Source organism: Lynx rufus, unplaced genomic scaffold, assembly GCF_022079265.1.
Source record: "Lynx rufus isolate CCGP_SWC_20201006 ecotype Redwood Valley unplaced genomic scaffold, mLynRuf1.p SCAF_16, whole genome shotgun sequence".
NCBI classification, from domain to species: domain Eukaryota; kingdom Metazoa; phylum Chordata; class Mammalia; order Carnivora; family Felidae; genus Lynx; species Lynx rufus.
The window spans coordinates 9,895,435-10,017,330 of record NW_025814830.1 but is presented as its reverse complement, the minus strand read 5'-3'; the positions used below and the strand labels follow the sequence as shown (position 1 = coordinate 10,017,330).

At 50.7% G+C, this 121,896-nt stretch overlaps 9 protein-coding genes across 13 annotated transcripts; 5 read left to right on the top strand and 4 right to left on the bottom strand.

Moving 5' to 3' along the window:
- Positions 1–601: 601 nt before the first annotated feature.
- ACTMAP (actin maturation protease) lies at positions 602–6,657 on the bottom strand. The gene is made up of 6 exons (XM_047079174.1): positions 5,700–6,657; positions 3,399–3,467; positions 2,788–2,912; positions 2,348–2,477; positions 2,186–2,256; positions 602–1,424 (listed from the first exon to the last, which is right to left on the bottom strand). Exons 1-6 carry the CDS (start codon positions 6,041–6,043, stop codon positions 1,087–1,089), a joined length of 1,077 nt encoding a protein of 358 aa, XP_046935130.1. The 5' UTR covers positions 6,044–6,657; the 3' UTR covers positions 602–1,086.
- A 437-nt stretch (positions 6,658–7,094) lies between these two features.
- Positions 7,095–22,318, top strand: SNRPA (small nuclear ribonucleoprotein polypeptide A). 2 transcript variants are annotated; one of them, XR_006961823.1, is made up of 8 exons: positions 7,095–7,147; positions 7,599–7,693; positions 10,886–11,058; positions 13,736–13,915; positions 15,867–16,040; positions 16,489–16,577; positions 17,712–17,945; positions 22,232–22,318. XR_006961823.1 is itself a non-coding variant. In XM_047078017.1 (7 exons), exons 2-7 carry the CDS (start codon positions 7,621–7,623, stop codon positions 17,869–17,871), a joined length of 849 nt encoding a protein of 282 aa, XP_046933973.1. In that variant the 5' UTR covers positions 7,095–7,147; positions 7,599–7,620; the 3' UTR covers positions 17,872–18,094. The 2 variants fall into 2 exon arrangements, 1 of the variants encoding a protein (XP_046933973.1); XM_047078017.1 differs by lacking the exon at positions 22,232–22,318 and having other exon boundaries at positions 17,712–18,094.
- On the top strand, positions 20,629–23,357 carry MIA (MIA SH3 domain containing). The gene is made up of 4 exons (XM_047078021.1): positions 20,629–22,139; positions 22,232–22,365; positions 22,841–22,951; positions 23,261–23,357. Exons 1-4 carry the CDS (start codon positions 22,013–22,015, stop codon positions 23,282–23,284), a joined length of 396 nt encoding a protein of 131 aa, XP_046933977.1. The 5' UTR covers positions 20,629–22,012; the 3' UTR covers positions 23,285–23,357.
- A 781-nt stretch (positions 23,358–24,138) lies between these two features.
- On the top strand, positions 24,139–32,713 carry RAB4B (RAB4B, member RAS oncogene family). Of its 2 annotated transcripts, XM_047078020.1 has the most exons (8): positions 24,139–24,295; positions 25,482–25,562; positions 25,818–25,932; positions 27,275–27,337; positions 27,426–27,580; positions 28,633–28,728; positions 28,824–28,954; positions 32,333–32,713. In XM_047078020.1, exons 1-7 carry the CDS (start codon positions 24,280–24,282, stop codon positions 28,937–28,939), a joined length of 642 nt encoding a protein of 213 aa, XP_046933976.1. In that variant the 5' UTR covers positions 24,139–24,279; the 3' UTR covers positions 28,940–28,954; positions 32,333–32,713. The 2 variants fall into 2 exon arrangements, with proteins under 2 accessions (XP_046933976.1, XP_046933974.1); XM_047078018.1 differs by lacking the exons at positions 24,139–24,295; positions 25,482–25,562 and having other exon boundaries at positions 25,579–25,932; positions 27,213–27,337.
- A 1,462-nt stretch (positions 32,714–34,175) lies between these two features.
- EGLN2 (egl-9 family hypoxia inducible factor 2) lies at positions 34,176–43,210 on the top strand. Of its 2 annotated transcripts, XM_047078015.1 has the most exons (6): positions 34,176–34,255; positions 35,298–36,370; positions 41,246–41,365; positions 41,844–41,980; positions 42,202–42,269; positions 42,551–43,210. In XM_047078015.1, exons 2-6 carry the CDS (start codon positions 35,534–35,536, stop codon positions 42,604–42,606), a joined length of 1,218 nt encoding a protein of 405 aa, XP_046933971.1. In that variant the 5' UTR covers positions 34,176–34,255; positions 35,298–35,533; the 3' UTR covers positions 42,607–43,210. The 2 variants fall into 2 exon arrangements, with proteins under 2 accessions (XP_046933971.1, XP_046933972.1); XM_047078016.1 differs by lacking the exon at positions 42,202–42,269.
- A 63-nt stretch (positions 43,211–43,273) lies between these two features.
- LOC124511736 (cytochrome P450 2F2-like) lies at positions 43,274–46,977 on the bottom strand. Its single transcript, XM_047079103.1, is given in 11 exon segments — positions 43,274–43,517; positions 43,607–43,748; positions 43,955–44,055; positions 44,058–44,148; positions 44,226–44,360; positions 44,447–44,568; positions 44,571–44,622; positions 44,995–45,158; positions 45,396–45,688; positions 45,915–46,141; positions 46,777–46,977. Coding segments are annotated over 11 exon segments (1,710 nt in total). The 3' UTR covers positions 43,274–43,335.
- Positions 46,978–50,259: 3,282 nt separating this feature from the next.
- Positions 50,260–60,901, bottom strand: LOC124511104 (cytochrome P450 2F5). The gene is made up of 9 exons (XM_047078014.1): positions 60,710–60,901; positions 60,449–60,611; positions 57,566–57,715; positions 55,084–55,244; positions 54,571–54,747; positions 54,020–54,161; positions 52,996–53,183; positions 52,263–52,404; positions 50,260–50,505 (listed from the first exon to the last, which is right to left on the bottom strand). The coding sequence occupies exons 1-9, from the start codon at positions 60,899–60,901 to the stop codon at positions 50,324–50,326; spliced, it is 1,497 nt and encodes a 498-aa protein (XP_046933970.1). The 3' UTR covers positions 50,260–50,323.
- Positions 60,902–90,683: 29,782 nt separating this feature from the next.
- Positions 90,684–96,706, top strand: LOC124511799 (cytochrome P450 2A13). The gene is made up of 9 exons (XM_047079173.1): positions 90,684–90,863; positions 91,148–91,310; positions 92,067–92,216; positions 92,460–92,620; positions 93,760–93,936; positions 94,418–94,559; positions 95,012–95,199; positions 95,843–95,984; positions 96,525–96,706. Exons 1-9 carry the CDS (start codon positions 90,684–90,686, stop codon positions 96,704–96,706), a joined length of 1,485 nt encoding a protein of 494 aa, XP_046935129.1.
- Positions 96,707–106,518: 9,812 nt separating this feature from the next.
- On the bottom strand, positions 106,519–112,490 carry LOC124511798 (cytochrome P450 2A13-like). Of its 2 annotated transcripts, XM_047079171.1 has the most exons (9): positions 112,311–112,490; positions 111,870–112,032; positions 111,218–111,367; positions 110,819–110,979; positions 109,299–109,475; positions 108,666–108,807; positions 108,026–108,213; positions 107,241–107,382; positions 106,519–106,700 (listed from the first exon to the last, which is right to left on the bottom strand). In XM_047079171.1, exons 1-9 carry the CDS (start codon positions 112,488–112,490, stop codon positions 106,519–106,521), a joined length of 1,485 nt encoding a protein of 494 aa, XP_046935127.1. The 2 variants fall into 2 exon arrangements, with proteins under 2 accessions (XP_046935127.1, XP_046935128.1); XM_047079172.1 differs by lacking the exon at positions 111,870–112,032 and having other exon boundaries at positions 111,218–111,375; positions 112,309–112,490.
- Between the last annotated feature and the right edge of the window lie 9,406 nt (positions 112,491–121,896).

Below are 121,896 nucleotides of genomic sequence, written 5' to 3'. Positions count from 1 at the left end.
GGGCTAGGGAGTCTTCCCTGAGAAAGAGAGGCCAAAATAGAGAATGGAGTTCTCCTCAGCAGAGGGGCAGGGGCAGGCGAGTGACACTCGAGGGACCTGAAAGGCCAGTAAGGCTAGTGGCCTGAAGTGTGAGGAAGAACAGTCAGAGATCAGGAGAGATGAGCTGGGGCTGGGAGACTCCCTCCCATGAGCAACAAGTTGCTGCTGGAAAGCTTCTCTGGAGGCAAGTGATGAGACCTGGTCTGCATTTTAATGCTTACTTATTTTTGAGAGAGGGAGGGAGCAGAAAGAGAGAGACACACACACAGAATCCCAAGCAGGCTCCAGGCTCTGAGCTGTCAGCACAGAGCCCGATGTGGGGCTTGAACCCACGCACCGTGAGATCATGACGGTGCTGAGCTGAAGTGGAATATTCAATGGACTGAGCCACCCAGGCGCCCCACCTGGTTTGCATTTAAAATTTTTTTTTAATGTTTTTATTTACTTTTTGAGACAGAGACAGGGCATGAGCAGGGGAGGGGCAGAGAGGGAGACACAATCCCAAGCAGGCTCAGAGCCTGATGCAGGGCTTGAACTCGCGAACTGTGAGATCATGACCTGAGCTAAAGTCCGACGCTCAACCGACTGAGCCACCCAGGCGCCCCTGGTTTGCATTTTAAAAAGCAAGGCTTCCTAGGCTCCATGGGAACAGACTGGGGGGCAGCAAAGGGTCTAGTGAGAAGGCTCCAGTCCAGAAAGAGGAGGATGGTCACCAGTGAACAATGGCTGGATGCAACCTTCAGGTGGGACAGACGGGACCTGCGGGTTGACCTGTGGTCAGTGTCTTTCCTGGACAGGGAGCTTGTCTAGCTGCTCCTGGCTTTGCCCCCAGCCACACAGTAGGGGCTTACTACCGGGGGCGAGTGTGGGAGGAGACATACGGGGAGTGGGACGGGGCCTCTGCATGGAGGATCTCTGGCTGGAGGTCCGCAGGAACAAAGCCCACTCCCACGGCTGTTGGAAAAAGGACACTGGGGCACTCTTCAAATGGTGACAGAGCCGAGCTGTGGCCGGGGGCCCTGTCACCTGGCTCAGGGATGCAGTAGGCTAGCAGCTGGAGTCCTTCGGGCTGAGGAGCAGGGCCTGGCCACAGAGGCCGGCCCGCACCCCTCCAGCGGGCACCACGTATGCCCGGCCATCAGCGGCCCGCGAGGGCGAGAAGTCTGTCAGCTGCAGGTTGCTATCCCGGACCCGGTCGTAGTCCCACAGCTGGTAATGCCAACTCTTGCCCTGCTTGGAGAGAAGGTAGACGGCTCCTGGGGAACCTTCCTCTGGCAGGGATGGCGGCTGGCGGGCTGTGCTGGGCACCGGGTGGAACAGACCTGGCAGCTCGGGGTCCTCAGAATAGCCGAGGCCTGGCACAGCCTGCGTCCCCAGCAGGACCCCTGGGAGGAGAGCAGAGGCTGTGAGCTGGAGTGAGCCCCCCGCCGCAGCCCTTCAGGGTAGGTGTGGTACCACCCTCACACCACATTACAGAGAAGTCAGTGGGCCATGGGCACACAGCTGGGCTGGGACTGGCCCAGGGTATCTGGCTCCAGGCTCCAGGCTTTTTAAAGTCCCGCCTCCTCCAGCCTGGTAGCACAGGGAGGGGAGGTGGCATTAAACAGAGCAAGCATCAATCACCCGATCCTCTCCTGCTGTCTAGTGAAAAAAACAAAAAACAAAAACAATGCTCAGTGGAGCCCTCGAGGCCACAGACCCCGGCATGGGGGGAGCCTCAATCCAGGCCACCTAACGTGCGAATCAGCCTTCTTGTAGGCAGCTGGGAATGACCAGGCCGATCGCTGTTTACTGACACGAGCAATGTGCCTGCGTCGTTCAGATTTTATGTACTTTGCCCACTGTCATCCTGATTTCCAGACGGAGAAATGGAAGCCCAGAGTCACAGAGCCTGGAAGTGGCTGGACCAGACCTGGAGTCCTGTTTGATTCTGAAGTCAATGCTCTGAGCTTCTGTTTACAGAAACGGTGACTGGCAGATACTGAGTCACCTGCTCCCTGCCAGGTCCCTGCTGAGTACCCTGCTGGGACAGGGACAGTCCAGCCCCAGTCCCTGCCTCAAGTATGAGTGAAATGCCAGCATGAGGGTGAGAATGTAGGGGTGACGGGGGCTAGGGACATCCAGGGATGCGGGAGGGAAGACCCACCTGTGCTCACTGCCCAGTGGGCCTTGTAGCCCTTCCTCTGACACGGCTCGTGGTTGAAGTCCTCGTCGTAGCTGCCACCGGGGTTAAGGCCAAAGCTGCGGTGTGGTCCTGGGAACGACCCTTCCCCATCCCCACCCAGCTCCCTTCTAGGCCCTGGGATACGGGATGAGCAAGGGATGTCCGGAGACGAGGTGCCGCAGGACACGGTCTCTGTTGGGACCACCCAGGCCACCGCAGAGCAGCTCAGCCTGGCAGCCCAGTGCCTCCTGGGCCAGCTTGCCCATGTTGGCTACTGTAGGACGACACAGACAGAAGGATCACCATGTGCCTGGCTCCAAGCCACGGGCTAACTGAGGATCGGCGCCTTTAATCGTCACCACAACCACCACCTCTTTGTACAAATGCAGAAAATGAGGCACAGAGACGGCAAGCTGCGTGTCCACAGCCACTTGGCAGGAGGTGGCAGAGCTGGGCGGGGGAATGAAGACATCCCGTCTCCAGAGTCCAACTCATAACACTCTACTGGGTGGGGAGAAGGGCCTGAAGAACGGAACGGGGTTTCCTTGCACGCCTGGCTTGCGACCCTTCTGCACCCAACTCACCGGAGAACATCTCTCCCTGGGCCGTGTAGCCTCTGTCCACGGCCATCTGCACAAGTCTCTCCAGGGGGATGCCGCTGGGCGGTGCCAGGAGCGTGCCTGCCATCCACAAGGCCACCAGCCCGCACCTGGAGAGAGACAAGCCCAGTCCCTGAACCCCTAAGTCGGGTCTTTACTGGGCCCTCTCTGTCCCAGAAGCTGGAGTGTGGGGAAGAGGTCTACTGCACTGGGGGTTTCCCTCCTTCTCCCAGGCCCGGTGGGGAGACCTCAATTCCCCCTTCCTAGGGGAGAGGGAGACCATGGCCTGTGGCCAGGGCTGGAGGGCTGCAGGGACAATGGGAGGGTGGGGAAAGTCACCTGGGCTTTCAGGAGGAGGACGTGCGGAAGAAGCGGAGTCAGAGATGAAGACCGTTCGCTTGCTTACTTGCTCATCCATTCCAGCAGTTTACTCCGCATGCGCCCTGGACCCCCGCCCCCTCAAGTTCCCCCTTTCCCACCCCTCCTCCTTGCCTCATGCGGGCTGAGATGAACCCACGCCCCCCACCCTACAGATAGGTTCTCTGGAAGCACAGCAAAGGCAGACAGGGGTTGGGGTCCCAGATCAGGGCACGTACTGAGGGCCTTCCTGGATGAGGGAGGGCAGGTCGGCACAGAAGAGGATCCACTGCAAGTCACTTCTGAAACTGAATAAGAGCCGTGCTCAGGTCACAGGGGAACCAGCTCCTCGGTCCCCCCTTGAGGTCTGCCTGTCAACAGTATGATTGGAAAAAAATAGGATAAAACAGGCAGAGAGAGAAAGGATTAGGACCTGAGGTCCCTGGGTGGGGAGAGACATATTTTGGCACAATGCTGGGAGTGTCTGACCACAGCAACCCCCCCCCCCCAACCAGGGGTAAGGCTCCTCTTAAGAATGTTAACAGACACTACCTACTCCCTCAGGAATTTGACAAAAGACCTGACAATCAGACCCTAAAATCTTACAACCCACAAGGAACGGTGGGGCCATAGACCACCCCTCTTACAATGGAAACGAGCCAATCAGGAGTGGACAACCCAGCACCTAGAGTTGTCCAGCCAATAACCTGAGAAGGAACAAGGCGGAAGGGCGGGGACCAGAACCTTAGAAAACAAGGACCCTTGCCTATAGTCCTTGGGCGTTCACTTTCAAAGGTCCCCTCTGCAAAGAGCACTTTCGTACTATTCTTACTTTCTCATCTTATACTCCAGTAAACTTTTGCCTGCTGCTCATTTTGTGTCCACCTCTTCACTCTTCGAAGCTGCGAGACAATAAACCCCGGGTATTGTGGCAAAAAATCCTGCAACAGTGGTGTTGAGGGGTGGTGAAAGGCGCCCGGTCTGGCTGTCCTAAAGCCTGAGGGCAGCTCCAGGTTCTGATGAAGACTTCCTTCTCCCCTGAGGAGACACCTCTCCCTTCCCGGGGCCTCAGTGTTCCTCATCTGCTCAGTGGGAACCCTTCTTCGACCTTCCGCTCCCTCCCTGCTCCTTCTCTCAGTTATTGAAGGAGCAAAGGACAGACGTGTAAAAGCTTTGCAACTAGGAGCCAGAAAAATGGACTAATTAGAGAACATTTCTCAAAGAGGTGTCTCTATACCTAAACGCTTCCTGCGATTTTTTCCCCCTTCCCGTGCCTGTCAAATAGGGATGAAGATTCCTTAACTCAGCCTAGAGTAGAAACAGGTAACAACATGCTCACGGCCTAAGAGATCACCCTACTAATGAGCCCTCGCAGGCCTGCCCAGCCCCACCCTTGGGGGGGGCCACTCTGAAAATTTTGATCCCGATCCTGCCCCAGGGCTCAGGAGGGGAAGGGCAACTTGCTTAGACAGTATTTCTGTTCCAAGAGCAAGACTGGGGTGGGGGGAGAACCTAAAGCTCCTGGTTCCCAGTTTGGGGCACCCTCCGGATGAAAGGTGTTATCACAGCACAGTGGTTAAAAGCCGCCTGAATGCAAATTGGGCTCTCCCTCTTCTAAGCTCTTTGGCTAAGTGACTTCACCTTCTTGAGCCTCCCGTTTCTTTATCTGGAAAATGACATCATAGTTCCTATCTCATAGAATCACTGAGAGGATAAAGTACATACCTAAGAACACTTAGCACAGGGCCTGATAAACGGCAGACCTGGAATAACGGGTGATTGTTACTTGCATTACATTTGCCTCCCTTTGGTTAGGGCATTTAGAACAGATTATAAACTTATCTAGAGAGCTGGGGGTTTCTTCCATGGGTCTGAGTAACTCATTGTATCGGCTCACCCACCACAGCCCCAAGGCCAGGTCTAGCCTCCTCCTGCCTGGGTCTCTTGGGCCCCCTGACTGTCTTACCACTCCTACTCCCCTCAGGTAGCCTCCCTTTCTGTGCAAAGCCCTTCAATGGCTCCCCGGTGCCCTCAGGGCAGTCCACCTTCCTCCACGTGGCGCCCGTGCTCTGTGTGATCTGGCTCCGGTCCCCCTGTGGAACCCCATGTTTACTACCTGCCCCCCACCATCCTGTTAAAGAAATATTTGCAGATGCCTGAAAAGAACACCTTTCCATTTCAGCCCGCACCTCTGAACAGTTTGTTTACTCCCCTCATCGCATACCCCTGCACCTACAGGATAGCTCTCAGGGGTCCCCTTCTCCAGGCAGGCCCCACTAACACCTCCCCCGCCAGCCTTGGCCTTGTGATCCCTCAGGACTCCCTCATTACAGCTCTGTCACTGGTGAGGGAGGGATCTGTCTCTGCTGCTGGACTAGGTGCCTCTGAGGGCAGGATCTCTCTTCTTTGGTGAAGGTACACCACTGAACAGGTCTAAGTAGGGGGCTGAAGCACTCAGGCTGTTTGACCTTAGGAAATGGGAAACCCCAAGAGGAGATGGCAGAAGTGATCTGCGGATGGGTGGTTCGGTGAGACCCTACCGGTCCTTCTGCAGCTTCAGGAGCCTCTTCACGTCATCTCTGCTCCTGGGGACTGGGCCGGCCTTCTCTAAAGCCTCCTTCAGGAGCTGGCTCTTCTCTAGACCGAAGACATGAGGGGGAGCCGGCCCCGCAACGGCGGGTGGAGGCGGCAATGGGGGTGGTGGGGGAATAGGGGCCTGAAGACTCGAGGCAGGGGGCAGCAAAGCTAAATTGGGCAGGTTTGGGGGCAGAGAAAGAAGTGGAGTGATGGGTCCTTGGGGAACAGGGATTCCTGGAGAAGGGGCTGGGGGCTCTAGGGGAGGAGAGCGTGGAGAACTCATTTTTGGGTCTCCCACAGCATGCATAGCCTGGAAGATTTGAGGATGGGAGAGGGATGGATCCTCTAAAATGAGTTAATCGCAGGGATGGAAGTTCTGAAGGTTTTACAGCGGAGTTCCAGAACTTGGGTGCGGAGCAGTGGGATTAAAAGGATCAGGACTGACACGTGGAACTAGGGGAGCAGGGGTTAGGCTGACTCGTATCATCAGAGATCTAACAGTTAACAGGGAGTGGTCTTTTATCCGGGAATAGATTTGTGGTTTGGGGTTGCTTTGCCAGGCTCAAGGAGGGTAATTTAGTAAAAGTTACGGTATCATCCCGGGCCAGGTCTGAAAACTCGGGAGTCAGTTTTGGGAAAACGAAGGATAGGACCTGGGGCGAGGCCCTACGTGGTGGGACATCGGGGCCCAGGGCTAGAGACTAGGGAATTTAGGCTCTGTAACCCCTCACATTCCAGGCCCGAGTTCGGAACCTTCAAGCTGACCTTTGAATCAGAGGTCAAGAGATCAAAAGGACACCCGGCAGGGAGAATGGCTTAGTCGTAGAGAAGGTCCTGGAATCAGAGCGCAAAAGGAAAAGTCCCGTGGGCTGGGGAAGGTTCAGGGATCGGAGGACGGTGTGAGCCGCAACACCGCCAGATAGGTAGTGGAGCCTGAAAATAAAACGCTCCTCCTCTTCCAGCAAAATGGTGGCCGCAGCACACATTTTTTCCCATATCACGTGGTAGTACTCGCGACCCGTGTCCGGCCCAGTGGCGTCACGTGACGAGAGAAGGCCGGGCGGTGGGGGAGAGGAGAAGCTATCAAAGGACTGCCCCCGGAAGAGACTGAAGCGCGAGCGGCTTCTCCATTGGCAAGAAGCGCGTGAGGGGGCTCGGCCTTCACTGATTGGTCCGTGGACCCCCAGGGGCGGGTCCGGTGGGGCGTTTTCGGCCGAGGCGGGAACCCAAATGTCGTTTTGATTGGCAAGTTTTGGGCAAAGGGGCGAGGATTACTCTGATTGGTTTAGCTGCTGAGTTTCGGCACGGGATTGGCTTGCAGAAAGACAAGGGCGGGACCAGGAGAGGAAGCTTTTACAGTCGGCTCTCAGAAACGTAGGAGGCGACACTTGCGTGAGCTGCGCCTCTGTTGGTGAGTAATCTGGGGTGCAGGCGGCCATCTACGCCGGGCGGGCGGAGCTCTTGGCGCCTGGGCTTTCCCGTGTCTCCTGTGGAGAAACTATTTTCCCGCTGCGCGAGGTTAGGGCGCCGCGGAGTTGTCTCTCCTTAACTGGCTCTTACATTCGCACTTTTTCTCCTGGGCCGCCCTTTGAGCTCGTGGGCCTATGGGAGTTGCCACTTAGGACGCTCCGCCTACTGGTTCGCGTAGAGCATCCTGGGACTCGTAGTAAACCTCTCGAGATTTCCCACGCGGGGAGGCGGAGCCGTGTCCTGCTTTCGCTTTGTTTTCCAGTCTCTGCCTCCTTCCCGCCTCTCCTGGCTTCCTCGTGAAAGGAAGATCCCTGAGCAGCCCGTTAAGCCCGCTTTGGGGCAAAGGATTCGGAGAAACCCAGGGCTGAAGTTAACCTTTTTCCTTCTTTCAGCTCTACCTCGGCACCTCTCTCCATGGCAGTTCCCGAGACCCGCCCCAACCACACTATTTATATCAACAACCTCAACGAGAAGATCAAGAAGGATGGTGAGTTCTCAGGATAGTCCAGATTCCAGGTTACCTCGCACTCTTCCATCTCCAGCATTCACTTCTCTTCCTTCCCTTTCTCTAGCCAGCCAAACTGTTAGGGTTAATCCTTGAGCCTTTGCCCACGCTGCATTCTGTGTCTCTAACACTCCTTCAGTTCATCTTATCAGCTTGGCCATCAACTTGGTCACTGTCCATCCTTCAAGGCTTCAGCTCACAGGACGCCTCCAAGAAGCTTTCCCCATCCTCTTTCCCCTCGGGTGCCTGCCTCTGACTTCCCATAGGCCCTGGACATCTCCCGCTCAAGCCCTGATTGCTCTGGGCTGTTACGTGAGCATGAGGGTAAGCTCTGGGATTGTCTTGGTTACTGTGGTGTTTGTTCTCCCCGATCAGCCTACAACGGATAGGTTTTAATTTCAAAAAGAAAATGAGATCATAGTAACGATGGCTAACACTGTTACCAGGTACTGGTATGTAAATCTCTGTTACAGTAAATTTTCAACAACAAACCTTCAGGAAGGAGCTATTACTCCTGTTTCTCAGATGAGGAGACAGGCTCAGGCATGATGTGATTTGCCCAGGGTCATGCAGCAAGGTAAAGTGGTTGAGGCCACCACTACGGAATTCTGCTTAAGGCCTCGATTTTTGGGGCGCCTGGGTGGCTCAGTCGGTTAAGCGTCCGACTTCGGCTCAGGTCATGATCTCGCGGTCTGTGAGTTCAAGCCCCGCGCCGGGCTCTGTGCTGACTGCTCAGAGCCTGGAGCCTGTTTCAGATTCTGTGTCTCCCTCTCTCTCTCTGACCCTCCCCCGTTCATGCTCTGTCTTTCTCTGTCTCAAAAATAAATAAACGTTAAAAAAAAAAATTAAAAAAAAAACAACTTGATTTTTGACATTATCACCTTGATTGAACCTTATTTTCTATATTTGAAAATTGAGCAAAGTCCTCATATTTTCTTTGCCTGGATGTTACGTGGATTAAATTAGCTAAACATCCAAACAGTGTTGACTTTTATGGTACCTGGCAGTTAGTATGGGCTGGATGGAACTTAGCTCTTATTATCACCTTAAGAAAATTGTTGGGAGAACCAATGGAGCTTGCTGGGATTAAGTTTTGAGGTTACCAATAAAGTTACTGTTGAAGAAAGAAAAACAAGCCACGTAAATCCCTTATATGCTCCTAGAGTATCATGCTCAGCCAGTTCTCTATGATGCTGGGAAAACACCCGGTGACAGACATTCCCCGTTTTGCCTTCATGGAGCCATATTCCATTGGGAAAGACAGACCTGCTTGCAGACAGTGATACCCCAGAGTCGCCAGGGCCATGATTGGGAAGCACAACCAGAGTGATCAGGACTGGGTTTGAGCACCTAGGTAGAGGGATTTGTTCCCTTTCGTAGAAGAGGAGATGTCTTGGAAAAGCCTTCCAGGTCGAAGAAACAGTATGTATGATGTGAGGGAGAAGAACGTTCTGAACCTGGACCAACATATGATGGTGTCTAGGGGCAAAAGAGAGCCCAGGCTGTTCTGGAAACTACCAAGTAGTTGCGTGTGACTGAGGCTTGGGACTCAGAACCTTCCAGTGAGCAGTGCGCTGATAGCTCATGGGATCTTGTGGGAGGATAGGCCCATAGACTTTGTCCTGAGGGCATCTGGGAGCCAGGCGAGGGACACGATGTGTGGAGGGTGAACTTGAGTGGGCAGGAGAGAAGGGAAAGAGAGGCCCGGAGTCCGGGGGAATGGCCGAGCCTCAAACTGGGTTCACGGGTGTGGCGGATGGAGACCAACACCAGAAATGGTGTCAGCAGAATTTTTGGCTAACTGCGCCAGAACACCTTTTACTTCCCTCTTGACCCCACCCTCTCCTGAATTTTCTTTTCTTTCCTCACCTAGTCTTTCAGCAAGTATCTTCAGCTTGGGTGCCTTTTCTGTATGAGATTTTTTTTCTTTTAACATTTTATTTTTGAGAGAGAGACCGAGCGTGAGCAGGGGAGGGGCAGAGGGAGAGGGAGACAGAATTCAAAGCGGGCTCCAGGTGCCGAGCTGTCAACACAGAGCCTGAAGCGGGGCTCAAACTCACGAACTCACAAACTATGGGATCATGACCTGAGCTGAAGTCAGATGCTCAACCGACTGAGTCACCCAGGGGCCCCGGTATTCTATTCTGTTAGGTATGGCAGTTTGTTAGTGAGCTATGGGTTCAGATGGACTTGGGTCCTGGCCCCCATCCCAGCTCTCTAAGGCTCTTCCCGGTACCTTCGGGACACTCCTGTTGAGCCAGTGACAAATCCTCTGAGAGCCTATTTCCACGTTATTAAAAAAGTGAGACCATTACAGTTGCTGCCTGAGGAAGCGGTTGTAAGAATTTAGTGAAGTTCTTTCCGTAAAAAGACGTTTAGTGGTATTGTTATTCATACAACTGTTTTTGGAGAAGCGTGGGTGCTACAGCCTGCACTGAGCATGGGGATACTGCAGTAAACAGTGGAGAGGCTTGTGGCTCTTCAGGATAGCTAAACGGCAGGTTAGCCAGCGTGACGTCAGGAGGTGGGAAATGCCGTGAGGGAAAAGCGGTTAGGTACAAGGAGTGGAGAGAGCGACGGTAGGTGGCATTTATTTAGACAGGGTGGTCGGGGAAGGTCTCTGGGGTGGGAACACTTTTACTGAGACCTGGGTGACCAGAAGGAGAAAGGTCTTTACCGTGGAGGCAGCAGCCAGCGCAAAGGTCCTGAGGCCACACGTGTGTACCGGCCTGAGAAAGGGCTGTGAGGCCAGTGCGGCTAGAGATAACGGGAGAGGGGTGGAGTGTGGGGGGATGATATTGGAGATGTTGGCCAGGGCCACGTCACACAGGCCTGGGTCAAGGTGCCGGTGACAAAGGAAAGAATGCTCCCGTGTATCGAGCATTTACCGTGTGCCCTTTGTTACGTGTGGCTCCTGTACTTTATGCAACAGCCCCAGTAGGCAGGTACCAGTACTGTCCGTGCACACAGGGGAGCGCACACAACCCATCCCAGTGATTCTTGGCCGCTGCTGGTGTTGCTTCCTCTTGGGGATTCCAGACCTGTGGCACCGTGGCCTTTGGCTGATGGTGTCCATTCTGGGCCATGCCTGGCTCTGAAAAAGGAACTCAACCCCCAGGACAAGGTACCAAGACCTCCAGTCACCCACGGGTGCTTTCCTTCCTCCCCCTGCAGAGCTGAAGAAGTCCCTGTATGCCATCTTCTCCCAGTTTGGCCAGATCCTGGATATCCTGGTTTCCCGAAGCCTGAAGATGAGGGGCCAGGCCTTTGTCATCTTCAAGGAGGTCAGCAGCGCCACCAATGCCCTGCGCTCCATGCAGGGCTTCCCCTTCTACGACAAGCCCATGGTGAGCGCTGTGGGTGTGGAGGGTGTGCGCGCACCGCGGTGCTGTGGCAGACTGGATGGGTCTGGGCCTCCCGTCTCCCGCCGTCCAGTCTCCTAAAGTCGGCAGTCCCTCTTGCTGTTTGTCAGCATTCACTGTTCTTTGTACTGGGGTGGGGGTGGAGGACACACAGTGCCCCCAGATGCTGACCTCTTAGAAGTGTCGGGGCTGGGATGGGGGAGGTGCCCAGAGCTTGGAGAGCTTAGAGGAGGCACCTTACCCAGTCCAGGGGTTCAGGGAAGGCTTTCTGGATTTGAGGCTCCAAAGAGAAAGACTAGCTGGGGGAAGCAGGGGGGAAAGCGTTAGATAACCGAGAACATTAGGAAAGTGGGTCAAGTCTGTTTGGCTGGAGTGAAAGGGTGGGAGTGGGGGCAGAGTATGGCCTGGAGAGCAAGTCAGAAGTCAGGCCCAGGGGCCAGAGTTTGTCTTGCAAGTGGACTTGACTCTGCGGGTGGTGGGGAGCCATGGAAGGGTTTAGGGAGTTGCCTCTGGCCGTTGGGAGAACGGATTTGAGGGGGGAGGTTAGGGGAGGCTGGGTCAGCTTCCCAGGTGTGAGGGTTTGGGCGAGGACCAGGGCGGGGGTCGTGAATGGGGAGAATCGGGTGGGTTGCAGGTGTTCAGGAGACTAAGTGGCCGGCCGGGGGGTGCTGCCTTCTGGGAAGTGAAGAATGGCTTAAAGTGCCCGCCCTGAACTAGAATTCCTGCCACATCACTGGCAGACATCTTTGGTTCCTGGGGCCTTTCCCCTTGTCCCTCTTAACCAGTGTTTGAGTTACATCTGATTGGAATATGCCTCCCTGAACCTACTCCCTTGGGTAGGGAAAGCAATGCGCAGGTGTCCAGGTCCCAGGCAGGTCGCCTCCTGTGGAAGACAGTGGGCCCTGGGGGCCGTGGGGTAGCCTGGAACCCTTCCCTCCATGTTGGGAGGGGGCACTGATTTGCCTGCTGTTTTCTCTGGGCGTGGGAGCCCAGACTTGGCCACATCTTCTGATGTTTTTCTGGAGCAGCTAGAAACTAGTTTTTGAAGTATAAAGACCACGATCTTACTTGATCCTCCTCCCTGCTCTGCTTCCCAAATCACCCCTTGGACCATATCAAACACTCAAGCACCAGTGAGCTCTGTCGGGGAGCCTGTCAACCCTACCTTCACAATATCCACCGCTGCCTACTCCTCACCCCTCCCCTGCTGCTCACCTGGTCTCTGCTCTGACCCCTGCTCCCCACAGGCTGTTGTCTGTGCCGCAGCCACAGCGCTTCTTCCAGCACACCAGTGAAGTCTCATCACTCCCTGCTTATGACACTCCATGGCTCCCAGCTTTCTCAGGAAAAAAAAAAAGCCAAGTTTCACCAAGGTCTCCAGAGTTCCTCCGATGCCTCTGTGATCTTATCTCCTTCCTCCTAGTCTGCATTGATCTTGCCTTTCCTTGAACACACTGCACACCTTCACTCTGCTGGTCCTTTGCTAGAAGGCTCTTTCCCTAGATCTCCCTCCATTCCTCTGTCTCTACACCAGGGTCACATCATTGAGGCCTTTCCTGGCCACATCTAAAAAATTTTTTTTTTTTTTAACATTTATTTTGAGTGAGGGAGCATAAATAAGCACATGTGTACCTACAAGCCTGGGAGGAGCAGAAAGGGAGTGAGAATCCCAAGCAAGTTCCGCTGTCTCCAGACCCCAACACCAGGCTCGATCTCACAAACGACGTCATGACCTGAGCTGAAATCCAGAGTTGGACATTCAACCAACTGAGCCACTCAGGCGCCCCATGAAATTTTCAGTTCTTAATCTTTTTTTTTTTTAAAGTAGGTTTCACACCTTATGTGGGACTTGAACTCCTGACCCTGAGATTGAGAGTCCCATGCTCTACAGACTAAGCCCACCAGGCGCCCCTGAAATTTTCAGTTTTTTTCAACACTTCCCATCCACTTCTCCAGTTCACTTTTTTTTTTAATGTTTATTTTTGAGAGAGAGACCGCATGAGCGGGAGAGGTGCGGGGGTGGTGGGATACAGAATCAGAAGCAGGCTCCTGGCTCTGAGCTGTCAGCATAGAGCCCTACACGGGGCTCGAACCCATGAACCGTGAGATCATGACCTGAGCCGAAGTCAGATGCTTAACCGACTAAGCCACCCAGGCGCCCCTCCAATTCACTTTTTAATCTTTTTTCATTGTGTCTTCCTCAGTGAATTACAGCATGAGGGCAGGGGCCTTTTGATAGGCTCATTGCTGTACCCACAGAGTCTAGGTTCTCCATAGACTACTGAGGTTGAGATTTATTAGCCTGGGAGTCTAAACTTTGGTGTGACCGGAACCCCCTTGCACAGTGTTCCTGTGTTGCCCTTTTTTTCCTCAGGCTTTCTGCCTTTGGCCCGATGCCCAGGACTGTCCCATTTTCCCTTCAACACCCAGTGACCGAACTACGTGCCAGCTACTCTTCAAAGCACCTTCAGCTCATTTAGTCCTTAGACTCATCCTTTCGAATGGGAAATACCACAGTCCCCATTTTACAGATGAGAATGTTGAGGCTGGTGATTTCTGTAACATGGCTCTCAGAGTGACTGGGAAGCTCTGCTCTTGTACCCGGGCCATTTGGCCTTGAAATAAACCTACATTCTTCACCCTTCTGCTCTCTATTTGGCAGCGCATTCAGTATGCCAAGACTGACTCGGATATCATTGCCAAGATGAAGGGCACCTTCGTGGAGCGGGACCGCAAGCGGGAGAAGAGGAAGCCCAAGAGCCAGGAGACCCCAGCTGCTAAGAAGGCCGTGCAGGGTGGGGCAGCCGCCCCCGTGGTGGGGGCTGTCCAGGGGCCTGTCCCGGTAAGCCAGAGCCCGGGGATACTGCTCTTTCCCCCATCAGGCCTTCCTCATGGCCTGGCTTATGGGCACAGTGTATGTGTAGGGGTCTCCCCTTGGGCATTCACACCCCCTCTCCTTCATTTCCTTCTAGAGATTGTGCGCCTGTCTCAGGGATTAAACACCTGTGTAATGGTGTCTGCACTTAGAAATGCCTCCTTGCTTGCCCAGCTTTCTCAGGATCTCTCTCTGTGTCTCAGTCCTTTGTTTTGTTTTTTTTTTTCCTCCCCTTGACCTTGATCCTGCCGCCTGTGTCTTTTAAGTTAATGCCTGTGCAGAAAATCCAGAGGAAGCCACGCATCAACTTTTTCTGGATTAGCGAATTTAATTTAGCAGGGCCACCGGGCATAAGGTCGGTACGGAAGAAGTTTTATTTCCGTGTGCTAGCACCAAAGAAGTAGACTCCAAACTGAAAAAGAGCTCGGGAGTAAATCCAACGGAAGGTGTGTAGAACCCCCCACCAAAACAACAGAATCTCGCTGAGAGAAGTGGGAGATGAATTCAACAAATGGATGCGAGACTCAAGACTTGTTGAGATGTCAGTTCTCCACATTGGTCTAAAACTCAACACAGTTGCAATCAGAATGCTAACAGGAATTTTGGGAAGGCGCTGGCAGTCTGTTTCCAAGTGTCTGTGGAAAGGCAAAGCGAGGCAGGTGAGAATAAAGCTGGCGGACCTGCTGTAGTCATCAAGATGATGTGATGTTGGCCTAAGGGGAGGAAGATGGACCAGGAAGCAGACAGAACACAGTCCAGAAATAGATCTGCACAGGTGTGGTTACTCAGCCTATGAAGTTACCACTGGGGTCCAGTAGCGAAAGGCTTTTTTTTTTTTTTTTTTTTTTTTTTTTTTTTGCTGGTAAATGGTGCTGGGCCAACTGGGTATCTGTAAAGCAAAGAATTAGTTCTACCTCAACTGTATCAGTTAACTTGAGATGAATTGTAGCCCTCTGTGTGACAGGTTAGAACGAAAAAGATTCTAGAAGGAAACAGGAAAATCTCTTTGGGACCTTTGTGAGGCCACAGAAAGTAGAGCCGTCCTATTTTCTAAACAGAATCGAGAAAGCCCCTAGTAGGATAGATGAATTGCATCTACTCCTTATTTCTGAGTCTCCACGTTGGCTTTTCTGACCGGATCACCCTGTATTTGTCCTACTTTTACCCACACCAGCTCCCCTTTTGTCTGGCATCGGCAATGGTGTCGGAGTCACTGCCCGGCTTCCCTGTTCTTACTCACTCTCCTCTTCTGTACCCAGCTTTTTGTCCACCTTTTTTTGTCTGCAGCTGTGATTTCAACTCTAGCAGCCCCACCTCCCCGGGGTGCCTTCCTGGGTATCTCCCCTGGGTGCATGAGTTGTGTGCCCTCAGACTGGCTCCCTTCTCCCCCTTTGCCACCACCTCTCCCATCTCTTTCTGCATCTGCCCCGACTGTCCCTGTCCACCTCTGCCTTGCACTGTGTTCTTTTTTCTGCAGGTCCCTTTTTTTTCCTTGAAGTTTATTTTTGGAAGGAAAAGTACAGCTTGCTCATTATAGCGTTTCTTTTCACTCCTTTTGTTAACAATTGTCAGCATTTGATTTTTTCCAGTATTTTTTTTTTTTCTGCTCCTATATTGATAAACAAAGTTAGGTCACGTTGACTGGTTTTTTTTATGTTAGAAAAAAAAAATTTTTTAACTTTCTGGCTTGAGTTTGCCCTTGAAGCTTGGGTCTGGTTTGCTCCATCCATTTCCCTTTGGGTGACCTTTGTCTCTATAGGTCCCTTTTTCACCTCTTTCCAAATCTGGGTCTTTCTCCCTGTTGTCTTTCACACCCAGGGTTTCTTCTGATGACCTCTTCTCTCTGCCTCCTGCTGACCCCAAACCTGCCTCCTGCCCGTCAGCCGCCCCCCTCAGTCCTGCCTCCCTCTCTCTGCAGGGCATGCCCCCGATGACTCAGGCACCCCGCATCATGCACCACATGCCGGGCCAGCCTCCGTACATGCCACCGCCTGGCATGATCCCGCCTCCAGGCCTGGCGCCCGGCCAGATCCCACCAGGGGCCATGCCCCCCCAGCAACTTATGCCGGGGCAGATGCCACCTGCCCAGCCTGTAAGTGTCTACTTCTGGGGTCTCACACAAACAGTCAGAACACGGGACTAGAAAGGGATGGGTGGGGGTGCTGTTTTAGGGTGGGTGATCCGGGCAGGCCCCCCGGAGGAGGTGCCGTTAGATGATAAGAATAAGGATATGGCAGTGGGGCCAGGCCCTGGGGTAGAGAGGGATCGGTATGTTTATTGGAAGAGCTTCGGAGAGGCAGGGTGAGGCTAGAGCGGTGGCCAGAGCCTAGATTGATTTGGTGAACTTCTGCTCAGCACCTGCTAATGGATACAGCAGTGCTCTTTGTGGCTTATCGTCCCATGGGGGCAAGGCAGTGTCGACAGGCAACATCAGGTGTGTCAGGCGAAGGACCAGAAGGAACTCCAGCGGGGCAGGGGGTGGGAAATGGGAAGGCGGTAAGTCCCCACTAGACTCACGGGGTCTGTTGACTTCCTTGCAGCTTTCCGAAAATCCACCAAATCACATCTTGTTCCTCACCAACCTGCCCGAGGAGACCAACGAGCTCATGCTGTCCATGCTTTTCAACCAGTAAGTGGGGCCAGTAGCTGGGCAGGGGCCCCATGGGCGATGGCCAGGAGATGGCGCCATGGGGACCAGTCTCGGGGTTGTGCAGGTGGAGCCCTGAGCCCGCTTGGGATTTGCAGGCAGGACAGTGACTGGAGGCAAACACGGAGGAAGCAGTAGCTGAGCATGCTGGACCTTCCTCCACTTTTGTGAGGGGTGGGGGAGTCAAGGTTCTGGGCTTCGTCTTTCCAGCCTCTGAGTCAGAAATGCAAGGTGCACAAAAAACAGCCATGAGGTGGCATGGAGCACTGGCTGGATTGGCCATAATTGGCAACTCGGACTGCGTTTGCTGGCGGTGGGGATATTTAAAATCCTGCGTGCCGGGGTGCAGGCCACTGTGGCTGTCGCACAGGGTAACTGTTCACTGGTTAGTGAAGGAAGGGGAGCGTGTGCTCACCTGGTGGCCCTGCTTATGATCTTACATTCTAAAGAACTTCTTTTTTTTTTTTAAGTTTATTTTGAGAGAGCGCGTGCACAAGCGGGGAAGGTGGGGGGGCACAGAATCTGAAGCAGGCTTCAGGATCCGAGCTGTCAGCACAGAGCCCCAGGGGGGGCCCAAACTCACAAATCGTGAGATCATGACCTGAGTCACAATCAAGAGTTGGGCGCTTAACCAACTGAGCCACCCAGGCGCCCCAAGCGATAGGTATTTTGTAAGAATAGCGGCAGAAGAAAGGATACCTAGTAAACTTGAAGATGGTTGCCTAATGGGGAAGGAAGGTAGGGCAGAGAAGAGGGAATGGAGAAAAACAGCCGATCATAAAAAGGGTGGTGTTTCTGGAATGGGGTGGGTGGGTTGAGACTGACGAAGGGCATGGCGGCAGTGTCCTGTTTCTTGGTTTAGGTTATTTATGGTTGCATAGGTGTTCACGTTAAAGTATTTCCTTAAACGATATGCTTATGTTGTGTGTACCTGTTTGTGTTAGGGTTCCTCAATGTAGCGTTTTGCATATTTGGGGCTGGATAGTCCTTTGTTACTGGGAGCATCCTGTGCTTTGTAGGATGCTTAGCAACATCCCTGGCCTCTGCGCTCCAGATACCAAAACGTGGGAAGGAGATGCCAAGTCTGGATACCTGAGGTCTGTTCCCTTCTTTCAGGTTCCCTGGCTTCAAGGAGGTCCGACTGGTCCCCGGGCGGCATGATATTGCATTCGTGGAGTTTGACAATGAGGTACAGGCAGGGGCTGCTCGCGATGCCCTGCAGGGCTTCAAGATCACCCAGAACAATGCCATGAAGATCTCCTTTGCCAAGAAGTAGCACCTTTTTCCCCTGCCTGCCCCTGCCCCCTGTTCTGGGGCCACCCCTTCCCCCCTTGGCTCAGCCCCCTGAAGGTAAGTCCCCCCTCGGGGGCTTTCTCAGAGCCGTGTGTGAGTGAGTGGTCGCCACACAGCATTGTACCCAGAGTCTGTCCCCAGACATTGCACCTGGTGCTGTTAGGTCGGAATTAAAGTGGTTTTTTTTGAGGTTTGGTTTTTCACAACCATTTGTCGTTTTTATTTTCTTGTTCTCTGTGCCTCCCTTTCTCACACATCAGAATATTCTGGGTGTTTGGACCTCTCAGGGTATTGGGGTTTGCAACCTTGGGAAAACACAGAATAGGGTATAACTTTGTCTAAGTTTCAGTTACCTTTACTACTTTGGGAAAATTTCTATTTTGTCTCCATCAGCATTCAGAGCAGGAAATTGAAACCTAGGCTGCCATGTACAGTTGGGCAGGTTGTGTACTGCACAAGGATGCTACCTTTAAGGATACACTATTCATTTTATAGATTTATATGTTTTTTCTAACATGATAGAGTGTTAAGAGGTTTTTCTTTCTTGTTTTTTAATGTTTATTTTTGAGAGAGAGAGAGACAGAGTGCAAACAGGGGAGGCAGAGAGAGAAGACAACACAGAATCTAAAGCAGGCTCCAGGCTCCAAGCTGTCAGCACAGAGCCTGATGCAGAGCTCGAACTCACGAACCACGAGATCATAACCTCAGCTGAAGTTGGTCGCTTAGGTGCCCCAAGAAAGAGGTTTTTCTTCACCTTTTTCAAATCTTCACAAAAATGCTTTCTGTCATAGCAGCAGTCCCCCAAAAACCATGCTAGATACTTCAGGAGGAAAAGGATGGGAACAGGGTACTCAGGAACTCATTGGAAGAATAGTAGGAGTGGCAGCCTGGGTTGGGGACACTTGAGTTCAGGTTTGCAACCTGTGACTGAGCTGCAGTCTGGAGTCCAGGAAGGTGCCACTGCAGCTGATGGAACTGCCCCATCCCACACGGGGAGCTCCTAACCAGGCACAAGGGGTGTGGCCCCGTCAGACACTGCTGATCTTCCCTCCCGGCTACCCTCCAGCCAGGAGCCTGGGGCAGGTGACTAAACCAGCTCTGGCTCCAGTGCCCTGGCGGCAGGGGAAGGTCTAGGAAATGTAGTTTCCGGTTGGACAGTCGTGTAATCTAACTGAAACTGAATGGAAGGGAGATCGAATGGGGACCTTCCTTAGTAGTCCCTCACACCCTTGATCTGGAATTTTGTTTTACTTTTGAGAGAGAGAGCACGGGAAGGGCAGAGGGGCAGAGGGAGAGGAAGAGAGAATCTCTTTTTTTTTTTAATGTTTGTTTACTTTTGAGAGAGCATGGTGGGGAGGGGCAGACAGAGAGGGGGACAGAGGATCTGAAACTGGCTCCGTGCTGACAACAGAGAGCCCAATGCGGGGCTTGAACTCACGAACCATGAGACTGTCACCTGAGCTGAAGTCGGACGCTTAACTGACTGAGCCACCCAGGTGCCCCAAGGGGGAGAGAGAATCTCAAGCAGTCTCCACACCCAGCATGGAGCCTGATGCAGGGCTCAATCTCACAACCATGAGATCGTGACCTGAACCAAAATCAAGACTTGGAAACATAATGGACTGAGCCACCCAGGTGCCCTGATCTGGAGAATTTTTAAAAGTATGTATGTATGTATGTATGTGTGTGTGTGTGTGTGTATAAATACATACACATACATACATACATACATATAAAACGTGTGTGAGTACGGGAAGGGCAAAGGGGCGGGGGGGCGGGGGAAGGATCCGAAGTGGCCTCTGCGCTGACAGCATCGAGCCTGATTGAGGGCTCTAACTCATGAATCATGAGATCATGACTTGAGCCAAAGTGGGACATTTAACCAACTGAGCCACCCAGGCACCCAACTCCTGGAAACTTTTTTTTTTAATGTTTTACTATTTATTTTTGAGAGAGACAGTGCAAGCAGGGGAGGGCAGAGAGAGAGGGAGACACAGAATCCAAAGCAGGCTCCAGGCTCTGAGCTGTCCACACAGAGCCCGATGCGGGGCTCGAACTGACAAACAATGAGATCATGACCTGAGCCTGAGCCACCCAGATGCCCACCCCCCCCGGAAATTTGTAATTGACTAAAAAACATGCATAAATCGCTTAAGACCCTTCTTCATGCCATATAGATAGAAAAATGAGATCCTTTGCCAGAAGTAGAAAATTGACCACAAAAATAAATACAGGAAGACAATGTTCTGTTTGGATATCTTCTGCAAAGGCTCTAAGCCTAAGCCTGCTTCTGCTCTGCTCTTTTTAAATTTTCACTTATTTATCTGTTTATTTATCTTGAGAGAGAGAGGGAGAGAATCCCAAGCAGGCTCTGTGCTGTCAGCACAGAGGCCCAATGCAGTCTTTGAGCTCACAAACCATGAGATCGTGACCTGAGCCAAACTCAAGAGTCAGATGCTCAACCGACTGAGCTTCCCCCAGGTACCTCTCTGCTCTTTCTATTAAAGAGGAACATCAGCATTTGCAGTGAAGACTTCACAGCACCAAATACAGTCTTTGTGCTCGTAGGATCTGAAAGGGGAAGGGGATTGTCTTCACTAAGAGGCAAGTATTGTAGACAAATGCAAACACCTCGCCCACCACACTGGTGACCACGGGTTCTGTGATCAGCGGGTCCTGGTTTCTGTCGTCTGCCTGGTGGACTCCTTAGCTGCTCCCTTGTGTCGTTGATGTCCCCACTCTAAGGTTCATTTTCTTCCTGTGTGAGGGGAGAATTCCTTGTAGGTTAATACTGTGGTATTGTCGGTACTCGCCACTGCCCCCAACACGCACACCCACTGCCAGGCACTTAGTAAACACCATAAACTCAGCACATGCTTGCCGAGTACCTGGCATGTGCTAGATACTGTTCTTGGGACAGGACATGCAGTGGTGAGTGAAACAGATGAGCTAACTGCAAACACTTTCGGTACAAACGACGGGGGTGGTGGGGCAGAAGGGCTGGGGAACGGTCCTGGGTGATCGAGGAAAGCCAGTCATTTGAGGGGACATTTGAGCACAGTGGTTTCTTCCACGGTTGTGGTGATGGGTGTTGGGTGCATAGAGATGGCTTCAGTCCAGGCTTTACGCCACGTGGATTCTTCCCCATCCCCATGCCCATATGCGCCCAATCTACTTCCCCCTCATGGAAGTTTGGACTTGAGGCCAAAGGTGGGAATACCTGAGGACAGAGATGACCACTCAGGAGAATGATCTTGGTCTGTGGATCTATTTGAAGGGCAGTTTTAGAGGTTGAGACCTGAGATCAAATCTCCCACCGCTTTCTCTTGACAACTGACAACTCCACGCTGAGTAAGTGACGGGTATGGGCCTGGACCCCAATCTGGCCCCTCCGCTTGCTGGCCAGTTCCTTAAGGCTCCTCACTGCCATTTCCACGTTGAGTGGGGTTATAACAGCCCTCTTGAGGTGACAGAGAGTGTCCATTTGAGTTAATAAAAATGTATGTGGGTGAGTGCTCTTTAAAGGACTGCTAGCTTTCATTGTCCCTATTTTACAGAGGAGAAAAGCGAGGAGAAATAGCTGAGCCCAGGTCACCCATTCGGGAAGTGGCTTGTGAGGATAAATAGTGGTTATGGTAGAGCGTTGCCTAGCCTAAGTAAGGCCTGGCATGTAATACTTGGTCCTTCGGAGTGGGGGCTGTTCCTGGGAATCAAAGGGCTGCCTTGTTCTGTCCTTTACAGGAAATTCCAAGGTAGTTTTCCGTACCGGCTCCCTGTTTCTGTTCTCAGAGGGGCCCAGGTACCCAAGTGGACTCTAGATGGAATCGAATATCTCAGCCTGCCTGTCCGGGCCTCTGGTTGTCGGGGGGGTGGCTGGCACCGGAGTGGCCTGGGCTGCTTTGGGCCTATTTGGGTATTTCCTTGGGCGGGCAGCCCTCACCCTGTCCTTGAAATGGTTCTGGCTGGGTAGCAGCCTCTAGGTGGTGTGGATGAAATTTGGGACTGGTTAAGGGCGGAGACGAGACCAAGAACACAAGTTTCCTTGTGCTGCTGGGGAGAGGGAGGGCAGGAGGAAACTGGAGACCCCATTTCCACCCTGGCCACTCTCTTGCTCACAGTCCACAATGGCTGGGTCGCCAGTGTTCCTCGGTGTCATCATTTTGCTGTCTGCCTTCTCAGGGCCTAGTGTCGGGGGTCGCGCCATGCCCAAGCTGGCTGACCGCAAGCTGTGTGCTGATGAGGAATGCAGCTGTAAGAGGTGGGGGGTGGGGGGTGGGGGACTGGGGGCTTGGATTGCCAGCCTGTGTGGAGGGTGCTGTCATTCTCTTCTATTCCTCCCCCAGACCCCATCTCCATGGCTGTGGCCCTGCAAGACTACGTGGCCCCCGACTGCCGTTTCCTGACCATACACAGGGGCCAAGTGGTGTACGTCTTCTCCAAGCTGAAGGGCCGAGGGCGGCTCTTCTGGGGAGGCAGCGTGAGTCTTGGGAGAACAGAAGAGGAAAGGGTATGGGGCTGGGGTGGGAGTACACCCTAATTTTCCACCTAAAGGGAAAATTTGAAGCGGTGGACGGAAATAGTTTGGCAGGGGGAGGGGGTATTGTGATCTTGATTTTTAATTTGTTGAGCAATTATAGGGCATGAACTAACTATATGGTGCTAGTCTTACGGACACTGAAGAAAGAACAGCGAATGATCCCTTTAATTCTAATGGAAAGGGACAAGCCATCAAAAAACATCAGCAAATATATGCTCCTTTGAGAATTAGTACAGACTGGGTGACTACATCAGGTGGTCAGGGAGGGCATCCACACAGTGCCTCGAGGCTGAGATCTGAGTGACAAGGATGGAGCCAGCCATCTGGAGACCAGGAAGAAAAAATGTACAAAGGTCTTCAGCAGGAATAAGTTTGCCATCTTTCCGGACCCTGGCTTTTAATTCTTCCTCCCCAGGTTCAGGGAGATTACTATGGAGATTTAGCTGCTCGCCTGGGCTATTTCCCCAGTAGTGTCGTACGTGAAGACCAGACCCTGAAACCTGGCAAAATTGATGTGAAGACAGATGTGAGTCTCTTGGGGGCTGGCAGGGATCTGGAGGGGGGACTCTTGGGTTGTGATGATGGGCAATGATCCTCCTACCCTTGGCTCCCCGGCTGCCTAGCTGTGTGCCTCGGTTTTCTCATCTGTAAAATGCAGAGGGATTTCTAAGTCTATGTCAGTTGAGCGGTGCAGATTAGAGGGCTCTGGGCTAATTTGCATAGCATGTGTTGGCCAAACCTGGCCCCTGCTGCTACAGCTTTTGCTAAAACCGCTAGATCCTTTGTGGTGTGACCGCTGGTTTTCTCCCCACTGTTTTCCCTTTCTCTTTTTCAGAAATGGGATTTCTACTGCCAGTGAGCTCAGCCTACCACTGTCCCTGCTGGGTTTTTTTCCTTCCCGGCTTTATGCAAATATATCAGCCAAGTGCAAACTGCGGGTCTCTGTGGTCTTTATGTGGGGGCGGCGGGGGGGGGGGTAACAAAGGAAATGTTTCCCCAGGTTTCTGAATTTGGCCAGTCAACCCACTGACTGTGGTAACGTCAGCGGTTGCTAGGCAGAGTTCCACTCACTAAAAGCTCTTTGCTCCAAGCTGGGTACTGGAGGTGGGCACCTAAGCTTAGATATCACACACAAGCAAATGAGAAGGTGGAATAACCTGAACATCCCGGTTGCGGGTTGTAGTGTCCTCTCTAGACCAATGGAAGGGAGTTGAACTATTGGGAATGAGCCAATCGGACTATGAGGAAGACATAAATCGCAGAATAGAGGTTTTCATGGAAGATCATCTGAAAAGGGAGGTGGGAGGTTAGCCTGCGCGTATTCCCGCAGTTTTCATCCTTGCCTTTGAGGTCAGAAAGAGCCTTTGCCCGCTCATTACCCGCTCTTCTTCAGGGTCTTTCTGTCAATTCTGCCCATGCCCCTTCTTTGCAGCTGTGTCCCCGCCCCCAGGTCCGCTCCTACCCAATCTGGAGTCTCGACTCTGCACCCATACTCCTGACCAAATCCGTTTCTCAGCTCGGCTAAGCACCTCTGTACGGTACCTTCCCACTTGCTCAGCCAATCGCTCGTCTCAGTCCCGCCTCCCTCGGCACGTCCCCCTCTCACGCCGCCAATCCGTGCTTTTTGTCCCGCCTCCTGGCCGTCGAGTTCACCAATCCCTGCCTTTGGGCAGCGTGGCCTGGTATCCCGCAGCCCTAGCGGGTCGCGCCGTAGGGGGGTGGAGGCGGAAGTGGCGGCGCCGGCCCCGGGAGTAGGAAGGAGCCGGGGCTGCAGCCGGAGTGGAGCGGCTGCCAGCCGAGGAGCAGGCGCGGCCGCGGCGCCATATTGCGGCCCCAAGCGGCCGCGACCGAGTCATGGCCGAGACCTACGGTGAGGGTGGTGTGCCGAAGCCGGAGTCTGGGGTCTGGGCCCAGAGAGGATGCGGCCTTTGGGGAATGGGGCGGAGCCTTATGTGCCAGGGGGCGGGGTCTGGTATGGGGCAGGGCCTGGTGGATACTGGGAGGGGTTTAGTGGGTCTGAGGCTGAGCTCCATCTATTTGGGCGGAGCCTGAGGGTCTGGTGTGTGGGTTAAATAGATCTGGGGCGGGATTTGAGGTAGCCAGTCCTGGTGGATGAGCGCAGGCCTTGAGAGAAAGGGTGGGCCTTAATGTGTCAGGGCGGAGCCTGAGTGGATCGGGTGGGGCTGACTGTGAATGGCAGGGGTCGAGCCGGGTGGGCTAGGAGAATCCTGAGGGGATGCTGTGGACCCTGGGACTGCTCTGGCTTGAGAGGTCTGGAATGGGGTTGGGGATGAGTTGTCCTTGAATTAGGAGGTGGGAGGGACTAGTGACAAGGGGTGGGGCTTAAACTTGAGGCTAGGGGCAGGGCCTTGGGCCTGGGAAGGAGGGGCTGGGAATTGGAAAATCTGGATGAAGGGATGAATTGGAGGTGGGAGGACAGGGTGCGATAGAAAGAGCACTGTTTTAAGAGTCAGAAGGAGCTACATTCCTTCAACAAATAAAGGAAAAGCATTGGGATCAAGTGCAAAGATCCTGAGGTGGGAACCAGCTTGCCATTTTTAGGGAATAGACTGAAGGCCAGAGGCTAGAGCAGAGTGAATGAGAGAGTGGTAGGAGGTGAAATTGTGAAGGGTAGGATTTCAAGATGGCTTTCAAGAGGTGTTCACAACATAGTAGGTAAGATTTTGAACTCTGGAGTCAGTTGACCTGGGTTCGAATCCCTGTTCTGCCTGGCTGTGGGATCGTGGGCAAGCCAGTTAACTTTTCTGGCCTCAGTTTCCTCATCTGGAAGATGGGGATGATTGTTAGTATACTTCCCTCATAGAGTTTTTTCTGAGAATGAAGCAAGCTGTTGATATAAGTAAAGAACTTTAAAACTGTGCCTGGTATGTAGTAAGCTGTATATAAAAGTTGCCTGTTACCGTTCTTACCCATTGCTCTGATTCTGCCTGTGTCTGTTTGTCTCCTTATAACTGTGATGGTCTCTTGGTTTCCATCTTTTGCCCTGTATCATTCTCTCCATATGGGTTTTCCTGATTTTGACTCCACCTGCTCAGACTTCCTCTTCAAATTCCTGGTGATTGGCAGCGCAGGAACTGGAAAATCATGTCTCCTTCATCAGTTCATTGAGAATAAGTGTGAGTTTCTGGGAATGGTCCCCGGATCACTGAACTGTGGGCATGGGCATGGTGTGGGCAGGGGCAGGGCTGGCCAGAGGTACAGTTCCAGTGCCGGCTGCCTGGTCTTTGCCTTGGTATGTATTCTTTGCTAGACCCTCCCTGAGCCTCAGTCACCCCTGCAATGAGAATGGTTTTGTACAGGCTGAGGAGGCCTTGGAGGACAGGGAATCTTCTGAGCCCCTGCACTGCCTCTTCTCTCCCTCCCACTCCCAGTCAAACAGGACTCCAACCACACAATCGGCGTGGAGTTTGGATCTCGCGTGGTCAACGTGGGTGGAAAGACTGTGAAGCTACAGATTTGGGACACAGCCGGCCAGGAGCGGTTTCGGTAGGTGGCCTGGGCTCCCAAGGGAGGGGGCGGGCAGAGGACAGAGGAAAGAAAATGGGGGCAGGGGAGGGGGGGTTGTGTGTGCAGAATCACTTGGAGATATGACAGGAGCCAGGAGACATTGAGAGGGCAGGCAAGGTCGAGGGAGAGAGACAGAGACTGCTTACAGTTACCTCTAGCCAGAGAGAGCAGGAGTCCTGGAGAGAGAGCAGAGATAGTGAGAGAGAAAATGACATTGAGAAAGAAGCCTAGTGAAGGGAGAGACCAACAGACCCTAGAGCGACAGCGATAGATAGACCCATATGGCTGGAGGGATGGACACTGGCACCCAGGAGAGGTGCTTAGGTTGGGGGCAAGGGGTAGAGATGGAAAAAAGAGAGATTGAAAGAGAAAGGGAAACTGGAAAGAGATATACACACTCCGAAAGGGACAGAGAAAGAGAGACAGAGACTGAGCAGAAGAGCAAGATAAGGGTGATAAAGAGACACAAAGAGAAGCAGGTCAGAGCCAGAGACAGGGAGGGTGGGACAGGCAGAGCCAGAGAGACAGAGAAATGGATGTGTTTTGGGGCGGGGGGTGGGGAGGAGAGAAAGGTGTAGGGCTCAGTGCACAGTATGTCTTCAGAAAATGGCTGCAGAAAAGGTGGGAGATGCATAGAAACCCTGAATCTGAGATACAGAGACAGAGGAGACACATGAGGGAACCCAATCCATGGGGAAGTGTGGTCCCAGGCCAGCAAGTCGTCGCTGCTACGTTAATATTGGCGTGTAGATCCACTGTGTGGGAGACACAGAGAAGGTGAAGGGTGTGCGGCTTGCACTGGGTTTGCAGTAAGTGCTCAGTGTACGCTCATGGAATGATTGCCTGAGTTCCAGAGGGACCCAGACAGGTGACTGGGAGATGCATACAGTTGGCCACAGTGGGAGAGGGACAAGCGGATGTAGTTGCAGAGCACATGGCCAGGCCTGGGCAAAGGGGAGGTGAATGAATGAACGCATGAGAAATCAAGAGCGAGGGTGAGAGAACCAGGGCCACAGAGACAGACAGAGATAGAGAGACACAGAATGAGAGACATACACACGCAAGAGAGACGGACAGGAAGACACAGACCAGTGAGGACATACAGAAAGACACAGGCAGACAGACAGACAGACAGCTAAAGGAGACAGAGATTGAGGGAGACAAAGAAAGAAATTGTGGTGAGACCAGACCACTGCCAGCTTTTGGGGGATGGGCCAGCAGTGAAGGGGGGCCTCCGAACCACCAGTCTCTCTCCGCAGAGGGGGGCAGTCTCAGGGCAGACCCCAGCCTCGGGGGTGACTGGGTCCCCCTGGCCCCACAGGTCGGTGACACGGAGTTATTACCGAGGCGCGGCTGGAGCTCTGCTGGTGTATGACATCACCAGGTGGGTACAGGGAGAGGAGAGGGTGGGGCAGGGCCTGGGCAGAGCCCCTGTCCTGTGCCTGCCTCCCTCCTGTCTCCCTTCTCCATAGCCGGGAGACCTACAACTCGCTGGCTGCCTGGCTGACGGATGCCCGCACGCTGGCCAGCCCCAACATCGTGGTCATCCTCTGTGGCAACAAAAAGGACCTGGACCCGGAGCGTGAGGTCACTTTCCTGGAGGCCTCCCGCTTTGCCCAGGAGAACGGTGAGGGTCCTGTGGTGGGCCAGTGGCGGGGGGATGGGGGGGGTGCTCAGCAGAGGAGCAGGGGCAGTCCCTGCAGGCCTGCAGGCCTCCCGGCCATCTGCGGCTATGCCCAGCAAGAGAATGTGGAGATTTCGAGGTCTGGGTTCAAATTCAAGTGTTGCCACATGTGAGCTGTGCCACCACTCTGGTCCCGTTTCCTCATCTGACAAGTGGGAGTCACGGCCTTTCTGTCTCAACATAGTACGTGATGGATGGCTCAAGGGATTTGGTCCATGGAGAGCCCACCGCACTGCCCGGATGTGGCAGCGGCCTCTTGAGGAACATTGGCTGCTAAGAAGGTTTTGGCCAGTGCAGGGTATTGGTATAATGTGGGGGTTGCAAACTTCGATGGCCCGAGGGGCCAGGCCTGTTTTGTGAATAAGAGATAGGACAGGGCAGACCCCAGGTTAGCAGGCACCAGTGTTAGGCGCGTGGACAGGACCAACGGCCACAGCAAAAGGTGTGCAAGTATAAACTCACTTGAAAACTTCGTGTGGGCCAAACATCTACTGGCTCAGGGTCTGTCTCCATGTTCCCCAATTTGTAACTTCCAGGTTTAGAGGATGTCTTGCCATGAGAAAGATGTGGGTTTGAGTCCTGGCTCTTACTTTCTGTGTGGCCTTGTCATGTGGCTGAAGGGTAGACTGTGGTGGGCCTGGCCCTGTCCTAGATGGTGCTGGGGACAGAGTGTGAAAGACGCCCTGGGCCCAGTTGTCGTGGGCTCACCGTTAGTGGGTGGGGAAAGGGGACACCACCCTCTGCAGATAATGACAGCCCAGAGAGGTCAGGGCTGGGATAGGGGAGACACAGGGGGGCCCTGGGAGCCCAGGGTGGGGCACCTGGTCCTGCTGGAAGGTCAGAGAGAACTTTCTAGGGGAAGAGGTGTGTAGGCGGGAACCTGGGGAGATGGCCCTTCACAGCAGGACAACAGAGGCCTGGAGTGAGGGCAAAATGAGAGGTGGCAGGTCAGAGTCAAGGGGAGGCTGGGGACTGACCCAGGCCCTGCCCCCTAGAGCTAATGTTCCTGGAGACTAGTGCCCTCACGGGTGAGAACGTGGAGGAGGCTTTCCTGAAGTGTGCCCGCACCATCCTGAACAAGATCGACTCAGGTGAGGCCCCTGACTGCCCAGAGTGGGAGTGGGAGTAGAAGGCAGGGCCCAGAGGTCTCTGGGGGACAAGTCCTGACCTCTCCCCTGCCCCCCAGGTGAGCTCGACCCCGAGAGGATGGGCTCAGGCATTCAGTATGGGGACGCGTCCCTCCGCCAGCTGCGGCAGCCTCGGAGTGCCCAGGCCGTGGCCCCTCAGCCCTGTGGCTGCTGAGACGTCCGGAGCCAGGTGGGAGCCCAGGGCCTGGGGACGGCAGGGGTGGTGTCCTGGCAAGGGGGGGATACGGAGCGGAGACGGAGACACAGAAAAGGAGAGGTGACAAGAAAAACAGAGTGAGAAAAGAGAGACGCAAAAATGGTTTAGTGAAAGGAGCCATCATCCTGGCCTCAGGGATGTCCTCTCCATCTCACCACCACCTTGCTGCCCTGGATCTCCGACCCACCCATTTGGCAAATATTTATCGAGTGTCCACTGTGTGCCAGGTCCTGTTTGAGCAGTGGGCTAGAGAATTCCTGCCCTCGCAGGGCCAACATGCTCTAGGGAGGAGACAGACAATAATCATGACACATAAGAAAATGATATTGTAGTTAAGGAGATAAGAGCTATGGAGAAAAATAAAGCAAGGAAGTTGGGGTGGGGAGGTAAGGAGTGGAGTTTTACGATGATGCGGGAAAGCCCTTACTGAGGAGGTGACATTTGAGCAAAGACCTGAAGGAGGAGAAGGACGGGGTCATATGGGTCCCTGGGGGAAGAGTGTTCTAGGCAGAGAGAACAGCCAGTGCAGAGGCCCTGAGGTAAGTCATGCCTGGCCTGGATGAGGAAGTCCATGGAGGCCAGTGTGGCTGGAGTGGAGTATGCGTGTGTATTGAGGGCTGGGAGTGGTAAATAAGAGATGAAGTCAGGGATCAGGGGAAGCAGATCATCAGGTAGGGCCTGGCTGTCCTTGAGGTGGCTCTGGGTTATACCCTGGGTGGGATGGGAGCCACAGGAGGGCTCCGAGCAAAGAAGGGACAGGACCTGATTCAGGTCTTCCCAGGGTCCCTCTGGCTGCGTATAGAGGAGAGAAGGGGGTGGGCGGGGGTGGTTGTTGAGAGACCAGTGAGGAGGCTACTGCAAAGTCAAGCTGAGAGAAGATGGTGGACAGGACCAGGGTTGGGGGGGAGGAGGGACTGAGACGTGGATAGCTTTGTATCCTCCCTGGTCTCTGTCTCCAGTCTTGTACCCTCTTGATGGAGCCACTGGGTCTTTCTAAAGCACAAATCTGATCCTGTCCCTCCCCTGTTTAAAACCACCCGTGGCTCCCAGGGTTCATGGGACCAAGCTGAAGCTCCCAGCCTGGTGTTTGCCTCCGCCAGCTTCTCCTGCCTCAGCTCACACCTCTCCCCAGCACTCAGGCCACCGGAGCCACACCGAAGTTCTTTCCATTTCTCTGGCTCTTTGCTCATGCTGTTCCCTCTGCCAGGAACACCATCTCTGACCGCCTCCTCCTCCTCCAGCAAGCCTCACTTCCCCCCTATGGTTGGTCCAGACTCCTTGCCGGGCTTGCAGGATCCTACAGGATCAGGTCCCATCCCCACTTCTTTGGGAGGGTGTCTGTCTTGCCAATTATCCCCTGTGTTTCACACCCCCCCCCGCGCCCCCCCCCCCGCCTCCCGCTATTGGCAGCTCCAGAGTGGCTGAGGGGGGGAAGTGCTCGACCTTGGGTATACTTTGAAGGCAGAGCCAACCTAATTTCCTGATGAATGGATATGGCATTTGAAAGAGAGGAGTCAAGGATGAGTGTTTAGGGCAGAAAATTCTTTTCCTTCCATGCCTCTGCCTCTGCTGTGCCTCGGTTAGGTGTGCCTGTCTGTCCTCCAGCCTCCTTTCTTAGGCCAGATGCCACTCATCATCTGCTCTCTGCTAAAACGACTCTTGCTGCAAGACACCTTTATCAGCTTCCCAGATGGGGTCACTGCCTCTAGCTGAGTGGTCTCACAACTGCCCCCTATTTTTTAAAGCATTCAGTCTGAATACTTGATCATTATTGTTTGTGTTTGTCTTCCCCGTCTGAGAAGGAGGGAGGTGACAGATCAGAGATTCCCCAGCCAGGTTGCCTGTGTTTAAACTGACTCTGTCACTTGCTACCCGTGTGACACTGGGCAAATTATTTAACATCTCTGGGCCTTGGTTGCCTCACCTTCCAATTGGGGCTAATAATAGTACCTACCTCACGTAGGTTTTGTGAAGATTAATTACATTAATCCATGTAAAGTCCTTAGAACAGGGCCTGACACTTAGTGGAGACTCGATAAACGAGGGCTGTGAATTATTTTTCTTTTTACTGTCCATTTTAAAGAGTCGCGCTGTGTAGAAATGGATGGGTGCGTATTCTTCACCCTCGGGCTTAGTATAGCATCCATTTCAGTGTTTACCCTCAGTGAATCAAATGTAATAAGACAGTGCTTTTTCAGATGTTACTGACTGCAGTCTGCAGGAGGAAATCAATTGTATACTTTGATCTAATACAGTCACACACACATAAAAGACTGAAACACTTTCCTAGCACTAATGTTTTTTGATTGAGGTGAAATTCACATGACCTAAATTTAGCCCTTTTAAGGTGCACCATTCAGTGGCACTTAGTCCATTCACAAAATTGTGCAACCACCACCTCTGTCTTGTTCCAAAACATTTTCATTACCCTAAGGAAACCCTGTGCTCATTAGGCAATCATTCCCCCATCCCCCCAGCCTCTGACACCCAGCAATCTCTTTGCTGTCGCTGTGGACCAATATTCCTATTACACGTGATGCACTCTGATATTCTCTATTCTTTTTTTTTATTTTTAATTTTTTTTAACGTTTATTTATTTTTGAGACAGAGAGAGACAGAGCATGAATGGGGGAGGGTCAGAGAGAGGGAGACACAGAATCCGAAGCAGGCTCCAGGCTCTGAGCTGTCAGCACAGAGCCCGACGCAGGGCTTGAACTCACGGACCGCGAGATCATGACCTGAGCTGAAGTCGGCCGCTTAACCGACTGAGCCACCCAGGTGCCCCCTGATATTCTCTATTCTATTTTATTCGTTCATTGACAAATTGGCCAAGGCCCACCAAACTGATTTCCCAGCCCACTCATGCAGTGCCACACACTGAAATCACCTGGAGAGCTTTAAAAGCTACTGATGTCTGGGCCTCACCCCAGAGACTCTGAAGTGATTTCCGGATTTCTAGAAGCTCCCAGGTAATGCTATCTGTAGCTGAAGCAACAACCACTAACCAAATGCAGCTCTTCAGTTTGGAAAACACTGGAATGAGCCACGGTGATCCAGGAACACAGAGATAACAAAGGTGGGATGCGAAATTTAGATATTGAGATACTCCTCTATAGACTCCAGGGGTCAGCTCTCTGAGACAGATAAATAGGGAGATACAAGTACCCTCAAAGAGATAGCTCCAAATTGCCTGCAGAAAATCAGACGGCAAATGTAGGAACTTTGGGAGAAAAAGAAAGGTATGGGCAGACAGACACAGATAGGAGGGCAGGAAGATACCCAGAAATGAGGCAGAGATACCGGCTGGACAGACTGAGGATCCCTGTAGTTCACCACACACTTTTCTTTCAGCTCACCTGTTCTCCAGGACCAGCCCTGCCCTCTGGCTGGGGCCTAGCCCCAGGCCCTGGGAGGCAGAGCCCCTCACCTGTCCTGGCCCCAGAGAAGCTGCCCCGCCACCTATCCCCCTTCCCTGGCCTGGTGGGGCCTGGCTGAGGGGCAAGACTGAGCCACGGGGGAAGGGGGAATCCGTACCTGCTGCTGCTTCCTCTGTCTTGGCTAACCCCTGTCCCCCCTGAAACCCTAACCATACTCTAAGAGTTCCCAAAGCCTGAGACCAGGGCAATTGGCCCCAGCTCCCCGCCTGGCCCTGCCATTGCGAGTATGTGTTATTTATTGCCTGGAGGCCTGTTCAGTCCCTACTCCACCTCCATAAAGCATTGTTTACACCTGCGTCTTGGCCTCCGTTATTTTGGGGTGATGGGGAGGGAGGGGAGACAGAAGAGGTCCCTGATGGAAGAACCACGTGTTTGGGGATCATGTTTGTGGTTTGGATATGATGTGGGGGTACACCATGACTCAGATGTTTGCTGTGGAGGGGGGTTTCTCACTGCACTTGTGACAAGGCATGCTGGAGGCCCACCTGTGTAGCGCTGATGTCCTTGTGTTTGTGATGTGTGTGATGGGTGTGTGATGGCATCTGTAGGAATGTGTGCTGATTGTGTGTGACACTGTTGCTTGTGACTGCTTTGTGTCCTCAGTGATTGTATCCATGAGGCTGGTGGTGTTGGGCACCAATGCCGGGGAATGAAAATTCAGGTTTGTAGGTGAAACCTACGTGTGTTTGATGCTTGAAAGTTCCAGGCAGTGTCTGACTATTGCATGTGTGACTGTGTATGTATGCCCCTGAGGTGTGTTTGTCTTAGTGTGAATTTGGCATCTTTGATACACCTGTGTGTGACCATGAACCCTGAGTATGCCCCTGAAGGCTTTGTGGGCCTTTGTGCAACCCTGACCCTTGCATACTTGAGACTGGTGTATATCTCTCTGCGTCCTGGTGAACTGACAAAACCAGGGACAGGTGCAGCCCCCCGAGACCCTCCCAATGTCTCTGCCATCCCCAGGTCAGCACTAACCCACTCAGAGGGCAGGCCTGAGCCCCTAAACCCCCGTCTGCCCTGGCGATGGTGGAGGGGGCAGGGTATTTAAATGACCTTATCTGCATAGTCCTTCCAGGCAGGGTCGCCCAAAATGTTCATAGACCCAAGGCTGTTAGACAAATGTCTTCTCTGCGTAGCCTTCCTAGGTTGCCCACAATTGTCCCGAAGAGGCAGGATGAAGCGGATCATATTTTGGCACACATCCCTTCCAGTCCGCTCTCTCTTCTCTCAGGGGCGTTCTGCACTTCTTTCCCTCCGTTATAGAAGGTACTTAAGTAGATTACTAATGTGTGCATTTACATACATTTCCCAACTAACTGTGCAGACATTTATCACATCTCTATTCTTGGGCGGTGAGAAGGCGGGGCTGCTCATGTAAATAACCTCATTTGCATGCCACTGTCCGACCCGGCTACACGTCATTCTCCGGCGCTCTGGGCTCTGAGAGGGTGGGCAGGCCTATGGAAACAACCTTATTTGCATGCCACTCCCACATCGCCTGGCCTACCGCAGAACCCTCCCCCCTTTCCCCGATCCAGCCCTTTTAACCCCCTTCCTCCTCCCGGGCAAAAGGGGCGGAGTGCAGTACGCAAATGAGCCTCGCGTTGGCGGCCGACCCATTTCCCCTTCCTCCAGGAGGGTGTTCTGAACTTCCTTGCTCCGCCCCGCGCGGCTCACGCCTGCGCACGCACGGCCTCCTCAGCGGGTGAGGTCACGTGCCCAGCGGGCGAGGCAGGGGCGGAGCGTCGCGGGAGGTGGGGGCGGGGTATGGCGCGCTGTGCGGCGCTGGGCGGCTGGCACAAACGACGGCGCCGAGGCCGGAGGAAAAAGCTCGGTGAGGAGAGAGCTAGGAAGGGAGTGGGGCGGAGAGGGCGCGCGAGCCTGGGCGCGGGCGCGAGCCGAGCGAGGTGTGGGGGCGCCTGCCGGCCCGGCGTGGCGGAGCGCTGCGACCCCGGGAAGGGAAGGGTGGGGGTAGGGCGTGGGGGAGGGAACGCGCCGGGCGCGTTGAGTGCCGGCCGTTGAGGGCGGGGGAGCGGAGAGCGCGCGCCGGCCGACGGCGGTGGTGGGGGGGAGGGAATCCGGGGTCCGAGCGGTCCACGGGCCGGGCCTCCGTCGCCTGCGGCGCCCGGAGCTGGGAGGCCCGCACCGAAGGGGGTTGGGAGGGGCCGCCCTCTCTTGTCCTGTCCCCTCCCCCGCCCTTCCCCCTGTCGTTGTGGACCCTCCTCCCGCGGCTGCCTTCCGTCTGTCTGTCTGTCTTAGGCCCTCCCTTCCGTCTGGGTGTGTGTCAGCCGCCGGCTGGTTTCCTCTCGTTGGGCTTAGGTTGACCCCTCCGCCCCGTTCAGTCCGGCCGTCTCAGGCTCGCCCTCCCAGCTTCTCTCCGGTCGGCTTTTCCGTCTCTGGATCCCCCCATTCTCTTTGTCTCTGGACTCCCCGGTTTGCTCTGTCTGTGGAGCCTTACGTTCCCGCCGTGTGTCCCTGGAATCCCCAGGCAGAGTCCCCCCCCACCTTGTGGATTTGTTTCCAACTCTCGCGCTCCCTGCTGCCCCAGTATTCCTTTTCTACTCCAGGCCCCGTCTCTCCTTGTTGTTCAGTTTCTGTGTCCGAGCCCCCACCGTAGTCCTGTGCCTTTGGGTCATCTCCCCAGTCTCACTCCTCTCTTCGGCTGTCTCCCTCACTGCCTTCTGTCTCCGTGATTCCCCCCTCCCGCCCGAAATTCCCATGATCTTCTCCCCGACTTGGCCTGGCGTTTGGGGGGGGGGGGGTCTCCGTAGCCGAGTCTGCCTTCCTCCCCACTGCCCCTGCCACTCCTCACCACTACCCCCACCGGACTGCCTCTAGCTCTTCTCACATTCCGTTTTTTCTCTCTCCCTCTTCAGCCACCCTGACGGGTCCTTTCCCAAGCCCCTAGGGGCGGCAGAGGACTTGGGGACCAGTGAGCACCCCCAGGGCACGAGAAGAGCCTCTGCTGCCTGCCCTGCCTCATCCTGCCCCACGCCAGGCTCAGCCGTTCCGGCCCCCGGCTGCATCAAGTGGAGGAGGCGGAGGCGGAGGAGGGTGGCACCATGGGCCCGGGCCGTGCCCTCCATGCCCGGGGGATGAAGACGCTGCTGCCATGGACAGCCCGTGCCAGCCGCAGCCCTTGAGTCAGGCTCTCCCTCAGTTGCCGGGTTCTGTGTCAGAGCCCTCGGAGCCTGGCCGGGCCAGGATGGGGGTGGAGAGTTACCTGCCCTGTCCCCTGCTACCCTCCTACCACCGACCAGGAGCACCTGGTGAGGCCTCGGCGGGGAGCGGGACCCCCAGGGTCACAGCCACTTCCACCACAGCCAGCCCCCTGCGGGAGGGCTTAGGCGGGCAGGATGGTGGTGAGCTGCGGCCCCTGCAGAGTGAGGGCGCTGCAGCACTGGTCACCAAGGGGTGCCAGCGCCTGGCGGCCCAGGGCGCCCGGCCTGAGGCCCCCAAACGGAAGTGGGCAGAGGATGGCGGGGATGCCCCTGCACCCAGCAAGCGGTCCTGGGCCAGGCAGGAGAACCGGGAGGCAGAGGCCGAAGGGGAGGGCGGGACGGGCTGCAGCAGTGACAGTGGCGAGGCCAGCGCAGGGCTGAGGGAGGAGGTGCTGCCCGCCACGCCCGAGCGCCTGGCCCTGGACTATATTGTGCCCTGCATGCGGTACTATGGCATCTGTGTCAAGGACAGCTTCCTGGGGGCAGCATTGGGTGGCTGTGTGCTGGCCGAGGTGGAGGCCCTGAAGCGGAGTGGGCGCCTGCGTGACGGGCAGCTGGTGAGCCAGCGGGCTATCCCGCCACGCAGCATTCGCGGGGACCAGATTGCCTGGGTGGAAGGCCACGAGCCGGGCTGCCGAAGCATCGGGGTCCTCATGGCCCACGTGGATGCTGTAATCCGCCACTGTGCTGGGCGCCTGGGTGGCTACGTCATCAACGGGCGCACCAAGGTAAGGCTGCAAGGGCCTTGTTGGAGGGGGATGGGGCAACGCTTCTCTATCGGGTACCTGTGCGCTTGGAGACCGGCTTCTGGGGTCACAGAAGGGTTTAGGCAGCTCCAGTGGGGGGAGTGCTGGTGTTGGAGTTTGCTTTGGGCTCTGTCTCCGTGTGGGGACTTTGGGGGTCTGTGCACTTTCTCTTTCCTTGTTTCTCTATCTTTTCATCCATCCCTGTCTCCTGGTCTGTCTAGTCCCTCCTGTTGTCTGTCTCTGGTCCGTCTGTTCTGTCTTCCAGGCAGGAGAACCAGGAGACAGAGTGGGGAGGGTGGCAGCGGTGAAGCCAGTGCCAGGCTGAGGGAGGAGGTGCTGCCCGCTGCGCCTGGCTGGCGCTGGACTCCATTGTACCCCTGTGCCATGCTGTGGCATCTGCAGCAAGGACAGCTTCCTGAGGGTGGCGCTGGCTGCTTGTGTGCTGGCCTGGGAGATGGGGGTCCTGTCCTCCCCCTTTCCTGTGCTTCCCCATCCTAGACTCTCCCCTCATCCTTTCTGTCTCGTTTATCCATCACTTCGTTCCTGTCGGTCCTAATCTGTTTTCTTGATTTTCTATTTTGTGTCTTTTGGTGCCTTTTTCTTGTTTTAGAGTAGTTGTTGTTAATCCTTTTTTTTTTTTTTTTTTTTTTGGACACCTGGGCTTTTTTGACAATCTGTCAGAACCACAGACCCTTTTTTAAGAAAAATGCTCTTTTGTGGAGTTTATGGGCAGTCATCAGTGTCTCCAGCTGCCTGTTCAGGAACTTAGGGTCAGGAGCTTTTCAGAAGACCTTGGTCCACAGGGCCTTTCTGGACAAGGCCTCGTAGGGAGTGCCTGCTGCACGCCAGTGATGCCTGGCTGGTGGCGGGGCTGCTTGCTTCCCTGCGGGCATGAGGCTGTGCTCCTGATGTCTCCCTCTTCAGTCTGATCCCATCCTGGGTCCTGCCTCTGTACAGCTCTGTCACTGGCTGGAGCTGGCTTAGGGATCCAGGCTCCCTCTGGGCTGAAGCCGGCATCCTCCCCACCCAGCTGGAACTTGTCCTGTCCTACTTCCTTCCTCCTCCTCCCTTACCTGATAGCTGGAGAGCCATAGGAGGCCTTTCCCTAGGCTCTGCTCCTGCGAGGCAGGAGAGATGAGTGGGAGTCTCCCTGGCCACAAGGTCCTCAGCACCTGCACCCCAGGTCACCCACCTTCACAGGAGGGAGTTTGGGCGGGAGACCACGAGAGCTGAGTGGCCCAGAGCAGCATGCTTTCCTGAGCCTCAGTTTGCTCATCTACAGGATACGAAAATCAGTTAAGTCCCCAGCTAGTCTTTGGCAGTTTTAAGAGAGAAGGGGAAAGTAGAGGGAGCCGATTTCTTCTCCTTTGGTGCTTTGGATGTGGTTGGGGACTGGGGGTGTTGGGACTATTTTAGTCTTGGGTGACTTCTGTTGCTCTGGGAGGTAAGAACAAACCAGGCCAACTGAGAATGGAGGGGAGGACCCAACCCAATCACTGGAGTTCCTCTCAGACCCTCCCCTGCCCCAGTGAGACAGCAACTCCAGGCTTTCCTACCTTCAAAGGGCAACATCTGGCCTCCCTCCCCAGGCTCTGGAATAAGAGTGAGCTGAGGTGGGTGGCCACAGAGGTGTTGGGGGCACAGATCACCAGTGTGGCTGGCGTCAGAAACAATCTGCCTATTGGTCATTCTTTTTTTTTTCTTTTTTAATGTTTGTTTATTTTTGAGAGAAAGAGAGAGTGTGAGCAGGGGAGGGGCAGAGAGAGGGAGACACAGAACTCGAAGTAGGCTTTAGGCTCTGAGTGTCCTCACAGAGCCGGACACGGGGGTCAATCTCAGGAACTGCGAGATCATGACCTGAGCCAAAGTCGCACACTTAACCGACTGAGCCACTCAGGCACCCCATCTATTGGTCATTCTTGAGTGGAACTCCTGTGTTTTGTTCTCCCAACTTTCTCTAGTGTCTCTGCTCAGTTGACCTGCAGATGGGAGAGAGTTGACTCCCACTGGCATCAAGGACTGCCATCGGGGACCATAGGGCGGGCCTGGCTGGCTTGGGTTTGTCCCTTTCAGAGCAGCTTGGAGGTGGGACTGTCTCACTCCCCAGTTTCTGACTCTGTGTGTGTGTGTGTGTGTGTGTGTTTGGGTTTGGGTTTTTGGCACATTGTCACCAATAGCCCTTAAATCTTTAAGTCTCCTGGCTCTGACACAAGCTACCCCTTCCCTGAGATGGGAGGGTGAGGAGCAGACTTCCATGTCACTCTGCTTGTTGTCCTTTTCCCTTGTAGGAGCGGAAGTAGATGCTTCTCTGGGGCCATGGTGTGTGTGGGGGTGGGTGGGTGGGGGGATCAGTGGGAGTTTAAAGGGCCTGTTTCTGTTGCCAGCCTTCATGCACGACTCCTATGCCATGCCAGAATACAGACGCTGTCCCTGCATGCATGGTGGGAGACCCTGTGTAAGGGTGTGGAGGGCCGGACAGGTTGGAGTCCCTGAGACCCAGAGGAGTGCTTTCAGTCAGCAGCTACTGCCTGGGCGCTAGGGAGACAAGCTCGGCCCCAGAGGCTTCCATGGGCCTGCCTGTCAGGCCAGTACTAGGTAAACAAGTACTTGTGCTGATTTCACGTTGAGAGGGTAGAATGGAAGGTCAGCCCAGGTGTATTCAGCTGGATACTCAAGGTGCCCTTGGACCCGAGACGTGAACAACAAGGAGGACCAGGGGAAGTGTGTACCAGGCAGGTGCAGAGGCCTTGTGGCTGAGCTTGGTCTGGTGAGAGCAGTGAGGAGGCCTGAGGTGCTGGAGCAGAGTGATGGGGATGGTAGGTGAGGTTGGTGGCCTTGAAGGCTGAGGCTGTGAAAATACACAATTTATATTTTGTGTTTTCTTGGAATGTGGTGGGGGTCTTGAAGGGATCTGAGCAAGGAAGAGCTGGAGAAAAGGGTCTCTGGCTGCCGTGTGGGGATGGATTGTGGGAAAGACGCCACAGCACTGGACTCCCTTCCTCACCCCGTCCTTGTGCAGAACCAGCAAAATCTCTGCTTGGATTCTGTCTGGGGAGGGCTTGATGGCAGGCCACCCGGACATAGCCACATTCTTCCTCCCAGTGGTGTGGTTGCTCAGAACACTGACCCGTTTGCAGGGAGTGAGTAGTGCAAAGAAGGTTCTCCTGAACCGGGGGTGTGGGGGCCAAGGTCTCGCCCTGGCGCTGCCAGAGAGAAGCATGGCTCTCCACGGCTGGATGGCCTTACCCAGCTGAAGCCCTCCTGGCTGCTCCTCCCCAGGGAGGCGCTGTGCTGTTTCGGGGACACGTGTTTAACGCAGAGCTGTTTACCATTCGTGCTGGGTTGAGCCCTGGGAGTGATGTGTTGGAAGAAGGCTGAGGATTGAGTCGGCCTGGCCTGCCACAGAGCGCTAGGCAAGGCCCCTGTTTTGGCAGCAGATGCCAATCTTCCTGGTCAGGGCTGTCTTTCAGGGCTGTGGCCAACAGGTGTAGCTGAGCGTCAGTGGGGAGCATCAGCAGGTGGTCTGTGGCCTGGCACCAATGTGGGTCAAGGCGTCGAGACAGGTGGTCCAAGGAGCTGGAGGGTCTGCCTGCCATTACTCCCCTTTTGCCTTACACAGTCCTCCCAAGTGGCTTTGGGCAAAGGGTAGGATAGGGACTTTTTTTTTTTTCTTTTTAGTGTCATTTTAGTCTGTGCTTCAGCTCTCCATGTGACAGGCACCTTGCTTGGTGCCTGCCCAAACATCTGTCTTGTTTGCTTCCCACAATACCTGTGAGGTAGTTGATCAGCTCCATTTCATGGATGCGGGACCTGAGACAGGGAAGTGAAGTCTCTCACTTGATGTTACAGCTCGTGTGGCAGCACTGGGACTCGAACCTTGGGAGTTAGGTCTGAAGGAATGCCTGGGCCCTTTTCCTTACACCACATCCACTTTTCTGTCAGCTCCCTAACGAGAAACAGGCACCCCGAGTGGCCAGGGCCTAGGCCTGCATGTGGTCAAGGCTGGCCAGGGGGATGGCACCCAGCAGGGGGAGGAGGTCAGAACCCTGTGGCTAGACCTGTACACACCGAAGCCAAGAGCTGGAGTGATTTCTCTTAGGTCTGTGGGGGTCAGGAATCCAGAGTTCTGAAGTCAGAGGGCAGTAAACAGAGGAGGTGTTTAGTACAGATGAGGCCATTGAGGCCCATCTAGATGACGGGACTGTCAGGGGCTACCCAGCAGGTCATTCTTGGAGTGGGAGTTGGATTTCAGGTTCTAGTCACACTCAGGGTTTGGGTACCTTTTCATATGTGTAGGAAACACACAACTTGGGATTCTTTGTAGTCAAGGGCAGCAGTCCTCAGCATTGCTGCACATTAGAATTACTTGGGGGAACCTTTAAAATTTCCAGCCTCCACCTTAGACCAAATATTTCAGAACCTCTGAGATGGGCCTGGGCATCAGCATCCCAGGTGATTCCACTCTGAAGCCAAGGTCAGGAACTGTGGTCTAGAGCAGTAGGCCGCATTCTTCCATACCAGAAAACATTTAAATTGGTTTTATTCCACTGAAAGGTCTCAGAGGGGCGGGGGTCAGTTTATCTTTAAGAAGTAAAATCCTCAGTTGCTCATTGAGCCCCACCTGGGTGCCAGGCTCTGGGCCTGTGTGTACAGGGAGAGGGTTATTCAGGCCCAAGAGCTGAGGTTTCTGGTAGATGGTGGCTTAGCTGGAAAAGAAGAAAGTCTGGGGGCTGGAGCTCTTGGAGGAGTCAGGGGACAGGCAAGGGGCACGGAGGGGTGAAAGAGAGGAGGTAATGGCTTCTTCCCCAAATATCGCTGCCTAGCCCCAGTAAACCCACCTCCATCTGTCTCTGCCAGGCCATGGTGGCGTGTTACCCAGGCAACGGGCTGGGGTACGTGAGGCATGTTGACAATCCCCATGGCGATGGCCGCTGCATCACCTGTATCTATTACCTGAATCAGAACTGGGACGTCAAGGTAGGGGGTGAGGGTGAGGCGGCTGCATCCGCCCCGTTTTCCGCTCCCAGCTCAGCTGCTGGCATTCTCCCGTTCCTCTTCTCAGTCCACAGCGGGGCAGTGCAGTTAGCCTGCTGGCTGGCTTTTCCTGGGAAATGGCACCTCCTTCTCTCCAGCTGACCATGTGGTGGCAGCACGCACCCCCCTCCCCCTTTGGTGAATGGTGCTGTCTGCCTCGCCCCTGGTCTAAGGAACACTCCCCTCCCCTCCCCCCCACCCCTACCCCATCCCATTTCCTGTCTTTAGTAGCTTCCTGCCCCGGCTCCATGGTGATGCAGACTCTGGGCTGTCACTCACTTTAAGAACCTGAGTGGTGGGAGGGAATGATATGTGCAGCTGCCACATCCCCTTGGCAGGCTCCGGAGGGCAGGGTAGTGCAAGGCAGAGGGTGGGGGCTGGACCGGCCAGCCTCCTGCCTCATCCTCTGGCCTGCCCTCAGGTGCATGGCGGCCTGCTGCAGATCTTCCCTGAGGGCCGGCCTGTGGTTGCCAACATCGAGCCACTCTTTGATCGGTTGCTCATTTTCTGGTCTGATCGGCGGAACCCCCATGAGGTGAAACCAGCCTATGCCACCAGGTATGACCCATGCTTGTGGGGATGTGCTCAGGTGTCCCGTTCTGTGCCAACAAAGACTTGTCAGACCCCGGGAGTGGCCAGGGAGTGGTGAGGTGCTGAGAGGGGCCTAGATGGGAACAGAACCAGGCTCCGAAGGGTGAACTCTAGTGTCACTGGATACGGTGGCTGGAATTGAAGAAAAGTAATCTCTAACTGCCCTTTGGGGCTGCTCTGGTCCCCAGGTACGCCATCACTGTCTGGTATTTTGATGCCAAGGAGCGGGCAGCAGCCAAAGACAAGTATCAGCTAGGTACCTGCTTCCCAAAGGGCATCCCCTCCCTCAAACCCTTACTATTCCGTGTGCCTCCCAAGGCCTCACGTCCCCTAATTCACCTTGTCAGTCTCTTAACTAAATTTTGTGACTCATTTTTTTCTCCTCTCTGCCCATCTTCTCTAGACAGCCCCACTCTCCCAGCACCCCCCAGCATGAGCCCCGTTTCTTCTGGTCCTCTCCTCCATCTTCCCAGGTTTTTCTTGGCTTCTGTGTCCCTTCCCTGATGACTCCCCCTCTCCTCTCCTCTTAACCCCCAGCATCCGGGCAGAAAGGTGTCCAAGTACCTGTCTCACAACCTGCTACGCCCACCTAGTGGCCAGCCCCAGAGCTGCATGGACAGACAGCTTGCCCTGACTTCGGGAGAGCCTTTGGCCCCTGTGCTGCTGGCCCAGCAGCCCACCGGTCTCGGTGCCTGCTCCTTTTCTGCCACCGCTGCTGCTTCTGGCTTTGCCTCTGTCCTGCTTGGTGTGGAGGGCTCCGTCTGACGCTGAGGACCAAGGAGGAGGAGAGACCTCTGCTGCCCTTTGATGGGGGCTGGGGTTGTGACCTGGGCAGGGGCCAGCGTTGGGAACTACCGTCACTGGAGCTGGGGGCCTGTGGCTTGCCCTGTCTGGTCGTGCTCCTCAGACATGGAGAGCTGGAAGGAGGTATTGCTGCCTCCCGCCAGGATGCAGGAATAGGGGTGGGAATGTCATGGCCTAATGCTGGCAAAGGTTTGTTGTGGCGGGGGAGTATCTCCAAGCCCCTCCCCGCCAACTCCTCCAGCCTGGAATGTGAAGTGACTCCCCAACCCCTATGGCCGTGGCACCTTTTGGACTAGGCTGCCACTACGTGGGCAGGAGAAGAGGTGCTGGGAGGAGCATGGGCGTGAAAAGTCCTGTCAGCCAAGAAATAAAAGTTTACCTCAGAGCTGCAAACTTCTGACTCTTCCTCTCCCTCTTACTGGTAAGGAGACCTGTCCATTTGCAATTCAGGGCCTTTATTGACCAAGACAGGTAAGGAGGTCTGAGAGCCAGTGAGCAGAGGGCAGCTGAGCCTGGCCTCAGCGGGCCACCAGGCGGAGCTGGAAGGCTGGGGGAATATTGCCCAGGCCGGTGTACCGTGGGGTGAGGTCGATGCTGGTGGGGCTCCCCATGGGGAGCAGACAGAACCGCTGCAGGATGGTGGTGAGGAAGAGGAAGATCTCGGACCGTGCCAGGCCTGCACCCAGACACATTCGCTTGCCTGAGCACACAGGGACGCAGGGTGGGAACCATGTAGCTGCTGGGGGGGGGGGGGTGCCCAGGCTTGTCCCCTCCCTTCCTGGCCCATACCTGGGGCAAAGGGCATGAAGGCATCTTTGCTCTGGAACTCGCCCTTGTCGTCCAGGAAGTTGGTGGGGTTGAAGCAGTCTGGGTCCTTGAATTGGGTGGGGTCCTGGTGTGAAGACACCAGGAGAGGAATCACAAAGGTGCCCTGGGGGATGCATAAGGATTACCCTGTGGACTTGATTAGCCACGGCCTTTTATCCATCCAAGACCCCTTGTAAAAGCCACTGGGAAGGTGGACCTTCTTTTCTGTTCCCAGGACTTTGTAACTCAGCATCGGACAGGCTCGGGTCTGATGCTTTAGGTTCTAGGAGCTCTGGGGCCCTGCACAGAATCCCCTTGCTCGGTGGGTACCTTGGGCAAAAAGTAGCCACGCAGGTGGGTGTCCCGGGTGAGGGCGCGTGGCAGCCCCAGCGGCAGCACGCTGATGAAGCGCTGGATCTCGTGCAGCACGCGTTGGTGTAGGGCGGGCGCTTGCGGTCCTCCAGCCTTGGGGTGCGTGTCCGACCTACCACTGCACTTTGGCTGGGGTGGGCAGAGGGCGTGAGCTGCGTGTGTCCTGACCCCCAGCCACCCCCAAACCCTAGCCCCTCATCCCAGGCTTTCCAGCTCACAGACCTGCCACCTCAGGGTACTTAAGCAGAATAAGGAGCCCGTAACGCAGAGCGGTGCTTGTGGTCTCAGTGTCGCCAAAGAAAAGGTTGTGTGTGGTCATCACCAACGTCTCCTCCTGGAAATGGCTCTCTGGGTCTTTCTGTTCCTGCGTACAGAGATGGGCGGCTGCCATGTGCCTGGCACCTCTTGTTGGGCGACATGGGTAGAATTTAGGGTAACAGGGGCCTGCACCTTCTCCATCTGATCGAGGAAGCAATTGATGAAATCGCGGGGCTCCCCTGGCTGCTGTGTCTGTTGGTGCTGCTGGATTTGCTCAGAGATGAAGACCTGAAGCTCCATGAAGTTTTGAAAGATCGGTGGTGTGGACCCGGGAGCCAGTCAAGGAGGGAGGGGAAAATATTGTACATCTGGGGGGACAAGATGGCAACTGGACCTTGAACAAGACCACTAGGTCCCCTGCAGGGGAAATTACAACCAGGACTTTTTTTTTTTTTTTTTTTTTTTAAAGTAGGGCTTTAGTCCCAGCACAGAGTCCAACTCGGGGCTTGAGCTCCTGACCCTGAGATCAAGACCTGAGCTGAGATCAAGAGTTGGACACTTAACAGACCGAGCCACCCAGGTGCCCTTGCACCAGGATTTTAATGTTCTTAGTTCTAGAACTCTTCCCTTCCAAGATTCCAAGACTCTCAATCTAATGATCCAATGTAGGCAAAGTGTATGTACTTGGGGCTTGGCACAGGTTTGACACGGGAGGAAGGGACTGGGGTGGGCCCTCTCACCTCACCCCATCTGGAACTCATGATGCGGAAGTTGTCATTGAAGAGGCTGTCCAGGAGCCTCAGGAACTCTGGGTCCTCATAGCCATAGCGGTTCCCGAAGACCACCGAACAGATAACATTAGATACAGCATTATCTAGTAGCCGCTGGGGGTCAAACGGTGCTCCTGGGGGTGGAAACAGGACGGGGTCTTAATGCGGTGGCTTGGCTTACTGACTTTGTTCACTACAAATGTGCCGCACCTCCTTTTTAAGTAATCTCTACACTCAACGCGGTGCTGGAACATCCTGAGATCTAGAGTCCCACGCTCTACCAACTGAGCCAGTCAGGCGCCCCACCAACCCTTTCTTGATCATTAGCCACATCCACAAAAGGTCCCTTTCCTTTCCCGACCAGGCCGCACCAATGGTGGCTTGAAATTCGCCAAGCAGACAATCCGCCTCCTCCAAGATGCGCTCCTCTATGGTCCGCGCTCCCAGCCGGAACTCCTCCAGTGCTCCCAGTGCAAAATTTCGCAGCGTCAGCCAGCGCCGCCGGTTAGAAAACACGATGCCTGGGGGTGGGGCAGAGAAGGGGACGGCCCGGGGAGTTGGCCACGCCCGTCCTGGAAGCGTCCGGTCTTGGAGCCCGCCTCCTCGCCACCCTTCACTCTGCTGCTTTCCAGACCTTTTTGCTGCAAACCCAGCCTTCTCGGTCCTATCCGCACATTGGCCTCACCTCTACTGGTCTCGATCCCTTACGAGCGCCTGATCTCTTTGGCTTTGACTCTTAGGCTCTTCTCTTCTATTGGCTGCACGAGGAACGGACACCACCCCCCGCCCCCGCTCCTATTTGGTCCCTTTTAGCTCCGCCCCACCGTCCTGCTGTTTGCCTTCATTGGCCTTTATTCTTATTAGGCACCGCCCCATTGCCCCGGTCCAGCCCTTTAAATCGCTCGAACTGGGTGGTCCAGACCAGCACTTCCGCCGCCGCCGCCGGGGACTCACCGTTTCCGCGAGTGAAGCGTTCGAACACAGCCGTGGCCCCACGGCCAGAGAAGGCATCCGCCTGCAGCACTAATGCGTCCCGCAGCGCTGAGTAGCCGCAGAGAACCACTGCAGGGCGCCGGCCCAGCCGCACTGTGAACACCGGGCCCCAGCGGCCAGAAAGCTGCGCAGAGCCGGTGCTCAGCGGGTCCCGGTCGGGACTCTTGACCGCTTCCTCCACCCCAGAGCCCCGCCCCCATCTCTCTCTAACTTCAGACCCAGGAGTCCCCATTTCAGCCCCTCGTTCCTGGCCGAGGCGCTCAGATCCCCACCTCCTCCTTCATCCGCAGGAGTCCAGGACCCCAGCTCCCTCTTCCCTCGAGATCTGGAAGACGAGGTCCCGAGCCCTCTGCACCCTCAGAACCAGGCGTCTGAGCCCTCGGTACTCTCCTCCCCACCCTGAACCAGGAGAGCAGACCTCTCTGCACCCCTTCCCCCCGGATCCCCTATCTGACGTCCCACCCTAGGCTGTTAACTCCCTCAGGACCCAGAAACTGGGGCGGGTAGAGGGAGGCAGGGAGCGGGCGGCACCGGGAGCTCAGGCCCACTGTCCCCCTCCTCCTTCAAACTGATGCCGGGGCTCCCAGCTTCCACCCCTAGTCTCCTCCTTTCCTGGAACCCAGGACTCCAGGCCCCTCAACCTTCCTCAGGGCTCATGGGGTCAGAGCCCTCAGCTGTCTTCATTCAGAGAACCAGGTGTGTTCCAGCCCCCAGTCCCACCTCCACGAGTCCAGAATCCTTCCCCCCATCCCCACCCACTCTCGGGGCTACCTCCATGAGAGTATGGTCCAGCCGTCCAGACTCCAGCTGCAGCAAGTTCCCCAGCAGTGGGAGCGGCCTGGGCCCAGGGGGTAGGACCCCCGAGGCTGAGTGCCCTGTGCACCCCAACCCCGCCTGGCTAGCGCCAGCAGCAGTAACAGCGCTGTGACACCCGTGGACATCATGCTCTGTGTCCTCCATGCCTGCCCCCCTTTGCCTTTATGTGATTCCCTTTGGGTCTTGGGTGGAGCAGGGGCGCATACCGGGAGTGGGAGAGGTGGGCGTCTCCAGACCACTCATTCTGCAGATTCCCCATCCGAGGTCTCCACCCAGCCCCCCAGCTCTAGCTCTCTGTTGTGCCAGGCCCAGCGTGCCCTATTTGGCAACTTCCATGTCAATGCACCTGTTTGCATCTTTCACATCAATACACCTGGCCAACAGGTGCACCCTACTGAGCCTTTGGGTCCTTCAGGTCCATCTTACTTGGCCTGTAGATGTGCATTTCTGAATGCCCTGGCCACCTTTGGGCCCGAGACCCCCTGAATGCTGTACTCTATACTTCTGATTCCTAAATACGTTCTTGACTCCTAAAAACACCCCTGGTGACATACCCTTTAGCCTGGCACTCCTGTGCCCTGTGCTTGTGATTGCTAGGGACTCGCACCTGAGCCCTTGTCACTTCCATTCCCTTGCTCTTGGAACCTGGTATTCTGTACCTATCTACCAGATGCTCCCTCAAATCCCCTAGCCTCCTGGCCCCCATCAGCCTGGCACTTCTGTGCCTAGCCTTATGACTCTTGGGTGCCTTCCCACATGCTGACCGCCTTGTGCCTTACCCTGAACCCCTCACCACCTCTATTTCCAATGCTCTAGTTCCCAGATGTCCCTGAATGTCCTATGCCCATGCTGCTGCACCCCATGTCTCCAGTTTCCCATGAGTCTCGCTGGGCACCCCCACCTGAGGCCAGGTCTTGATGGCCACGCCTGGGGGTGTGGGCCAGAGGGCACAAGGTGCCCAGGGGTAGGGTTGGGGATGGGGCTGAGTCAGAGCTCAAAACACTGTTCAGGAACGAGGCCCACCCTCCCACCAGCACCTGCCTCACCTGGCTGTGCCTCACCAGATCTAGCCTTCTGACAGGTGCCTGGCACAGGGCCCAGAGGTGGGGAGAGGGTGGGGGCTGTGCACTGTCTGGAACTGGGCTTGTTTCCAGGAATGTCTCTCAGTATCTCTGTCTCTATCTTTGTTTCATCTCTCACTCTCAATTTCTGTTTCTTTCTTCATCTCTCTCTCTTTCTGTTTTACTCTCAGTACCTGCTTCTGTTCATATCTGTATCCCTCCCAGTTTATCTTACCCTTAATCTCCCTCTTCCCTGTCTCCCTGCCTCTATCTCTGCCATGGATCTCCTTCCCTGTCAGCCTTTCTGTCCAGGAACCCAATGACTGGCAAGGAGTGTGGGCAGGCCCCCTGCCCCCCGCTGCCCTACCCCCCCCCCTCCCGGGTTACAGGCGGGGTGTGCCCTCCCCTGACCTGGCCCCATCCCACTGTGTCAGGCTTTCAGATGAACTGCTTTCTCTGGGTCTCTTCAAGAGCTGGCATTTGTTGTTCACTTCTGTATCCCCAGCACTAAAATACACAGTGGGGGCTCAGTAAATGTTGAACCAATGCATGACTCTCTGTATCCCGAATTCTGTCTGTTTCTATCTCTAGCTTAGACTATTTTTTTCAGTTTCTGTCTTGCTGAATCCTTGTGACTGTCTCTCTTCTTGTATCTCTGTCTCATCTTGTGTGTGTGTGTATTTATTTTGAGAGAGAGAGAGAGAGAGAGAGCATGAGTAGGGGAGGGGCAGAGAGAGAGGGAGAGAGAGAATCCCAAGCAGGCTCTGCACTGTCAGTGCAGAACCTGACTCAGGGTGCGATCTCATGAACCTCAAGATCATGCCCTGAGCCGAAGTCGGATGCTTCACTGCCTCAGCCACCCAGGCGCCCCTCTATCTCTGTTTTAGCATCTCCTGTCTTCCTTCTCTCTGAGCATCTGTCCACTGTCTCTCTGTCTCACTCCTGGTCTTTGGTTTTCATGATCTCTCCCATCTGTCTCTGCATCTCTTGGTCTCTCCTGTCTCTCTCCAACTCTTTTTCAGTATTTCCATGTGTTTCTCTTTGCTGTTGTCTCACCATCTTTCTTTCTCGGGACCTCTGAGTCTCTCCCTCTCTCTCTCCACCTCTGTGTCCCTGCCTGGGCCCTTGGGGCAGACTCTTGTTGGCCTGTGGTGGGAACAGCATGGGGATTAAGGAGCCGACGCCTATGGGTGTGGGGACCGCCTATAAGTCTCAGCGGAGTGTGTTGTGTCCTAGCTTCTGGATGGCCTTGGGGAGGCCCCATTTAGGGTACGGTCACCTAAGCCACCTCCGCCCATGGCTGGGGGGCCACCGCCCCTCTGCCTCTGGCTCCTTGGAGCTTAAGATGCCTGCCTACTCATTGAGAAAAGCTTCTGTCAGCAGGATGTCAGCCTAACAAGCCCAGTCTCAGGTTGGGAGGCCCCATGCCTGGGACTGCTATCCCTACCCCAAAGGGATACATTGCAAGACAAGGGAACAGTCTTGCAGGCTTCCTGGTGCCTCCCTTCCCCCCTTCATTGCCCTTCTCTGGCTTTCTCTGGCCATTTCTGTTTCTTTCTTTGTCTCTCTCTCTCCTCTCTGTCTCCCCATTTCTCCGTCCCTGTACCCCTCTGCATTGCTCTGTGTCTCTGACTTGGGAGGTGGAGGGAGGGGACCAGCGTTGGAGTCTGCATCCTGATCCCAGCTCTGTCGCCCCCCGGCCGTGTGATCTTGGCCAAGGCATTTCATCTCTCTGAGTCTCTAAAAGTGTAACACGCTGCTTTGCCTCACAGGGAGATTTAAACGGGGCCTTAGAGTGAATAGGAAGCACTGTGTAAGTTTGAGTAATTGTTGTTTCCCAGTCTCTGTGTGTCTATCGCTCAGTCTCTCATGTTCTCCCTGCTTATATCTCCACCTTTGTACCGCATCTCTGGGCCGACCGCATCCTTATGTCTCTAGACTGCTGTCTTTTTCTCTGCCTGGGTTTCTCTGCCTCTGTGTCGTCAGGCCTCACAGCCCTTATTACCCTGGGAAACAATTTCTCCCAGTTTTTAGCCACTCTAAGGGTGACGGTAGAACCGGTCACTTTGGTGTCTCCTTTCTCTGCAGCCAGACATTCCTTCCCCCCATCCTGGGGGGCCGTCCTATAATTCAGCCCAGGTAGTTGGAATCTTTTACAATTTACTAGAAAATGATTCAAACGGCCCCCAAGAGGGCGCGCAATAGGAACGAGGCAAGCACTTCCCCTTGCCTTTGCGCTTCTCTGCTTCTGGGGGGCGCCGACCAGGTCGAGATGGGGGCGCGGACGGACCGGTAGGCGGCAGGCTCAGGTGCGGGGAAGCGAATGTGACAGCGAGAGGGATCACGGGCACAGTTGGAACGAGAAGAGGACGGCGCCAGCCCCACGGCGGGCCTCCCGGCTCCCTGGCGGATCTGGAAGGGCCGCGGCGTCAGCGCGCGCGCAGGCACACCTGGAAAGGCCGCGGTAAGTTGCCGAGCCCGGAGCTGAGCGGCGTCAGGTCGATGTCCTCGGGCGCCCCCAGCGGCTGCAGCGAGAAGTTCTGTAGGATGGCGGTGAGGTAGAGGAAGAGCTCCATGCGCGCCAGCGACTCGCCCAGGCACACTCGGCGACCTGCGGGGGTGGGGAGGTGGCCCAGGAGCGGTGAGATGAGACGGGGTGAGGGGCTCCGGTCCCAAATTCTCGGAGAAAAACATATGAAGCTAATGGTTGGAGACGTCACAGACCCACCCATCTAAAGATCTGTAAAGGTGCTTTTTTTTTTTTTTTTTTTTTTTTTTTTTTTATTTTTTTAAATTTTTTTTTTTTTCAACGTTTATTTATTTTTGGGACAGAGAGAGACAGAGCATGAACGGGGGAGGGGCAGAGAGAGAGGGAGACACAGAATCGGAAACAGGCTCCAGGCTCTGAGCCATCAGCCCAGAGCCTGACGCGGGGCTCGAACTCACGGACCGCGAGATCGTGACCCGGCTGAAGTCGGATGCTTAACCAACTGCGCCACCCAGGCGCCCCTGTAAAGGTGCTTTAAGTCCGGGACCAAAAAGGATCTGGCCGACGATACAAGGGCGAGTTCCCGGGTTCCAATCCCGACTCTGCAGTTACGAGTTCTGTGATCTTGGGCAAGCCAGTTTCTGGGTATGTAGAATGGGGATGATAAAAAGTGAAATGAGGGGCGCCTGGGTGGCTCAGTCGGTTGAGCGGCCACTTGGGCTCAGGTCATGATCTCGCGGTCCGTGAGTTCGAGGCCCGCGTCGGGCTCTGTGCTGACAGCTCAGAGCCTGGAGCCTGCTTCGGATTCTGTGTCTCCCTCTCTCTGACCCTCCCCCCCCTTCATGCTCTGTCTCTCTCTGTCTCAAAAATAAATAAACGTTAAAAAAAAAAGTGAAATGAAATAAAATGGGGATGATAATAGTACCTCATTAGAGTGTTGTGAATGGTAAATTCAGGTAAAGAAATGAGAATATGATGCCATGTAGGTCATTGCATGTCATAGGCTACTCTAGGCAGTATACTGATGTTAAGTTAATCCTCATAATAATTCCAAGAGGTGGGCCTTATCATTCTCCACTTTATAGACGTGGAAGTTGAGGCACAGAGAGGTGAAGTAACATATTCCAGGCCGTTATAGCTGGGGGATGACTGAGCTGGCGTCTGGCTGTAAAACCTAACTCTTAGCCACCACTCTAATAGGTCTTCTTAAAAGTTTTGCCTGGCACAGAGTAGACAATATGTAAGTGGCTTATTATTATTCCTCCTCCCTCCTTTTTATTTCTGCTACTGGGTTGAACAGGAAAGATGTTTTTTCGGCAGGATAAAGACCAAAGCCAAAGAAAACTAGAACTGCTCACCTGCGCCACCCAGTGGCTGACGGTGACCCCCTCCCAAGTTGAATTAATATCCTGCCTCCCCGCTTCCCTTCGCAAGGATTTTAGTCATTATCCGCCTATAGGAACAGAGTTCGGAGTGAGAACATGAGGATGCGGTGGGATGAAGAAGTGAGAGGGTTTGAGAGTGGAGTTAGGACGGAAGAAAAAAATAGGTGTCGGGGGGGGGGGGCGGTGGGGGGAGGGGGGCGGTGCGTCTGGGTGGCTGAGTCCGTGAAGCATCCGGCTCTTAATTTCGGCTCAGATCATGATCTGGGGGTTGGTGAGACTGAGTCCCAAGTCTGGCTCTGCTCTGGCAGAGGGGAGCCTGCTTAGGATTTTCTCTCACCTTCACTCCCTGCCCTTCCCCTGCTCGTGCCCTGTCTCTCTCTCTCTCAAAATAAAAAAAAATTAAAAAAAAAAAAAAAAAAGAAAAAAAAGGACTGAGGAATGTAGGTAGGAATATGGGGCCCCAAAGACCCTGACTCTTGCCCCTGTGGTTCTCACCGGCTGAGAAGGGCATGAAGGCAGGGCTCTTCTTGAAGGACTGATTGGCATCCAGAAAATGCTCAGGGTTGAATTCCTGGGGCGTCAGGAACTGGCTGGGATCATAGTGGACTGTATTAAGGAGGGTGATGACATCCGTGCCCTGTGTGAGTAGGGAGGCAGAATCAGTGGGGTAGAAAATCTGGGAGATTCTCAAGCTAAAACTTCTATTTGACCGGGCTGGAGGTCCCAGGGACTTGAGAAGGCGATGTGAAGCGTAGGACTCCATCAGGGATTCAGGAAATGTGTGTCACTGTCTGGGGTCCCAAGTGGGTGCTGGAAGCTGTGTGCACAGGGATGGGGGATACCTCCCCTTGTCAGAGCAGGTTTGGGGTTTCTGGGAAGAGGGAGAGGTCTCAGAACAGTGCTTAGGCACAGGGGACCCCCAGGATGAAGTCTTAGAGCCTGGGGATGCTGGAGAGGGGTTAGGGAACCTGTCATGGGGAAGAGATCTGGAGTTCAGGGTCAGGATCCAGTCCATTTCAGTACCGAATAGGGTCTTGGGAAGGGGCTGAGGCTCTGCATTTAAGAGCCTCAGATGTCTGTTGCTGGGGCTTGGGATGCCAGTCGCTAAGGCCCAGGGTACTGATTGCTAGGGCCTGGGATCCTCCTTGCTAGAGCCCCGGAAGCCATTAGCAAATCTGGGATGCCTCTTCTAGTGGGCCAGCTGTCCATTGCCAGATGCCCAGCACACCTTGGGTATCTGGAAGCCGCGAAAGGCTGTGTCCCGGGTGACGCGGTGCGGCAAGTTCATGGGGATGACGTCTGCGAAGCGCTGCACCTCGTGGATCACCGCATCTGTATAAGGCATGGCCGCTCGGTCCTCCAGCGCCGGCAGCCGCTCCCGTCCCACAACGCTGTCGATCTCCTCCTGTACGCGGGCTGCAGGTGGAGAGGGGAGCCTAGTCGGGGGTACCAGAGGGCTCGACTGGGCTGGGAAGAGGGGTATGCTTGTGTGGGCGGGGTCCAGCCCCTGCTTCCCAGTAGGAGGGCCGCTGCAGAGGTCCCTGTGGGGGTTAGCGGGGGCCACGGAGGGAAGGGTTGGTTTGAGAGTTGTAGGTGAGGACGAAAATTTGTTTGGTGCAAGGGCTCCTAGGGGCGGGGTTGGGCGGGAGGGGCTTAGGGGCTGCCTGGAGTCCAGGTCCCCGATGGGAGGACCTGGCCCGCTGGGGGGTGGGTCGAGTGGGTGAGCTGTGCGTAAGCTCCGAGAGATCCCGGATGCGGCAGGCGGCGTGGACCCTAATAGACTGTGCCGGAGGCCAGGGTTCCGGGATCTGCCCAGAGGCGGGGTTTGGGCGAGATGGGGTCGCAGACCGTGCTGTGTGGGCAGGTGGTCAGACTTTGTGGGTCAGACTGATGGTTCCTGGCTGGCCCTGCGGCTGAGGCTCAGGGCCAGGCTCTAGGCGGACTGGGAGATCCCGGCTCCGAGGCCGGACGCGTGCTGGGTGGTCAGGGTCAGAGGTGGGCCGCAAAGCAAGACCATGAGGGCGGGGTCCGGGGTCCGGCAAGCTGTGTGGACCGCGGGAACCGTGTGGGTGGGCTGGGCCTCCGTGTGGGTTTGTGGGTTTGGCTGTGGGTCCTGGGCGTAAGCCGGAGGATTGGGCTGTCTCGCATGCTGGGCGGGGCTTCGAGGCGAGCGAGCTGAGTGAGGCCCGTGGGGCACTCGTGCGGAGCGGGTGTGGCCCTTGGCGCTGTGGGCAGGCTTGGGGCGCGCGCACCTTGCACTTTTGGGTACTTCATGAGCACAAGGAAGGCGTGGCGCAGCGTGGTGCCCACGGTCTCGGTGCCCCCAAAGAGCAGGTTATGCGTGGTCATCAGCAGGGTATCCATGTGGAAGTGGCTGTGCGGGTCTTGCTTCTCCTGCGGAGGTTGAGGGGCGGGGATATGAGCCCGGGCCAGGAGATCCCGCCCGGACACTGACCACAGGCTCAGCTCTGCACAACTCCTGTTGGGTGTCAGCTCAGTCCCTCCTCTGTTTAACTTTCTTTCGGTCGGGGAAGCTGGGGAGTGCGTAAGGGCCGGCTAGAGAAAATCTCAGCCGCAGGGCCCACAATTAACAGAGCCTTAGGGACTTCTTAATGAGCTGTTAATCGGGGCGGGCCGTGGCCCCCAGTGGCTCTGGGCTCCCGCCGAGCAGAGCCGGGAGTTCTAACTGCACTTCCCGGGAGGCAGGGAGATCATTCTCAAACCCGCTCAACCCGGGATCCTCGTTGGCTTGAGGCTGGGGCAGCAGGTCAGATCAGGGATGAGACTTCCAGGCCGGGCTTACTTGTGCCATCTTGCTGAGGAAGCAATCGATGAAGTCGCGGGGAGAGCTGGGGTCGAGGGAGTCCTGGTGGTCGCGGACGCTGCGGGCGATGAGGTCCTTCATGCGCCCGAAGTTCCGGAAAAGGCGTCGGTGCGGCCCAGGTAACCAGTCCAGGACGCTTGGAAAGACGTTGTACAACTGGGGGTGGGGGGAGGGTCGGAGGGGTTTGGAGGATCAGGCAGTGTGTGGGGGGCAGAGGCCGGTGAGGTCAGGGCGGAGCAGGTAGGCACGGGCGGGCGGAGTCTTGAGGGTCAGTTAGGTTCTGGAGTGGCCGAGGTGGAGCGAGGACTCTGTGGCAACTTGGTGGAGAGAGTGACCTTAGGCTAGGCGGGGTGGGGCCAGACGGGAAAGGGGGGGCCAGACGGGAAAGGGCGGGGCCAGACAGGGTCAAGCGCACCTCTTCCCCGCCCGCTGTTTCCCCTATGTCCCAGGACGAACCCCAACCCTGTACCCCCGCCAACTAGGCCTCCTGACCTCTCCCCAGGGGGTGCTCATGATTTGGAAGTTGTCATTGATGAGGCGGATAATGGTGAGCAGACGTTCATCGTCGTAGTCAAAGCGGCTGCCGAAGATCACAGAGCAGATGATGTTCGACACTGAGCGGCTGAGCACGAACGTGGGGTCGAAGGGCTGGCCTGAGGGTCAGGGGCAGAATGAGTCAAGGGGCACGTTGTGCAACACACCGGATTCCTGAATGGCAGTACAACGAGGCAAGGTCACTTGGAGCACAAAACAAGTGCTCGTTGGCCACCCAGCATGCGTCATAAACAACCGCAAGAGTACCTGGCAACGCAGAACCCACAAGGCCCTGCGGCACATCCACACCACCACCAAGCAACGGAACAGGCTCCTCTTCGCCATCCGACCCACAGCACGCACCACGCAAGACAACACACGCAATAAACAACACAACACAATACTACGCCAGCGCCTGACAACACTACAGCCTCAGCCAGCAGTGACACAGCGACACAACCCCTAACACCCAGTGGTCTGACCACTGAAGGGATCACAGAAAATAGCCCATTGGCCATGCCACACAGCACGGCCCAGAAAACTGAGTCTGGAGGTAGATAGATACAGTTTGGACTTGGCCTTGGCTTCTTAATCTCTGTGTGACCTGGATAAACTGACTTCCCTTCTCTGAACCTCAGCTTTCTCGTCTGTAAAATGGGCTTGGTGACAGTCTTCTCCTCATGGGGCTGGTGGAAGGAGTTGGAAGGGTGGCTGGGTAAGGGCCTGGCCCATCCTGAGCCTGTATAAGCCGGGGTGCTGTGGTAGGCTGAATAATGCCCTGCCCCTCCCCAAATGTCCACGTCCTAATCTCTAAGAGCCTGTGAACCTGTGATTAAATTAAGGAGTTTGAGATGGGGAGATTATTCTCTGGCTTATCCGAGTGGATCTAATGTAATTACAATGGAGACGGAAGGGTCTGAGTAAGAAAAGGTGATGTGATGATGGAGAGGGAGAGCGAGGGAGGAGGGAGAGAGAGATAGAAATACAGATATTGGGAGATGCTGTGTTGCTGGCTTTGAAGAAGAGGGGAAGGGACCACGAGGTCAGGAACGTGGGTGGCCTCTAGAGGCTGGAAAAGGCAAGGAAATGGATTTTCCCCTAGAGTTTCCAGGAGTCAGCTCTGCCCACCCGTTTTAGTTTTAGACTTCGGATTCCAGAACTGTAAGAGAATAAATGTGTGCTGCTTTAAGTCACTAAGTTTGCGGCTTTTTTTTTTTTTTTTTTAAATAGCAGCTAACAGGAAACTAAGGCAGTTATTCCTTTACTTACATCCCATCATTCCAACCCTGCAGCATCATTTTTTTTTTTTTTTTCCTGTCAAAAGCCAGCAAGATTTGGAGATCAGGGTAGAGGGCTGTCTGCCTCTCTGTGTTTTAGTTTCTTCTCCTGTAAAATGGGGTTTAAAATAGGACTCCTGCTTAGGTTTGGGTGATTGTTCAAGGAGGTAATATACACGAAATTCTTGGAACAGTGCTGGCCCATGGTAGGCACCATGTAAGTGTCTTTATTCTTAACTCTTTTTTTTTTTTTTTCAAGGGTGGGCAGTTTTGAGCTGGGTTTTACACCCCAGCTCTGCCACTTCCTGGGCACATGACTTAACCTTTCTGGGCCTGAGGTTCATCACTTGTAATAGCTTCCTAGGGTTTCAGGGGACGTGGGATGTGTTCATATGTGTGAAGAGTTTAGTACAGCCCCTGGTCTCAGGAAGTACTCAGTAAACGGGCATTCATGTGCAAAGTGTGGACCTTGGTGTCGGCAAGAACCGGGTTTAAACCTTTGCTTCTCCACTGACTAGCTTGATCATTTCAAGACAGTTGGTTGATCTCTATGCCTCTGTTTCCTCCTCTGCAAAATGGATTGTTCTGAGGCTCCGGGGGCTTATGCACGAAAGTGTGCTTAACACAGGGCCCCCATAAGTGGTGTGGTGTCAAGAGTATCATCATCATGGGGCGCCTGGGGGGCTCAGTTGGTTGGGCGTCCGACTTTAGCTCAGGTCATGATTTCACAGTTTGTGAGTTCGAGCCCTGTGTCGGGCTCTGTGCTGACAGCTCAGAGCCTGGAGCCTGCTGTGGATTATGTGTCTCTTTCTCTCTCTGTCCCACCCCTGCTTGCGCTCTGTCTCTCTCAAAAATGAATAAATGTTAAAAAAAAAAAAGTATCATCATCATCATCATCACCATCCACCACAATGATACACACTGCATTCAGAATACCACGCAGGGACAGCACAACGGAACAACCACCACATAACCCGTCTTGCTGCCGCACCTCAAAGAACATAGCACCTGGAGCTGACCCACCTCCAGGGGGCACCACTCTCACTGTGGGCCAAGTGAGGAGCCTCCAGCAGTTTTAAGTTCACGCCCACACTCTCTGGCAGTCCTGATGACTAAGTAAGATGGATGTGAGTTAGGCGTATCAGCTGCGTTCGAGGACCAACCTTCAGTTTTCCGTAGCTCCGCCAGCAGGAAGCGGCCTTCCTCCAGGATCCGCTCCTCGATGCTCTTCTTACCCATCCCGAAGTTCCGCAGAATCTGGATGGAGAACCTCCTCAGGGCCTTCCACCGGTCCCCATTGGAGAAGGCGAGGCCTGGCGAGAAGGGGAGAGGCCAGCTCTACCGATGGCTTATTTCCAAGACCGTCGCCACCTGAGTCCCCTTTCCCGGTGTCTTCTGGGGGAGAGACTCAGAGTGTGGAATCTACCCCCTCCCAGGAAGCCCTTCCTAACCCTCCAGGCCAGGTCAGGTGCCTTCTCTGAGGTTCCCTAGGGCCATGGGCTTCCTCACCATAGTCCTGATCTCTCTGTTTCCCTCATCACAGACCTGATCACTCTAGACAATCACTGTCTGGCCGTGGGGCTATCTCCTTCTCTACGCTGTGAAGATGGGGGGTGGAGGGGCTGTCTTGGTCACCACCTTGTCCCTAGCATTGTCCAGCGCCGGCCTTACCACACAGGAGGTGCTGGTGATTGCTTATTAATTAATGAAAGCACAAATGAGGGAGAAAAGCAAGAGAAATAAACATTAGGACCTCGTCTAGGAACCTTCTTTCCCTGGACTCGGGGTCTTTGCACAGGCTAGTCCTTCCAGAACACTCTTCAACATCTGTCTGCTCCTGAATGGTGGTCCTCATCTTTTAAGTCTCAGCTTAGAGGTCCCTTCCTCCGCGATGCCCTTGCTGACCCTCCCTTGGCTGGCTCAGGCGCTTGCCGCTGGTCTCCTACAGCTCCCCATTCCAGCCCTGACTACGCTAGGTGGTCATAATTTGGTGATGGGGCTACAATAGGATAAGGTCTCCCGATGTGTTTGTCTCTGGTTTCCCTGGAGCAAGCAGAGAACTAGAAGCGAAAGAAGAAAAAACGACGCTGATTGCCTTGCACCGTCTGCCTTATCTCATTGACTTGGAGCAAACAGTTTTCTCATCCCAGCCAACTCAGGGTCAGAGAGAGGAAGCCACTTGTCCAAAGGCACACACCCAGGAAGCAGCAGAACCCTGTTGTTATCCTTTGTACTATGTAAGGAAGAACTAGTAACACATAAAATATATCCAGATGGTTTCTGTGTGGCAAGTAGAAAGAAACCGCTACTGTCTCCACTTCCTTGCACCTGGCGTACCTGGACGGGTGAGGTCATCAGACCAAGACCGGGAAGGGGACACGAAGGTGGAATGTGTACTCAATGTGCTGGGTTTTTTGTTTGTTTTAAAGCTTATTTTGAGAGAGAGGGAGAGGGAAGAGAGAGAGAGAGAGAGAGAGAAAGAGAGAGAGAGAGAGAGAGAGAGAGAGACTCCCAAGCAGGCTCCATATGCCATCAGCGCAGAGCCCCATGTGGGGCTTGATCTCACCAACAGTGAGATCATGACCTGAGCTGAAATCAAGAGCTGGATGCTTAATCCACTGAGCCACCCAGGTGCCCCTGTTCTTGCTTTCAACTAGAGCTCTTTGCTTCCAAATCCTGGAGCAGCTGGTACCCACCTAGTGAAGGGGACAGGAGGAGCCCCAGGGGTTCTTTAGGGGGAGAAGGATAGTTGAGGATGCAGGTCTCCAGGATCCTCATTTCAATCAGAGCAACTTTCTGCCAATCTTATCTCTTTCTCCCCCTCCCTTTCCCTTGTCATTTATTGGCTTTTTTCATGTCTTATGGCTTTCTCTGAATAAAAGATTTATGTTAAAAAAAAAAAAGAAGAAAGAAAGAAACAGGGTGCCTGGGTGGCTCAGTCGGTTAAGCGTCCAGATTTGGTTCCGATCATGATCTCATGGTTCATGGCTTTGAGCCCCGCGTTGGGCTCTGTGCTGATAGCTCGGAGCCTGGAGGCTGCTTTAGATTCTGTGTCTCCCTCTCCCTCTATCCCTCCCCTGCTCACACTCTGTCTCTTTCTCTCAAAAATAAAATAAACATTAAAAAAAATTTTAAGAAAAAAAAAAGAAAGAAAACCCGGAAGACTAGGTGATTTCCAAACCTAAGGAGGACAGGGTATTGAGATAGGAGAGGTTTGGAGTTGATGTGAGTTGTTGGCTAGGTGGGATGGACCTGGGTTTGGATTGGGATGGGATGACAATGGGGGAGGAGGAGGGATTATGGGGTTGATGATAAATTGAGGTTGCTGATGGGAATGGAGTTGTATAGAATGGAAAAGACTGGTAGATTGGGCTTGAGGTTAGCTTGGGGCTGGGTGGATATGTGCTGGGGTTAGTTTTGGTGATGGCGGTTTGATTAGGGTTGAAAATGAAACTGGGAATGAGCAACTTCAATGGGTGATTGGGATAGAAGATAGGGCTGGGGCTGGGGAGAAAAATAATGGTGGAGTTCAGTTTGATGGTCAAGATGGGGTTGATAACAGATTTTAATGTGGGGTTTGGGAGAGGGTTCATAATGGGAATGGAGGTTGGAGGGAGATGAAGTCAGTGTTGCAGGTAATGATGAAAGTTGAGGTTGGAATGGGGAACATGGAGGTAGGGTTGACGAGGACTGGCTTGAGGTGGACAATGTGGGCTGGGCCAGATAATTTGGCCACTTGACTGAGATGGAGATTTGATAATGTGGTTAGGCTAGAGATAGGGATTGGGATGAGAATGGGGCTGGAGTTGGACGCAGGTGGGGGATTGGTGTGGAAGTGCATTTCAAAATGGTGGTGGGATTTGGGGATGGGGAAGGTGGAACTGAGTCTACCTAGACTAGCACTGTCTGGCTCCATCCCAGCTGGTGTCATTGGTGAGATCGGTAGCCCTGAGTGTCACCAAAATTGGGAGGACAGTCCCCTACCCTTATCCCCTCCCTCAATGTGGAGTGAGCTGGAGAGGGGAGAAGATGGGGAGCAGGCTTACCATTGCCCTTAGTGAAGTTGAGAAAGGTGGGGTAGTCGCCACGGCCACTAAAATCGTCCCCTTGGTCCACAAGGGCCTCCTTCACGGTTTGGTACCCGCTGAGGACCACTACGCGTCTGGGCCCCAGGTACACTGTGTACACCGAGCCATAGACCTTGCTCAGCTGAGGGTAGGGAAACAGACGTCATGGGGGGGAGGGTCTGGGACCCTGGGACCCCTCCCCCTGTTCCTCCCTTCTCACCCAACCCTAGGTCCTTGCACCTTGGTAAGAGAAGTCAGCATGTCTTGGGAGCGCAGCTGCAGCAGGTTTCCCAGGAGTGGGAGAGGCCTAGGGCCTGGGGGCAGCTGGCTCTTGCCCCTTGAATTGAGCATCAGGAACACACAGGTGAGAGCCAGGAGCAGGAGCAAGATGGCTGTGCTCATACTGTCTATGGTGAAAGCAGCCGCAGACATCTGGGGAGCGAAGTGGGAGAGCATAGGACCCGCAGGGCCAGGGAGGGAGCAAGATCCCTTCACTCTGCAGCTCCTGGGACTTGCCTCCCCCACACCCTGGAAATGGGGGCAGAAGAAAAGAAGGAAGGAGGGGCACCTGGGTGTTTCGGCTGGTTAGACATTGGACTCTTGATTTCTGCTCAGGTCATGATCTCGTGGTTCCCTGAGTTTGAGCCCCGCCTTGGGATCCTCTCTCTCCCTATCTCTCTGCCCCTCCCCTGCTTGGGCTATCTCTCAAAATAAATAAATAAATAAATAAATAAACGTTAAAAAAAAAAAGAGAGAGAGAGAAGGGAGGAGATAGGCAGGGAGAGGGAACAACCAAGGCCTGAGGGGACAGAAGTGAGGGGTGGGGACAGAGAAGGAAAAAAAGGGCATGGAGACCAGGAGAAAACAGAGGCAGAGGCAGTCAAAATGCAGAGAGACCGACAGCAAGAGAGACGGCAACGGAACAGAGACCGATGGAGAGATGGAGACAGAGAGACAGAGATACACATGGAGATAATGAGGTATTTGGAAAAACCAAGTAAGATATCGGAATATCTATAGATGTCTCTCTGTCATCTGTCTGTCTGTCATCATCTGCCGTCTATCATGAGACTGACTCTCACGCAGAGAGTGATTAGAGATAGAGACACGCAAGGACAGAGACAGACAAATCAAAGCACAGAGCTAGAGACAGACAGAAGAGAGGCGGACAGACAGACACACACTTCCTGAGAGACTTAGAGATGGGCACTGAAAGGTAGAGAAAGGGCAAGAGAGAGACAGACAGACACACACACACACACACAGAACATTAGACAGACACCTAGAAACAGAGGCCAAGACAGACTGAGACAGAGAAGGGGGCAGAATCAGATAGAAAAGAATCAGGGGTTCTGACCCCATGGGCTCAGGGTTCATTCCACAGATGCCACCCGCTGGGTAAAGAAGCCAGTGATCAAGACCCAGTGCCCAGCCTACTGTGAGGTCTAAAACATTTGTCCTATGAATGAACAGAGCCAGAGAGAGCCCCAGAAACACAGGCCCAGAGACCCTGAGAACCCTCAGAAGAGGAAAAGGGAGATCCTGGCCAATCATAGTGACAAGGAAATGAAGCCGATGACCCCGCTCTTGAGAGCCACCCTCCTTCTCTGTGACCCGCACTTGGCCCTTTACCTGCTGAACTTCTAGGACGGCTGAGATATGATCTGCTCCAGGCGTGTGCCGTGTGGCTCTGTGGCCTGGGGAGAAGGGGGCTGCTCTTAAATCACCTCTGTCCACAGCCCATGCCCCTCCACACCCAGTTTTCCCAGTGACTTTTAATCCCTTTCACTTTTATACCTTACCTTGGGAGTGGCCCGGGCTTGCAGCCAGTTGGAGTGATGCCTTGGGTGGGTGCCATCCCTTGGGAACCCTCCACTGGCCTCTTTCGGGCTGACCTCAACACCCATTCCTGTGGTCAGTAGTGGCCGTTTTCCCTGGAGTGGGGCAAAATCTCCATTTGTTTGCCATTCGGAGCCCTGAGTCTGGTTTTGGGTTTGACCCGGGGTTTTGGGGCTGGGCAAAATGAGCCAGGGGTGGGCGCAGGGTCTCTTTGGTGTTTTAGGCACTTGGTTCTATTCATCTGGGGTCAAGTTCATTTCTGCCTGTGACTGCATGTGACCTCAGGCAAGTTCCTTTCTGTCCTGGGCTGGAGTTCTCCCATTCTCTGGAGCCTGTTCACAGCCCTCTGGCCATTCTCCGTCTCTTGTGGTTTGTCTCTGAGTTTCTGTATCTGTCTCACTTTGCTTCTGCCTCTGAATCTTTTTTGTCTCTCTTTATGTCTCTGTCTGTCTCATTCTCTCATCCTCTGCATTTCTGAGTCTCTGTCTGTCATCTCTGTTCTGTCTCTAATTCTCCCCGTGCCTTTTCTCTTTCTCTCTGTCTCTCTCTCCCTGTACATCTTTCTCAGCCACCATCTCCTCCTGTCTCCGAGCATCTCTCTTTCTGTCTCTGTCTCTTTCTCTTTCTCTTTCTCTTTCTGTCTCTTTCTCTTTCTGTCCCTTTCTCTTTCTGTCTCACACCTCCATGAGTCAGACTGCAGTGGGCAGGACTGAAGCAGGGGGAAGTTGGAGGAGGGTTTGGGAGGAGGGTTTGGGAGAAGGGTTTGGGAGAAGTGGAGGAGAAAGGACCTCAGGTTTGGGTATTTTTTTGGTTTTGTTTAAAAAATTTTTAACATTTATTTATTTTTGAGAGAGACAGAGAAAGAGAGAGAGACAGAAAGAGAGAGAGAGACAGAGCATGAGCAGGGGAGGGGCAGAGAGAGAGAGGGAGACAGAGAATCTGAAGCAGGCTCCAGGCTCTGAGCTGTCAGCACAGAGCCAGATGCGGGGCTCAAACTCACGAACCGGGAGATCATGACCTGAGCCGAAGTCAGACACTTACCAACTGAGCCACCCAGGCACCCCTTGTTTTTTTTTTTTTTCCCTTTTTAAAGATTTTATTTTTAAGTAATCTCTACACCCAATGTGGGGCTCAAACTCACAACCCTGAGATCAAGAGTTGCACACTCCACTGACCGAGCCAGCTAGGTGCTGTCAGATCTCAGATCTGAATGATTCCCCTGCTGCCTTCTGCCCACATAGTCTTCCCGCTATTCTCCTCAGCCCCCACCAGCTATGTCTGCTCTGGGCACCTGCCCCAGTAACTGGCCAGATCAGAAGGGCAGGTTTCAAAAACATGGAGTGAGCCTAGGACTCTAGTGGCAGAAGATAGGACGGGAGAGAGAGCCCCTGAGGTCAAGGGCCTGGGAGGCCAGGTGGAGCTGTGGGTGCCCCCACAGGTGTGTGGGTATACACCATGTTCACCTTTCCCATGGAGGTGGGGGAGGAAGTGCTTGAAGGTCCTGGGGAACTTGACACCCCAGGTCTCAGGCACATGGCCGGGATGAGGGCGGGGCCCATGCTGTTGTTTAAATCTCAGAAAGGTGGGTTAGGGCAGGTCCTGGAAGAAGGCTTAATTATGAGATTATATATCTCTAGTTTCCCTTGGCATCTACACCTACTTCTGGGGGAGGAGGCAGGACTGGATCCATCTGAAGCCCATAACTGACCCTAGAACTGGTTTGAGAGAGTCCCAATGGGACTGCCTCACTAGGGAACGTGGCCTTCATGAGGAGAGCTTTTAAGGGGCTTTGAGTTCTTCTTGCAGCCTGACTTGCTTTCCTTGCTACAGAGGAAATGTGGGGGTAGGAAGGGATGTATTGTAGGGTTTCTCAACCTTGGCACTGTTGATGTTCGGATGAGATAATTCTTTGTGTGTGTGTGTGTGTGTGTGTGTGTGTGTGTGTGTGGGTATACTGTGGTGGTAGGATGTTTAGCCATATGTCCTGTCTCTACCCATCGCTCTGATGCTGAAACTGAGGTTAGAGGTTGACCTCTGTGGAAGCTCAACAGTTCTAAGAGGTTCCAGAAGTGGCCTTTCATTCTGCCTATAAGCCATTCTACCTTAAAGGGGGTTCAGGGGAAGGTTACACAGGAGGGGTCAATAAATATGACTCAGAAGAGCTGTGGTTTAGGGTAATTAATGAAGGAAATGATGTTAAAGGGTTTCAGAATTCCCTTTCATTATCTGATCAAAAGCTTTCATGCAGTGGAAAGACACCGAGGAAGATAAAAAATGGCAGATATTTGAAGAGTCTTTTATAAAATCATATATTTGGGGCACCTGGGTGGCTCAGTCTGACTCCTGATTCAGCTCAGTTCAGGATCTGATCTCATGGTTGTGGGATCAAGCCCTGCATCCGGCTCCGTGCTGGGCATGGAGCCTGCTTGGGATTCTTTCTCTCCATCTCCCTCTGCCCCTCCCCTGCTCCTTCTCTAAACAAACAAACAAACAAACAAACAAACAAACAAACAAACAAATAAATTTGAAATGCTTTCAGAAGTGTAGAGACGTTGCAGAGAGTACAAAGATATTTTGCTTCCCCTTCACCTAGCTTCCCCTCATGAGAACCTCTTGCAAGATCATGATACGATGAACACAACTAAGAAATTAACAGAGGCACCTGGGTGGCTCAGTAGGTTAAGCATCCAACTTCGGCTCAGGTCATGATCTCACGGTTGGTGGGTTTGAGCCCCGCATCGGGCTTTGTGCTGATAGCTCGGACCCTGGAGCCTGTTTTGGATTCTGTGTCTTCCTCTCTCTCTGACCCTCCCCTGTTCATGCTCTGTCTCTCTCTGTATCAAAAATAAATAAATGTTAAAAAAAATTAAAAAAATTAAATTAAATTAAAAAGAAATTGGCATTGGTACAACACTACTGGCTACAGACTGTATTTCAGTTTATGTTTTTCCATGAGTGGCCTTTTTCTCTTCCAATATTTCATCTAGAACTTCACATTGTGTTTAGTTTTTTGTGTCTTCTGAGGCTCCTCCAATTTATGAATATTTATAAATTCCCCATTGTGTATTCTTAGAATGCAGATTTTTTGAGGTTTACTTATTTATTTAGGCAATCTCTGCACTCAACGTGGGGCTCGAACTCATGACCCCAAGATCAAGAGTTGCATGCTACCGTGCCACTCCCTCCCCCGACCAAGCCAGACAGGCATCCCCTTAGAATGTAGATTTTTTTTAAAAAATTTTGTTTTACATGGTTTTAGAAGAGGACTTGAGTCAACCAACTGCTTATCTCATAATCAGATCCCCTCATTTTCTGATTCCTTTGAAAATCCAGGGCTGTGTCCTTTGGGAGTCCCCCGTCCTTACTCCCTGACACCCAGCATCCAGGATGGATGTCATACTGGATGACGGTTATGTCAATTCCTCAGCCTTTCATGACCTTGATACTTGAAAAAAGTACCAGTACCTGGTCAGTTAATTTGCAGAATGTGCCTCCCATTCTTTCAGGAAGAGCCGGGGGAGATGTTGGGCCTCACATCTACAAAGTCATCAGCTGCAGAGAATGGAGATGAAGGGCAGCAGACAGAGGGGTAAACAATAGGACTGAACGTTTCAGTAGGAAATTTTTTTTAATGTTTATTTATTTTTGAGACAGAGAGAGACACAGCATGAGCAGGGAAGGGGCAAAGAGAGAGGGAGACACAGAATGTGAAGCAGGCTCCAGGCTCTGAGCTGTCAGCACAGAGCCCGACACGGGGCTCGAACTCACGAACTGTGAGATCGTGACCTGAGCCGAAGTCGGACGCTTAACCGATTGAGCCACCCAGGCGCCCCCTGTAGGAAATTTTTTGTAACTGCCTGGTGTGGGCCCTCACCAACAACCTTGACTGTCAGAAACTACTGGGTGATTGTGAACTACTAGAGCTGCTGAATGAATAAATGAATGAACCAAGTTTCCTGTCTTATGCTCTCACCTCTAGCTTGGAGGTCAAGGAATAGGGAGAGTTTGGGGAGAGATGTCCTGGCTCAAGTGTCACCATCCCGTGCTGGAAGGGAACTCCTCACAGACCCCGAGCTCCTCTGCAATGTCAATGAGACTTGTTTTTCCTTTTTCAGAACCTGGTACCTGGACAGCACCATTCAGCGTTGGAAACCCAGGTGGGCTGCTGTGCTCAGGGGCCACACTGGATTGTTGTGTTGGGGAGTGTGATGGGGACTCCCAAAGGATACACTCTGGCTTTTCAAAGGAATCAGAAATTGGGAGGATTTGGTTATGAGATAAGTGTCTTCTAATACCATGTGAAACAAGATTTTGAAAAAAATATGCATTCTGAGAATATAAATGGTGAAAAGACAGTCTCTTCAATAAATGGTGCTGGGACAACTGGACAGATACATGCAGAAGAATGAAAATGGACCATTTTCTCACACCATACACAAAAATAAACTCAAAGTGGATTTTTTTAAAGTTTATTTCTTTTTGGGGCAGAGAGAGACAGAGCATGAATGGGGGAGGGTCAGAAAGAGAAGGAGACACAGAATCTGAAACAGGCTCCAGGCTCCGAGCTGTCAGCACAGAGCCCAACGCGGGGCTGGAACTCACGGACCGCGAGATCATGACCTGAGCCGAAGTCGGACGCTCAACTGACTGAGCCACCCAGGTGCCCCTCAAAATGGATTAAAGACCTAAATGTGAGGCCTGAAACCATAAAACTCCTAGAAGAAAACATAGGCAGTAATCTCTTTGATATCTGCCTTAGCAGTATTTTTCTGGCTATATCTCCTCAGACAAGGGAAACAAAAGCAAAAATAAGCTATTGAGACTACCAAAATAAAAAGCTTTTGTACAGTGAAGGAAACCATCAACAAAACAAAAAGGCATCTGGGAAAACATATTTACAAATGATATATCCAATAAGGGGTTAATATCTAAAATATATAAAGTACTTATACAACTGAACACTAAAAAAGCAGACAATCTGATAAAAAATGGGCAGAGGACCTGACTAGGCATTTTTCCAAATAAGACATACAGATGGCTAATAGACACATGAAAAGATGCTCAACATCACTCATCATCAGGGAAATGCAAATCAAAACCACAATGAAGGAAGCCTGGCTGGCTTAGTCAGAAGAGCGTATGACTCTTGATGGAGGGATTGTGAGTTCAAGCCCCATGCTGGGTGTAGAGATTACTTAAAATAAATAAAACTTAAAAAAAAAACATAGTGAGATATCACCTTACACCTGTCAGAATGGCTAGTATCAAAAAGATAAGAAATAACAAGTGTTGGGGAGGATGTGGAGAGAAAGGAACCCTTATGCACTGTTAGTGGGAATGAAACTTGGTGCAACCACTGTGGAAAACAGTATGGAGGTTTCTCAAAAGATTAAAAATCGAGTTACCATATGATCCTGCAATTCCAGGGCTGACTATTTACCCACCGAAAATGAAAACACTAATTTGAAAAGGTATATGCCCCCCTACATTTATTGCAGCATTATTTACAATAGCCAACATTTGGAAGCAACCCAAGTGTCCATCCATAGATGAATGGGTAGAGAAGTTGTGTATACACGTGTGCACGTGCGTGCACGCACACACACACACACACACACACACAATGGGATATTACTCAGCTATAAAAAAGAATGGGGTCTTGCCATTTGTGACAACATGGATAGACCCAAAGTCTATCTGTCTGAAATGCATCAGACAGAAAGACAAATACCATGTGATTTCATTTATATGTGGACTCTAAAAAACATAACAAACAAAAAAGAGAAATCGACCCATAAATCTGAAGAACAAACTGATGGTTGCCAGAGCAGAGGGGGTAGGGGGCATGAGCAAAATGGGTGAAGGGGAGTGGGAGGTACAGGCTTCCAGTTATTAGCCACGGGGATGAAATATAGGGAATATAGTCAATGGTATCATAATAGTGTCATCGCGTTGTTCGGTGACAGATGGTAGCTACACTTGTGATGAGCATAGCATGTCGTATAGAGTTGTCCAGTCACTATGTTGTACGCCTGAAACTAATGTAACATTGTGTGCCAACTAGACTTCAATTAAAAAAATAATCTACATGCTGGGTGTAGTTCCACAGACTGCCTTCTCTGTTCTTCAAACTCATCTACATGGCTCACTCCTTCACTGCATTCAGATCTCGAAGCGAATTCTCGTCCTCACGGTTGCTTTCATTGACCACCTTATGGGAAACAGCCACCTCCACTCCTCTGCAGCCATTAATTGCTATATTTTTTTGAGGTGCTCACTGCTCCCTGACCTTAGAATGTATGTGTGCTGGGGCGCCTGGGTGGCTCAGTTGGTTAAGCATCCGACTCTCAATTTCAGCTCAGGTCATGATCTCAGAGTTCGTGGGTTCGAGCCCCGCATTGGGCTCTGTGCTGACAGTGCGGAGCCTGCTTGGGATTCTCTCTCTCTCCCTCTCTCTCTGCCCCTCCCCTGCTTGCTTCCTCTGTCTCTCAAAATAAATACACTTAAAAAAAAAAGACCTATGTGTGTTTGTCTATTTACAGCCTCTCTGCCCTCCTAGAAAGTAACAAGAGGGCAGGACTTGAACTGTCTGTTTGCTACTACATCCACAGTGCTTGCCTCATAGTAGGTGCTCAAGGAACGTTTAGTGAATCAACAGTCATTGCAGAGGGGTTGACTCTGGAATCAGACAGACCTTGTCCTTTCTGTGTGTCCTGGATAAGTGAGCCACAGTGACCTCGTCTGCCAAGTGGGGGTATTGGTTTCTGCACCGCCCGGCTGTTGAGAGAGTGCTGTGAACTCAAGCATGTCATATGCTTAGCAGAGCACCTGACCATGTAAATACCTGGTACCTGAGAACTGTTATTATTATTATTTTTTAATGTTTATTCTTGAGAGAGAGAGAGAGAGAGAGAGAGAGAGAGAGACAGAGCATGAACGGGCGAGGAGCAGGGAGAGAGAGGGAGACACAGAATTGGAAGCAGCCTCCAGGCTCTGAGCTGTCAGCACAGACCCTGACACGGGGCTTGAACCCAGAAGCCGTGAGATCATGACCTGAGATGAAGTCGGACACTTAACTGACTGAGCCACCCAGGTGCCCCTAATCTGAGAATTGTTTTTAATGTCCCTCCCTGGCCTCCCAAAGCCCAGGTAATGGCAGCCTGATATCTTCTTCCCAGGTGGGGCACTGATGAAAATGGGGGGAGAATCCCGAACAAGAGGTTGTGTGTGACAGTGTCAGCTTGTGGCCCTGGGGCTGGGTTGTGCCCTGGTCCTGACCCTTTCTTTCTTTCTTTCTTTATATATATATATATATATATATATATATATATATATATATATATATTTAATGTTTATTCATTTGTGAAAGACAGAGAGTGAGTGGGGGAGGGGCAGAGAGAGAGAAGGAGACACAGAATCCAAAGCAGGCTCCAGGCTCTGAGCTGTTAGCACAGAGCCCGACATGGGGCTTGAACTCACTAACCGTGAGATCGTGACCTGAGCTGAAGCCAGACGCTTAACCGATGGAGCCACCCAGGCGCTCCCCGATCCTTTCCTCTGAGTCAGTGGCAGGTAAGGGAAAGGGGTGGTGGAGTAAAATGAAAGTTCCTGTTCTCCCAAGGGCGTGTCCGGCTCTGAGAGCCCCTTGCCATCCCAGGAAAGGTGTAGAAGGGGTCTGAATCATTGCATTCTAGAAGCTGAGAATCCCAAACCCACTCTATTAACAGTAATACCTGGATCCCTGCAGAAGTGAGAGAAGACATTGCTCCCACTTCCACCAGATCCTTTGCTGAGACTACTTCCTGTCTGTGTCCATGCCGGAATGCTTGGTGGCACTCTCTTCTCCTCAGTTCCTGGGCACAAGGCACTCCCTGCAGAGAAGAACACTCACATCCCCACAGAGCTTTCTCCATTTCAACCCTGGGGACCCAGAGACACTCCCACTCCTTATCCCTTCAGCCTCTCTTTGGCATGCAAAGGGTTCAGGGCAGTGGGAACGTGGTTTCCTTATTCAGCCACAGACCCGGAGAGGTGACCTGGGATTCGAAGAAAAGATGGGGGAGCTGACGAAGTAAAGACGGACTTAAGGACCTGGGGCTTTGACTGGAGCAGAAGGGGACGAACCCTCTCTCCTCCCATGGGCACCTCAGTGCTGGGGTGAGAACACAGGCATTGACCAGTTCCCTTAATAGCGGCTGGTTAGGAGGATAAGCAAAGGGGACACTGGGTAGAGGGCACACATGGAAGAAAGGTACAGGCTGAATCAAACAATCACAGACGTTCCATATTTGTGGGACAGACAACAGGCCGGGGGTGGGGGGAACACTTGAAGGGCTTCAAGGAAAGGCTGGCTTTAGAGGAGAAAATAGCGAGACACTACAAGCACAGGAGCTCCGGAGTAGAGCTTTCAGGGAAGAAGGGGCAACAGAGAAACACAGCTGGAAGACATTGGGAAAGGAGTTATCACATGGGGTGCAGTGTGGGAGTCAGGCAAAGACACACTCCTGGGGGCAGAAGATCCCAGAGGTGAGAGTGACAGACAGAGAAGGTCAGGAGGACTGTCCTATTTGTCTCCTGGGCTGGTGGCAGCTTCCTATTTTAGATGGGACACCTGCTGTCAGCCCCAGTCCCCTTCCAGCCCAAATCACTTGCTGGTGACCTGTCAGTCTCCTGGAGTGGGGGAGCATTTGAGTGTAGGGGAAGGTGGGAATTAAAGGGCATTTAATGCCAGGCTGAGGAGCTCAGACTGTTTCCTAGATCCTGGAACAGGGTTTCTGAGTGATGAGTCCCATCACACATGATGCTTGACTCTCAATTTACTGAAGACGAGTTTAAGAACATCTTGGCTGTGGGACACCTGGGTGGCTCTGTCTGTTAAGTCTCCGACTTTGGCTCAGGTCATGATCTCACGGTTTGTGGGGGGTTCAAGCCCTGCAGTCAGGCTCTGTGCTGATAGTGCAGAGCCTGCTTGGGATTCTCTCTCCTCTCTCTCTGCCCCTCCCCCATTCGCACTTTTTCTCTCTCTCTCGCTAAATAAACTTAAAAAAAAAAAAAAAAGAACCTCCTGGCTGAGTGGTGCAATAGGGGAGGGACAGCCCCTCCCTCTGGACTGGTCTGACCTGGTCTCCATGATAGAGGACACAGTCACTTTCTACCTGTATCACCCTACACCGCTCTTCCTGCCTCTAGTCCCCACCTCCTCGATGGAGCCAGAGCAATCTTTCTCAATATCTCCATGTCTTCAGTTCATTCATTATCAAGTCAGCAAATATTAATCAAACACCGACTAGATGTAGGCACCGAGATACAGAAAAGAATAAAACAGACAAAAATGCCCTGCTCTCACGGAGTTGACATTTTAGCTGGGGCACCTGCTGGGCTCAGCTGTGAGCGCTTCTCCAGGGTGGATCGCTGGGGGTGGAACTGCTGGCTTGGACTTGGCATTGACAAACTGCTGTGCAAAGCAGTTGAACCAATTTATACTCCCATGGCCAGTGTATAAAGAATCCTGTATTGCCATTCAATACTCAGTGTTGTCAGTTATGGAATTTTGCTAATCCAGTGAGTGTGAAATTCTATCTTGCTTTCATTTACTTTTCTCCAAGTGGCGCTGAGTTGAGAATGTGTGTCGGCCATTCAATTTCCTCCACGGCAGACTGCCTCTGAATATCCTTTGGAGTTTTCCTTATTGGTTTATAGGAGTTTATTGTTTAGTCTGATCACTAATTCTTTTTTTTTTTTAATTTTTTTTTCAACGCTTTTTATTTATTTTTGGGACAGAGAGAGACAGAGCATGAACGGGGGGAGGGGCAGAGAGAGAGGGAGACACAGAATCGGAAACAGGCTCCAGGCTCCGAGCCATCAGCCCAGAGCCTGACGCGGGGCTCGAACTCCCGCACCGCCAGATCGTGACCTGGCTGAAGTCGGACGCTTAACCGACTGCGCCACCCAGGCGCCCCTCTTTTTTTTTTTTTTTTAACGTTTATTTACTTTTGAGAAAGAGAGAGAGAATGTGAGAGGGAGAGGGCATAGAGAGAGACACACACAGAATTGGAAGCAGGCTTCAGGCTCTCAGCTGTCAGCACAGAGCCTGATGCGAGGCTCAAACTCACAACCTTAGTTGAAGTCAGACGCCCAACCGACTGAGCCACCCAGGCACCCCAAATATTAGAACATTTTTATTTTTGGGGCACCTGGGTGGCTCAATCAGTTAAGCATTTGACTTCGGCTCAGGTCATGATCTCATGGTTCATGGGTTCAAGCCTCACATTGGGCTCTGTGCTGACAGCTTAGAGCCTGGAGCCTGCTTTGGATTCTGTCTCTCTCTCTTTGCCCCTCTCCTGCTCATGCTCTGTCTGTCTCTCTCTCTCAAAAATAAACACTAAAAAGAAGAACATTTTTATTTTTAAGGGACTATGATTCTGTGTATAATGATTGCAATATTTCAAGTATTTGGTACTGAGACCATAGTTCCCAGATTTCATGAATCTTTATGCCATACATTGAAGATTGTGTGAGTCAAGGTTTTCAGCCATCTCCCAAGAGTCAGTGCATGTGGATGGTTATGGTCTGAACAAGCACTTGTTAAAGTCCTTGTTATGAAACAAGACACGTGGATTTGGAGTTTGCTCCCATCACCCCCCTCCACCCCCACCCACCATGGAAAGCATCTGAAATTGGAACCTAAGCTGTTCACACAAATCTGAACATGTTTGGACTTGGACAACTATGGTGTATTATGAAACATGCAGAGCTCTGGAGGTTAAGTTACTTCACACTTGATCTTTCTTTTTGCCTGTGTGTAGAATACAAAAGGGCAAGAAAGAGCCAAAGAGATCTGGTTCAAGTCTGGGTACTGCTACTTTTTAGCTGTGTAATTGTGGGTATGTTGTTCAATGGCTCTGAGACTTAATGTCCTCACCAGCAAAATGAGAATAATAATAATAAGGAATCAAGGGCTCTAAAAATCATCAATTTGCCTGCCCAAGCATGCTGTATTTTGCTATCCCAACTCAGTTTCCCCAGCATAGCACTCGTGCCATCTCAGAAATTTCCCACCCAAGTTTGGTAAAATCCAACCCTTTCCTTATGCAAGGAAACAGTGGTGCCTTGGCACATTATCCTCAAGTCAGAAAGCTGCCCCACCATATTCTCCCAGCCCCTGATATTTATATTTCCTTCACCCAACTACCAAATTGCATATGGTTCTTTTTCTCTCAACCAGGACCTTAGTTGGTGGGGCCACTTACAAGTGATATGACCCAGATTTTTGTATCTGAATTACCTAAATCTTCCATAGCTCTATTTTTTTTTTTTGCAGTTGTTGTAATTTTCCACTAACGTTTCCTATATTGGACATAGAAGTCCTGAGAGGTACCCAGAGACTCATCTAAGTGCTAGATATATTTTTTCATGCCCCGCTTATATATCAGCAATCCAATTTTTCCTTCCTAATCAGGATCGCCCGCTCCTTCTAAGAGTGTTTCTTTGCCCATTGGTACCATAGGATGAGAAGACCAAAATGTTGAGATGCAATCTCAACCTCCCCTTCAATTGAACCAATGTCAGGTACTCTGTTGAAAGCTCTCCTCCTTTCAGGTAAGACCTCCCAAACTGCAGAGCTTAAAACTGCAGGGAAAAGACGCTACAGGTGAGTTATTAATGAAAGGCACCATGCCCCATGCCACCACTGATTCTTGAATCCTGTGGGAGAAATAAAATCATGTGTCAGTCACTTATTCAAAGTATCAACAGCATTATGTAAAAGAGAACAGGTTTTTCAGGGTGTGGCATTCCAACTGACATTGTAACTGAGTCTTTAAAGTTTTTAGAAGGTTTTTCTGCCATTCTCTGAGGCTAAGTCCTTCTGGGTAATGAAATATATTGTAAAACCAGTGAATTCTATGGACTAGAATACATTGCCACACTTCCTTTCCTATAAAATGAGTTCCTTGATCAGAAGCAATATTTTATAGTATGTTACAATTGTCAGTAATGCCTTCTTTAAGTCAGTGGATGTCAATGCAGATATATTATGGTCAAGGAAGGTAAATCCATATGCCAAATAGGTGTCTATTTCAATAAGGAAATATAGCTTCCCTCTTCATGATGAAAGGATTCAATGTAATCAATCCACTGAATTGCTAGCTGGTATCCCCTGAATGATGATCCTACATCAGAGGCTCAGCTTTGGTCTCTGCTGGTGGCAGGCTAGGCTCTCAGCATTGGAGATAATGAGGTTAGCCTTGTTGGGATTAGATCTGTGTTGTTCAGTTCATGCATAGCCCTCCCACTGACACTGTTCTGTATATGGGCCTATTGAGGAAACACTTAGGTGGCTGGAGGTAGAGGCTGAGTGAAATCCACATGCCATGAAATCATGCTATACATCTGAGCCCAAACTCTGCATTGGATGTGCTTTACTGAGAATTCATATCAGAAAAAAAAAAAACACCCCCAAACTTCCTATTCTAAGGCCATTCTGAGAGGTCTGTCCAAACACCTCTTCCCTGGATCTGCTTTTCATCAGTCTTCTTCTAATCTTTTTCTTTCAAAGTCCCTGAGCATTTGGCTTCCCACGAGTTACTATATATTCATACTTTCGGCCCTCTCTCAGTCAGGTCAATGTGGACCATCAAATACACTCGTCAAAGTTCTTACTCCTTCACTTTCTTTGAGGAAGGAATGTAATGAATTTAATGAATTTTAATGCTCCATCAGCCCATTTCCACTTGGTGTCAGTATGACTTAGAAACATACATAAATCAGGCCCACGGTTGTTTCTGTTTTGTTTTGTTTTGTTTTTGTCTTTTATCAGTCGATCATAAGAATCTTCTCCATGAAGCCAAGGTTGGAGATGGAAAGAGAGGACAATACATCAGGAGCTGGTGTGAACCAAACCTGAGCCAACTTCTCACACAACTACCTTGACAATAGATTATTGCTACAGACATCCAACTTTATGGCTTGGCAAATAAGAGAATTCTCAGCTCATGACAGTACAGATTGTGTGGTCGTTTAATGTTCCACAATGAGGCCTTCAGTCTCTGCTAAGGGACACTAGCAAGCTAGGAACTGTTTCTCTGGGGAATAAATCTGCTAATTCCTCCTAGTGGATTCTTTGAGGACAGGTTTCTTTATGAATTATCTCTGGTCCAAGGAGGAGCCCAGTCTAGAGAGACAGTGTAAGATAGTGAGTAAGAGTCTTAGTTTTGCATCTAGACTGCCTTGGTTCAAACGCCCAATTCCCTGTTTACTCCCTCTGTGAGTTTAAGAAAATCATGGAAGTCTTGCTTTTTCGCTTTGTAAAATGAACATAAACCAGCGGTGTGTTGGAACTGGCCAGTACCAACTCACAAGAGCCACCAGGCATCTCTTCTCAATCCCACTGTTTAGTGACTTTATGTTGAGTTGATAGCTTGAAATCAGCTCTAAGTTAGAGGATACCCCCCACCCCTACTGCTGCAAGTCAGCTGTTAGATACTTCCCATTATACCACTGATATTGTCCCTTCCTCCCAAATTTGTTGTAAAGACATGGTGACACCATGCAAGAGAAATGGTTATTATGTCTACCAAAATGCTCAATAAATGTTAAGTAATCATTATTTTCATATGGGTAAGACAAAATAGACCCTCAACAATATTTGTTTGTTATTATTATTTGATTGCTATTTTTTAGGACAGGTGCAGATGGTGTTTGAGTCTCAGGTCAGAGGGCTCAGCATGGAGGAAACAGGGTTGCTGAGACATATATGACCCAACAGATAACTGGTGTTGAACCTGAATCCCCAGGAGAGTGTGGTAGAAAAAGGAGCAAGTGACCTGAAGCCAGACTGCCTATGTGACTTGGGCAAGTACTTAACTTCTTTTTGGCTCATGTTATTCATCTGTAGAATGCAGGTCATCACAACATCTCCCTTTTGACATTGTAAGGATTAAATGAACTAAAAGGACAGTGTTTAACAGGAGGCGCTCAGCACATGTTAACTGTCCTTATGCCTGTAGCCAGTGACAGTTTTCCAGGCCCTGTATCATCTGGTTTCCATTTAAAAACATTTTTTTAATGTTTATTTACTTTTGAGAGAGAGAGAGAGAGCATGAGCAGGGGAGGGACAGAGAGAGAGAGGGAGACACAGAATCTGAAGTAGGGACCAGGCTCCGAGCTGTCAGCACAGAGCTGGGTGCGGGGCTCAAATCCATGAACCACGAGATCATGACCTGAACTGAATTCCGACGCTTAACCGACTGAACCACCAGGCACCCCGGTTTCCATTTTGACCTAAAAGTGAGGCTTTTAAGTAAGGAGGCAGAGGTCATCACCATCCCCATTGCACGGAAGGGGAAACAGTGGCCAATCATGGGAGCTAGGATAGTACAGGTGGCTCGTGACAGATCCTGGGCTAAAGCCAGCTCTTCAGCCTTCCCCACATCCAGACCTCTCAAAGCTGCTTCACCTTCCAATGAATGTCATGAGTTCATATTTTCATTAAATGGAGAGTAACCTTTCAAAATTCTGGAACTGGGCACGGGCAATGGTTGGTCAAAACAGCAAGGTCATTGGTGGCTTGAAGATGATTCTGCTCAGCACCTCTGCTGAAATCTGATCACACCTACTTTCTCTGTTAGCTCTGTGACAATAGGATTGTCTTTCCTCCTTCCCATCCATCCTCTCCTGCCAACCAGATGCCTTGTCTGGGAATAGCCCTGGGTTTACAGAAGGAAGCCGAATGCAGCCACCTCCTTCTTTATAAGCAGTGGGTGGGAAGGATTTTTCACAGGTGCTGGGAAGAAATACCAATTGCTTCCGATTGACATCTACCATGCTAGGGGATCGTCTAATGTAATGCCTAGATGTAAATTAAAAAGAATTTCTAATCCTAAAATGCAGTGTCCCTGATGCTCAGATTGAGAGAGTTAGTGATTCTCAGATTCTTGGTTTACCACTTTGGTTCTGCATGTCGAGGTGTGGATCATTGGGGAGAACTAGGAAGTGAAGTTGTTTGCTTTGAGGTGTCTTAGTGATCAGCTGTTCATGTTAGAACAGATTCCAATTTGAATTGATTTATCACTCAAATTCCTGGTAGAGGTGTAGGACAGGAATAATCAAAAACCTTTCCAATATCCCCGGGTCAGGACATCTGTTGCAAGTGGTAGAAACTCAATTCAAAGCAACTTTAGCAAAAATAGTTGGTTAACTCACACTGAGTTGACAGACGTTACCATGTTTGGATTCAGGTGCTCAGATAAGCCTTCTGGACCCTGTCCATAACTGTATCTTTTGGGTCTACTGGTCTGCTTATGACTTTGTTCTCTTCTAGGGCTTCCCCAACTGGTTGTAAGATGGTTTTTCAGAGTCTTAGGCCTACATTGTCTTTGGCAGATTATATTCCTTCCCTACTGAACCTTACCCTATGGACAGATTAAATTTCTCACCCTCCCATTTCAGGTTTGCCCACTTAACTTGTCTTGGGGAATAAATCATCAGTGAAAATGAGGTAGGAAGCTGGTAAGCATAAACTTTAAGGATCATCTCATAGTTTTGCTACTTTCCTTCCCTCACATGACACTGGCCTGCTCCAGGTAGATGCTCCTCCTCAACCTTTGCCCAGCAATGAAGAAGACATGATTCAAATTCATAGCTAACTAAAACTGAACATGACTTTATGTGAGTACGGTACCCTTGTTGAATCATTTGTTAGTGCTGCATAAATTAACCTAAGCTGACTGACACATTGTATTTATGGTTCTAATTTTTAAAGAAGAGGAAACTCTTTCCCCAATGGCTCAAGCAAAAGCTTCAGAAAGAAATCTGAGTGGTCACGTGGCCATCTCTGATGAAATCATTGTGGTGGCAGGAAAGGTGTACTGTGATTGCTCATGCCTGCATCGTGAACCCACTCCTACCTTCTCCATCCCAAACCACATGAATTTGAGCAAGTTTCCAATGGAATGGGGGAACACTGTTCTCAAAAGAAGAGATACTGCCTAAGGGATGAAGTGTGTCCAGTGCAGAGCTCTTCCCCAGTGCAGAGCTGGTTGCTGGGTTAGAGTGAGGTAAATTTGCCCAGGGATCAAGGTACCCGCAAGGACACTCTAACCTTCCCCCTTTTGAAGCTCCTTTTTCTTAGAACTCCTTTCATAGATTGGGATGCATCTGGCTCAAGTCTGATGCCATAAAAAGACTCCAAGAACCCCAGAGGGAGTCTCACTTTGAGGGCAGAAGAGATCTGTAGTAGATAACCTTGCATGCATGTTGATGGAAAAGGACTGGTCCAGGCAGAGTGCAAGATGGAGGCTGGAAGAGCCTTCAACCCCAGTCATTATGATTTGGGAAAACATCTGAACATGTGACATGAAGTAGAAGAGCCATAATCCTAGAAGCCCAAACATGAAGGGCCATTATTGCTTGTCAAGAGAGGCAACATAGGGGCCCGTGGCTGGGTCAGTTGGTTAAGCATCTGACTTCGGTTCAGGTCATGATCTCATGGTTTGTGAGTTCAAGCCCTATATTGGGTTCGCTGCTGTCAGAGCAGACCCACTTCAGATCCTTTGTCCCCCGTTCCATCTGCCTCTCTCCCTGCTCACACTCTCTCTCCCCCAAATAAATAAATATTAAAAAAAAAAAGAAAGAGGCAGCATAACACCATAGTTAAGTGCACAACTCTGAGATCAAGCTGGCCTGGGTCAAATAGAGCAAGGGTCTACCTCTTGCTCTCTGCTGTCTCCTCTTGTCTCTGCTCTCTCTTAGGGGAATGACTAGGCCTTGATGTGATGCAGTTTAATTATCTGTGAGATGGACGTGATAATGGTATCTACTTCAAATGGTTACTTAAAGGATTAAGTGAGTCACCAAATGTGAAGCACTTCAAATAGAACCTAAAGACAATAAGAACACTGCGACTATTACTTGAGATTATGTCAACTGGTTTCTCTGGGGCTTGTGGCCCAATCATTCCTCTTTCCTTCACTTGGAAACAGACACACCCTCTGCTCAGGTTTGCGAAATTACTCTGTTTGAACAAGTAACACATTCACTTGATTCCAAATTCAAAAACTATAAATGGATATAAAGTGAAATCGGTTTTCTCCAACCTATCCTGCTAACTTTAATGTCCCTCAGCCAAAGGAAACTACCTAAAAAAAATTATTTCCTCCTTCTTTCCTTCCTTCCTTCTTCCCTCCCTCCCTCCTCCCTCCCTTCCTTCCTTCTTCCCTCCCTCCTCCCTCCTTCCTTTCCTTCCCTCCCTCCTCCCTCCTTCCTTTCCTTCCCTCCCTCCTCCCTCCTTCCTTTCCTTCCTTCCTTCCTTCCTTCCTTCCTTCCTTCCTTCCTCCTCTCCTTCCCTCCATGAGAGAAGGGGTGGGAAGGGGTAGAGGGAGACAGAGAATTGCAAGCAGGCTCCATGCTTGGAGGCTGACATGGGGCGTTACCCCATGATCGTGACCTGAGCCAAAATCAAGAGACAGACTGATTCAACTGACTGAGCCACCCAGGTACCCCAGCAGCTTGTTCTTTTTTAAACTACTATGCAGAATATCATTGTGTGAATAGGCTATTACTTATTTACCTACTCTACAGTTGATGGACAGTTGAGTTATTTCCACTGTTTGGCTATTTTGACCAACTCTCTGTAAACATCCTAGTCGTTACATGTGCCCTCATCACATTTGGGTATGTACCAAGGTTTTGCTTCCTCACTGGTTAGGCATATGTTTAATTTCAGTAAACGGCCAGTTTCCTAAAGAGACAGTGCTACTGTCCAACTCCAAGAGCAAGGTGTGAAACTTCTTATTGTTCCACATCAGTGGCAATCCTTGGATGTGCCTGGTCTTTCTATTTTAGCTTTTCTGTGGCTGTGAAGTGGCATATTTTCCTGCAGTAAACCCATTTGGCTTTGAACATTATTCCATCTATGTATTTCAGTACTTGATCTAACATATTGTTATAGATTTTCTTGGCACCTATTCTCATGACAAATATTCAGTTGAAATTTTCTTTTCTTGTAAGCTTTTGCAAGTTTTTGTCAATAAGTTGAGAAGCCTTGGTTCTTTTTGTATTTTCTGTAAGCGTATTCCGCCCCCCTCAATTGTTCTTATATATTTCTTAAATGTTTGGACAAATTATTGTCCTTATTTATTTTAAAATTCCAGTATAATGAACATACAGTGTTATATTAGCTTCAGGTGTACAATATAGTGATTCAACAATTCTATACATTCCTCAGTGCTCATCATGGTAAGTGTACTCTCGATCCCCTTCACCTGTTTCATCCATCCCCCCACCCACCTCCCTTCTGGTGACCATCAATTTGTTCTCTATAGTTACGAGTCTGTTTTTTGGTTTGCTCTTTTTTCTTTGTTCATTTGTTTTGTTTCTCAAATTCCACATTTGAGTGAAATTATGGTATTTGTCTTTCTTTGACTGACTTATTTCACTCAGCGTAATACTCCTTAGCTCCATCCACATTGTTGCAAATGGAAAGATTTCATTCTTTTTTTATGGATGAGTAAAATTCCATTGCACATATACATACCACATCTTCTTTATCCATTCATCAGTCAATGGACACTTGGGATGCTTCCAAATCTTGGTTATTGTAAATAACACTGCAATAAACATAGGGGTGCATATATCTTTTCTTTCTTTTTTTCTTTCTTTCTTTCTTTAAAAAATTTTTTTGGGGGGTGCCTGGGTGGCTCAGTCGGTTGAGTGTCTGACTTTGGCTCAGGTCATGATCTCACGGTTCATGGGTTCAAGCCCCACGTCGGGCTCTGTTCTGATAGCTCGGAGCCTGGAGCCTGCTTCGGATTCTGTGTCTCTACCTCTCTCTTCCCCTCCTCCTTTCTCACTCTGTCTCTCTCTCAAAAATAAATAAGCTTTAAAAAAGTGTTTTTAAGTGGCAATAAGACTGCTTTGCTTTCTTATCATTCATATGTTCACTGGGGTAGCACTTTTAATTTCATTCAAAATTTTTCCTTTGCCTTAACAACTTGGCTAACTGTTTGGCACAAGAGGCTGACCTTTTGGACTATGCTGGCTTTTGACATGCCTTCCTCACTGAGCTTAATTATTTCTAGCTTTTGATTTGAAGTGAGAGATGTGTGACTTTTTCCTTCACTTGAACACTTAGAAGCCATTGTAAAGTTATTAGCCTAATTAAAAAAATTTTTTATGTTGATTTATTTTTGAGAGAGAGAGAGAGAGAGAGAGAGACCAAGAGTGAATGGGGGAGGGGCAGAGAGAGAGGGAGACACAGAATCCGAAGCAGGCTCCAGGCTCTGAGCTGACAATACAGAGCCTGATGTGGGTCTTGAACCCATGAACTGCTAGATCATGACCTGAGCCGAAGTTGGATACTTAACCGACTGAGCCACCCAGGTGCCCCTTAATTGACCTAATTTCAATATTTTGTCTCAGCAAATAGGGAGGCCCAGGGGTGGGAGACAGACAGGGAAACAATCTGTGGGTGGAGCACTCAGGACACACACTTAAAATGTATCAATTAAGTTTGCTGTCTTATATGGGCACAGTTTGTGGCCCCCTGAAACAGTTAAAATAGTATCAGCAAAGGTCACTAATCGCAGGTCAACGGAGCAAATATAACAATAATAAACGGTCTTGAAATATTGTGAGAGTTATCAAAATGTGACACAGAGATACAAAATAAGCTCATGCTATTGGAAAAATGGCACAATAGACTTATTCCAGACAGGATTGCCATGAACCTTCAGTTTGGAAAATATGCTGTATCTGTGAAGTGCAACAACACATGGTATGCATGTATATAGAATGTGGGGTCCCCCCCCCCCCGACTCTAGATCTTTCCTTTCTGAGATCCTATCACTGCTACCACCAGGCTCTATAATCATCCTGCGTTCTGTCCTCTGGTCCTTCAACTCAGAAAACTTAATAAAGTTTCTGCCTGGGTTTCAGCCATCCTCAAGGCACGGTCCCCACCTGCCTTCAGACCAAAAGCTTTAATAATAGGACATTCCCTTCTTATAACCCCATTCAGTATCTTCCTGCTTTGATTCACTCTCCAGTGATCTCAGGGAATTGTATGTATGTATGTATGTATTTATTTATTTTTAAAATTTACATCCAAATTAGTTAGCATATAGAGCAACAATGATTTCAGAAGTAGATTCCTTAATGCCCCTTACCCATTTAGCCCATCCCCCCTCCCACAACCCCTCCAGTAACCCTCTGTTTGTTCTCCATATTTAAGAGTCTCTTATGTTTTGTCCCCCTCCCTGTTTTTATATTTTTTTGTTCCCTTCCCTTATGTTCATCTTTTTTGTCTCTTAAAGTCCTCATATGAGTGAAGTCATATGATATTTGTCTTTCTCTGACTAAGTTTGCTTAGTATAATACCCTCCAGGTCCACCCAAGTAGTTGCAAATGGCAAGATTTCATTCTCTCTGATTGCCGAGTAATACTCAATTGTATATATATACCACATCTTCTTTTTTTTTTATGGACTAGTTTGATATTTATTTTTCACTGTTATAAGCATTCCTGATATTGATTAGTTTATTTTCATTGATTCTCAGTGTTCTTTTTTTTTCAATATATGAACTTTATTGTCAAATTGGTTTCCATACAACACCCAGTGCTCATCCCAAAAGGTGTCCTCCTCAATACCCATCACCCACCCTCCCCTCCCTCCCACCCCCCATCAACCTTCAGTTTGTTCTCAGTTTTTAAGAGTCTCTTATGCTTTGGCTCTCTCCCACTCTAACCTCTTTTTTTTTTCCTTCCCCTCCCCCATGGGTTTCTGTTAAGTTTCTCAGGATCCACATAAGAGTGAAAACATATGGTATCTTTCTCTGTATGGCTTATTTCACTTAACATAGCACTCTCCAGTTCCATCCACGTTGCTACAAAGGGCCATATTTCATTCTTTCTCATTGCCACGTAGTACTCCATTGTGTATATAAACCACAATTTCTTTATCCATTCATCAGTTGATATGAATGGATAACATATCATTTGGAAATTGGCTATTGTTTGAGAGTGCTGCTATAAACATCGGAGTACAAGTGCATCAGTACTATTTGGCTATTGTTGAGAGTGCTGCTATAAACATCGGAGTACAAGTGCATCAGTACTATGCATCAGTACTCCTGTATCCCTTGGGTAAATTCCTAGCAGTTCTCCCGCTGGGTCATAGGGTAGAGCTATTTTTAATTTTTTGAGGAACCTCCACACTGTTTTCCAGAGTGGCTGCACCAATTTGCATTCCCACCAACAGTGCAAGAGGGTTCCCATTTCTCCACATCCTCTCCAGCATTTATAGTCTCCTGATTTGTTCATTTTGGCCACTCTGACTGGCATGAGGTGATATCTGAGTGTGGTTTTGATTTGTATTTCCCTGATGAGGAGCGACATTGAGCATCTTTTCATGTGCCTGTTGGCCATCCAGATGTCTTCTTTAGAGAAGTGTCTATTCATGTTTTCTGCCCATTTCTTCACTGGATTATTTGTTTTTCGGGTGTGGAGTTTGGTGAGCTCTTTATAGATTTTGGATACTAGCCCTTTGTCCAATATGTCATTTGCAAATATCTTTTCCCATTCCGTTAGTTGCCTTTTAGTTTTGTTGATTGTTTCCTTTGCTGTGTAGAAGCTTTTTATCTTCATGAGGTCCCAGTAGTTCATTTTTGCTTTTAATTCCCTTGCCTTTGGGGATGTGTCAGGTAAGAAATTGCTATGGCTGAGGTCAGAGAGGTCTTTTCCTGCTTTCTCCTCTAGGGTTTTGATGGTTTCCTGTCTCACAATCAGGTCCCTTATCCATTTTGAGTTTATTTTTGTGAATGGTTATACCACATCTTCTTTATCCATTCATCCATCGATGGACATTTGGTCTCTTTCCATACTTTGGCTATTGTTGATAGTGCTGCTATAAACATTGGGGTGCATGTGTCCCTTAGAAACAGCACACCTGTGTCCCTTGGATAAATGCCTAGTCGTGCAATTGCTGGGTCGTAGGGTAGTTCTATTTTTAGTTTTTTGAGGAACCTCCATACTGTTTCCAGAGTGGCTACACGGGGAGTTGTTGTTGTTGTTGTTGTTTCTTTTCATTTGTTTTTAAACATTTTATTCTGAGTTGGTGGCTGTTATTTTCAGGATGCTTGATCCAGTAGGAGCTACTCAACCATGACCAGAGTCAGAAACTCCCCACAGCACCTCTAGAGTATAGCCCTCCACCCTCTTAGGAAAACCCTTCCCTTTTTTTGAATCTGTCTCCTTTGGCCCTGTCTTCTCTCAAACTTTCTCCCTCTCTCTCCTCCAGGAGCAGCCCTGCTCCTGCAAGAAGGCATGAGAGTGGCCTTTGGCAAGAGCTGAGTCAGCAACCAGACAGAAAGCACCTTGACTTTCTCCTTCTCCTTGGCCTTCCCTTGATGCCATTTCAGCCACACTCCCGCAGCCCACGCTGATCCTGGCCGCCATCTGAAACCTGAACACAAACACTTCAGTCTGTGATCAAACACCTTGTTCTACTCATTCTCCCCTTCACTGTGTGACACTGGTTACCCAGTCTTTGGTTAATGTCCCAAAGAATGCAAACACAGCTGAAGGTCAAGCCTCCCTCCTATTGAAAGACCGGTTTTACTTTTATTAGCTTAACATTTGGATTCTTTGGTTTTAGGCTTACAGGGAAGTTTTTCAAGAACCACAGGATTATCAGCAACAGTTTTCTGATGTCTCATAAAGAAAAAATGTGGGGATTGGCAGCCCAGAGTGGGGTTAAGAGCATGAAATCTAGAGTCAACATAAGGCCAGGCCCAGGCTCTACCCTGATCATCTGTGGAGCCCCAAACAACTCATTTCCACTTCTTTGGGCCTTACTTAACTCATCTGCAAACTGGGCAAGATAAACCCAACCTGATAGGCTTGCAGTGAGGACTTGAATAAGATGCCCATAGAGAGCTTCACAGGGTCAGATCATAGGCTCACAGAATGCTATCATTGTCAGCAGTACTAGCATTTAGATTTAAACCAAGAAGGGGCACCTGGTGGCTCAATCTGTTAAGTGTCTGACTTTGGCTCAGGACATGATCTCTCAGTTCATGAATTTGAATTCCATGTTGGGCTCTGTGCTGACAGCTTGGCCCTAGAGCCTGCTTCGGATTCTGTGTCTCCCTCTCTGTTTGCCCCCCTCCCCCCGCCAACACACACCTCATGCTCTGTCTCTCTCTCTGTCTCTCAAAAACAAACATTAAAAAGATAAATTTAAACCAAGAAGGCTTACCTAAAATTCTCATTTGGAAATGCTTTGAAACTAGTGAGAGAGAGGTGGTTCATTTCTCACCTCTGTGAATGTAGTAAATTGTAGTAAATGCTATGAACTGTTTTCATTAAAAGGGTTAATTTTTTAGATAAGTATTTTCTTGATTTATTTACTTACATGTATGCATATACATATATACATACACATATATACACATACATATAAATGTATATACGCATGTATGTATATGTATAAATGTATATATACATATAAACTTTACACCCAGTGTGGGGCTTGAAATCACAACCCCAAGATCAAGAGCCATACGCTCTACTGACTGAAAGAGCCAAGGTGCCCCCTTTACTTCAATTAAACAAAAAATCTCATTTGGGAGAGGGTCATAGATTTCAGGCACACTTGTGACCATGAGCCAGCTTTTTCTGGAGTTTGGGTCAGGCTGGGGGTAGAGGACAGAAAGTTGATTGATGAGGATGGCAGAGGGAGCAGGGGGTGTAGCGGTCACAGATGTCTGCTCTGTCCCACCATCTCACATGGCCAAGCCTGGCTTGTGAGGCTCTCTCTGCCCTGCCCTCCTCTCCTCCCCCACCTGTGAGCTCATCCTGCAAGACCCAGTTCAAACGACACCGCCCCTAGGAAGCACTCCCAATCCTCAACCCCAAGTAGTAAATTATCACAAATAATTATTAATGAATACTAATGGCATCATTGAAGATTTTGGTTTATCCGGATCTGCTCTCTCACCAGTCTAAGAAATCCCTAGAAGCAGGGATTGTGCCCGGTTCCCCAACATGTCTCCTGCCTCAAACCGGCTCCTGATCTGTGTCCCCAAACCAATACGTGGCACTCCCACCTACCCCCACACTGGGCTCTACCCCACCTTACCCCACACAACCACCGCATAACCAAGGAAGAATTCGTTTGTCCTTCCATATCTTTCTCCAGCCCGTGCCTCCTCCCCATGCTCATGGCCCTGTCCTCTGTCACCTGGAGCCTATAGAAGCTCCTTCTATGTCTCTCCATCTGTAGTCTCAGCTTCTCCAACAATCTGAACAATCCCTCTGAAACACAAATTTAACCATCTTCTTCCCCTGCCTACACCCCTTCTGGGGCTCCCCATCATCTTAGGACACGGTCCAGCTCCCCACCAAGTCACATAAGGTCCAGCAGGTCTGACCCCTGCTGATGGCTACAGCCTCATCAGTGCGCAGGGCCCCAGATCCTTCCACCCTAACAGCACCCGACCATGCTCCACTGCCTTGGCACTTGGATTCCTCTGCCCAGAATTCTCCCTCCCTACTCTCCCTATCCTGCCCTGAAAAATCCCTACTTTGCCCTCAGGTGACTCAGCCTGAGTTGACAAGGTTGAAACAGGTACCACTTCTGGGCCCCTACAGACACCTGTGCCACCCAATCCTGCCCTGACCCCTCTGTCTGTCTCCCCCAACCTTGCCCTGACTCCTCTGTCTCCCCCATCCCCACCATGACTCCTCTGTCTGTGACTTCTCACCCCAGCCCTGTGTGTTCTGAGCTTCACTGACTTGTAGCTGCTCTGTCTCCCTTGTGGCATGACAGCTTCATGAGGGTGGGGCACAGTCTGTCTTGGTCACCTTAGTGTCCTCAGCATCCCTCAGCACAGGTGTCATGGAGTGGTGGGTTGACTGAGCACTGGTTGGATGACTGTCTGGAAATATTTTAATATGTTTTTAAAATGTTTATTCATTTTTGAGAGAGAGAGAGAGAGAGAGAACGAGTGGGGGAGGAGCAGAGAGAGGGGGAGACACAGAATGGGAAGCAGGCTCCAGGCTCTGAGCTGTCAGCACAGAGTCTGACATGAGGCTGGAACCCACGAACGGTGAGAACATGAACTGAGATCAAGTCGGACACTTAACCGACTGAGCCACGCAAGCACCCCTGGATGACTGTCTTAAAAGTGTTGAATGGCTCAAGAGCCTGGGGGAGACTATGGGAGAGAATTTTCTGAGTGGATATTTGAGTTCATGCAATAGGAGTTGGCCCACCTCAGAATGCTCTCAGGACACATGCGTCCGATGCAGGCTTTTTCTGCTGAGTGTAACCCGTGGAAACTGAGCGAGGCAATACCCTGAAAAATAAGGGAATCAGCTGGTGTTTAGAGAAGGGAGACAGAGCCGGGTCAGCATTGTTTGAATGCAAACACAGATAGGCACAAGCAGATCTCAGACATGTGTACACAACGTGACCCATGTGCCTACACACTGTGCCCGAATACACACACACGTGTCCATCCACATGCCCATACCCAGTCACCAGTAGTATGTGCACACACACACACACACATTAACACACAGACATGAGGTGCACACACAGACATATGTGTAGACATCCCTTAACAGGCATACCCCAAAGCATGTATGTACTCAGTTACCCATAGACAGACAAGGGCTGGTGTGCATTCAGGCACACTGGTCTGCACACACACCCAAGGTCAATGTCGTATTATCAGCCCCAGGGGGGAAGGCTCAGCTGTGCCAAGGAAGGAACGGCAGAGAGGTTCCCACAAGGCTTTCTCTCCCTTCCTCTTTTCCCAAAGAAGAAGTATTCAGAACTTTAGACCAGAAAAGATCAAATCCAGAAGGGGATTTAGAGAACCCCTTACTCATGTCCTTCATTCTGTGGAGTAATAGGAACAGCTACCATTCGTTGGCACTTACTGCCATGTACTTCACACGCATGAATCCATGACTCCTCTGAAAATAGGCTAAGAGGTGGGTCCTGTCATTGGCCCCATGAGACTCAGAGAGGTGAGGTGACCTGTTCAAGGTCCCACAAAAAAGAAGGGACAAGGGATTCCAATCCATGCCTTAACCATGCTCTTAACTGCTGTGCTATTGCCTAGAAAGGGAAACTGAGTCTCAGCAAGGGAAAGGGATTTTCCTGAGCACACCACTACCTCACTGTGGAAGCTGATACTGGGACCCCTGCTCACTGGCGTGGCACACTCCTGCCTCTAGGGGAGAAGGCACGTGATGAGAGATGCTGGCCTTGCTCCGAGTTCCAGTGTGACCAACAAGGTCAATCTCACTTGACCTCTCTCTCTTGATATACTTCTGCCTGTCATGCACCTGATTCTCTGCCCTGCTCATGACAGGCCGTCTGAACACTCAGTGCCCTAACTGGTGCCAACCTCATTGTGAAACAAACTCTCAAAATTCTACCTCCCTCCTTGCCAAGAAAAGGTGGGAAAGTGGCAGGGTTTGGGGGGGGGGCAGGCTTGCAGTCCGGCCAGGTGGAGACTGGTGGTTGGGATTGGGGGATTCATACTTGCCAAGCTTCTGCTAATCCTCTTTCCCTCCTGTGCTCCCTTTACAGCCAACAAACAACATTCCTCTTTCTGCTCTGTTCTCTGCCCCTTGTTCCCTCCCCCATAGGACTCTGGCTCAGGGGCCTAGAGCAACATACCAGTACTGAGAGTGCCAACCTCATGCACCTGCACTCCTCTAAGGTCAGGGCTGGCATCTGAGCAGGGGGTCCAGCTATCAGATGCTGCCTTGTGCCCATCGGGGCCCCTCTCAGGCCCACTGAAGACCAGTCCAGCACCCACATGGTGCTCATGTCAGAGTCTGCTGGGACCAACCCCACAGCTGCATGATGCCACCCTGAAGCCACCCCGATGGCCACCTGGGCCTGCTCTCAGACCCTCCTGGCACCAGACATGGCTCTGTTAACGATCTCCTGATATCAAGTTCAGGGCCAACCTGTTTTCAGTCCTAGACACTAGGATTGAAAACAGAGCCTGCCACTGTATCTCTGCGTCCAACACTGATGCTAGTCTCCACACCACCCATTGCTAAACTTGGTCTCCACTTGGCCTTCAGGGTGGGCTAGGCCAGTCAATGGAGGAAGGAATGGACAGGGTTCAAATCCCAGATCCCTACCTGCCACCTGTGTGACTTCCAGCAGGTAGGGAGGCTTGTTCTTCTGAACAGCAAAATGAGGATGCTATGACAGAGCCCCACTGCCAGAAGGATTCCATGAGATCACAGTTTGCACACTGCCTCTTCATAGTTAGTGCTCACCAAAGGGGAGCACCCTCTTGTTAAGGAAGAAGGTCACCGAGGAGAAGACAGCAGGACCACCATCTGTCCTCACACCCACTTTCAGCATCCAGGGCCCGGCTATCTCCTAAACAAACATGGAAATGATGAACCTAGCAAGCTCCCCCAGGGACCTGGGTAGGGCCAGTGTGGCTTTCTGTAAATCACACCCTTTGAGACAGCTGGGCTTTTTGGCACCATATTGGTGGATGTCATTACTATTTTCAAGTTCTGCCCAGTCTCTCTGCCACTGAGACCATGAGTTAGTCTTTTTTTTTTTTTTTGTTCAGAAAAAATTTTAAACGTGTATTTATTTTTGAGAGAGAGAGAGAAGGAGACAGATGCAGGGGGGGAAGACCATGAGTTTCTCTTCTTTCCTAAGGAAAGTTCCACTTGAATGTGGCTCTGGACTTCTACCCCTTTCCCAACCACAGATGGGCCGTGATACTGACCCTGACCTTTCTCTGAGGCCCCAGTGAGGATTCTGGGTACCAGAGGTGACACTGTGTCCAAAGCAAAGGCAGGTCAAAGTTTGGGTCAAGTGCTCATTCCCTGATCGTGCTGGATTCCCATATACTTCTCCCAGGAACCCTCATCACAGCCAGGGGTCCTCCCTTGCCCCAACACCCTCAAATTGACTCCCTGGAATCTCATCCTCAAACCCAGATATTAGATTCTTCACTCTGGAGACCTCAAAACCTACATGTTGGGGTCTGTTCTCACTCTGAGATCCCAAATCCAAAGCTCAGGGGGCTCCCCATGCAAATATTATAAATTCTTCAGTTCTGGAATCTGTCTCACCCAGTCTGCAGCCCTGGGGTGGACTCCCTTGAGGGGTGACACACTCTGTCTTGGGGCCCTCTCCCTGTTAATTTCCTTGGGGTCCCCTCCTCCTGCCTTGCTGGCTGTGTCTCAAGTTCTGTGGTGAGCCCAGGAGGGCGTAGTTGGAGGTGAAATGACACAATTACATAATTAGAATCAAAGTCCGCCCTTCTTGCTCAAGTGGTATAAAGACAAACTACCCCAGCAATCTGTCACTCCCACTGCCATCATGCTGGCCTCAGGGCTCCTTCTGGTGGCTTTGCTCACCTGCCTGACAATAATGGTCTTGATGTCTGCCTGGAGGCAGAGGAAGCTCTGGGGGAAGCTCCCTCCAGGACCCACCCCATTGCCCCTCATCGGGAACTACCTGCAGCTGAACACACAGCAAATGTACAACTCTCTCATGAAGGTACCACGAGGCAGGGGATGGTGGAAGGGGGTGGGGCTGGGGGCCTGCCTAATTGAGCTGGGGCATTGTGGCAGGGGGCAGGCAAGGTTGGATGGGAGTCTTAGGAAAGTGGAATTGTGCAGCTGGGGCAGCAGGGTCCTAGGCAGGGAAGAGCAGATCCTGGGATACCCGCCCCTTGAGTGCCAGAACCTGGGGGAAATGCATTGTTAAGAAAAAACAATGGTCTGGGCACAGGGCCAGTTCTTAGTGGGGCCGCTCCCTCTAAGCACTCTCATTTTGGTTAGATCAGCGAGCGCTATGGCCCCGTGTTCACGGTCCACCTGGGGCCGCGGCGCATTGTGGTGCTGTGTGGACACGAGGCCGTGAAGGAGGCGCTGGTGGACCAGGCTGAGGAATTTGGCGGGCGAGGAGAGCAGGCCACCTTCGACTGGCTCTTCAAAGGCTATGGTGAGGGGCTCGGGATGGGGGCATGTGGTCAGGAACACTCGATGGCCTCAGTTTCCCCACTGTTCTTCTCTGGACTCACCTTCCCACCCAAGGCTGAGGCCAAGTTCTCCCCCTGCTCCCCTCCGTCCCTGTCCCTGCTAATTGTCCCTTCTCCCTGGTCTTCTCTAACTTGACCCTGAGTGCCTGCGTCTCTATTTCCCCTGCTTCTTGGTCCCATGTCCCTGTTCTCTCTCAGATATGCCTCTTCTTTCTGTGTGTCTTTGAGGAGCTCTTGGGATTTCCGCCTCAGAACTGTGGTCAGTCCACCTCCACGTCCTTGTCTTTTTCTCCATCTAAGCTTCTGTGCTTCCCCTCCCTTCATCCTCCCTCTACTCTTTTCCTCTTCTGTGTGAGAATCTCACCCTGTTTCTGCGTCACACCCCATGCCTCTGTCTCTGGAAACAGTCTTTTCTCTCTCCCGACCTTCTTTGTTCTCTCTCCCTATTTTCTTCTTTCCCCAGCTCAGTGTTAGAATCCTTCAGGATTTTTATTGCCACCTCTCAGATATCCACAGATGTCACCTCCCTCTGGCCCTCCTTACTTCTTTCCCTGTCTTTATGTGTCTCCAAATCTCTGTTTCTCTGGGCATCTGACTTGCCTCTCTCCTTCCGATTCTTTTCTTCCAACTAGGTCGCCATCTCTTTCAGTATGTCTCTGACCTTGAGTTGAATCTCTCTCTGTCTCCCACGGTTGCCCCCCTCTCCCCCCCCTCCCCAGGTGTGGCGTTCAGCAATGGTGAGCGAGCCAAGCAGCTCCGGCGCTTCTCCATCACCACGCTGCGGGACTTTGGTGTGGGCAAGCGCGGCATTGAGGAGCGCATCCAGGAGGAAGTGGGCTTCCTCATCGAGGCCCTCCGGGGCACGCATGGTGAGCCAGGAGGGAATGAGGGAGAAGGAGCAGGAGCATTCACGTGGATATGTGCGCTTTCTGGTCCTGGAAGGGGACTGACTGGACTGGGGGAAGGAGTCCAGGCTCCTGGCTCTAAGGCCTTGTGCTGGGAGCTTGTCTCATCACCCTGGTGCTTTTCTCCAATTCTTGACCTGGTGTCAGACTGCCTAGTGGATGCTCCCCCAGATCCCTGTTTCTCCTCAACCCCATCCCATTCCCTAGGTGCCTTCATCGATCCCACCTTCTTCCTGAGCCGGACAGTGTCCAATGTCATCAGCTCCATTGTCTTTGGGGACCGCTTTGACTATGAGAACAAAGAGTTCCTGTCACTGCTGCGTATGATGCTGGGAAGCTTCCAGTTCACAGCTACATCTATGGGTCAGGTAACCCATCCCAGTCTGTCTCTACAACACCCCTACTACAACCCTCCAATTGCTTCCTCACATGGAGACAGGTGCCCCAAACTCCCTTCCTCTCCCAGATAGGGTTCCATCAAAACCACTCTTGGACAATGGAACAGCTACACCAGAATACCCCATTTCCAAGGACACCTGAATATCTCAACAGATGTTTCTCCCACCAAAAAACCCAAAACCCAAACCAAACATACAAAAAACAGCCTGCAGGCACGACAGCTGTTATAAGCCCAGCCTTCCTCCTTGGCATGTGCCCCCACCCTACCAATCTTAATATCTAGAACTGGCTCCCTGTCAAGACATTCCATCTTTTCATCTTAATATCTTAACAGCTGAACAAGTGACCACCTCCGTCCATGTCCTGAATACATGAACACCTGGTGCTATAAAATACAGTCTGCCAAAATCATTTGAGATTTACACAGGTGTCCAAACCAGCCTACTGGGCTACCTAGATAAGTACTTCTTCATAGCCCACTGAAATATCTGAACATCTGGACAGATAACGCCAACCAACAAGGCCTCTAAACATGTAAACATCTGGATAGATGGTTCCCCAAACACCCAAATTATGTTCCTCAGTGCAGCTCACTCAAACACTTACAGCAGTGCTCCCCTCCAGCCCAGTGTGAATATTTGAAACACATGAACAGGTATTTCCCCCACTTCAACACTTGCATACCTGCCACACTTTAATACCTCAATACCTGCATAGAAATCACTATTCCATAGCCTCTAAATATCTGGATAGTTGTCTCCAACTGAGCTTACTTGATATCTAGAGACCTAAACAGGTACCTACCTCCCCCTCATATCAGTCAGAAATAAATAGGTAAACACCTGGACAGGAGTTTCCCAATGCAACCTCACCTGAATATCTGGATGTATCCCAAACCATCTCACCAACATGCTGGGATAGGGGTTCTCACACTTTAACTCATGTGAAAACTTAGATATCTCCTCCCATCAGTCCCATATAAATCCTTAACATCTGGATGGGGGCCTTTAATTCAGTGCTTTCCTTGCCATGAGAAAGGTTCCACTCCTATCAAGACCTGCCTGCTGACAGCTGTCCTTCCCGTCCTTTCTTCTCTTCCCATCCTCAGCTCTATGAGATGTTTTATTCAGTGATGAAATACCTGCCAGGGCCACAGCAACAGGCATTTAAGGATCTGAAAGGTCTGGAGAACTTCATAGCCAAGAAGGTGGAGCAGAACCAACGCACGCTAGATCCCAACTCCCCGCGGGACTTCATCGACTCCTTCCTCATCCGCATGCAGGAGGTACACCCCAACAGCCAGTGCAGAGAGCTGCAGAGCCAGGCAGAGGGAAACCAGGCTGGCATGGGGAGAGCAGAGGCTCGTTCAAACCATTCCCCTCATAACATCCTCACAATCCCAAGTATAATAACTATGGCTGCTCCCTCTCCTGAGCCCCTGCCCATGGGCAGGACCTGTGTGTGCCAACCATAATAGCAAGCAATTCCGTACCATGCACTCACTGACTCTATTCCTCTCCTTCTCAATATCCCCACCATAAAAAAGTGTTCTTGAAGAGTAAAGGACAGATAGGCAGGTGGGTAAGGAGTGTGGGAAGGGCATTTTGGGCAGAGCCAGCAGCCTGAACAAAGAGCTAGTAGAACCAAGTCCCTCCTCCCACCTCTGGTCTGGATCTAAGAGAGAGGGGTCCAAAGAGAAGGACCCCAGAAGGGCCCTGAGAGCCCTGAGGGGAGTGGGCTTGGCCTGAAGCCCTCTCTCCCTATAGGAGCAGAACAACCCCAACACAGAGTTCTACTTGAAGAACCTGGTGCTGACCACACTGAACCTCTTCTTTGCGGGCACTGAGACAGTCAGCACGACCCTGCGGTATGGCTTCCTGCTGCTCATGAAGCACCCAGATGTGGAGGGTAAGGCTGCAGGGTGGGGGGCAACAAAGTGGCAGCCACAGGCCCTCAAACTTCCTCTGAGCCCACTGCAACATCCCCACCTTCCCCAGATCCCTGAAACCTCAGATATACCCTGTTATCCGGAGACTAGGTGATATTCTGCTGATGAGCACCAGCCGAGTTTCACTAGGTGTTTAAGTATTGAAACTATCTGAACGGATTGGTAAATAGCTTCCATGCCGGGTCAAATGTATATCCACTGCCTGCTCTCCAAACCATTCCCCAAACTCCTCCCTTATGCCTACTCATGATTCTGGCACGACCGGGTGAACAGGATGCTGCACCAACAATGCATATGGCCAACGTCTGTTTTGAATGGTCTAAGTCCATGGCACACATGGGTGTACATATTTGGACTATCATCACTGCCCTGAGACCCCAGATACCTAAATACCTTCCCCCTCCTCCCACAGCCAAAATCCATGAGGAGATTGACCAGGTGATTGGCAAGAACCGGCAGCCCAAGTTTGAGGACAGGGCCAAGATGCCCTACACAGAGGCGGTGATCCATGAGATCCAAAGATTTGGAGACATGATCCCCATGGGATTGGCCCGCAGAGTCACCAAGGACACCAAGTTTCGGGAGTTCTTCCTCCCCAAGGTATCTTCCTGTCCCACTTTGGGGGACCTCCAACCTGCTCCCTGTGACCCAGCAATCCATTCCCTTAGAAGCTTCCCAGCCCCTGTCCCATTGCTTCAATCAAACACTGTTCCAACCACCACGTCCCTTCAATCCCCTCAGAGATTCCTGAATCCCGTGTCTCCCCCAGAGCTCTTTCCACAAGGAATATGAACCCCATACCCCCAAACTGCCTCTCTCAAGAGACATGAACTTCATGTCTAGACCTCCTCCCTCAAGGACACGGATCTCATGTCCCCCAAACATCTTGCCTAGAGAAACACAAACCTGATGTCTCTCAAACCCAGTCCCAGAGAGCATGAACCCCCACGTCCTCTCAACCTCCTGCCTTGAGAGACATGAACTGTGGGTCCCCTACACCTTCTGTCCTAAGAGACACAGAACCTGTGCTCCTCAAACTTCCCTTCTCAGGAGACATGAACCCCCATGTCTGCCAAGCTTCCTGGCTCAGAGACCTGAGTCTCATGTCCCCAGGGGACCCACACTCCCCCGCCTCCCATTTCTTATCACTCAGGGCACCCCCATTGCCCCTCCAACCCCCATGTGCTTTCAGCACACCGTGCCCCCACTCCACCTTATCAAATGCCCCTCTCCTCCTCACCAGGGCACTGAAGTGTTCCCTATGCTGGGCTCTGTGCTGAGAGACCCCAAGTTCTTTTCCCACCCCCGAGACTTTCACCCCCAGCACTTCCTGGATGAGAAGGGTCAGTTTAAGAAGAGTGATGCTTTTGTGCCCTTCTCCATCGGTAAGAGACCCCGGTCTGCTTGCTGCTAAGCCACTGCTCCCACCAACCGGGCCTCCTTCATCCCACATCCCATCTCTAAGCTGTAGCCTGGGGTCTGTCTCCATCTGGAAAGTCCCTCTAAGATCTACTCTAGAGCCAACCAGCTGCAAACCCCATGACTACAAGTACCTGTGTCCAGGCAACTGGAAAGGGATGATTGTATCCATTTCACAGATGGGGAAAATCAAAGTCCTTAGTGAGTCAGGTATTTGTCCAAAGTCATTTGGATTCTTGAGATTCCTTGGGAGGAGATGAGAGGCCGGCAGCCATATCTGAGTGTGTGCTTGGAAGGAAGGGGCACCTAAATTTCCCATTGCTACAGCTTGGGATAGCTCACCCCTATCCCATGTACAAGAGAAACTGACGCTCAGAGAGGGTTAGAGATGTCTCTGAAAATTTCTCAGTCCCTGCTCTCTGGGAGAATGCAGTTGGGAGTGGGTAGTGGAGAAGGGAGCAGTGAGAGCAGGCCTCACCTCCAGCCCTCCCATTCTGTCTCTTCAGGAAAGCGGTACTGTTTCGGAGAAGGTCTGGCTAGAATGGAGCTCTTTCTCTTCCTCACCACCATCTTGCAGAACTTCTGCCTCAAGTCCCCTCAGCTGCCCCAAGACATTGACGTGTCCCCCAAAGTTGTGGGCTTTGCCACTATCCCACGAAATTACACCATGAGCTTCCAGCCCCTCTGAGCAAGGGCTCTGCTGGGGGACGGGGGGGGGGGGGGGGGGTGGGGGGGGAGGGCTGCGGGAAGAGTGGGAGGGGCAGAGGCGGGGCTATCAGGAAGGCGGGTTAGTGGAGGGCGGAGCTAGCAAGAGGGAGGTGACTTAGGGAAATCTGAGGGGCAAGGTGACCGGAGAGGAAGAGGAAAGGAATGGACTCTGTTCACCTTGCTAGAGATAGATGCTTCAGAGGTGGGATAAGAGGAAGGGAAACCTTACACTATACTGTTAATAATAATAATAATAATAACACCTATTATTTGTTGAATCCTCTGTATCAGTTCTGGGCTAAAAACATTATGCACTTACTGCACTTAATTCTCACAAATCTGTGTGACAGGGCACAGTGCACATGCCCATTTTAGAAAGCTTAACTGATTCCCAAGGGAGCTACAAGGACAAATCCTTTTAATAAGTTTAGAAATGACACTAAACATACAAAAGTCTTTTCCTGTTTTTTTTTCTATATACTTTAGGAAATCAAAATTAAAAGCACAATAACTCTTGTAGTCACTGAAATAAATGAAATACTTAAGTAGAATCTGACAATACATGCACAGAGCCTGTATGGTGAAAGCTGCAAAATACCAATAAAAGTAATAAAATATATATATACATATATATATATATATACATATACATATATATATGTTTATTTATTTATTTTGAGAGAGAGAGAGAGAGAGAGAGAGAGCATGTGCAAGTGGGGGAGGAGCAGAGAGGCAGGGAGGGGGAGAGAGAATCCCAAGCAGAATCCCACACACCGTTGAGACCATGACCTGAACTGAAGTCTGTCCCTTCAGGTGTCGGCCACTCAGGTGTCCCAGAAATCAGATATTTTTTAAATAAGGAGAGACATACCATGTTCATGGATTGGAAGATCAGTACAGTAAAGCCAACTCTCCCCAAATTGGTGTATAGGCTTAACACAATTACTATAGAAATGACAGCAAGATTTTTTTGAATGGATTTAGATATTTATTTGAAAATTTATATGGAAAAGCAAAGGAAGAGCTAAAACAATTTTAAAGAAAGAAAAAGAGTGAAAAATCACATTTTCCTATTTTCCCTTGGGATTCAGCAAAAACTCTGCTTAGAGATAAGTTTGTAGCCTTACATTTTCATATTGGAGAGGAAGGAAGTCTAGAAAATTAATGTGCTAAGTGTCCATCTTTAAAAGTTAGAAAAAGGGGTGCCTGGGTAGCTCAGTTAGGCATCTCACTTTGGCTCAGGTCATGATCTCGTGGTTGTGTGAATTTGAGCCCCGCATCAGGCTTTCTGCTGTCAGCTCAGAGCCTGCTTTGGATCCTCCGTACCCCCCTCTCTCTGTCCCCCTGTGCTTGTGCTTTCTCTCTCTTTCAAAAATGAATAACATTAAAAAAAATAAAATAAAAGTTAGAAAAAAACAGCCCAGAACATTCAAAGATAGTGTAAAGGAGGAGACAATAAGCATTAATTCAGAAATTAATGGAAAAAACTTTTAAGTTGTTATGAAGATTGTAGATTCAATATCTTTGTCAACTTGGCTACACTCTGGATTCTCTTCTTTTTATTTTGAGATAGTTATAGTTCACAAGAAGTTGTAAAAAAAAAAAGTAGACAAGTTCTGTGTATTCTTTATCCAGTTTCCTCCAGTGGTAACATTTTAGATGACTATAGCACAAAATCAAAAGCCAGGAAATTCATGTTGGTACAAACTACAGAACTTGTTCAGATTTCACAAGTTTTACAGGCATGTGTGTGTGTGTGTGTGTGTGTGTGTGTGTGTGTGTTTCAATGCAATTTTATCACACCTGTAGATTCAGGTAACCAGCACCCATATATCAAACAAAGGACTTATATACAGAGTATGTAAATAACCCTCAAACCTCAACATAAGAAAACAAACAACCCAATTAAAAAATGGGCTAAATTTTTGGGCATGCACTTAACTAAAAAAGATACGTTAATGACAAACAAGCTCATGAATCAATGCTCAACACCATAGTCATTAGGGAAATGCAAATTAAAACCCAATGAGATACCCCATACACTTATTAGAATGACAAAATTAAAAAATATTAACAACACTTAGTGCTGGCAAAGATGTGGAGCAACAGGAATTCTTATATTTTGCTGATGGAAATACAAAATACTACATAACAATTTGGTGGTTTCTGTAAAAGCTAAATGTACATTCAACTAGAGGACCCAGAATCCCATTTCCAGGTATTTATTCTCAGAAATTAAAATTTATACTTGGACAAAACCTGTGCATGAATACTTAGAGCAACTTTATTGATCATCCTCATAAACTGGAAACAACCCAAATGTTCTTCAGAGTTGAATGGATGAACAAATTGTGTCACATCCATGCAACGAAACTATTCAGCAATAAAACCAACAACTGTTAATACACACAACTTGGATGAATTGCAAATGTATTGTGCTAAGTGAAAGAATCCAGTGTCAAAAGGTTATATACTGCATTATTCCATTTATATGAAATCCTGGAAAAGGCAAAAATATTGATACATAGAACACACCCATGGTTGCCAGGAAGTAGAGGTGGGGTAAGGATATGAATACAAAATATAACACCAGATAACTCTTTGGGGTGTTGGAATTATTCAGTAACCTGTCTGTGGTGGTGATGATAAGAGTTTATGCATTTGTAGAGGTGCCTGGGTGGCTCAGTTAAGTGTCCAACTTCGGCGCAGGTCATGATCACTCAGTTCGTGAGTTCAAGCTCTGTGTTGGGCTTTGTGCTGACAGCTCGGAGCCTGGAGCCTGCTTCAGAGTCTGTGTCTCCCTGTCTCTATTCCTCCCCCACTTGCACTCTGTCTTTCTCTCTCTCAAAAATAAAGATTTTTTAGAAATTAAAAAAAAGAGTTTATGCATTTGTAAAACCTCATTGTAAAATATAAGTTTTACTGTATGTAAAAACAGTGTTTTGTAAAGAGTAACTAGGAATTTTTTAAGTGAGCCAAATCTGTAGGCAGATTATGAGGGAAAAAAATCTTAGCTGCAGATGATCTAAAATTTCCTGTTAGTTTGAGGTCACTGTGAACAGTCATGTGGCATTTAATAATCCTATCTATAAAGGCCTTGACCACAGAACCTCATGAAACTGTAATACAACAGACACTGGAAATTGAAAGGGCTTTCTCCAAAGCTCACTTCTGTAGAGCTTATGGAAGCCAAAGTTTAGGCTTTGGTGACATGCCTTGTTTGGTGTCTATTGAAAAAGGTTTTGCCTTCCAAAGGGTTAAAAACTGTGTTGGAAAAATGCATAAAAAAACATGAAACAAATCCAAATTGATGTCTGGACAATTTCCAAAACAATTATTGTATGCTATTCAAAATATCAAGGTTAAGAAAGACAAAAGTTGAGAATCTATTCTAGATTAAAGAAGACCAAAGACATTACAACTAAATATAATGTATGGTCACAGATTGGATCCTGAAGTGGGGAAATATTTTGGATATTAACTCCTTATCAGGTATATGGTTTGCACATATTTTCTCCCATTCTGGAGGTTGCTTTCTCATTTTGTTGATTATTTGTTTGCTGTGCAGAAACTTTTTAGTGATGTACTTCCACTTGTTTATTTTTCCTTTACAAATCAGTGAACAGATGAAGAAAATGTGATATACATACACACACACACACACACACACACACACATATATACACACCATGCATTGTCATTCAGCCTCTCTCACAACTTGATAGCCAAACAAAATAAAACAAAACAACAAACAACAACAAAAACAAAAACATCCCAAAACAAAAGATACCCACCAGATTAAAAATTGGACAAAGGACATGAATAGACATTATTCAAGAAAAGACATACAAATGGCCAACAGATATGTGAAAAGGTGTTCAATATCACTAATCATAAAAGGCAAATCCAAACCACAATGAGATATTTCATACTTGTTAGGATGGCTATCACAGAGATAAGCAATAACAAATACTGGCGATGATGTGGATTAGAACCCTTGTGCACCATCCATGTGAATGTAAATTGATGCCACCATGATGGAAGACAGAATGGCAGTTCCTCAAAATATTAAAAATAGAAGTACCGTACAATCCAGAAATCCCACTTTTGGGTATATATAAAAAGGAAATGAAACCATTATCTCCAAGAGATATCTGCATTCTTAGGTTCGTTGCCGTGTAAATCACATTAGTCAATATATGAACACAGTCTAGATGTCCATTGACAGATGAATGGATAGAGAACCATGGCAGTGATTACTTAATAATGCTTAAGTCAGGTTTGAATTAACCTCTTCACTGTGCTGAGCATGGCACTGGATGTTTTCCCCTACAACCCTGAGGATTAGAAACTCTTGCTGTAACAGAGGCATAGGCAGCAGCAGCATGGGAACTTAAGGGTTCTGGTGAGCAGTCCATTTTTAGGAGTGTGGACCTTAGCATGTCACTTACAGTTGCTTATTTCCTCTTCTCTCCTTTTTTTTGTGGGGTGGGGGAGAGAAAGAGCATAACATGTGAGCTAGGGGGAGAGAGAGAGAGAGAGAGAGAGAGAGAGAGAGAGAGAGAGAATCTTAAGCAGGCTCCATGCTCAGTGAGGAGCCTGATGTGGGACTTGATCCCACAACCCTGGGATCATGACCTGAGACGAAATCAAGATTTGGATGCTCAACTGAGCCACCCAGGAGCCCCTCTCCCTCTCTTTTTTTAGCTCCCTAGAGATGGCTCTTTCATGAGCCAATGGATCCATTATCACAGGGTATAGTCCTTCCTTTGAGTGCTCTATATCTAGGGCCAAAGCCTGGTTGGGACACACACAGCTAATCAGTTACGGGTATAGTCTTTTCCCTGAGCCTAGCATGAGTCACAGCTTCATTCTAAGACATACAAATAAACCAGGCCAAGATGCACAGTCCATGGCCACATTAAGGAGGACCCTGTTACTCACAGTCCTGTCCCAGAATGCCAATTAGTTAGGCTCCAACAACCACAGTCCCTGAGGTGAACCGAGAAACAACTACTAGAACTGAGACAATGGGTTTCTGACATTTATGCCACTCAGATGTGGTACTTAGTACCCACAGCCCTAGCAAGCCAATACACCCAGCATGATGCCAGGTACACTGACTCAGTAGGAGGCACCCAGGACCTCCTGCCCCCATCATCAAAGGCATTGATAAGACCTGGGAGCAGATGATGGTGGTGATTCAAGAAAATAAAGGACCTGGTAACTGCTGTGTGGCTCTCAGTCTTCCTCCTCCTCACCTTCTAACCATTTCCTCGTCAGCCCTTCAGCCAAGCACTTTGTAAGAACTATCATGGGTATGCATGTAGAGAACCTGTTGAAATACCCAAAGAAGGTGGTAGGGAAGTCAGGGACAAGGAGGAGAATGTGGGCACCTGCATTTCTCCCTCTTTCTCCAAGCTGTCAGGATAGCACGGGAAAAGTAGATGAGGGACTTAGGGGTGGGAGTTCTGGTCTTAAACAGGAGATGACAGTGCAAAGGTACAAAGGGTATGTCATAGAGACGTGGACCTTAGCCCACCTCTGCCACTGATGTTTTGTGTGGAAATTCACAGTCCAAAAAAATGGACAAAATTCTTGTCTTCATGGAGCTTACATTCTAGAAGATTGAGGAGACTACAAACCTAAAGTCTCACAATTCTAAAATTGATTGGATCTAAAGGTAAATGTTTCCAGGATTTTGTCTGTTACCCAAAAAATAGTCATGATGTACTATACTGAGTTACCAACATTCTCACTCACCATGTCTACCACACAGGAGGCCAGGGGCCATGAGGAAGAAAGGGACAACCCCTGGGTCTCCTAATTCCGCATCTCCCAACTCAGCCATTAGGGGAGCCAAAAATTCCCTGTTGCCCAGGAGATGGTCAGAACAGCTCTGGGACTTTCTCCCACTGCCCTACCCCATTCCATGCACAAAAACCGTGAGGCACCCGTTGAACAATTTAGAGGCACCAACCAGTGTCAGATGGGAAGCATGAAAAAGATGTAGAAATGTGGAAAAATGGGGACAGACACAGGGAAAAGGAGACAGAGAGAGGGAGGGAAAAAGAAGGGGAGGAAGGGAAAGAAGGAGAGAGGTGACCTCTCTATTTCTCTCTCTCCGATGTCTCTCGGGGTCTGATCTGAGGTCTGTCTCTTTCTTGCACTACCTCTGTCTCTGCCTCTCTATCCCTGTGTAAGTCATTCCCTGTCAAGCTCTTTCTATCCTTTTCCCTGTTTCTGTCTTTCTTTTTATTTATTTATTTATTTAAAAAAAATTTTAACGTTTTTTATTTATTTTTGAGACAGAGAGAGACAGAGCATGAACGGGGGAGGGGCAGAGAGAGAGGGAGACACAGAATCGGAAGCAGGCTCCAGGCTCTGAGCCATCAGCCCAGAGCCCGACGCGGGGCTCGAACTCACGGACCTCGAGATCGTGACCTGAGCTGAAGTCGGACGCTTAATCGACTGAGCCACCCAGGCGCCCCTCTTTTTTTTATTATCATTTCTTTTAATGTTTATTTCTGAGACAGACAGAGCATGAGTGGGGGAGGGGCAGAGAGAGAGAGAGACACAGAATCTGAAGCAGGCTCCAGGCTCTGAGCTATCAGCACAGAGCCCGACGCGGGGCTCGAACTTACAGACTGCGAGATCATGACCTGAGCCGAAGCCAGACGCTCAACCGACTGAGCCACCCAGGCGCCCCTTCTCTGTCTTTCTTGATGTCTGTCTGGTTTCCTTTTTGTCTCTCTGCCTACCTCTTTCTTAATGTTTCGCCCTCTGTCACTGCCTCTTTATGCCTCTGCTACTCTTTCTCTCCCTCCCATTCACCTTCCAGCCCTTTCTCTCTCCAGACTGATTGCCTGTCTTTATTCCTCTCTATTTCTTTTCCTCTCCTTATCTTCCCCTGTATCTGGGGCCTGGGGAAGGCATGTTCCAGATGGAGATGAGAGATGCAGCGATCCCCTGCCCAGTCACAACCTCTCCCACTTTTCCTTTCAGTGACTGTCTGCAACATGCCTTCACCATAGACATTTTAAGTACAGCCATCTTACTTCTGCCCCTGGCTCTTATCTGTCTATTCCTGACCCTCAGCTTACGGTGCAAGGACTAACTTCCCCCAGGGCCCAGACCCCTCCCACTCCTGGGAAAACTGCTTCCAAAACATGCTGATGTCTCTGATGTCGCTCAGAGAGTTGCAGGGCCCCTCAACTTAGGAAGGAAGAATAAAAGAGCCAATGTAAGCTCGGTCTTGCTGCCTGTAGCTGAGTAAGGAGTATGGCCCCATAAACACCTTGTATCCAGGATCCAGATCACTGGTGGTCCTTAGGGGGTACCAAGCTGTGAAGGAGGCCCTTGTGGACCATGATAAGGAATTCATTGACCCGAATGACTTCCTCTTGTTTTCCAAGTTCAACAGGGAAAATGGTAAGCCTGTTCCCTCTCTCTTCCATCCCAGAAAACACTTTCCTCATTATTGAAACATGAAAGAGGGAGATGGTTCTCCCATGTTGGTGTCCCCCAGGGTCATTGATCTTGCTAGTGACGTCAGACGACACGGAAGTTGCAGAGTCAATGACTTGGGATAAAGTTGTCCAAACTTCACCTTCCCCAAATACAGCAACTATCTTAAATTGTACTTTGTTCCAATTCCCCTTTCCATTTTTAAGCTCAAATCATTCTCATCCCAACCTTTATTTTAACATCATTCTCATTACCAACTTTCATCTCAACTGACAGGTCAGATTAGCCAGAGCCAGTTCTGACGATATACCTAAACCTCAACTCAACTCCCTTTACAAATTTCTGTAATCAGGGGGACCTGGGTGGCTCATTCAGTTAAGCTGCCAACTCTTGATTTCAGCTCAGGTCATGCTCTCACGGTTCGTCAGTTAGACCCCTGCCCTGGGCTCTGCACTACAGTGCAGAGCCTGCTTGTATTTTCTCTCCCTCTCTCTCTCTGCACCTCCTTGATTCTCTCTTTCTCTCTCAAAATAAATAAATAAAGTAAAAAAAAATTCTGGGGGTGCCTGGGTGCTTCAGTTGGTTAGGTGTCTAAATTTGGCTCAGGTCATGATCTCACAGTTCGTGAGTTCAAGTCCCGCGTAGGGCTCTATGCTGACAGCTCAGAGCCTGGAGACTGCTTTAGATTTTGTCTTCCTCTCTCTCAGCCCCTCCCCCACTCACGCTCTGTCTCTGTCTGTCTGTCTCTTTCTCTCTCACAAAAATAAACATTTAAAACAAATAAATTTCTGTAAACAATCCCATCCCAATTCTATTGGTCAAAATGAATGCATGATTTTCTCCCAACTTCCAGCTCCATCTTTTATCCCAAATACTGCCAAATTTGGCCATTCTCCGATACTTATTCTCCATCTAAATTCTATAAATCCAATCACCAAATCCAACACATCATGTAACAACCCAACCTGAGACCAAACCAAAATTCACCTTCAATGCCGATATACCAAACCCATCCCCATACCCCAATCTCATTTGAAAAAGTGAAAACCTAACAGGGAAGATGAAATCAGCTTGACCTCAATAAGAAATCCAGCCTGGTCATTAATCAGGCTGGAGTGATAGACACAGGGAAAGCTGGTTGCAAATTTAGCAGAAAGCACCATTCCTCTCAACATCATGCAGGAGTTGTAAAATACCATACCCCCGTCTTTTGAGTGACTACTGATTTTTTTTTAAACTAATGATCCCCCTGTACTATTCTAATCTCAAAAGTGACAACCCAGATCTTCTGACTATTCTATAGATCAACCTGGATACAATACAGGTAGAAACAACCACACAAGGTCATAAATACCAGAAAGTGGGGGCCATTGGGAATCATTCTGAAGACTGCTACTGATGACTCCTTCCCTTTTATGGCTGAGTAATATTCCATTGTATGTATTTACTATATTTTCTTTATCCACTCATTTGTCTATGGAGATTTAGATTGTCTCTCTATTTAAAAGTGATTTGATTTCTTTCTTCAGTAGTTTGTAGCTTCCAGCATATAAGTTCTGCGCATGTGTTGTTAGATTTGTATGTAAGTATTTCATTTTTTTTGAGTGACTGTAAGTGGTATAGTGTTTTTAATTTTGGTTTCCTAGGATTCAGTGCTAGGATTCGTTGCTAGAAAACAACAACAGGGGCGCCTGGGTGGCTCAGTTGGTTAAGTATCCGACCTCCACTCAGGTCATGATCTTGTGGTTTGTGAGTTTGAGCCCCAAGTCTGGCTCTTTGCTGACAGGTTGGAGCGTGGAACCTGCTTCAGATTCTGTCTCTCTCTCTATGCCCCTCTGCTGTTTGTGCTCTGTCTCTCTCAAATATAAATAAACATTAAAAAAATTTTTTAAAAAGAAAGGAACAACAATAACAAAAGATTTTAGTATGTTTAGTGACAGTGAAAAATTCATTTACTGGGAAGGTTTTTGTCGTTGTTATAGATTCCTTGGGAATAAATTAAGATTTGTCACTTGTAAAATGGGCATGAACACTGTTCTCTGTTGCATAGACTGTGGGCATTAGGCGAGGTGGACGTGCCAAGGCTTTTAGCATGGAGCTGACGCAGAATATTTACTCAATAAATATGTTCCCTTCCTTCATCCCACTTCTGAAGGAGTTATTTCTACCAAGGGGAACAGACAGGGCCCATTCCTTTCGTCTTCTACCCATCTTGCCCCCTCAGATTTCCCTAAGTCACCTCCCTCCTGATAGCCCCGCTCCTGCCCCGCCCACTGCTTTGCTCCACCCCCATCCTTCCCCTCCCCCACCCCGCACCGCCCTTGCTCAGCGGGGCTGGAAGCTCATAGTGTAATTTCGTGGGATAGTGGCTAAGCCCACAAGTTTGGGGGACACGTCAATATCTTGGGGCAGCTGAGGGGACTTGAGGCAGAAGTTCTGCAAGATGGTGGTGAGGAAGAGAAAGAGCTCCATTCTAGCCAGACCTTCTCCGAAACAGTACCGCTTTCCTGAAGAGACAGAATGGGAGGGCTGGAGGTGAGGCCTGCTCTCACTGCTCCCTTCTCCACTACCCACTCCCAACTGCATTCTCCCAGAGAGCAGGGACTGAGAAATTTTCAGAGACATCTCTAACCCTCTCTGAGCGTCAGTTTCTCTTGTACATGGGATAGGGGTGAGCTATCCCAAGCTGTAGCAATGGGAAATTTAGGTGCCCCTTCCTTCCAAGCACACACTCAGATATGGCTGCCGGCCTCTCATCTCCTCCCAAGGAATCTCAAGAATCCAAATGACTTTGGACAAATACCTGACTCACTAAGGACTTTGATTTTCCCCATCTGTGAAATGGATACAATCATCCCTTTCCAGTTGCCTGGACACAGGTACTTGTAGTCATGGGGTTTGCAGCTGGTTGGCTCTAGAGTAGATCTTAGAGGGACTTTCCAGATGGAGACAGACCCCAGGCTACAGCTTAGAGATGGGATGTGGGATGAAGGAGGCCCGGTTGGTGGGAGCAGTGGCTTAGCAGCAAGCAGACCGGGGTCTCTTACCGATGGAGAAGGGCACAAAAGCATCACTCTTCTTAAACTGACCCTTCTCATCCAGGAAGTGCTGGGGGTGGAAGTCTCGGGGGTGGGAAAAGAACTTGGGGTCTCTCAGCACAGAGCCCAGCATAGGGAACACTTCAGTGCCCTGGTGAGGAGGAGAGGGGCATTTGATAAGGTGGAGTGGGGGCAGGGTGTGCTGAAAGCACATGGGGGTTGGAGGGGCAATGGGGGTGCCCTGAGTGATAAGAAATGGGAGGCGGGGGAGTGTGGGTCCCCTGGGGACATGAGACTCAGGTCTCTGAGCCAGGAAGCTTGGCAGACATGGGGGTTCATGTCTCCTGAGAAGGGAAGTTTGAAGAGCACAGGTTCTGTGTCTCTTAGGACAGAAGGTGTAGGGGACCCACAGTTCATGTCTCTCAAGGCAGGAGGTTGAGAGGACGTGGGGGTTCATGCTCTCTGGGACTGGGTTTGAGAGACATCAGGTTTGTGTTTCTCTAGGCAAGATGTTTGGGGGACATGAGATCCGTGTCCTTGAGGGAGGAGGTCTAGACATGAAGTTCATGTCTCTTGAGAGAGGAAGTTTGGGGGTATGGGGTTCATATTCCTTGTGGAAAGAGCTCTGGGGGAGACACGGGATTCAGGAATCTCTGAGGGGATTGAAGGGACGTGGTGGTTGGAACAGTGTTTGATTGAAGCAATGGGACAGGGGCTGGGAAGCTTCTAAGGGAATGGATTGCTGGGTCACAGGGAGCAGGTTGGAGGTCCCCCAAGGTGGGACAGGAAGATACCTTGGGGAGGAAGAACTCCCGAAACTTGGTGTCCTTGGTGACTCTGCGGGCCAGGCTCAGGGGGATTATGTCTCCAAATCTTTGGATCTCATGGATCACCGCCTCTGTGTAGGGCATCTTGGCCCTGTCCTCAAACTTGGGCTGCCGGTTCTTGCCAATCACCTGGTCAATCTCCTCATGGATTTTGGCTGTGGGAGGAGGGGGAAGGTATTTAGGTATCTAGGGTCTCGGGGCAGTGATGATAGTCCAAATATGTACACCCATGTGTGCCATGGACTTAGACCATTCAAAACAGACGTTGGCCATATGCATTGTTGGTGCAGCATCCTGTTCACCCGGTCGTGCCAGAATCATGAGTAGGCATAAGGGAGGAGTTTGGGGAATGGTTTGGAGAGCAGGCAGTGGATATACATTTGACCCGGCATGGAAGCTATTTACCAATCCGTTCAGATAGTTTCAATACTTAAACACCTAGTGAAACTCGGCTGGTGCTCATCAGCAGAATATCACCTAGTCTCCGGATAACAGGGTATATCTGAGGTTTCAGGGATCTGGGGAAGGTGGGGATGTTGCAGTGGGCTCAGAGGAAGTTTGAGGGCCTGTGGCTGCCACTTTGTTGCCCCCCACCCTGCAGCCTTACCCTGCACATCTGGGTGCTTCATGAGCAGCAGGAAGCCATACCGCAGGGTCGTGCTGACTGTCTCAGTGCCCGCAAAGAAGAGGTTCAGTGTGGTCAGCACCAGGTTCTTCAAGTAGAACTCTGTGTTGGGGTTGTTCTGCTCCTATAGGGAGAGAGGGCTTCAGGCCAAGCCCACTCCCCTCAGGGCTCTCAGGGCCCTTCTGGGGTCCTTCTCTTTGGACCCCTCTCTCCCCCTCTCTCTTAGATCCAGACCAGAGGTGGGAGGAGGGACTTGGTTCTACTAGCTCTTTGTTCAGGCTGCTGGCTCTGCCCAAAATGCCCTTCCCACACTCCTTACCCACCTGCCTATCTGTCCTTTACTCTTCAAGAACACTTTTTTATGGTGGGGATATTGAGAAGGAGAGGAATAGAGTCAGTGAGTGCATGGTACAGAATTGCTTGCTATTATGGTTGGCACACACAGGTCCTGCCCATGGGCAGGGGCTCAGTAGAGGGAGCAGCCATAGTTATTATACTTGGGATTGTGAGGATGTTATGAGGGGAATGGTTTGAACGAGCCTCTGCTCTCCCCATGCCAGCCTTGTTTCCCTCTGCCTGGCTCTGCAGCTCTCTGCACTGGCTGTTGGGGTGTACCTCCTGCATGCGGATGAGGAAGGAGTCGATGAAGTCCCGCGGGGAGTTGGGATCTAGCGTGCGTTGGTTCTGCTCCACCTTCTTGGCTATGAAGTTCTCCAGACCTTTCAGATCCTTAAATGCCTGTTGCTGTGGCCCTGGCAGGTGTTTCATGACTGATGGGAACATTTCACAGAGCTGGGGTTGGGGATAGAAGAAGGGATGGGAAAGACAGCTGTCAGCAGGCAGGTCTTGATGGGAGTGGGACCTTTCTTGGGGCAAGGTAAGCGCTGGGTTAAAGGCACCTGTCAGGTGTTTAAGATTTACATGGAGCTGATGGGAGGAGATATCTAAGTTTTTACATGACTTAAGTGTGAGGGCTCCTTTCCCAGCATATCGTTGAGATGGATTGGGACCCATATCCAGGTTTCAGGTGTTCAAGTGAGGCTGGATTAGCAAACACATGTAGGTGTTCAGATAGTCAGGTTGGGTTTTGTTGGCAGACACGTGTCTAGGTGTTTAGGCATTCATGTGGTCTCACAATTTTGAGGTAATTGTCCATATATTTAAGGGATTTGAATTGGGGGCTTTTTTCTAGGTATTCCAGTTAATTTGGGCTGGTGTGCAGGTGTTAAAGTGGGGGACACACCTGTTCATGTGTTTCAGTTATTCACATGGGCTGATAGGGGCACATCTGTATGTGTTTGAGTGAGCTGGGTTGGGGGACACTTATTTCATGGTTTGGGGAACAGTCTATCCAGGTGTTTACACATTTAGGGAATCATTGTTGGAACCTGTCCTGATGTTCAGATATTTAATTGGGTTTGGGAGGTGGCACTTACTAGCTATTCTAGTGGGCCAGTGTAGGATGCTTGTGTAAATATCAAATGATTTTGTTGGGCTAGATTTATAGCACCTGGTCTTCAGGTATTCAAGAGGTGGGCTGAGGTGACTTCTTGCACAGATGTTAGGATATTCATGGAAAGATGGAATATTTTAATAGGGAGCAACTGTTAGATATTAAGGTAAGTAGGGATGGGAGTACCTGCCTGAGGAAGAGACAGCTGGTTTGAGGGTGTGTTTCTTATCTATAGGCTCTGGCTTTTTCCTTCTCCTTCTCCCCTCCTTCTTCTTCTGCTCCCTCATCCCCTTCCTCCTCTTCTTTCTCCTCTTTCTTCTCCTCTTTCTTTTTCTATTCCTCCTCCTCTCCCACCTACTTCTCCTCCTTCCCCTCTTCCTGGCCCTCCTCTTTCTTCTTTCTTCTTCTTCTCCTCCTCCTCCTCCTCCTCCTCCTTCTCCTCCTTCTCCTTCTCCTTCCTCTTTTGTTGAGGAGCTACTGTCGATATACAGGTGTCTCTGGAAACTGGGTATTGGGTACCTGTCTTGAGTTCTGGTGCAGCTGTTTAGTTGCCCAAAGATGGGGGCTGATTTTGAAGGTACCCTACCAGAAGAAGATGGTATTTGGGGCACCTGTCTCCATGTGGGAAAGAAATTGGAGGGTTGTAGTAGGGGTGTTGTAGAGACAGACTGGGATGGGTTACCTGACCCATAGATGTAGCTGTGAACTGGAAGCTTCCCAGCATCATACGCAGCAGTGACAGGAACTCTTTGTCCTCATAGTCAAAGCGGTCCCCAAAGACAATGGAGCTGATGACATTGGACACTGTCCGGCTCAGGAAGAAGGTGGGATCAATGAAGGTGCCTGGGGAATGGGATGGGGTTGAGGAGAGACAGGGATCTGGGGGAGCATCCACTGGGCAGTCTGACACCAGCCTGAGAAGTGGAGGAGGGCACCGGAATGATGAGCCAAGCTCTCAGCACAAGAACTCAGAGCCAGGAGCCTAGATGCCTTCCCCCAGGCCAGTCCCCTTCCAGGACCAGAAAGCTCTTGCATCCTCGTGGGTACTCTCGTCCTTCTTGCCCACGCCCATCTGGCTCACCTTGCGTGCCCCGGAAAGCCTCGATGAGGAAGCCCGCCTCCTCCTGGATCCGCTCCTCGATGCCACGCTTGCCCACACCAAAGTCCCGCAGTGTGGTGATGGAGAAGCGCCGGAGCTGCTTGGCTCGCTCGCCATTGCTGAACGTCACCCCTGGAGAGGGAGGATACAGTTGGGGGAGGCTGGGAGGGGTGGGGGCAGAGGTGGAGGGAGGTGAGCAGAGAGCAGGAGTGGGGGAAGGAAGGGTTCAGAGGAGACAGGGAGATACAACTCAAGAGTCAGAGAAATATTGAAAGAGATAGAAACCGAGTTGGAAGAAAAGAATCAGGAGAGAGACAAGGACGTGGAGGTGGACTGACCACAGTTCTGAGTCAGAAATCCCAAGAGCTCCTCAAAGACACACAGAAAGAAGAGGCATATCTGAGAGAGAACAGGGACATGGGGCCAAGAAGCAGGGGAAATAGAGACGCAGGCACTCAGGGTCAAGTTAGAGAAGACCAGGGAGAAGGGACAATAAGTAGGGACAGGGATGGAGGGGAGCAGGGGGAGAACTTGGCCTCAGCCGTGGGTGGGAAGGTGAGTCAAGAGAAGAACAGTGGGGAAACTGAGGCCATCGAGTGTTCCTGACCACATGCCCCCATCCCGAGCCCCTCACCATAGCCTTTGAAGAGTAAGTCGAAGGTGGCCTGCCCGCCTCGCCCACTGAATTCCTCAGCCTGGTCCACCAGTGCCTCCTTCACGGCCTCGTGTCCACATAGCACCACAATGCGCCGCGGCCCCAGGTGGACCGTGAACACAGGACCATAGCGCTCGCTGATCTAACCAAAGTGAGAATGCTTAGAGGGAGCGGCCCCACTGGGAACCGGCCCTATGCCCAGACCTCACCCATTGCATGCATTTCCCCCAGGTTCTGGCACTCAAGGGGCGGGTATCCCAGGATCTGCTCTTCCCTGCCTAGGACCCTGCTGCCCCAGCTGCACAATTCCACTTTCCTAAGACTCCCATCCAACCTTGCCTGCCCCCTGCCACAATGCCCCAGCTCAATTAGGCAGGCCCCCAGCCCCACCCCCTTCCACCATCCCCTGTCTCATGGCACCTTCATGAAGGAATCCGACAGCTGCTTTGTGTTCAGCTGCAGGTAGTTCCCAATGAGGGGCAATGGGGTGGGTCCTGGAGGGAGCTTCCCCCAGAGCTTCCTCTGCCTCCAGGCAGACATCAAGACCATCATTGTCAGGCAGGTGAGCAAAGCCACCAGAAGGAGCTCTGAGGCCAGCATGGTGGCAGTGGGAGTGACAGATGGCTGGGGTGGTTTGCCTTTATACCACCTAGGAGAGAAGGGTGGACTTTGGTTCTGTTTGTTAATTGTGCCATTTCACTTACCAGCTATAGTGCCTTCCCCCACCCCCTCCTGCCCCGGGCTCACCGCTGAGCTTGGGACAAGCCAGCAAGGCAGGAAGAAGTGACCCCAGGGAGATCAATAGGGAGGGGCCCCTAAGGCAGAATGTTGTTGCCCCTCAGGAGGGGCCACCCCAGAGCTGTAGACTTGGGTAAAGCAGTAGAAAAATTAGGAACCTCCGGATTTTGGAATATTTGGTTTCAGATTCTGAAGCTTTGGATTTGAGGTCAGAGTGAGAAGTGACCCAAAAGTTATGGGTTAGGGCATCTTGGGAGAAAAGAATCCAAGATCTGGGTTTAAGGGTGTTGCAGTGAGACAGAATGTGTGGCTGAAGATTTGGGGTTTCTTGCTGAGGAGGGATGTATGATGAAAAGTCTTTCTCAGGAGGGGAAATTCCAGGTAGTGAATTTGGGGGTCTTGGAGTGACCCCTGGCTGTGATGGAGGTTCCTGGGAGAAGTATACAGGAATCCAGAGGGATCAAGAGCAAGCACCTGCCCCAGGCTTTGACCTGCTTTTGCTTTGGACACAGTGTCACCTCTGGTGCCCAGAATCCTCACTGGGACCTCAGAGCAAGGTCAGAATCAGTGTCATGGCCTGTCTGTGGTTGGGAAAGGGGTAGAAGTCCAGAGCCACATTCAAGTAGAACTTTCCTTAGGAAAGAAGAGTAACTCATGGTCTCAGTGGCAGAGGGACTGGGCAGGACTTGGAAATAAGTAATGACATCCACCAATATGTTGTCAAAAAAGTCCCAACTGTCTCAAGGGGTGTAATTTACAGAGAGCCACACTGGTCCTACCCAGTCCCTAGGGGAGCTCGCTAGGTTCATCATTTCCATGGTTGTTGGTACTAGTAGCAATACTGATGTTTCCCATTTCGTAAGTGAGAAGACTGAGGACAGACAACAGAGGGTGGGCAAGGGCTCCTGTGTCTCTGAACTGTACGCTTACTCCCCCTTTCTGGGGCTGGGATTCCCTGCCAGTAGAAGGGGAGCACTTCAGAAGAGAAGGTGGGGGATGGGAGAGTGTGTGAGGTACCCTAGGGATGATTGGGGATTGGGCAGGGTGGTCGGCAGCAGGCAAAGGGAATGACAGCAGGAGAGCTTTGGGAAAACTCCTGAGTCAGGAGAGAGCCGGGCCCTGGATGCTGAAAGTGGGTGTGAGGACAGATGGTGGTCCTGCTGTCCTCTCCTCGGTGACCTTCTTCCTTAACAAGAGGGTGCTCCCCTTTGGTGAGCACTAACTATGAAGAGGCAGTGTGCAAACTGTGATCTCATGGAATCCTTCTGGCAGTGGGGCTCTGTCATAGCATCCTCATTTTGCTGTTCAGAAGAACAAGCGTCCCTACCTGCTGGAAGTCACACAGGTGGCAGGTAGGGATCTGGGATTTGAACCCTGTCCATTCCTTCTTCCATTGACTGGCCTAGCCCACCCTGAAGGCCAAGTGGAGACCAAGTTTAGCAATGGGTGGTGTGGAGACTAGCATCAGTGTTGGACGCAGAGATACAGTGGCAGGCTCTGTTTTCAATCCTAGTGTCTAGGACTGAAAACAGGTTGGCCCTGAACTTGATATCAGGAGATCGTTAACAGAGCCATGTCTGGTGCCAGGAGGGTCTGAGAGCAGGCCCAGGTGGCCATCGGGGTGGCTTCAGGGTGGCATCATGCAGCTGTGGGGTTGGTCCCAGCAGACTCTGACATGAGCACCATGTGGGTGCTGGACTGGTCTTCAGTGGGCCTGAGAGGGGCCCCGATGGGCACAAGGCAGCATCTGATAGCTGGACCCCCTGCTCAGATGCCAGCCCTGACCTTAGAGGAGTGCAGGTGCATGAGGTTGGCACTCTCAGTACTGGTATGTTGCTCTAGGCCCCTGAGCCAGAGTCCTATGGGGGAGGGAACAAGGGGCAGAGAACAGAGCAGAAAGAGGAATGTTGTTTGTTGAGTTGTGCTTTTTTTGTTGGTTTGTTTTATTGTATGTGTGTGTGTGCCTTGGCAGGGAATGTTTTTGGTTTTAATGAACGGAGGGGTATTAGTACAGGCTTGGCAGGTATCAGTTTCCCTAAAGCCAACCAAGCCTATATTAACAATTAAGAGTATGATTAAGCTCTGGATTGGAATCCCTTGTCCCTTCTTTGTTGTGGGACCTTGAACAGGTCACCTCACCTCTCTGAGTCTCATGGGGCCAATAACAGGACCCACCTCTTAGCCTATTTTCAGAGGAGTCATGGGTTCATGTGTGTGAAGTACATGGCAGTAAGTGCCAACGAATGGTAGCTGTTCCTATTACTCCACAGGATGAAGGACATGAGTAAGGGGTTCTCTAAATCCCCTTCTGGATTTGATCCTTTCTGGTCTAAAGTTCTGAATACTTCTTTGGGAAAAGAGGAAGGGAGAGAAAGCCTTGTGGGAACCTCTCTGCCGTTCCTTCCTTGGCACAGCTGAGCCTTCCCCCCTGGGGCTGATAATACGACATTAACCTTGGGTGTGTGTGCAGACCAGTGTGCCTGAATGCACACCAGCCCTTGTCTGTCTATGGGTAACTGAGTACATGCTTTGGGGTATGCCTGTTAAGGGATGTCTACACATATGTCTGTGTGTGCACCCTCATGTCTGACTGTGTGTTAATGTGTGTGTGTGTGTGTGTGCACGTACTACTGGTGACTGGGTATGGGCATGTGGATGGACACATGTGTGTGTATTCGGGCACAGTGTGTAGGCACGTGGGTCACGTTGTGTACACATGTCTGAGATGTGCTTGTGCCTGTGTTTGCATTCAAACAATGCTGACCCGGCTCTGTCTCCCTTCTCTAAACACCAGCTGATTCCCTTATTTTTCAGGGTATTGCCTCGCTCAGTTTCCACGGGTTACACTCAGCAGAAAAAGCCTGCATCGGACGCATGTGTCCTGAGAGCATTCTGAGGTGGGCCAACTCCTATTGCATGAACTCAAATATCCACTCAGAAAATTCTCTCCCATAGTCTCCCCCAGGCTCCTGAGCCATTCAACACTTTTAAGACAGTCATCCAGGGGTGCTTGCGTGGCTCAGTCGGTTAAGTGTCCGACTTGGTCTCAGTTCATGTTCTCGCCGTTCGTGGGTTCCAGCCTCATGTCGGACTCTGTGCTGACAGCTCAGAGCCTGGAGCCTGCTTCCCATTCTGTGTCTCCCCCTCTTTCTGCTCCTCCCCCACCCCACTCGTTCTCTCTCTCTCTCTCAAAAATGAATAAACATTTTAAAAACATATTAAAATATTTCCAGACAGTCATCCAACCAGTGCTCAGTCAACCCACCACTCCATGACGCCTGTGCTGAGGGATGCTGAGGACACTAAGGTGACCAAGACAGACTGTGCCCCACCCTCATGAAGCTGTCATGCCACAAGGGAGACAGAGCAGCTACAAGTCAGTGAAGCTCAGAACACACAGGGCTGGGGTGAGAAGTCACAGACAGAGGAGTCATGGTGGGGATGGGGGAGACAGAGGAGTCAGGGCAAGGTTGGGGGAGACAGACAGAGGGGTCAGGGCAGGATTGGGTGGCACAGGTGTCTGTAGGGGCCCAGAAGTGGTACCTGTTTCAACCTTGTCAACTCAGGCTGAGTCACCTGAGGGCAAAGTAGGGATTTTTCAGGGCAGGATAGGGAGAGTAGGGAGGGAGAATTCTGGGCAGAGGAATCCAAGTGCCAAGGCAGTGGAGCATGGTCGGGTGCTGTTAGGGTGGAAGGATCTGGGGCCCTGCGCACTGATGAGGCTGTAGCCATCAGCAGGGGTCAGACCTGCTGGACCTTATGTGACTTGGTGGGGAGCTGGACCGTGTCCTAAGATGATGGGGAGCCCCAGAAGGGGTGTAGGCAGGGGAAGAAGATGGTTAAATTTGTGTTTCAGAGGGATTGTTCAGATTGTTGGAGAAGCTGAGACTACAGATGGAGAGACATAGAAGGAGCTTCTATAGGCTCCAGATGACAGAGGACAGGGCCATGAGCATGGGGAGGAGGCACGGGCTGGAGAAAGATATGGAAGGACAAACGAATTCTTCCTTGGTTATGCGGTGGTTGTGTGGGGTAAGGTGGGGTAGAGCCCAGTGTGGGGGTAGGTGGGAGTGCCACGTATTGGTTTGGGGACACAGATCAGGAGCCGGTTTGAGGCAGGAGACATGTTGGGGAACCGGGCACAATCCCTGCTTCTAGGGATTTCTTAGACTGGTGAGAGAGCAGATCCGGATAAACCAAAATCTTCAATGATGCCATTAGTATTCATTAATAATTATTTGTGATAATTTACTACTTGGGGTTGAGGATTGGGAGTGCTTCCTAGGGGCGGTGTCGTCTGAACTGGGTCTTGCAGGATGAGCTCACAGGTGGGGGAGGAGAGGAGGGCAGGGCAGAGAGAGCCTCACAAGCCAGGCTTGGCCATGTGAGATGGTGGGACAGAGCAGACATCTGTGACCGCTACACCCCCTGCTCCCTCTGCCATCCTCATCAATCAACTTTCTGTCCTCTACCCCCAGCCTGACCCAAACTCCAGAAAAAGCTGGCTCATGGTCACAAGTGTGCCTGAAATCTATGACCCTCTCCCAAATGAGATTTTTTGTTTAATTGAAGTAAAGGGGGCACCTTGGCTCTTTCAGTCAGTAGAGCGTATGGCTCTTGATCTTGGGGTTGTGATTTCAAGCCCCACACTGGGTGTAAAGTTTATATGTATATATACATTTATACATATACATACATGCGTATATACATTTATATGTATGTGTATATATGTGTATGTATATATGTATATGCATACATGTAAGTAAATAAATCAAGAAAATACTTATCTAAAAAATTAACCCTTTTTTTTTTTTAATTTTTTTTTTCAACGTTTATTTATTTTTGGGACAGAGAGAGACAGAGCATGAACGGGGGAGGGGCAGAGAGAGGGAGACACAGAATGGGAAACAGGCTCCAGGCTCTGAGCCATCAGCCCAGAGCCTGACGCGGGGCTCGAACTCACAGACCGCGAGATCGTGACCTGGCTGAAGTCGGACGCTTAACCGACTGCGCCACCCAGGCGCCCCAAAAATTAACCCTTTTAATGAAAACAGTTCATAGCATTTATTTACTACAATTTACTACATTCACAGAGGTGAGAAATGAACCACCTCTCACTACTTCCAAAACATTTCCAAGTGAAAATCTTAGGTAAGTCTTCTTGGTTTAAATTTATTTTTTAATGTTCTTTTTTTTAATGTTTATTTTTTGAGGGAGAGAGAGAGACAGAGCTTGGGGGGTGGTGCAGAGAGAGAGGGAGACACAGAATCCGAAGCAAACTCCAGGCTCTGAACTGTTAGTCCAGAGCCTGACGCGGGGCTTGAACTCATGAACCAAGAGATCATGACCTGAGCTGAAGCTGGATGCCTAACCGACTGAGACACCCAGGTGCCACTTCTTGGTTTAAATCTAAATGCTAATACTGCTGACAATGATAGCATTCCGTGAGCCTATGATCTGACCCTGTGAAGCTCTTTATGGGCATCTTATTCAAGTCCTCACTGCAAGCCTGTGAGGTTGGGTTTATCTTGCCCAGTTTGCAGATGAGTTAAGTAAGGCCCAAAGAAGTGGAAATGAGTTGTTTGGGGCTCCACGGATGATCGGGGTAGAGCCTGGGCCTGGCCTTGTGTTGTACTTGATTTCATGCTCTTAACCACCACTCTGGGCTGCCAAGCCCCGCCTTTTTTCTTTATGAGACATCAGCAAACTGTTGCTGATAATCCTGTGGTTTGAAAACTTCCTTGTAAGCCTAAAAGAAAAGATTTCAAATGTTCAAAAGGAAATAAAAGTAAAACCGGTCTTTCAATAGGAGGGAGGCTTGACCTTCAGCTGTGTTTGCATTCTTTGGGACATTAACCAAAGACTGGGTAACCAGTGTCACACAGTGAAGGGGAGAATGAGTAGAACAAGGTGTTTGATCACAGACTGAAGTGTTTGTGTTCAGGTTTCAGATGGCGGCCAGGATCAGCGTGGGCTGCGGGAGTGTGGCTGAAATGGCATCAAGGGAAGGCCAAGGAGAAGGAGAAAGTCAAGGTGCTTTCTGTCTGGTTGCTGACTCAGCTCTTGCCAAAGGCCACTCTCATGCCTTCTTGCAGGAGCAGGGCTGCTCTTGGAGGAGAGAGAGGGAGAAAGTTTGAGAGAAGACAGGGCCAAAGGAGACAGATTCAAAAAAAGGGAAGGGTTTTCCTAAGAGGGTGGAGGGCTATACTCTAGAGGTGCTGTGGGGAGTTTCTGACTCTGGTCATGGTTGAGTAGCTCCTACTGGATCAAGCATCCTGAAAATAACAGCCACCAACTCAGAATAAAATGTTAAAAACAGCAGCAGCAGCAGCAGCAGCAACAACAACAAATGATTCCCTGACGTCACTGGAGAGTGGATCAAAGCAGGCAGATACTGAATGGGGTCAAAAGAAAGGAATTTCCAGTGATTAAAGCTTTTGGCCTGAGGCAGGTGGGGACAGTGCCTTGAGGATGGCTGGAACCCAGGCAGAAGCTCTGTTAAGTTTTCTGAGTTGAAGGATTAGAGGGCAGAATGCAGAGTGACTACAGAGCCTGGTGGCAGCGGTGATAGGGTCTCCAAAAGGTGAGAGCTGGAGTTGGGGAGCCCCAAATCTGTAAAAACTCTGCCCACATGTCTGACTGTTTGGTGAAGTGCTTAGGTGCTTGGAAACTCCCCGAGGTGGCAGGTGAGGTTAAAAGAACTTGGAAGAGATTTCAGAGCTGTGCATTTGAGTTCAGTCAAGTTAACTGCTCCCTGAAACAAAACGAAAGAGATTAATATTCTTCCGCAGAACATTAGAGAATCCAGAGTCTTTATAGTATATTACTTGTCATATCCAGGATGAAATCCAAAATATATGGGCATAGGAAGATACAGGAATATATGACCATACTCAAGAGAAAAGGCAATTGATGGAGATTGAGCCTGGCATGTTCATAATGTTGGAATTTATCTGAGGAGATTTAGAAGCACCTATTATGTCCATGTTCAAAGATGTCTGTGGTTTTGAGAAGCAAGAGGTATTGACCTACCTTCTGACCGTGAGACTCATCAGAGGTGGTCAAATGTGTCACCTTCATTGGAGAGAGTGTTAGGGAAAGCTGTGCTCTGGAGAGGAGAGCCTGTTTTGAATAAGATTGGGAAATGGACAGAAAATTTGGACAAGCACTTTATGTATGAAGCAAATATTAATAGGACACCGACTATGTGCCAGGCACTGTTTCAGTGGTTGAGGATATAGCAGTCAAGCAAACGGTCCAGCCTCTGACCCTGTGTGGTTACATTCTAAATGTGTCCAGGAATTTAGGTCAAAGACATTCTGCTCAGAAACCCATTTGGGGAAAGGGTCATGGAAGCAGGAAGGAAATAAATGGTGTTATAACAAGCCAGCAGATAATAATAATGGCCGTATTTATTATTATAGCTAATGATTATCAAATGCCATGCGAGAACTATGCTAAGTGAGATTTTAGCAACAGCTCTGTGAGATAGGGTATGTTACTCTTTTTTTAATTTTTTTTTTAAATTTTTTTTTCAACGTTTATTTATTTTTGGGACAGAGAGAGACAGAGCATGAACGGGGGAGGGGGCAGAGAGAGAGGGAGACACAGAATCGGAAACAGGCTCCAGGCTCTGAGCCATCAGCCCAGAGCCCGACGCGGGGCTCGAACTCACGGACCGCGAGATCGTGACCTGGCTGAAGTCGGACGCTTAACCGACTGCGCCACCCAGGCGCCCCTTTTTTTAATTTTTTAATGTTTATTTATTTTTGAGACACACACACACAGAGCATGAGCAGAGGAGGGGCAGAGAGAGAGGGAGACAGAATCCAAAGCAGGCTCCAGGCTCTGAGTTGTCAGCATAGAGCCCGACGTAGGGCTTGAACTCACAAGCCGTGAGATCATGACCTGAGCTGAAGTCAGATGCTTAACTGACTGAGCCACCCAGGTGCCCCTGGTTATGTTATTCTTTACAGCTTTCAAGTGAAGAAGCTGAGATCACCAACTCAGAAGTTGCAGAGCTAAGGAATCAAGTCTGCCTGTTCAAAGGGCTCCATCTTTTAATCACTAGACCATATGGTATCTACCAGGCAGGCGTTGGAAATAGTAAGAGGAACAACAACAGGCTGGTTTGAGTGAAATCAGTTCACATACAGCTTCAATAGCTAGAGATACATACACTTTATTTTTTTTATTTGAATTTTTTTTTCAACGTTTATTTATTTTTGGGACAGAGAGAGACAGAGCATGAACGGGCGAGGGGCAGAGAGAGAGGGAGACACAGAATCGGAAGCAGGCTCCAAGCTCTGAGCCATCAGCCCAGAGCCCGACGCGGGGCTCGAACTCACGGACCGCGAGATTGTGACCTGGCTGAAGTCGGACGCTTAACCGACTGCGCCACCCAGGCGCCCCGAGATACATACACTTTAATCCTTACATGAAGTTCACACTCGGTTTTGAGAGCATGGCTTTGGGCTCTTTTAAGGAGTTTGGTCTTTTGGGACACCTTTTGGAGTTGGCCTGCATTTGAGAATTTCCACAATTTGTGACCAGATTTCAACTCTGAGTCAGCCTTGCTGTTAAGGTAAGTCAGAGAGAGGGGATTTTAAAATCTTGGGGAAATGCACACAAAGTAGTTTGCACTTCCTGTAATTTCAGAATTAGCAAGGTCAACATTTTTTAAAGTTTATTTATTTACTTTGAAAGAGAGAGAGAAAGAGAGAGAGCATGTGCAAGTGGGGGAGGGGCAGAGAGTGAGGGAGAGAGAGAATCCCAAGCAGGCTCCATGCTGTCAGCACAGAGCCCGACTCAGGGCTCAATCTCATGAATCGTGAGATCATGACCTGAGCTGAAATCAAGAGTGAGACACTTAATTGACTGAGTTACCCAGGTGCCCCAAAAGGTCAACATTTTATCCCTCTCTGCATTGTGGCTTTTTCTGCTAATCCCAAGGAGATGGGCAGAAAGATGTCAGGGGCTAGAGAGAAACACTGGAAGTTTAAAATGAAAAAAAAATTTTTTTTAATGTTTATTTATTTTCGAGAGACAGAGTGCAAGCAGGGGAGGGGCAGAGAGAGGGAGACACAGAATCCGAAGCAGGCTCCAGGCTCTGAGCTGTCAGCACAGAGCCTGACGTGGGGCTCAAACTTACGAACTACAAGATCATGACCTGAGCCGAAGTCGGACGTTTAACTGACTGAGCCACCCTATCTTTCCATGTTTAAGCTCAGTGAGTACCCCTTTGTTCTGCTTAAGCATGTGTATCATA

Coding starts and splice junctions, on each gene's coding strand:
- ACTMAP (XM_047079174.1), bottom strand. CDS start 6,043: ATGCATGCTGTGGGAGACCCAAAAATGAGTTCTCCACGCTCTCCTCCC. Junction 2,257..2,347: donor GGACATCCCTTGCTCATCCC/GTATCCCAGGGC, acceptor CCCCGGTGGCAG/CTACGACGAGGACTTCAACC. Junction 1,425..2,185: donor CCACTGGGCAGTGAGCACAG/GTGGGTCTTCCC, acceptor CTCTCCTCCCAG/GGGTCCTGCTGGGGACGCAG.
- SNRPA (XM_047078017.1), top strand. CDS start 7,621: ATGGCAGTTCCCGAGACCCGCCCCAACCACACTATTTATATCAACAAC. Junction 7,694..10,885: donor CGAGAAGATCAAGAAGGATG/GTGAGTTCTCAG, acceptor CTCCCCCTGCAG/AGCTGAAGAAGTCCCTGTAT. Junction 11,059..13,735: donor CCTTCTACGACAAGCCCATG/GTGAGCGCTGTG, acceptor TCTATTTGGCAG/CGCATTCAGTATGCCAAGAC.
- MIA (XM_047078021.1), top strand. CDS start 22,013: ATGGCTGGGTCGCCAGTGTTCCTCGGTGTCATCATTTTGCTGTCTGCC. Junction 22,140..22,231: donor TGCTGATGAGGAATGCAGCT/GTAAGAGGTGGG, acceptor TTCCTCCCCCAG/ACCCCATCTCCATGGCTGTG. Junction 22,952..23,260: donor AAATTGATGTGAAGACAGAT/GTGAGTCTCTTG, acceptor TCTCTTTTTCAG/AAATGGGATTTCTACTGCCA.
- RAB4B (XM_047078018.1), top strand. CDS start 25,726: ATGAGAATGGTTTTGTACAGGCTGAGGAGGCCTTGGAGGACAGGGAAT. Junction 27,581..28,632: donor CCGCTTTGCCCAGGAGAACG/GTGAGGGTCCTG, acceptor CCTGCCCCCTAG/AGCTAATGTTCCTGGAGACT. Junction 28,729..28,823: donor CCTGAACAAGATCGACTCAG/GTGAGGCCCCTG, acceptor CCTGCCCCCCAG/GTGAGCTCGACCCCGAGAGG.
- EGLN2 (XM_047078015.1), top strand. CDS start 35,534: ATGGACAGCCCGTGCCAGCCGCAGCCCTTGAGTCAGGCTCTCCCTCAG. Junction 36,371..41,245: donor TCATCAACGGGCGCACCAAG/GTAAGGCTGCAA, acceptor TGTCTCTGCCAG/GCCATGGTGGCGTGTTACCC. Junction 42,270..42,550: donor CAAAGACAAGTATCAGCTAG/GTACCTGCTTCC, acceptor CTTAACCCCCAG/CATCCGGGCAGAAAGGTGTC.
- LOC124511104 (XM_047078014.1), bottom strand. CDS start 60,901: ATGTCTGCGGCTGCTTTCACCATAGACAGTATGAGCACAGCCATCTTG. Junction 60,612..60,709: donor TGCTGACTTCTCTTACCAAG/GTGCAAGGACCT, acceptor CCCTACCCTCAG/CTGAGCAAGGTCTATGGCTC. Junction 53,184..54,019: donor GAAGTACCCAAAAGTGCAAG/GTGCGCGCGCCC, acceptor CTCCACCTGCAG/CCCGCGTACAGGAGGAGATC.
- LOC124511799 (XM_047079173.1), top strand. CDS start 90,684: ATGCTGGCCTCAGGGCTCCTTCTGGTGGCTTTGCTCACCTGCCTGACA. Junction 92,621..93,759: donor CAGCTACATCTATGGGTCAG/GTAACCCATCCC, acceptor TCCCATCCTCAG/CTCTATGAGATGTTTTATTC. Junction 95,985..96,524: donor TTTTGTGCCCTTCTCCATCG/GTAAGAGACCCC, acceptor CTGTCTCTTCAG/GAAAGCGGTACTGTTTCGGA.
- LOC124511798 (XM_047079171.1), bottom strand. CDS start 112,490: ATGCTGGCCTCAGAGCTCCTTCTGGTGGCTTTGCTCACCTGCCTGACA. Junction 111,368..111,869: donor CTTACTCTTCAAAGGCTATG/GTGAGGGGCTCG, acceptor CTCCCTCTCCAG/GGGTGACGTTCAGCAATGGC. Junction 107,383..108,025: donor GGGAGTTCTTCCTCCCCAAG/GTATCTTCCTGT, acceptor CCTCCTCACCAG/GGCACTGAAGTGTTCCCTAT.